General features: G+C 44.6%; 5 protein-coding genes and 1 long non-coding RNA gene across 9 annotated transcripts in view; 3 read left to right on the top strand and 3 right to left on the bottom strand.

Moving 5' to 3' along the window:
- spef2 (sperm flagellar 2) overlaps positions 1-4,219 on the bottom strand; it is a 66,329-nt gene extending 62,110 nt beyond the window's left edge. Inside the window, exons 1-4 of the mRNA XM_064926026.1 lie at positions 4,032-4,219; positions 3,334-3,436; positions 2,993-3,245; positions 2,249-2,419 (exon numbers count right to left, since the gene is read on the bottom strand). Coding sequence (XP_064782098.1) covers positions 2,249-2,419; positions 2,993-3,245; positions 3,334-3,436; positions 4,032-4,089 — 585 coding nt within the window. The 5' untranslated portion in view covers positions 4,090-4,219. The remainder of the gene's footprint in view (positions 1-2,248; positions 2,420-2,992; positions 3,246-3,333; positions 3,437-4,031) is intronic.
- A 351-nt stretch (positions 4,220-4,570) lies between these two features.
- Positions 4,571-27,067, bottom strand: lifra (LIF receptor subunit alpha a). 4 transcript variants are annotated; one of them, XM_064936330.1, is made up of 19 exons: positions 26,875-27,067; positions 21,879-21,972; positions 21,634-21,781; positions 21,292-21,428; positions 20,905-21,058; positions 18,147-18,422; positions 17,800-17,929; positions 16,972-17,102; positions 16,682-16,827; positions 15,938-16,091; positions 15,279-15,343; positions 14,842-15,064; positions 13,677-13,862; positions 13,416-13,517; positions 11,169-11,318; positions 10,132-10,269; positions 9,327-9,420; positions 8,764-8,830; positions 4,571-8,636 (listed from the first exon to the last, which is right to left on the bottom strand). In XM_064936330.1, exons 3-19 carry the CDS (start codon positions 21,689-21,691, stop codon positions 7,986-7,988), a joined length of 2,862 nt encoding a protein of 953 aa, XP_064792402.1. In that variant the 5' UTR covers positions 21,692-21,781; positions 21,879-21,972; positions 26,875-27,067; the 3' UTR covers positions 4,571-7,985. The 4 variants fall into 4 exon arrangements, with proteins under 4 accessions (XP_064792402.1, XP_064792449.1, XP_064792349.1 ...); XM_064936377.1 differs by having other exon boundaries at positions 21,634-21,776; XM_064936277.1 differs by lacking the exon at positions 21,879-21,972.
- A 10,293-nt stretch (positions 27,068-37,360) lies between these two features.
- LOC135513192 (zinc finger protein 771-like) lies at positions 37,361-39,831 on the top strand. Its single transcript, XM_064936028.1, has 2 exons — positions 37,361-38,217; positions 38,475-39,831. The coding sequence occupies exons 1-2, from the start codon at positions 38,022-38,024 to the stop codon at positions 39,779-39,781; spliced, it is 1,503 nt and encodes a 500-aa protein (XP_064792100.1). The 5' UTR covers positions 37,361-38,021; the 3' UTR covers positions 39,782-39,831.
- A 4,094-nt stretch (positions 39,832-43,925) lies between these two features.
- bri3bp (bri3 binding protein) lies at positions 43,926-52,279 on the top strand. Its single transcript, XM_064936159.1, has 3 exons — positions 43,926-44,246; positions 47,704-47,806; positions 47,948-52,279. The coding sequence occupies exons 1-3, from the start codon at positions 44,067-44,069 to the stop codon at positions 48,367-48,369; spliced, it is 705 nt and encodes a 234-aa protein (XP_064792231.1). The 5' UTR covers positions 43,926-44,066; the 3' UTR covers positions 48,370-52,279.
- Positions 52,280-55,834: 3,555 nt separating this feature from the next.
- Positions 55,835-105,058, top strand: aacs (acetoacetyl-CoA synthetase). Its single transcript, XM_064935904.1, has 18 exons — positions 55,835-56,111; positions 57,327-57,430; positions 57,942-58,062; positions 60,674-60,787; positions 66,332-66,429; positions 68,469-68,583; positions 68,669-68,750; positions 69,045-69,195; positions 75,292-75,372; positions 75,964-76,088; positions 86,409-86,473; positions 87,742-87,864; positions 98,133-98,246; positions 98,664-98,789; positions 101,176-101,245; positions 101,348-101,406; positions 102,126-102,328; positions 102,744-105,058. The coding sequence occupies exons 1-18, from the start codon at positions 55,979-55,981 to the stop codon at positions 102,879-102,881; spliced, it is 2,022 nt and encodes a 673-aa protein (XP_064791976.1). The 5' UTR covers positions 55,835-55,978; the 3' UTR covers positions 102,882-105,058.
- Positions 105,059-116,772: 11,714 nt separating this feature from the next.
- On the bottom strand, positions 116,773-142,155 carry LOC135545957 (uncharacterized). The gene is made up of 4 exons (XR_010456529.1): positions 141,903-142,155; positions 140,962-141,050; positions 140,772-140,851; positions 116,773-117,101 (listed from the first exon to the last, which is right to left on the bottom strand). It is a non-coding gene; the product is annotated as an uncharacterized LOC135545957 (long non-coding RNA).
- Between the last annotated feature and the right edge of the window lie 2,024 nt (positions 142,156-144,179).

Below are 144,179 nucleotides of genomic sequence, written 5' to 3'. Positions count from 1 at the left end.
TTAGGAGGCTGTTAGGATTAGGGTTAGGAGGCTGTTAGGATTAGGGTTAGGAGGCTGTTAGCCCAGGGTTAGGAGGCTGTTAGGATTAGGGTTAGGAGGCTGTTAGCCCAGGGTTAGGAGACTGTTAGGATTATGATTAGGAGGCTGTTAAGATTAGGGTTAGGAGGCTGTTAGCCCAGGGTTATGAGGCTGTTAGGAGTAACGTTAGGAGGCTGTTAGGATTAGGGTTATGAGGCTGTTAGGAGTAACGTTAGGAGGCTGTTAGGATTAGGGTTAGGAGGCTGTTAGCCCAGGGTTAGGAGGCTGTTAGGATTAGGGTTAGGAGGCTGTTAGCCCAGGGTTAGGAGGCTGTTAGGATTAGGGTTAGGAGGCTGTTAGCCCAGGGTTAGGAGGCTGTTAGGATTAGGGTTAGGAGGCTGTTCGGATTAGGGTTCAGAGGCTGTTAGCCCAGGGTTAGGAGGCTGTTAGGATTAGGGTTCAGAGGCTGTTAGCCCAGGGTTAGGAGGCTGTTAGGATTAGGGTTAGGAGGCTGTTAGCCCAGGGTTAGGAGGCTGTTAGGATTAGGGTTAGGAGGCTGTTAGCCCAGGGTTAGGAGGCTGTTAGGATTAGGGTTAGGAGGCTGTTCGGATTAGGGTTCAGAGGCTGTTAGCCCAGGGTTAGGAGGCTGTTAGGATTAGGGTTCAGAGGCTGTTAGCCCAGGGTTAGGAGGCTGTTAGGATTAGGGTTAGGAGGCTGTTCGGATTAGGGTTCAGAGGCTGTTAGCCCAGGGTTAGGAGGCTGTTAGGATTAGGGTTAGGAGGCTGTTAGAATTAGGGTTAGGAGGCTGTTCGGATTAGGGTTAGGAGGCTGTTAGCCCAGGGTTAGGAGGCTGTTAGTCCAGGGTTAGGAGGCTGTTAGGATTAGGGTTAGGAGGCTGTTCGGATTAGGGTTCGGAGGCTGTTAGCCCAGGGTTAGGAGGCTGTTAGGATTAGGGTTAGGAGGCTGTTAGGATTAGGAGGCTGTTAGCCCAGGGTTAGGAGGTTGTTAGGATTAGGATTAGGAGGCTGTTAGCCCAGGGCTAGGAGGCTGTTAGCCCAGGGCTAGGAGGCTGTTAACCCTTGGGTTAGGAGGCTGTTAGCCCTTGGGTTAGGAGGCTGTTAGGATTAAGGTTAGGAGGCTGTTAGCCCAGGGCTAAGGAGGCTGTTAGGATTAGGGTTAGGAGGCTGTTCGGATTAGGGTTAGGAGGCTGTTATCCCAGGGCTAAGGAGACTGTTAGGGTTAGGGTTAGGAGGCTGTTAGGATTAGGGTTAGGGGGCTGTTCGGATTAGGGTTAGGAGGCTGTTCGGATTAGGGTTAGGAGGCTGTTCGGATTAGGGTTAGGAGGCTGTTCGGATTAGGGTTAGGAGGCTGTTATCCCAGGGCTAAGGAGACTGTTATGATTAGGGTTAGGAGGCTGTTATCCCAGGGCTAAGGAGACTGTTAGGGTTAGGGTTAGGAGGCTGTTAGGATTAGGGTTAGGAGGCTGTTCGGATTAGGGTTAGGAGGCTGTTCGGATTAGGGTTAGGAGGCTGTTATCCCAGGGCTAAGGAGACTGTTATGATTAGGGTTAGGAGGCTGTTAGCCCAGGGTTAGGAGGCTGTTAGGATTAGGGTTAGGAGGCTGTTAGGATTAGGGTTAGGAGGCTGTTATCCCAGGGCTAAGGAGACTGTTATGATTAGGGTTAGGAGGCTGTTATCCCAGGGTTAGGAGGCTGTTAGGATTAGGGTTAGGAGGCTTTTAGCCCAGGGTTAGGAGGCTGTCAGGATTAGGAATAGGAGGCTGTTAGCCCAGGATTAGGAGGCTGTTAGCCCAGGGTTAGGAGGCTGTTAGGATTAGGGTTAGGAGGCTGTTAGCCCAGGGTTAGGAGGCTGTCAGGATTAGGAATAGGAGGCTGTTAGCCCAGGGTTAGAAGGCTGTTAGGATTAGGAATAGGAGGCTGTTAGCCCAGGGTTAGGAGGCTGTTAGCCCAGGGTTAGGGGGCTGTTAGCCCAGGGTTAGGAGGCTGTCAGGATTAGGGTTAGGAGGCTGTTAGCCCAGGGTTAGGAGGCTGTCAGGATTAGGAATAGGAGGCTGTTAGCCCAGGGTTAGGAGGCTGTTAGCCCAGGGTTAGGGGGCTGTTAGCCCAGGGTTAGGAGGCTGTCAGGATTAGGGTTAGGAGGCTGTTAGCCCAGGGTTAGGAGGCTGGTAGCCCAGAGCTAAATGTACAGTGAACATGGATTCTTTCTGATACCTTTTCAATGTCCTGGAGTCTCATCTCTTCCTGTACTTTCTGCCGTCTCTGCTCCTCCACAAAGTGGGCCATGACAGACTTGTCATATATCTCTCGACCTTTGATTTCGTACTTCAGAGCGATTTTTTGGAGTTTCAGATCAGCCTCTCTCTTGACGACTGTCCTCAGGCGCTGGGATAATAAAGACAGATACAATAAAACAAAAAAAGTAAAACATAATCTTATTGGTCAAAGGAGAGAGTGTGGAAAATATAGACAGTATCTGTCACAAAGGCAGTGGGTCAGATTCAAAGCCACGTCGACACTGGCAAACGTGTACTGTAGGCAAACCTGGTCACAGGCTTGGATAACGCTGGAGGCCTCTTCGGTCTCCACAGAGTTGGGTAAAGCTGCTCTTAGTTTTCAAATCAAATCACATGTTTTTGCACCCTTTATGTGGAACAACTCACAGAGATCTCTGAAATTAGATGTTCTGGTCATCCTTGGACAGTTCAGAAAAAATAATTAGAGACCTCTATGTTGATAAATGTGTCTGTTTTTCTTAATGTTTTGTAATATTGTATATATGTTTCATGTATTGATGCAGGACTAATCTGAAAAAGAGACCCTAGTCTCAGTATAACTCCATATAAACCTGTCAAAATAAAGGTTCAATAAAAAAAAAACTTACAACGCTAGACCTTCCAGGCGACAACAAACGAATGAAGCAGACGCGAGGGGTTGAGGGAGCCTTATTCCACTTACCTCAGAGTAGATGTCATTCTCAACACGGTGGAGGAATGCTGTGGCAGCTGGCTGCATAGCCTCCATAGCTGTGCCTGTCAGGCCGGCTTTCCTCTTCTTCTGCAGCAGTATGAAGAGCTGATAAAGCAGCCGTGTGGCAGCACCGTGCTGCTCCCGCATCACTGCTTGGGCCATGCTCAGGTCGAAGGAAACTCCGAGCAGTTGCAATGTGGGTTCCATGAGTGTGAAGTTATTCAGCTTTGAGTTTGCAGTGCTAGGAGAGACAATTGTTTTGTAACCTAGGCAAAATAATAAGATATTGGAACATTGTTGATTAAAGAAATTTCAACTCATTAACTTACTTGCTCTTTAAGAACAGGTCAAAATCCCCCTGCAGTTGATATTTATGCAGGACCTCTCCAATAAGATAGCCATTTGCAAAATCCTTAGAAATGGACCTGGGGTCTGCAAAAAGACAAGAGTGTAACATTTAGGGCCACCCTAGGCAATAGGCTACCAACAACTGGAACTCCTATAGCTACACTTGATTTTGAGATGAGAAGGGAAAAAAAGCTAACAAACAAACTAGCTTATTGAAGTCACATATTGCAATGTCAATACTCTGCGTTAAGTATTACATTGTTTACAAACAAAAGAGTAAAATAAGCTTATGTTTGTTCTTTTGATGGGGTAAGCCTATTGAACTATGCTCACGATGCATTTCTTAGTTAACGTTATATTATTCAAGAATCAATTACATATATATATATATATATATCATTAATTTAAAAGTACGTTTATCCCAGATTGCCCTTTTAATTTATCACTATTGAACAGCAGGAAATATTGCAGACTAACGTTATGGCTATAATTCTGTTTTTTATTTTTTATTTATTTTTGCTAACTATAAATACTACACAACACAATACGCACAATGGAAACCACAAGTTGGACTCATCGCATCAAAATATAATTGTCTACAGGCTGGCTTGATAAATTGTTAGTTTACAGTTAATACATAACCTAGCTACAGTAGCTAACGTTAGCTGTTCACACTTACCAACAGTTTTTGATAGCCGGAGCTCTACGTTAAGCCACCTGCATAATATATCCGACATTTTGACCTTTTCGTTATTGTTGTAAAGCTAAATATTATAAGTATTAAACTACATGATAGCTCTTAACTTGTTCTGGCTAGCTAAGGGGGGGAAATTGACAACAACCACAAGGTGTGCCGTTGCCTTAGTGATATATACCAACTAAAAGTGTGGTTTGGGGAGAGCAAGCAGGGCCTGCCTCTCTGGTGGGTTGTGCTTGGCACTGAAATCAGCAGCTCCTTGAGTAATCATTGTTTTGTTCACATTTGTTTTATTAGCCTGTTTAAAGCTGCCCTGTAGTGATTGATTGCACTAATAGCAATATGTAGCCATGCATGTAACATACAGGCAAACATTTTCAAAAGGAAGCCAATAAAATTGATAAATTCACAGGTAGAAACGGTGACTTTCGATACATACCTCAGTATTTCACCCAATTGTCCCTTTATGAAATACACTATATATGTCTGAGTTTCTTGTTGTAAAATAGTTGACAGTAAGAGAGGTTTTAAATTCTTTATTGCCTTAAAAACAGGTTACATTGCAGTGTTAGCACTTAGCAGTGTTTACAAGTAGTGTTCTAATTTTGTTCAGTTGATAATCTTCCTGAAGAAATGTTCAGTGTTTCTCTCCAATAAACCAAGGCTGCTTCCCAAAATGGGACCCTATAGAGCACCACATTGAGTCATCATACCTGGCTGTCAAAAAACAGGGAAATGGTTCCAAACATTTTTACATCATTCATTTTTTTCCCCATGGTAGATTTTTTAGAAACACTTAAAATAAGGGCTGTGTTTCGTGTAGGCTTAGCCTTGTGTGACGTTTTGGTAACTGTGTAAATCTCTTTAGGACAAGGCGACTTTTATCAATATATTCACCCACCCAAAATGAAATGCTAATTAGATGCTAATGTGGCTAACTACAAATGCCATGATGATCTGGATGGGACTGCCGAATCGAGGCAAAGGTAAGAATCTCTGGATTAATCTAATGTTAGCTAAATGTAGTAATGAATAAATTGGCTACATTTCTTTAAATGGTCAATTCTGTGAACTGTCTTGTGCAAGTTTTATATAGAGATGACATGCAGGAGCTTGCAGGGATTTGTAGTTTTGCATGATGCTAACTAGTATTTTCGAAACCTGAGAGTAAATAGTGCCGAATATATTGATGGATCACCTTGTCCGACAGAGATTTGCATGGTTATTAAAATGTCACACCATGGTAAGCCTACATTAAACACAGCCCTTATTTTAATTGTTTCTAAAAATCCACTAAGGGAATAATGAATGGTGGAAAAACGATTGGAACCATTTCCCTGTTTGACCGCTAGGTTTAATGGGTATTATGACACCTCCACTGTGTGGCTCTTTTCCCTTTGTAGAGCAGTGCACTATAGAGTGAATTGGGTACCATTTTGGGCATAACCAAACCAAGCATTTTCAGTGTTAAGAATAAGAGCTGCATCATTTTCTGAAAGACATGAGTCAAGCACAATGCCATTATTAGTGTTTACATATTAAGTAGTATATAGTATATATATATATCTTCATTATTTTGATGTTGAAGGAAATTCCACTCTAAAATGGTTAATAGCTTATACAACATGCACAAACTTACAGGTAAAACAAGAAGCCATGAGCCATTAGCAGACATCACAATTCCTATCACTATAAATCCCTACAACACAACCCAAGCAAGCTGAAGCTGTCAGTAATGCCATTACAAGGACTGTTTGGACAAATACATATCTTGCATCAGAGTGAGTGATATGGCTTGTAACGTGACAGACCTAACAAGATGGATACATTGTCTGTTGACACCCCCCCCCCAAAAAAAAACATAGACTTCTAGAACTCCAGAACAGAGTCGTGGTGAGACAGAGAAGATAGGAAATACACACAATTAACGATATATAAAAAGAAAAATAACTAACATCCGAGCAAGAGGAAAAGTGCAGAGTTAAACAAAAATCAACAAAATGTTAACACATAGCATTAGGATAGTCTCTAATACTCTGAAGACAACTTCAGAGGAGCGTGTCTATTAAAACCATTTATTATGGTTAATCTATTAACCTTCTACCTATGTCACAGTAGTACTCAAAGCTTTGTTGCTGGAGGTGCTCAGAAAATGGAAGAGTGACATCATGCCAAGCTCCTTGTCAATGGAGCTGGCAAGTGCATAAACAGATCTGGGACCAGGCTATGACAAGATATCAATGTTCGCTGTAAAGTTTGACACCAGCTCCCAGATTGTCCTGTATTCTCTGACAACAACCCAGGAAATACTATGCTATAAGCAATAAGGCCCCAGGGGGTGTATTATATAGCTCATGTACCCCGGCTAAGGGCTGTTCCTGCACAACGCAATGCGGAGTGCCTGGACACAGCCCTTAGCCGTGGTATATTGGCCATATACCACAAACCCCCGAGGTGCCTTATTGCTGTTATAAACTGGTTACCAACGTAATTAGAGCAGTGAAAAGTCATATTTTGTCATAACCTGATATGCCACGGCTTTCAGCCAATCAGCATTCAGTGCTCGGACCACCCAGTTTATAATACACTATACACACGTTCATCTGGATCTCCCTGAAACACATCAACAGGCACTCACAGCAAATCCACTGCAACCACTTCAACTAGCGATCCAGGCCAACTTAGAACAGCTGTTCTCAAACACCAACAATAACTCCCAAGCCTGTATTTACGTAGTGCATGTGTCTTCACTTCACAGTAACAATTCCATAGGCATATGTATGTAGCATGTCTGAATAATGCCAAAAATAGTGTTAATTACTATTTCAAAGTAAAACCATTGGCCAATAATCTATTTTTAAACTGCGCTAGGCTTGGGGTCAATTAAGCTTCAATTCTGGAAGTTAACAGAAAAGTCCAATTCCTTTTTGTTGAAAAGCATTGAGGAAATGTTTAATTTCAATTTGAGTGTACTTCCTGAATTGACTACATTGAAATTGACCACAAGCTTGCATTGCACTATTATGGAGGATTACCTCTATATCCATATCCCACTGCATTGGAGGGTAAACTCCAGATCCCATGATGCAAATCTGCATAATGTGTTCAGTTGTTTTGATACCCCATATCCATCTACAAGGCAAAAAAGGTTTGTTCGAAACAGGCCAAAATGATTGGAAGCACAACATTTTCAAGGCAACACTTATGTTTGTTTAAACTGTCAAGACGTGATTTGGTAAAGGGCTGTAGAACAATCAACAGTTCAATAGTGGAGGCCCAACAGATCTGGAATATATCTAACAATACAACCATGCAAAACACAGAAAAAAAATGGTGTTATATATCTTAGAATGTGCAAGTGAAAAGTGGTGTTTTTCAAATGCATACTTAAAACAATGGGGACTAACTTATCTTCCACATTTAGCAAGGGCACCTTCTGATGCCCCCGGCTTGGAACGAAAACACAAAAATACACAACAAAATATAACATGATAGTACATTTTTCCATATACTACTAGCTTATTTCAGTGAATATTTGCTATTTCCAGAAAGTTCCAGAGGACAACAATAAGTAATTCAGACTTTTTCATTAATAATGTTAGAATCTAACTGCTAGTGTGTATAGCAGACGTCACGGTGATTTTCAGGACATATGTTTAAGAAAATGCTGTCAACTTTCTTTGAACTGGAATGCCTTCAACTCTTACAGTAGCACAAACTGCTCAATCTCCACAAATGCAGTCCAGCAAAACTAGGATTAGTGTAATTAGTGTTCTCTTAAGAGTGTCCATTTGTAAATTCACACCAACATGAGCTTAGAAACATAACATTGAAATGTGTATTGTAACATCAACAAATGCCGGTTGGGAAGGTGAGAGAAGGCAGTGGCGAATTGGACGTGAAGCTCATGACTCGTCGTCATGACGTTGGGCTGCCTCAGGGTTTGCCTGTCAGGAGATTATGGAACCAGGTGCTTGCTGATGACGGGTGCTCCTTGCCTTCCTCTGAGGTGTCATAAGGGAGCAGGAACTGGGAGGAGGTGACCGAGGTAGGGCTGCCCAGACAGGTTTGGTCCAGGCCGTCACCATCAGCCTCGGGAGAGTCCTGTATCCAGGAGCACTGGGGCTGGTACCCTCCAAAAGAACCCACAGGGGGCTGAAGGTGCTCCTCGGGGCCAGTTTGGGGCTCCTCGGGGCATGATGCAGACTGCATTTGGGGCCGGTAACCTCCACCGCCAACGCATTGGGATGCATCAGGCTGAGGCTGGAAGTGGGCCATGGGGGCCAGGGAGCAGGCCGAGGTCTGGATGCCGGTGTAGGTAACGTCAGTGTGTCCTGAGTCCATGGAGCCGGTGGAGGAGGCTGAGGAGTCGGAAGCATGAGGACAACGCTGGGAGGAGGAGCCTTCCTCCACCACCTGGTTGTAGTAGCGAAGCGAGGCGGGCTCGTCGGTGTCGGCCGCCTCGTCGCCGGTACCCTCCTCGTCCTCCTCGGGAACGGTCACTAGAGCCTCCTTGCTGGAGTCCCACACAGAGTCCTCCACGATGTGCACCATGCTGTGGGGAGAGGGCTTCACATCCAACGTCCCCTGGAAACAAACACATATTAGTCCTGTGCCTGGCATCGTTTTCCACAAGATGGTGAAGATGGAGAAAGAGAACCCAGTGACTAGAAGGGATTAGGCCACACTGATAGGATAAGAACAGAGAGCTTACCTGTGTTATCCCCCAATCTCCTGGTAGCTTGGGTTCTGGAATCTCAGGGTAGAAGGCCTTCTTCACCCTTTTCAAGAAAAACAAAAAACAGAACATTATACTCTGTTTATAAACTGGGTGGATTGAGCCCTGAATGCTGATTTGGCTGAAAGCCATGGTATATCAGACCGTATACCATGGGTATGACAAAACATTTATTTTTACTGCTTGGGGGTTTGTGATATGGCCAATATACCAAAGCTAAGCGAGGTATCCAGGCACTCTGCTTTGCGCCGTGCATAAGAACAGCCCTTAGCCGTGGTATATTGACCATATACCACACCTCCTCGGGCCTTATTGCTTAATTATAACAGACAATCTGGTGTTGGTGATTTAGTTTACTGGCTCCGGGGTGAAGTTTCCTCTAGGTTCAGATATGGGATCAGCTTCCCCTCCCCCAATCAGATGGCTTTATAACCATTAATGGCCAACAAATGCAAAAGTGACTCAAAATCAGTGCCTCTATGGGCAACTTCAACTCATTCATTTTGACTCTGCCAAAGCAGTGAGAAACACGAGCCTACCATTTCCTCTTCCTGTAGCAAGCGATGGTGATGACGATGAGGAGACAGGTCATGGTGCCCAGAGCAACCAGGATCTCCATGATCAGCCAATAGGCTACAGTAAAGAAAGGGAAATATTAGAGATGCCATGGTGCTGTGCTGGAGAAATAAAAAACTATTTTTTACATATCTTTGCATCCTGGTTCAATCAGAGCAGACTAAAACCACTGCCATGAAACTCACACAATGACAGCTACACATACTAGCAGTCAAATACTAACACATTACTTCCAGCACTGATCAATTCGAATCCAAGAGTACAACAAACAAATGTGAGAGAACATACTGTAGAACAGTGAGACATAGAAACAGCTGTGAGAACATTGACAGAACATACTGTGAGGCCTAAAAACAGCTGTGAGAACTGTGAGAGAATGTCGACAGAACATACTGTAGAACAGTGAGACATAGAAACAGCTGTCAGAACATTGACAGAACATACTGTGAGGCCTAAAAACAGCTGTGAGACATTGACAGAACATACTGTGAGGCCTAAAAACAGCTGTGAGAACTGTGAGAGAATGTCCTAAAAACAGCTGTGAGAACATTGAGAACTGTGAGAGAATGTCGACAGAACATACTGTAGAACAGTGAGACATAGAAACAGCTGTCAGAACATTGACAGAACATACTGCGAGGCCTAAAAACAGCTGTGAGAACATTGAGAACTGTGAGAGAATGTCGACAGAACATACTGTAGAACAGTGAGACATAGAAACAGCTGTGAGAACATTGAGAACTGTGAGAGAATGTCGACAGAACATACTGTAGGGCTCCAGTGAGATGGACACTGTGGCTCCTCCGTCCTCCCCTGCTGCGGTGTAGGCCCTGACAGTGAACTTGTAGGAACCTAGGACCAGGTTCCTGACTGTGTGGTTGGTGAGCTGTGGATCTGTGATGTTGGCTGTCAATCAGAGAGAGAGGAAACATAGATGTTGTCCATGGTTACCACTGGTGAGTTCCTCAGGTTGAGAGGCTTAAAACACAGCCAACTGATATGTCCTTGTTGATGGATGGATGGATGTATGTATGTCACAGGAGGTTGGTGGCACCTTAATTGGGGAGGATTGGCTCGTGTTAATGACTAGAGCGGAATAGTATCAAATAAATCAAACACATGGTTTGATGCCATTCCATTTGCGCCATTCTAGCCATTATTAGCAGTCCTCCCCTCAACAGCCTCCATTGATGTATGTACAGTATATGTATGCATAGATTATGTATGTATGCATGCAATTCCTGGATATGTTAGATGAAATAGCTTTTTAATTTATCATCATAGGCTACCATCTCAGTTGTCTTACTTGGCACTGATTTTTTTTTGTTGAGAGCCCTGATGCTAATGTAAAGTAGGCCGAACTCCATTAAAACCTTTTATTGTTTTGTTGTTATCGAGCAAAATAGATATGCCCCCCCCACACACACACACACAATGTGTCAATTTATCGCGATATCGATTTTGTCCGTATGGCCCAGCTCTATAATACACAGTGTGAGGCAGAGTTTCTCTGATTGCAGCCTTGGGACCTAGCTAGCTCAGACCAGTGTTCCGTCAATCATTAACTGAATGACAAAAATTCCTAAAGTGTCCTACAGTAGGAGAGCTGATCTAAGATCAGTTTTGCCTTTTATATTTATTTGATTTACATAGTAATGAATAACAGACGGGGACGGGGTCTGATCCTAGATCAGCACTCCAACTCTAAGACATTTATAAATCCAGGCCCAGGGGCTATTTCGAAGAATTACCCAGTAGAGTAAAGTCTAAAGGGTTGCCCGGCAGGGTTTGGGGTGAAGGCTTACCCAGTAGTGTGAGGTGGGATGCGTTGGTCAGGTAGACGGTATATCCCAGGATGAAGCCTCTCTGATGCTCCAGTGGAATCTGATCCCAGGTCAGCTGGACGTCAGAGCCCTCCTGGTTGGGTGACAGCCTGGGGACGGTCCGAGACGGGACTGCAAAGGAGGGGAGAGGGAGGGTCAGATGTGACAAGGAGATATTTAAAAGGGATAGTGCACTCAAAACAAATTGTAGTATTTTGTTCATTAGTCTACTGTTGATACTGTCCCATAAAATTGTACATGTCAGCTGTCAGGTTTGCTACTGTAGATGGAGCACTTTTAGTACACAGAAGGAAAAGTGTGGTAATAGAAAATGCATCATATGACGCAAAACACTTCATCAGCATACTTTTTGATTTATCTTCAACTGTTGAGACCATATGTTGTTTTTATTTTGTTTTATTCAGGGGAACACATTGAGACCAGGGAGTCATTTACAATGCTTCCCTGAGGACAACAATACAACCAATTCTAAATGATCCATAAAAATTACATACAGAATCAATACTACAAATTCAAAACACCACAAATACAATTAATTATATTCAGTCCAAACCGTTGCAATTCTCTTTAAATCCACTCAACATTGAAGTCCTAAACTGCCCCCACAGAGCCCAGTTTTCCAAATATGAGGGGCACTAAAACTGAAGGAGGATTTACCAACAGTGGGAAGAAAAAGTACATGAACCCTTTATAATTACCTGGATTTCTACATAAATTGATCATAACATTTTAGGATCTTAATCAAAGTCACAACAATAGACAAACAGTCTGCTTAATAAACTAATAACAAATATAATTGTTCATGTCTTTATTGAACACACTGTGTAAACATTCACAGTGCAGGGTGGGAAAAGTATCTGAACCCTTGGATTTAATAACTGGTTGACCCTCCATTGGCAGCAATAACTTCAACCAAATGTTTTCTGTCGCTACGAATCAGACCTGCACAACGGTCAGGAGGAATTTTGGACCATTCCTCTTTACAAAACTGTTTCAGTGCCACAATATTCTTGGAATGTTTGGTGTGAACTGCTCTCTTGAGGTCATATCACAGCATCTCAATTGGGTTGAGGTCAGGACTCTGACAGGGCCACTCCAGAAGGCATATTTTCTTCTGTTCAAGCAATTATGTTGTTGATTTACTTCTGTGTTTTTGGTCATTATCCTATTTCATCACCCAACTTCTGTTCAATTCAAAGCTTCAATTGGCGGACAGGGCCTTACATTCTCCTGCAAAATGTCTTGATAAACTTCGCATGCCATCCAGGCCCTAAGGCAGTCCCAACCATGATGCCGTCCAGGCCCTAAGGCAGTCCCAACCATGATGCCGTCCCTAAGGCAGGCCCCAACCATAAGGCATGCCGTCCAGGCCCTAAGGCAGTCCCAACCATGATGCCGTCCAGGCCCTAAGGCAGTCCCAACCATGATGCCGTCCAGGCCCTAAGGCAGTCCCAACCATGATGCCGTCCAGGCCCTAAGGCAGTCCCAACCATGATGGAGGCCCTAAGGCAGTCCCAACCATGATGCCGTTGGCAGTCCCAACCATGATGCCGTCCAGGCCCTAAGGCAGTCCCAACCATGATGCCGTTAAGGCAGTCCCAACCATGATGTCGTCCAGGCCCTCCATGATGCCGTCCAGGCCCTAAGGCAGTCCCAACCATGATGCCGTCCAGGCCCTAAGGCAGTCCCAACCATGATGCCGTCCAGGCCCTAAGGCAGTCCCAACCATGATGCTCCCTCCACCACCCGTTACAGTTGGGATGAGGTTGATGTTGGTGTGCTGTACATTTTTTTCTCCACACATAGTGTTGTGTGTTCCTTCCAAACAACTCCACGTTAGTTTCATCTGTCCGCAGAATATTTTGCCAGTAGAGCTGTGGAACATCCAGGTGCTCTTTTGCAAACTTCAGACGTGCAGCAATGTTATTTTTGGACAGCAGTAGCTTCTTCCGTAGTGTCCTTCCATGAACACCATTCTTGTTTAGTGTATTAAATATCGTAGACTCGTCAACAGAGATGTTAGCATGTTCCAGAGATTTCTGTAAATATTTTGCTGACATAAACACATAATTTAAGACAAGCGTAGTGTATTAACGAACAAAATACTCAAATGCATTTTTTTGGAGTAAAATATCCCAGAAAAGACAACTACAATATGCTCAATTGCAGTCATTCAATTGCAGTCATTCAAATTGCCAGCCAACCTACCCAGTTCCTGCATGTACCCATGCCACCTCTCTAGCAGCACCGTGGACTCCGATGAACAGGCATACAAAGAAAACGTGTATCTCACTCCTGCAACAAAGTTCCCTGTGAAGGAGAAAAAAAGCATTTATTGAGACACACTTTGTGATAGACTGGCTTTCTGGCAAATGCAGACGGGCCAGTCTCACGCACTAAATCAAACTATGTAAACTTGAAAAAAAAAAAAAAAAAAAAAAAAAAAAAAAGTTATCTTCCCAGACTCACCGGATTGAACCATGGTGTTGGTGTTGTCCGCTGCCACCCTGGTCCACTCCACATTGCAGTCCTGTGTGCAGCTAGTGTTGTACCAGTCCACCACATAGCCACAGCTAGCGTTAGCATGGGCCACCCAGGACAGGGGAAACCCACTGCCATTGAATGCGACCTTGGAGACGGTGGTGTCCTCTGCGTCTAAAAGATAGGAGTTCAGTCTCATTCCAAGAGACCTAGTTTTCCCAACATGCATCACTTTTAAAGTTACATGTGTAAAGGAGAGAGTGCAAAGGCAAGTATTCATAAATCGGCTCAGAGCAGGAGTGCCCTATCGTTGATGATTTCAAAAGCCAAACTGATCGTAGATCCGGAGTCCTATTCTGAGACGCTGAATTCTGCCCCCCTTTTCCCCCCATTCTTACCTGGCAAGTGTCTGGGGATGACGACCCGTTTCCCCCATTCTTACCTGGTAAGTGTCTGGGGATGACGACCCGTTTTCCCCCATTCTTACCTGGCAAGTGTCTGGGGATGACGACCCTGGGGATGATGACCCGTTTTCCCCCATTCTTACCTGTTTTCCCCATTCTTACCTGGCAAGTGTCTGGGGATGACGACCCGTTTTCCCCCATTCTTACCTGGTAAGTGTCTGGGGATGACGACCCGTTTTCCCCCATTCTTACCTGGCAAGTGTCTGGGGATGACGACCCGTTTTCCCCCATTCTTACCTGGCAAGTGTCTGGGGATGACGACCCGTTTCCCCCCATTCTTACCTGGCAAGTGTCTGGGGATGACGACCCGTTTCCCCCATTCTTACCTGGTAAGTGTCTGGGGATGACGACCCGTTTCCCCCCATTCTTACCTGGCAAGTGTCTGGGGATGATGACCCGTTTCCCCCCATTCTTACCTGGTAAGTGTTTCCCCCATTCTTACCTGGCAAGTGTCTGGGGATGACGATTCCCGGGTAAGTGTCTTTCCCCCATTCTTACCGGGTAAGTGTCTGAGGATGATGACCCGTTTTCCCCCCGTTTCCCCCCATTCTTACCGGGTAAGTGTCTGAGGATGATGACCCGTTTTCCCCCATTCTTACCGGGTAAGTGTCTGGGGATGACGACCCGTTTTCCCCCATTCTTACCTGGTAAGTGTCTGGGGATGACGACCCGTTTCCCCCCATTCTTACCTGGTAAGTATCTGGGGATGACAACGTTCGCTGGGAGGGAGACTCCTGCAGGATTCCGAGCGGTGACCGTGACCGTGACTTTACTCCCGCGGTCAGTCACGTTGATGGGGAGACTATACACGCTCTGGGGAAGGGTGAGAGTCTGTTGGCTGTTCTCCTCGGGGCTCCACAGGATCACCTCATAACCGCTGATCTGGCCGTGGCTCTCGCTCTTTGTTAGAGGCTTGAGGAGAAATGGATAGCCGGTGAGGAGAACATTCAGGAACAGTTTTGCAGACAGATTAAGGCTCGCGCTCGACAAAAAAAATATGCTTCATGGAGTATTTCTATTGAAAGTGCTTTTAAATCCAGGACTAGTATTGTAGCTACTTTCTCACAGGACCACTCACACACACAGAAACCCAGAATATTATGATAAGCAGCTAGGTAGTACTCACTTTCCACAAAACACGGCCTATGTTGTCGCTGTCCATCCACAGCCATATGTCAGGAGCAACAGGGCCTGGCACAGGAGGGAAAAAAAGAGCTTAAAAGATGGGAATCCTTAATGGTGAAACTGCCACGGCCGTTGGTGACATTACAACAAAGACGTTACTGCAAACAATGAACACTGCTTTCCCCACTGACACGCGTGACAGAACAGCAGCATATGTACTGCAACATGTTTTACCATGATGCACCATGCTCCCTAGCACTGCTTCCTCAACAAAACAAAAACAGTAACAACAGTAGTGGAGCCGCTAGTGGCGCCGTTTCCCTACTGCAGAATTCCATCTTTAAAAAAAGTGTTTAGTTCTGTATTTCAGTGTTTTCCTCATTGTCTAATGAAAGCAGTATGTGTGGAAACAGCAACGCCATGTAACCAAACATATCAATGCGTCATGACCAGGTCAAAGGTCAATGGAATGTCAAGTCTCATTTCAGAGTTAAATGTTACTGTGATTGTTTTTGCATTTCTTTGAGATGTTTTGTATGATTTATATATAATCTCTGTGGGTGTATACCTCTGTATAGCATTTCATCTCAATACCACTATTTATATTGAAATTAAATAATGTTCACAAAAATATCTCCAATGACAGGGGTGTGTGCTTACGGTCCATTTTGGTTTGGAAACTCAGCGCCAAACTCCACTCTCCCCATTTCCAGAAGTTCTTCTGGGATCCACAGCGAACCTTAACGCTGTACTTTTCGTCGGGCTGCAGGTCCTTCAGTACCACTGTGTTCAGTCCGTAACCAGTGTAGGTTTGCTAGACACAAAGCCATAAGCATACAATAAATTATTTCAATGTCATACACCTATTCACATGATCCTTTCCTACATGTTTTCATGGTTACTGCCTCGTTGAAATAGAATTGAATAAAGGTGGTAGTGGTCGAATGTCTAACTCTTTACCTCCTTACTCTCTGTACTCTCTTATAATTTAAATAACATTCCAAAAATGTATCACACACATTTGCTAGGACGTTTGGAAACATCAGGGACATTGGATTACATCCATTTTTGAGGTTGATGCTAAATCATGCTAGCTACTGCCTGTAGCAAAAGGTAAACAACATATTATTGTGGATGCTGTCACTACTGGCTTACAGAGACAACTCAAGGTAAGATTAAAAGGACCCGTTTGCTTTTTTTCAATCAAATCTCCATTTGATGTAAATGGCATGTTATAAACGTGCCCAGACAGACACCTGTTTTGCGATTTCACTTAGCTGGTAAGTTTCTCAAAACCAAGTGAAATCGCAGAAAAAGAAAGAAAGAAAGAAATAAACAAACTTGCCCTTTTAATGTAACCCAAACATGTATATTGGATAAATAATCCCCTTTCAGTCCACTCACCGTGCTGCTGTTCAAGTGGCTGGTCCGTTGCACCTGGCAGATAAGGGACAGCCTCTCGAAACCCTTATCCTTCCAGAGCCAACCCACACTGGCATTCCAGCTATAGACCTCTGGGGTGGTCAAATTCACAGGGGCCACTGGGCGGACTGGCAACAACATTACATTCAAAAGAGTGTGTAAAGACCTCGCTCTGCTGATGCTGTGGACTTGTTGTATTGAGGTTTACATACAGTCATCTAATATGAATCATATTTAGTAATAATGAGACTGTATCGAACAGTAGCACTGACCTCTGTGACCCAGCTCGGCTGTGTCTGTAAGCCTGAACTCGCCCAGCAGGTTGCGTGCGACTAGGGTCCAGTTCCCATCCCACTGCTCCAAACCACAACGCATGTTGCTGTTCCTGGCTTTGGGGCAGTTCCTGAACATTGCAATGGCAATGAAAAGTGATGAAAGCAGACATTATTGGAAATGGCATCCTATTTCCTATACAGTGCACTACTTTAGACCAGGACACACCCTGTTCCCTATATAGTGCACTACTTTAGACCAGAACCCTATGGCACCCTATTTCCTGTACAGTGCACTACTTTAGACCAGGACACACCCTGTTCCCTATATAGTGCACTACTTTAGACCAGAACCCTATGGCACCCTATTTCCTATACAGTGCACTACTTTTGACTAGAGGCCATTTGCAACACAGACATATCTAAAGATGCAATATGTAACTTTATTTGTGCGATTCAACCAAATTCACATAAGAAATGTGAGTTATAAGATTTGTCATTCACATTGGAAAGTCTAAGAAGCGGTAGATCTATGTGCACTATTTCTCTGCTTCCCATGCTTAAGATTCATTTTTGCCTCTTTTACTTTCAGTTTTGTACACCACTTTCAAACAGCTGAAAATAAAATAATTTGGTTATTGAAAATATATTTCACAGCAGTTATGATGGTACAATGATTCTCTACACTCCTGAGTGCTTATTTTCTCACATAAACTGAAATTAGGCGAATTATTCAAATTTTAGCAACCAGGAAATGGCAGAGTGATTTCTGCATATTCCACCTTCAGGGAAACACAGAGGATGAAAGGTGAATGTTTAAGACTGTACCTTCCATTCAGGGTGTAGTACGTCTGCCGGGTCATTCCAAACAGGTAGGTATCTCTGCCCTTTGACCACTGACAGTCCACAGAGATCAGGTCATGGGTTTCACACACCAAGTCACTGGGCAGAGGGGGGTCTAGAGATGGTGGGGGGGGGGGGGGAAGAGAGATATGGTCAAGGAAAATCTCAACATGTTTAGCCAATAGGTATTCACATACAATAGATAAGACATACAACGCAAATTAGCCGCGATTGATTCACTACTAGTGAAAGTTTAGGGTTTGCATGTAGGGAATTCTACATTGAACACGACAGTATGAGAGAGTAGAAGCAACACTACAAAGTGGACTTACACCCCACAAAGACAACAGCGCCGGCGATAATCATTTTCTTCTCGTTGCTGCAGACCACATTGGTCCCGGAGGGGTTGGACGGGCCCAGATTGGTCATCGTGGTAGCGTAGGTCCGCCTACTCAGCATGTTCTCTTTCATGAGTGTGTCTTTGTACCACAGGCTTCCAAACTGTTGACCCTCTTCCACGATGCAGCAGAACGTCATGTTGCTGCCCACGGGAACCGTTTTCCCCTCTGGGTACATTTGTGAGTCTGTGTTGTCCGGGAGGTCCAACCCTGGGAGAAGAAACAAAATGGAGATCAAAATGGAATGGTGGACATCACCAATGGTACGGTCGCTGACTGAACATTGAAGAGGCCCTCTTATTTAGCTGTTTTAATGCAAATTTCCTGCAATACACGACTTGAACATAACAAAATCAATAAAATACTCCTGCCTGTCGAGCTGTTATCTTTTACACACACACACACACACAGTTAGTTATATATATATACTTAGGTTGGAGTCATGAAAATGAACAAACTATAGTTTTGGCAAGTCGGTTAGGACATCTACTTGGTGCATGACAAGTAATTTCAACAATTGTTTACAGACAGATTATTTAACTTATAATTCACTGTATCACAATTCCAGTGGGTCAGAAGTTTACATACACTAAGTTGAATGTGCCTTTAAAGAGCTTGGAAAATGTCAGAAAATGACGTCATTAGAAGCTTCTGATAGGCTACTTGATATCATTTGAGTCATTGAGAGGTTTACCTGTGGATGCATTTCAAGGTCTACCTTCAAAAACTCAGTGCCTCTTTGCTTGACATCAAAAGAAATCAGCCCCAAAAATTGTAGACCTCCACAAGTCTGGTTCATCCTTGGGAGCAATTTCCAAACGCCTGAAGGTACCACATTCATCAGTATAAACACCATGGGACCACACAGCCATCATACCGCTCAGCAAGGAGACGCGTTCTGTCTCCTAGAGATGAACGTACTTTGGTGTGAAAAGTGCAAATCAATCCAAGAACAGCAGCAAAGGACGTTGTGAAGATGCTGGAGGAAACAAGTACAAAAGTATCTATATTCGCAGTAAAACGAGTCCTATATCGACATAACCTGAAAGGCCGCTCAGCAAGGAAGAAGCCACTGCTCCAAATCTGCCATACAAAAGGCCAGACTACGGTTTGCAACTGCACATGGGGACAAATATCTTACCTTTTGGAGAAATGTCCTCTGGTCTGATGAAACAAAAATAGAACTGTTTGGCCATAATGACCATCGTTATGTTTGAAGGAAAAGGGGGAGGCTTGCAAGCCGAAGAACACCTTCCCAACCGTGAAGCACAGGGGTGGCAGCATCATGTTGTGGGGTGCTTTGCTGCAGGAGGGACTGGTGCAATTCACAAAATAGATGGCATCATGAGGGAGGAAAATTATGTGGATATATTGAAGCAACATCTCAAGACATTAGTCAGGAAGTTAAAGCTTGGTCACAAATGAGTCTTCCAAATGGACAATGACTCCAAGCATGCTTCCAAAGTTGTGGCAAAATGGCTTAAGGACAACAAAGTTAAGGTATTGGAGTGGCCATCAGAAAGCACTGACCTCAATCCCATAGAAAATTTGTGGGAAGAACTGTGCGAGCAAGGAGGCCTACAAACCCGACTCAGTTACACCAGCTGGGCCAAAATTCACCCAACTTATTGTGGGAAGCAATTGTGGGAAGCAATTAAACAATTTAAAGGCAATGCTACCAAATACTAATTGAATGTATGTAAACTTCTGACCCACTGGGAATGAAATGAAAGAAATAAAAGCTGAAATAAATCATTCTAAACTTCCGACTTCAACTGTACACACACATACATATATATACACATATGTGACAGTATAGCTTCAACCCCTCTCCTCACCCTGACCTGGGCTCAAACCAGGGACCCTCTGCACACATCAACAACTGACACCCACAAAGAATCGTTACCCATCGCTCCACAAAAGCCGCGGGGGGGAACAACTACTTCAAGGTCCCAGAGCGAGTGACGTCACCGATTGAAACGCTATTAGCGTGAACCCCGCTAACTAGCTAGCCATTTCACATCGGATACCTATACACACACACACACACACACACACACACACACACACACACACACACACACACACACACACACACACACACACACACACACACACACACACACACACACACGGTATTATTACTTTAAGTTTACACTGAATGTTTGTTTTTTTACTGTGTGGACATAGGCGGCCACAAGAAAACACTTAGGCGACCCGTCCAATACTTTTCTATGCAGAAGAAACCCTGATTATGGCAGCAGAGGCCTGCCCCACTGTAAAAACACTCTATTTATTCCAGAGGGGCAATTAGTTTGAGTAGGTCTGCAACAACCACGACACCATACCACACCCATCCACTCACATCGTCATCAAATCCTCCTAAACTACCAGACATTACTGGCATCTAAAAAGGCATCAAAACAATTCTGTCCATAAAAAGGACATGTACGGCTCACCACACCTATTGTTTTCCAGAGTACATAATGCTATTGGTGAAAATGCGATATTCCTGTTTTATGCAAAATTCCAGAAACTTTCCCCAAAAGTCCCCAGGTTTTCCAGAAATTCTGGTTGGAGGATTCCGGATATGTGCTCATTCCCGTCTGATTGCGTGAATCTTACCCTCCTCTAGGAAGAACAACATATAGGGAGTTGTTCAAGCCCCCCCCGTGTGCAGAGAGAGACCAACCTGGAAGTATCTGTTGAGAACTCCATTCGCTGACATCTTGGCCGTCTCTGGAGCGTACTTTGACCGACAGAGAGGTACACTCCAGGGGTACTGGAGAGGTCCAGTTCCATTGGTGCTTCCCTGTGCTCTGGTCTTCTGTTACACCCACTGTTTCCTACCAAAACAAATAGGTCGCGTTGTTAAGACGTTGGCTTTCCTGAGCGGGAGACCAGGGTTCAGATCACACCCATGACAAAAGCACGTGCTCCAGTCAAGAGACACGACTGAAGAGCAAGACACTACAAGTGAACATGTAGTCTGCCGACGCTAAGAAAGCGTAAAGGATCTGTTAAAATATACTTAAAAAAATTAAAACACAGTCTTGATCAAACATAATACTTCACTCACATTCAGCACCATCTCCATGAGTTCAGTGAGTAGAATCTCCACATCAAAGGTAGAGGCGTGGCCATCCTCCCATGTGACCGATAGCGTTCGTGTTTCCTTGTCTGCATCCAGCCTCACTTGCTGTGGAGGTGCGAGTCCTGCAGACCCATCGACAGTTTGAAAACCCAAATACAGAGCGCTTCAGTTAGTGACTCTATCAAGTCCTGAGCATCAATATTATCTGATAATAAAACAATATGGCGCTTTATGACTTGTTATGTGCATGTAACCTTTCTAAAGTCTTATTAAAAGGCTTATATCATATGTTATAAACACTAATCCCATCTGACTGGATAGACTTACCACTGGCCTGGCTCTCTGTGACCCCCAGGAGCAGAATGCAGAAGAACAGACTTGGCATGGTGGTTAAGTTAGATCCTTCCAGGTGATGCAGTCTGTGGTTTACTGCAACAGCAGTTGAGACATGGCAACGGGAGACAACAGCACTTCCCTGTCGACACACACAATAAGATAATATTAGAATAAAATTCAAATATGAATAAAAAGAGCCTTAGTCTCTCCATCACGTAATTTATCATGTGATTTACCTGAGACCCCAAAATTACAATGCCAGTTACAGACACCCTGTAATGACGCGGCACAAGTCGGCGTGGTTGTTCTGACTTGAATTCAGCAGAGCCACTTCAATTTGAGAGAAAAAGTAGCAACAAATATTAGACTATTACGTACAAGAGAATGTAATGTTTTCTTTAAAGTCTACAAAAAAATGCTGTGACCAGCATAAATATACAACTAGCAGCTGCACTAGTAAAAAAATGTCATGGACAAATTGTTCCCATTTCCCCTACAGTAGATTTGCATGCAGTAGCCTAGCTCTGGCACAATGCCTTAGTACACATCCCTTTACAAAGAGAGCAGAGGGAACTCGTAAGCTCTTTGTATAGCCTAATAATTAACAAGATACAAGCTTGTTATGATTAACCTAACAAAATGTGGAAGAAGTAAAGAGGTGTGAACAATATTTTGGATGACTTGACTTGCTTCTGCTTAAAATGTCATTAAATTGCTAGATTTGTTTTGAGAAACGTCAGACTGTAAATACATGCATGTGAATAAGTTTAAGTGAGCTTTTAGTGGACAGTGATAGGCCTATGAAGATCAGATTCTTCATTATTCCATTACACATGAACATAGCCAGATGTGTTTACTGCAGTGGTACATATGTGGGATCTCAACATGATCAGACTTGTGTTGCTGAGAATGTTCCTACACAACAAGAAATGTAAACTTGTACTGTATTCGAGGTTTAAAACAACTTTAAAAAGGCTTATAAAATTTGCAATTTCAACTTTAAAATGTCAAGACTTGATTTGTCCTAAGGATTGTTCCATGTCACATCAGCAATCTCATATTGTTCTGAAATCGTTTCTGTAGTTAGAAACAGAAAAGATTAGCATTCAAATCTTTGAATCTCTGAGAAAGCAATTAATTATGTTAATTGATGGCACCCAAATTGACCATTTTAATTTATAGAATTCACATAATATTCAATAGATAGAGTACCTAATATCTGATTTGGGCTAAGATTTTTTCTTACAATGAGTAAGACATGGGGAAAACAAAGAAATGGTCAAAAGCCAATGAGTAATTAGTATCAGGTCTCTATGTCTGACGTGTAGTATTGTTTCTTCATACTATTGTTCGGTTCTAAATAAACAGAGAAAAAACCTTGCAAACAGGATACATGTTTTGGGATATTTTTTATTCTATACAGGTTTCCTTCTTTTCACTCTCAATTAGGTTAGTATTGTGTAGTAACTACAATGTTGTTGATCCATCCTCAGTTCTCCTATCAGAGCCATTAAACTGTTTTAAAGTCACCATTGGCCTCATGGTGAAATCCCTGAGCTGTTTCTTTCCTCTCCGGCAACAGAGTTTGGAAGGACGCCTGTATCTTTGTAGTGACTGGGTGTATTGATACACCATCCAAAGTGTAATTAATAACTTCACCGTGCTCAAAGGAATAACCAATGTCTGCTTTATAAAAAATATATACCCATCTACCAATAGGTGCCCTTCCCTGATCTTTATGGTTGAATCTGTGTTTGAAATTCATTGCTCGACTGAGGAGCCTTACAATTATCTGTATGTATGTATGTATGTATGTATGTATGTATGTATGTATGTATGTATGTATGTGTATGTATGTATGTATGTATGTATGTATGTGTGGGGTACTGAGATGAGGTAGTCTTTCAAAAAAATCACGTTAAAGACTATTATTTAACACACAGAGAGTCCATGCAACTTATTATGTGACTTGTTAAACACATTTTTACTCCTGAACTTATTTAGCCTTGTCGTAACAAAGGGATTAATACTTATTGACTCAAGGCCAGAAATGTCTAAAAACAGAATTCCATATTAAGGGGGTATTTTTGTTTAGGCCAGGTCAATTTAATACATATTCAATTCAGGGTGTAACACAACAAAATGTGTTACACCCTGAGTAAAGGGGTGTGAATACTTTCTGAAAGCCTTGTAAACACAACAGTTTCAATGACTAATTGGTGTGCTGTGTCCGTGGGTGGCTTTTTACCAGGTTTTTTTGGATTCCTCATGTCTAACTCGTTGTAATAAAAAGGTTTGGTCCAAATCGGTACTTTATTTATTTATACCCCAAATTCAATTGTTACTGTCTTATCGCTGCAACTCACGTAGGGACTCGGGAGAGGCGAACCATGCGTCCTCCAATACACAACCCAACCAAGCCACACTGCCTCTTACCAGTGCGCATCCAACCCGGAAGCCAGACACACCAATGTGTCGGAGGAAGCAGCGTGCACTGTGCACAGCCCGCCACATGAGTTGCTAGTGCACAATGAGACAAGGATATCCCTGCAAGGCCCTCCCGAACCTGGATGACAGTGGTCCAATTGTGCGGTCGTGGCCAGCTGCGACAGAGCCTGAGCTCGAACCCAGAGTCTCTGGTGGCACAGCTAGCACTGCGATGCAATGCAGTGCCTTAGACCACTGCGCCACCCGGGAGGCCCCACTTTTTTTATTGAATATTATATGAATCCACAAATAATGCTGCAGGAATGCTAAATCTTATCTGTTTCTAAGAAGAGAAACAATTTCAGAACAATCAGATGGTGGGTGTCAGAATCATCGTTCTTGTACTTTTTGAAGTGGAATGACCCCAAATAAATAAAACAACTGTATCAACCCCTCCTCCCCAAAAATGGCCATTAATTATAATCCACATATTAATTCACATTTCCTGTTGATCCAGGAATATTTTCATGCTGTAGCAAACTGGCTCAAATTAAGATCCGACAGCTGTTAACTGTATCCTGGTCCCAGATCTGTTGGTCCTATCATGTCAATTCACTGTCATACCAGACATACAAGGAGTTGAGATGATAGCAGAAACAGTTCTGGGAGCGGGCTATAAAATGCCCTTAGGTGCGACGCATCTATGTGCTCAAGACAGAGATTTGGGGTTAAATCAACATTGTGTTGTGATGTTGTCATGACTCCACTCCAGTTGGTCCAGTTCCCTGGGACAAGCTTGAGCAGGCCTATCATCCTGCATTACAATGATAACACAACCGTAACTTAAAGGAGTGTCCATCTCTTCCAAACCCATTAAAGGAACATTGTAGGCAGTTAACTGGGTTTGCTATTATTAGAAAATATAAGACTGTACAGGTGAGGTTAAATAGAGCCCAGCCCTAAAGCAGATCTCCCTTCTGAACAATGAAAAAGACATGGGGCAGTAGGTAGCCTAATGGTTAGAGCGTTGGACTAGTAACCGGAAGGTTGCAAATTCAAATCCCCGCGCTGACAAGGTAAAAATCTGTTGTTATGCCCCTGAACAAGGCAGGGCATTGACAATAAGAATCTGTTCTTAAATGACTTACATTGTTAAATAAAGGTAAAATATAAAAACCATGCATTGCATGGTTTGGTCCACACATCCCCCAGAAATGAACAAGGTCTCTCTAGTCTACAGGTGTATAATAAAGTGACCCTTCACATCCAAACAACCTCAGAATTCTGTGGAAAATGACATGCTGAAGACCGAAGTGATAAAACACACAAGCACAAAGTCCCATAAGGAGAAGGAAGTACAAATGCAGTGTAGAGGAACCAATATTGGCTGCTATGTCTACTCCTCTTACAGCATCAAATGCCTAGAGACCACAATCACCACAACTAATTGCTTTCGATAAGAACCATGTTCCGTAATGCATTTCTGTGGAACCAAGGATGTGAAACAGTATGCTTCTGTTTTAATGGAAAGAGCAGATCAAGTCCTTGGCAGTCTTAGGAACATGATCAACTAATTCGTTTCCTTCCTTCCTCCCTTCCTGTTCTCTTTCTGGGGAAAATACAACTCACTATCAGACAGAATAATAAGGCTAGCACGTATCCTAAATGAAAAGGGGTATAATTTCAAAAGCTTGCAGCAGCACCTCACTTGAACACGGAACTATTCTTCCACTTGTGTAAATAATCAGCCGAGTGAGAAAAAACAACATGGTCATTGCATTTTTAAATACACAAGTCGAACAATTCACACAGCATCCTTTTTACGCATTTTAAGTCATGTTGAGTCAGAGCTGGGATGCTAGAGGAAAGCCTAATTAATGATCAGTTTAAACTCTGTACTATAAGTACTCCATCTTGAAAACAGTGCTAAAATGCTAAATTGACCATTGAACAAGTTACCAAAATATTGTTTTTGAGTAAACTGATCCGTTCCTCCCATTCTAGATCCACTTAATAGTATTTTCATCTACCCTACATGCACTAGCTTGTTAGTTGACACTATTCAGTGATAAATACCTATTGTAAATCAACACACGTTGAGGTAGCTAGCATGTGTTCAAGTAGAGAGGTCGTAACGGGCCATTCCATTTAGCAATCCAAAACACCAGTGGGTACTGTTAACATTGTATTTCGTAATTTAGTTTCGTTAAAATAAATGTAAATTCTGGAGATTTTTAAAATGTAAATAATGGTTGAATATGAGGTATTAAGGATATTAATGCAATTGTAGTGTGGGGGGGCTACCTAGCCATCTATCGTTACCTGCCTATTAAAATTAGCTAGATCTGTTTTTGATACCTGTTTTACTAAACTAACGTTAGCTATGTTCGTATTCAAATAGCTAACCATAAATTAATAGAAGTAAATGGTTAGCAAACTCATGATAGCCAGTAAGGTTAGTTATGATTATAATAATACATTGTATTTCAAAACATGCCATGGCCTTTACTTTAGCTAACGGTTTATAATTTGGCTGATTTTAGATCAGTAGCTAACGTTAGGCCTTGGTGCTACCTAAACACCAATGATTCTGTACAAAATGTATCTAGACCAACACCATAATAATAACAACCTCACTATAACGTTAGCTAACTAGTTTATAGTTTAACTCAATTATACTAGGCTACTTGCCAGCAAGCTATATTTAGCTTTCTAGCTAACTCCGTTACACGCAGACATGATGTTGTTTCATGTTATGGAGAGCGCGTCAACCCAATAATAATACAAAAAAATATCCGACATTACCTTACACCGACCTGGGATCACGTAGTAGATCGTTTTTTTATATAACAATTAACCTTTTTAATGATCAACAACCGGTGGATATTAGATATAAAAACAAATGTAAAGAGAGAGTTGAAATGTGAGTTTCAACAAGCTAGCTGTCTTGTCAAGCTTCTCCGTGAGTACAGAGAATTCAGAATTCCAGAATGTCGGATTTACTGGAAAAGGCGTACGATACACGTCCGATTCCATTTCGGTGACGAGCCTCCCTTCCCTACTCGTTTGTTCCTTAGCTGGTTTGCAAATCTGAGGTTATTTGAAAGGTAAGATCAATATGGTGATGGATACATACATTATCTTGATTGGCCATCGAATTAATTTGATATATTAAGAGCTTTCAAGTCCAGTGCATCAAAGGGATTGCAGAATAAGAGGCTAGAGACTGAAATGGAACTGGGCCTGAAAACGTCAAATTGGCGACAACTGGAGAACATTTCCGGTCTGACCTATATTGAATAATTTTATTGACCATCCACTTTGCTGACGTTAGATCATTTTCCTTTGCCGTAGTATTTCAGTGTCCAAAGGAAAGCACGAGTCGCACTGGATTGGTTATTACTGGGGGATGTTGGTTATGTAATTATGTGCACGACCACAAATCACACATCTGTAATTTAAATTTCGTCCTTATCTGTAATATCGGTCATTTTTTACATAGGAGAGAAATAACAACAGTTTATTGACTAACTCCACTGAGGTCCTCTGATAATACTAGTCCCGTGCAAATCGACATCCATGTGTTTTGAGAGAAAGTGCACTTTCTCCTTCATAGCCTAAAAATGCATCTCAAGTGCAAGTGCGCTTTTTAGCTCACATCTGCAAGTTGGGGCCATTTAGGACGTCTTCTACTGCGGATCGCGAAACTATCCAAATTATTATAATTACACTTCCTCAATCTATATATTATGGCGACACTATACCGAGGATGCTTCGGTATGGTTTAGAAACTTGGGAGCCAAACTGGAGTTATTAGTGTTTCCTGTTATCACGTAGACATGTTGAAATATCTTCACGCCTAGATAAAAAAAACGTCCAGGCTTCAGTCATAACTGTCCATTTTTTTTAAATTACTTATTGCAGGAGGCAGTTAAAACATTTTTTTTTAATAATCGCCGACTGGAATAATGGGAATTCTATGGTAATAATTACATCCAACGTAATACTAGTCCCGCGCGAAAATGGTTTTCACTGCTTTATCAGACCAAATTACAGAGATAATTTTCGTTAAATGAATATAGTGCAAGTTATTTTTTTTGCATTCTTAAGACCTTCCGCTTCGTTTACACAGGCAGTCCAATGCCATGTTTAGCTACTATCGGAAACTCGGAACCTCCGAGTAAAAATTAACATAAGTTATCTGCTTAGAGCTTCATATTGGTTGATTCTGATACTTTCCAAGTGGTAAACTCGGGATCATCTTTATAAAACGAGATAGCAAGTCGAAATGTCAGAGTTGCATAGTTCCGACTAGTATTTGAACGCCGCACAATTCTGTTTGTTTGCTACTGATTGGTCTTTTGACTATAATTGGGTAATATATCCGAATTACGCCTCCTGTGTACACAAACTAAACGCTTCACTTGCTTGGCAGAGCTTTCTATTTCCTTGTTGTGATGTCGGAAATACAACTTTTTTTCATCTGTTTGGCTCCCGAGTGGTGCAGTGGTCCAAGGCACTGCATCACTGCAGTCCTTGGTTCAAATCCAGACTGCATCACATCCAGTCGTGATCGGGAGTTGCATAGGGCGGAGCACAATTGGCGTCATCTGGGTTTGGCCAGGGTTGGCCATCATGGTAAATAAGAATTAGTTCATAACTGACTTACCCAGTTAAATGTTATTTTTGGGCGGAACAATTCTTCAACCAATAAGATTTTACCTAGCTTGATAAGCTAACATTTTTTTAAATGTAATAACAAAAAACAAAAAATGGGCAAGTCAGTTGAGAAATCATGTGACTAAACTGAATAAATTGAAGAAGAAACTACAGTACACTATGAAACAAAGATAAATAACATAAAGAATGATAGTAAATTTTTTTGGAGCGCCTTAAATTAAATTGTGAAAAAAGGCAAACTCGGCTCCATCTTTCATTGAATCAGATGGCTCATTCATCACAAAACTGACGGATGTTGCCAACTACTTTAATGATTTTTTTCATTGGCAAGATTAGCAAATTTAGGCATGACATGCCAGCAAATAATGCTGACACTACACATCCAAGTAAATCTGACCAAATTATGAAAGACAAGCATTGTCATTTTGAATTCTGTAAAGTGAGTATGGAAGAGGTGAAAAAAGTATTGTTGGATATCAACAATGACAAGCCACCGGGGTCTGACACCTTGGATGGAAAATTACTGAGGATAATATCGGATGATATTGACACTTCTATTTGCCATATTTTCAAATTAAGCCTACGAGAAAGTGTGTGGCCCCAGGCCTGGAGGGAAGCAAAAGTCATTCCGCTACCAAAGAATAGTAAAGCCCCCTTTACTGGCTCAAATAGCCGACCAACCAGCCTGTTACCAACCCTAACATTTTATTTTACCAGATACAATGCTATTTTACAGTAAACAAAAAAGCTTACAATGTATTCTATAATTTCTACCGTTCTGTGAGCCAGCTATGATTTTCCCTGTTGCCTTGGCAGCAGCTAATGGGGATCTCTAATAAATAAATACAAATATAAATATAAATGTGGTACAAATATTGCACTACAGGAAAATATATTGATTATGGGTCTATAAATCCAAGGTTCAGTCTACTCATTAGAGTCCACAGTATCCAGTTTTGAACAAATATTTACGTCTCTCAAACTCAACTCTGGATCTCGAAGACAGTTCCACTGCATTTTTTCATTGTTCCCCTCTAATTTAGAACTGGAACACCAGGTGAGTGCAATAAATTACCGGTTAGAACAGAAAATCAGCATGCTCCGGACCTCGTAGGGTAAGAGTTGAATACCCCCTGATCTAGATCATAGACCCAGGTACACAAAAACTAACATGGGACAGGACTCTTATTCTGAAGGATTCCAAAAATCTGTGACTCGGAAGTCCCTAATTATTTTGCTGGCATTGCAGCGATAGTGCCAATCTGACCTCCATTATGCCAGCAAGAATAAGCAAGACCTAGCAAGACTAGAGCTCACCAGTTTGTAGACCTAAAACCTGGAAATGAGTTACCTATGGTTCGTTCTGCCATTCCTATGTGAAAAATTCATGGGGAACGAAAAGGGGTTTTGGGATAAACACCGAAAATAGGGTCTGAGGTTAACACAGGCTTAGGAGATCTGATACATTCTACTCAGGAGCACCTCTGACTTCCAAATCCATAGATAGAGTATAACATTTAAAGCAACGTGTATTTCATCTTCACAATGTGCTTATAATGTTTACAAAAATATAAAACTACCTGTTGTGAAATCACGACAACAATGAAATTGACAATTAAGCTTCCACCCATTCTGAAGCTGCAGTGACAGCATATATTCCATGAATGAATTGTAGGCATACTGTATCCCATATGAACATACGGTAGAGCACATTGACAAATAGTTGAAGCTTAAGTAAATGAATGTAAAGAACATAATATTCTACAGACCCTATTGATCTAGCACTAGAATCTATATATGGTGTTATATCATGGGGAAATGTAGTCTAAATACCCAGCAACCCTTTCTTCTCCACCCATTCCATTGGTCCCAATGGAACACCACTGTATTGTAGGCCTTTAAAATGTCATATTGGTTTATAGAGAAAAACATATATTCTATGTGCCGATGTAACAGTGGGGTTAGAATTACTCAGTAGGGTCTGTAGAATCTATATATCTAATCAAATTGTATTTGTCACATGCGCCGAATACAATAGGTGTAGACCTTACTGTGAAATGCTTACTTACAAGCCCTTAACCAACAATGCAGTTCAAGAAATAGAGTTAAGAATGCGGGTCAATATGCGGGGTCAATATGTGGGGTCAATATGCGGGGCCAATATGTGGGGGTACAGGTTAGTTGAGGTAATTTGTACATGTAGGTAGGGGTAAAATGACTATGCATAGATAATAAACAGCGAGTTTCAGCAGTTTAAAAACAAAAAGTGTGTGCGTGTGTGTGTGTGGGGTAGGTCAATGTAAATAGTCCGGTGGACATTTGATGAATTGTTCAGCAGTCTTATGGCTTGGGGGAAGAAGCTACACTTTCTCATCCACCCACTCCATTCACTGCAATGCAATACACTGTAGGCCTATGAATTACATATTGGCTTGCTCACACGCTCTATATAGGTCATGTTTTATAATGATGTATTCATACTATGATTCTCCCATTCCATGGAATGTTCACCGTCCTCATATGACATGTCTGCTGAAATGTTTTATCTGGTTCTTCAATGATTGACAAAACAGACGAGGTTCACTTTGATTCTATACAAGTAAAGAGCAACAAAATCCAACTCCTTCCATGGAATGTGCACGGGCTCCATGATGGGGAAAAAAGAAGAAGAAAAAAAGAGCACAAGTTTCTTGAACACTTCAAGAGATTATCAGCAGATGTGGCTTTCCTGCAAAAAAAAAAAATTACATTTCAAAAAAGGAGAAATTGAATATTTAAAGAGGAGCTGGGTTTGTGAGGTCTATGCTGCCACCTACAGTAACAGCAGAGGTGTAGGCGTCCTGACGACTAAGAATACACTTTTCCCTTAATATCGCAGCTCACAGATCAAGAAGGACCATTTCCAATGTTGAATTGTATGGTGATGAATACACATTGATAATACCAATTACCCCACCAACGACATTCTGGGCCATAACAGACTTTATATGGGCACATAGAATTCATAGAATAAAAAGGAAAGCCTTATAGCCTCCCAGACTTGGTATTGTATCGACTCGCCACCCAAGGCTTTTACTTGAGACATTGTTTAATGCACTAAAGAGGAACAATGGGTAATTATTGAAGATGTACATGCTCACCCCCAAAAATCTTTTCACATGTTTATTTGAAAGGATAAAGCTAAGAACATAGTTAAGAACACTATAACAATATGGAATAAAATGAAACGGATTCTACAAGAACCAATATCACTCCCTAAAACACAACCCTATGGAACAATCCTTGAATAGCTTTTCAGAATGCACCAATAAATTGTCCCACATGGAAAACTAAAGGAATAGAAACAGTAAATTACTTGTTAATAGGAAATAGATTCATTTTCATGACAGAATTAAAAAGCTATTTTTGACAAACCAATTGCAGGCATTTTCAAATACATGCAACTAAAAATGTTCATATCACAAAATCTTGATTTTAAATATTTTGGACACCAGCGGGAATCCTATTTGAGTCATAAAATAATATTCATATGATTGTTTAGATACACAAAACCTTGCTTATCCAACTGACAATCTTTTAGAAAAAATAGAAACTATTGGAACCAAGTCTTTAAAATAACTGATATTCGCACACAGGGTCGCAACTTTCACTGGGTGCGGACGGGACATGACCCCCTCACATTCTGAAATGGCATTTTTGTCCCCCCCGCCCAATTTTATCATTGCACTGTGATACAAAACACAGCGCCTGTGTGCTTTAGCACCATGTGGACGCCTCAGAGCAGTTGGGTAGGCTGTTTTCCAGTTTCAGCTGGCTGGATTAAGGACTGCAACTACACGGACACCACAAAGCATGCAGACAGGCTGTGTGAAGGCAAAGCTTCTGAAAGGCTGGAGTTTAGGACCAGCATAGCAGAGGTTAACAGAGGCAGCTGCTGTCTGTGTTGCGCATTTACTCTGAGTTGTAAAAGCAAGCAGAGCAGAAACTGGCTACTTTTTAGTTGACTGATCTCGCTGGCAAGGTAACTGCTGTTTGACAGAATAAGGAACAAATATTCACAGCGGTGAGCTAGTAGTGTAACTGACATGTTACGTTAGTTAATGTTTCATTCCCAGCACTTTGAGATATCAGCTGATGTACGAAGGGCTATTGAAATACATTTGATTTGATTTGATTGAGTAGTATCAAACAGATGTTGTGTATATGAAAATGTTTTGTAGCCTTTGTTTTGTCCCATTTCAACAGAAGTACATTTGATGATGTACCACTGTACCATTAGCAAGAGATAGCCAAAAGTTGGCTTAGGTTAGTTATCTAGCTAGCACACCAACATTTGCAACTATTTTAAGGCAGTCTGACAAACCTCAAAAGTTGATTTCCAAACTGTATCAAACCAATATCTGAAGAAGACCTGGGAGATGATGAAGAATGGATACAGATATGTTAGAATGTCCAGTCATGTTCATATAATCTCACACATAAATTACTGCAGGTTAAGACCACCCATAGAATGTACTATATGTCAGTTAAACTGAATATCATGTAATTCTGCTGCTGGAGGTGTAAAACACAAAAGGGGACATATTGCCTACAGTATGTTATGCTCTTGTGAAGGCTGGCTGAATTCTGGCAAAGAGTATGTTCTTTTGTCTCAGCATGTCTACAGATTCTCCCTTCTCCCTGTTTTTGTTTGCTTGGAAATGTTGATACAGGAGACTGTTATTAAGTTAAAAGAGCTCTACAGTACTATTAGGCTTATGCTATGAAATACAGTGTATTCGGAAAGTATTCACACCCCTTCACGTTTTCCATGTACTTTGTTGAAGCACCTTCAGCAGCGATTACAACCTTGACTCTTCTTGGGTATGATGCTACAAGCTTGGCACACCTGTATCTGGGGAGTTTCTCCCATTCTTCTCTGCAGATCCTCTCAAGCTCTATCAGTTTGGATGGGGGGCGTGGCTGCACAGCTATTTTCAGGTCTTTCCAGAGATGTTTGATCAGGTTCAAGTCCGGCCTTTGGCTGGGCCACTCAAGGACCTTCAGAGACTTGTCCTGAAGCCACTCCTACTTTGTCTTGACTGTGCGCTTAGGGTTATTGTCCTGTTGGAAGGTAAACCTTTGCCCCAATCTGAGGTTCTGAGTGCTCTGGAGCAGGTTTTCATCAAGGATCATCTCTATGTACTTTGCTACGTTTTTCTTTCCCTCGATCTTGACTAGTCCCCCAGTCCCTGCTGCTGAAAAACATCCTCACAGCATGATGCTGTCACCACCATGCTTCACCGTAGAGATGGTATTGGCGAGGCGATGAGCGGTGACTGGTTTCCTCCAGACGTGACGCTTGGCATTCAGGCCAAGTTCAATGAATCCAAGTTCAATCTTGGATTCATTAGACCAGATAATCTTGTTTCTCATGCTCTGACATTCCTTTCCGTGCCTTTTGGCAAACCCTGTCATGTAACTTTTACTGAGGAGTGGCTTCCATCTCGCCACTCTACCATAAAGGCCTGATTGGTGGAGTGCTGCAGAGATGGTTGCCCTTCTGGAAGGTTCTCCCATTCTGGAGCTCTGTCAAAGTGACCATCAGGTCCTTGGACATCTCTCTGACCAAGGCCCTTCTCGACTGATTGCTCAGTTTGGCCAGGATAATTGAATTATCAATCACTTAAACATATTTAATAATGATCTCTTACCTAGCTTGCTGACTGTTGGCCTTTTTTCTTACTTTTTTCATGTTTTAAATAGAGACTGCTAAATGGGTCATATTAGAAATAATATATTAGTATTACATATTACATATATATTACATATTAATGTAGAAATGCAGGATATTAGTTTTAGATGCCCCCCAAAATTGGAGGACCCACTGTAAAGTTATGCCCCACTACACTTCTAAAGAATCAAAGTTGCACCCCTGTTGCAGTGGCGATTTTAGCATGTAAACCTTTGTGGGGCAAAACGTTTTTGTTGAGATTAAGATGCATGCCAGCAAACCCACGACACAACACTAAACAATACATTAATTGCACTATAACAGTGACAAACGGTGACCACACAGTAGGGCCTACATAAAGCTGTCCCAACAGCAGAGTCCCAACGTCTTACCACTGCTTCACCTGGCTATCAGCGGAGCCTTGTCTGGCAGCGAAACAGTTCATTCAGCCTCATTTACTGCCTTTAAAAAAAACAAAGCTAATATGGCTGACTTGCTTAAACAAATGTTTTTTCTACTGACAATTGAGATGTACAAACTATGGCATTCGAGGACGACGAGCGTATAAGAGGCAATCTGTAATTTCAATTAAGACATTAATGAGCTCCGATTAACAGTCAATATAACAATTTGTTCAGGACTTTTGAAATGTTTTTATTTAACCTTTATTTAACTAGGCAAGTCAGTTATTCTTATTTACAATGACGGCCTACCCCGGCCAAACCCCGGACGATGCTGGGCCAATTGTGCGCCGCCCTATGGGACTCCCAATCACGGCCGGTTGTGATACAGCCTGGAATCGAACCAGGGTCTGGAGTGACACCTGTAGCACTGAGATGCAGTGCCACTCGGGAGCCCCTGAAGTGTACAGCGACAGAATTCAGAACATTCTTACAGTATTCTCCCTGTACACCAAGTCAGAACCATAGGATAAATAAAGGGGGCATTTAAGCAGACAATGAAAGCTCTTACAATATTCAATTGTTACATTTCTCTAAAACAGGCTAAAGGCTACATGTGCACCACCAAGCCAGAACTGTAGGCAAAATTAGGAGGGGAAACGGGACCAAACTATTATGATGAGCGCGCGTGAGCTATGTACAGCTTACTGCACAACAAAACACGTAGTGTTACTTTCTTAGCTACAGTATAAATATCTCCCATATTACATCATTCATGAAGCAGCATACAATACATTTTTGGACTCACCTTGTTGTGCTATGATCACTTGAACAAGAAGGTGGCGCGGTGGTCCTTCGTGATTAAATTTTGTCATCAAAGTCTGGCATTCTCTGGATTGATGATGCTTCAAGACAACTGGGAACCCATAAAAAAAGGTAGAATCATGATGATGTCAGTGATCTTCAGGTCAGAGCTCTAGAAAGAGGCCAGAGTTCCCGACTAGCAATTCCGAGTTGGATGACCGTTCAAAACGTATTTTCCCAGTCGAAGCAAAAAATTTTCAGAGTTTCCAGTTGTCTTGAACTCACTGAAATCAGATTTCCTAAGTTCTGAGTTTCCAGTTGTTTTGAGCGCAGCAGAAGTCGTGCTGGATTGACACCATAACCAATGTTGAATGTTTATCATTTTAAGCTTGGAAAAGAGACCCTTAAGCCCAGACTTGGGACCAAACACCCACTCCACTGAACACCAATTCCTTCCAAACCACTCATCGTTGAATTTGCGATTCCCAACTTATGTAATGTTTATGTCCAATGGCCGATGAGCACCAATACGTTTTATTTGGTACGGCAACTGCACCGCCCTCAACCTCAACCATAAGGCTCTCCAGAGGGTGGTGCGGTCTGCACAACACATCACCTGTGGCAAACTACCTGCACTCCATGACACCTACAGCACTTGATGTCACAGGGAGGCCAAAAAGATCATCAAAGACAACCACCCGAGCCACTGCCTTTTCACACCGCTATCATCCAGAAGGCAAGGTCAGTGCAGGTGCATCAAAGCGGAGACCGAGAGATTGAAAAACAGCTTCCATCTCATAGGCATCAGACTGCCAAACTGCAATCACTAACCCAGAGAGGCTGCTGCCTACATTGAGACCCAATCACTGGACACTTTAATAAATGGATCACTAGTCACTTTAAACAACGCTTCCAATAATTCCACTTTAATGTTTACATATCTTACATTACTCATATCACATGTATATACCATCTACTGCACCTTGTCTACGCCGCTCGGCGATCGCTCATTCATATACATATATGTACATATTCTCATTCACAGCTTTAGATTTGTGTGTATTAGGTAGTTGTTGAGGAATTGTTAGATTACTTGTTAGATATTACTGCACTGTTGGAACGAGAAGCACAGGCATGTCGCTACACTCCCATTAACATCTGCTAACCATGTGTATGTGACTAATACAAATAGATTTGATTTTCAAGCTCTACCCTTAGATTTGGTGATGACGTAGTGTCCCCAAGCTACGAGAGAACATTACCAACCCAAACACTCCGTATTTCCACTGGCTGCCCCACCACCACAGAAAGCACCGAGCAAGGCTGAAACACCTGCATTTTGGAGCTGCCTTACTCAAGAAAACAAAAAAGAGATCTTAGTTTGTATGCTGCTTTATTAACTAAATTGTTGTATATATATTTTTTACAAACTGATATGTGACACGTATTAATGCCAAAAATGCAAAACAGGCATGTTTTTGTTTTTATAGCGAGCTAGAAAGGTGGGGCACTGCTCTGATTGGTCGCCACTGCCCTGTTGGCACAAATTTGAGGGAGTTGGAATTTAACTAACAAATTAGTTAAATAAAGGGTACGCTTAATCCATTATAAACCGATCTATATAATTTATTATACAAGAGACAAAATCTACAGCACAACGACAAAGTCATGTCTTCAGAACACTGGACATGAATATGAATACGACCTTTAGATCGCGAAAACGTCCATCAAACATGTCAGATTTCAATACTGGTCGATGTCATAAAGCGGGAGGTTGTCTTCTCTCGAATGAGACATTGGGCATATTTTTTTTTGCGATATTCCTACCTCTAGAAATGTGTAACTTAACTGAGGGTCTAACACATATATTTGTGCATTGCATAGTGCCGTCGCGAAGGTCAGACTCCACTCTTTGAGCCACATCTACCTGCAAGTTGAACGTGATGAGATTGTAGACTCCTAAAAAGCGAGCCAACCAGCCCATAGAGAGAACACTACATTCTGGGTTTTGTTGTCGACTTCAGCTGCAACATATTTCAGCAACGATTTTCACATGTTGCTACCAACCTTATTATAACGACAAAATAAAAAATATTGTTCTCACATATTAGTGTTATGTAACACTGTAAAGTATAGGAATGAGTGTATGTTTCCTTTAATGTTTAGACAATTATTGTTCATAGCATGAATAAATACAGGTTACTGATACTTCTCTACTATTCGAGATTCCGTTACCCGGAAGTACTTTTTAAGTGTTACTGACGAGACGCTGATCCAGTCTGATTCATCAGTCTTCACAACGGTATTGCCAGTATTTATAACTTCTTCCACCTTCAATCAATTTCACCTTCAAAATGTCTAAACTACAGCTGCTTAATGTGATTCTCAAAGAAAAATTAACTTCAGTTCCTTTGGAGATATCAGTGGCAGTCCAAAAAACGATGGCAGAGTACCTAGAAGAAATCATCCGTTTGAAACGGGCGAATGAACGTCTACGAAAACTGCTGGATTTGGTTTTTAAACCAGAGATAAAGTTGCATAGATTAGCAGGTTTGTGTCTTTTTGTCATTCATTATGCATTGTAGCCTAATTGTCGTCATTTACATTTTAGATGTATATCATATGACCGCGTTATTCATGAATTTCATGATATTTTGAAGCATTTTCAAAACTGGTACTGGATACCGGAAGTAAAGCAGAAATTGAAGTCACTGTCCCTATTTTTAGTGGAAGTCACTAGACCTATTTCTTTTCTCTTTTCAGTGTTTACGGTTTAATCAAATGTCATCCTTTCTCGTTCCCTCCAGTCCTCCAGCAGCTCAGTCTCACTGAAGAGGAGATTAACCCAGAGCAGCCGGGATGGAACCCTGGTCTGGGTCCAGAGGAGTCTGATGCAGAAGAGTCTATATGGGACTCTTTCAACATCATAACTGAAGAGAACCAAACAAAATCTGATGGCGAGAGCTACGGTGAGTCCGAATTAACCAGTGATTATGAGCCCCCCTCTGAAGTAAATGCAGACAGTGACAACAATGGAAGTCATAAAGGAAAAATGGATGGAGTGGAGAAGAGAATATCACTGTCAGGGTTAAAGCCTCTTAAATCAAAGCGAAGAAGAGGACGGCCAAGAAAAGAAACCAGTGATTTGCCTGATCTGATATGTGACGTGTGCGGGAAATGCTTGGCGAATGAGCGTAGTCTGAAAAGGCATCGGCAAAGCCGGCACAGTAAAGTCAGACCGTACATGTGTGACACATGTGGACACTGTTTTGCCATGAACTGCTCCCTGAGGAGGCACATGAAGATTCACATGGAGGAGAGACAACATGGCTGCACCGAATGTGGCAAGCGTTTTTTTCACAAGAAAAGCCTGAAAAATCACATGGATACTCATAAAGGGCTAGTTTTTAAATGTGATTTTTGTGGAAAATGTGTGACGACAAAAGCAAGTCTGAAACTGCATCGGCGAATTCACACTGGGGAGAAATCGCATCCGTGCAAAGAATGTGACAAAGCCTTCTACCGTGAGTCAGACTTGATAAAGCACACGAGAACTCACACTGGGGAGAAACCATTTAGGTGCAAAGAATGTGGCAGATGCTTCGTGGAGAAGGGAACCCTGACAAAGCATATGATGACTCACACAGAGGAGAAACCACATCGCTGCAACAAATGTGGCAGATGCTTTGGCCTGAAGGGAAACCTGACAGTGCATATGAGGACCCACACAGGGGAGGGGGTTCAATGTCATATGTGTGGAACTCACTTGAAATTAGCATCAAGTCTGAAAAGACATCTACAAACTCACAGAAGAAATATTAACAATAACGCACTCGCCCCTGGTTCCCAGTCGAAGCGTACATCCTCTTCAATACCCTGGTGCTTGCCTACGGAGCAACAAGGGGAACTGCCCCTCCCTACCTTCAGGCTATGCTCAAACCCTACACCCCAATCCGAGCATTCCATTGTGCCACCTCTGGTCTCTTGGCCCCCCCATCCCTATGAGGGGCTGGCTCCTGCTCATAGCAGTCAAAACTCTTCTCTTCCCTGGCACCCAAATGGTGGCACAAGCTTCCCCCAAATGAAAATGACTGAAAACCTACTTCTTCACTAAATATCTTGTTTAATCCCACATCCACGCCCCCCCAAATAAAAACAATAACAAACAAGCATTTGCACTTGTCGTTTCTAGCGCTGACCTTGCTGACTACTTTGAGGTAAAATGTACTTACTAAGACTGATAAGTGGTTGTCTCACTGAGCTGTCTTAAAGCTATAATCAGCAGTTGAAACATTAACAAAGCCCCACCCTACCACTGTTTCGGTAAACAACTGAGGGAAGGGCCTGGAGAAATGTAACCAGTCAGATTCATAGACCGAGTTATGGATGCAAGTTTTAACCATGTTGAGTCTATGCAGTGTTCATCTTTAAGTTGTTTACAAACATTGGAGTAAAACAAGCTTATATTTTGGGTTCTGAAGTGGTATGACAGTTGAACTAAGCTATTTATTTTATTTAACCTTTTTTTTAACTAGGCAAGTCAGTTAAGAATTTTTTTTATTTTACAATGACAGCCAAACCCTCTATTAACCCGGACGACGCTGGGCCAATTGTGCCCCACCCTATGGGATCTATTACTCACACCACTCCTCTCAGGATCCCTCCCCCTTGACCCATCTTCCTCTACTTTCTTCACTGCCTCAGCATATGACAACTTCTGCACGACTCTAACCCTGGAAACCTCAACCTGCCTCTTTTTTTTGCACAGGACATTTCTGATTCCGAGCCACATGGGCACCCATACAATTAACACATTCCACTACTTTCCCCAGTGCTACACATTCCTCAGTCTCATACCCTTCTGCACACTTCTCACACCTAGGAACCTCCCTCCTACACACGGCTGCCACATGCCCATAAGCTTGACACCTGTAACAAATGTGGATGCATGATATATCAGTGAGCATATCAGAATCGACGGATATTAGCTAAAAATGCCGCTCTCAGCATCGACCCGATGTCTAGTATAACGCCGATGTGCACAACCGATGTCAAAGCTGACGTGCACATATAACGCAGGTAGATGACGTCATGACGCCACAGAAAATACAGCGCTACACAGAACAAAAGCAGAAAAATACTAAGCGCACACTTCCAAATAAACAAGTTCAAGTCCAGCAGTCATTTGAAAGAGTAAGAACATTTCAGCGAGACAACTCAAAAGGGCGAAATCCATTAATGCCAAGATAATGGAATTCATTGCCCTTGACAATTAACCATTCTCTGTCGTGGATGATGTTGGCTTTCGCCGACTGGTCGAGCACCTCGAGCCCTGGCACATATTGCCAAGTAGGCGCTATTTTTCAGCTGTTGCCCTACCGGAGTTACACAGTATTTGAGCTACTTGCTATGGGCGTCACTGCTATTAGCTTCACGACTGACATGTGGACCAGCGATGTCAGCCCCATGACCATGCTGAGTCTGACATCACAGTGGGTTGACGAGGATTTCGTACTGAGGAAAGCCGTATTGCATGCTCAAGAATGTACTGGTTCTCATACCGCTGCAGCCATTTCAATTGCATTTGAGAAGATGTTTGAAACTTGGAAAGATGAACACACAACTAGCTCCATTCAAACAACTGACTGGAGAAATAAGCTCATCAACTGTGTATTGCAGCAGACGTGATACCCTCTGTCATGGTATTGAAACGTCTGCTCAACAAAACTGCCGACACAGACCATGGTGTTAACACTTGCAAAAGTACTGTACAAGAGGCTGTGAACAAGCGATTCGGTGGCATTCTCTCTGAGCCTCTTTACTGTGTCGCCACCATGCTCGATGCTAGGTACAAGGACTGCTACTTCGATGCAGACAAGAAACATGGTTTACGTGAAATGTTAGACACAGCTGGACAAGATGGAAATGGACACATTGACAGTGAAGCACAGAGGAAGAGAGACCACGAACAGATAGAGCTGAAACTTCACTGCTTGACATGTATGATTAAATCCTGGTTGAGACTGAACAAATTAACAATGAAACAGCACAGCAAGTAGGTGAAAGAAAGAAGTTTTGATTATATTTTTACTGGTAATGGGGACATACCAAAATGCCAACAAAATTTACTTGCGAGCAAAACAATTCACATCTCTTGCCCCAATTTGTTTAACACGGAGTAAAAGTGGGATGCATGCCAGCAAAGCCACAACACAACACTAAACAATACATTAATTGCACTATAACGGTGCCAAACTGTGCCCACAAACTGTTAGGGTCTACATAAAGCTGTCCCAACAGCAGAGTCCCAACATCTTACCACTGCTACACCTGGCTATCAGCGGAGCCTTGTCTGGCAGCGAAACAGTTCATTAAGCCTCATTTACTGCCTTTAAAAAAACAATAACGTGGTTTCTAATAACAATTGAGCTGTATAAACTATGGCATATGGGGACGACAAGCGGATAAGCGTAATTTTGATTAAGAAATTAATAAGCGAGCTAGGACGGACGTAAACATAGCTATTTGTTTAGCACTTTTGAAATGTACATCGACAGAATTCGGAAACATGGGTCGTTCTTAGTGTTCTAACCCTGTACAACAAGTCAGAACAGTAGGACAAATAAAGGGGGCATATAAGCAGACAATGAAAGCTCTTACAATATTCGATGATAACATTTCTCTAAAACAGGCTATAGTGTACTACCAAGTCAGAACAGCAGGTGAAATTAAGAGGGGTAAATAGACCAAATTATTAGGGTGAGGCATACGGGCTACTAACAGCTTACTACACAACCCTATAGTATTACTTTCTTAGCTACAGTATAAATATCTCCCTGGCAAATTATATAATTTGTGCAGCAGCATACAATACATTTTTGATGTCACGTTGTGGTGCTGTGCTCACTTGAACAGGAAGGTGGCGAGGCGGATCTTCGTGGGCAAATTTTGTCACCAAAGTCTGGCATTCTCTGGATTGCCTGTGGGGGTTGCCTGTTTAGCATGTTATTTTGGCATTAATCTGTGTCACATCAGCAAGCAAACAACACATATGAACTATATATATATATATATATAGTTTAAGTCAGAAGTTTACATACACCTTAGCCAAATACATTAAAACTCAGTTTTTCCACAATTCCTGACATTTAATCCTAGTAAAGATTCCCTGTCTTAGGTCAGTTGGGATCACCAATTTATTTTAAGAATGTGAAATGTCAGAATAATAGTAGAGAGAATTATTTATTTCAGCTTTTATTTCTTTCATCACATTCCCAGTGGGTCAGAAGTTTACATACACTCAATTAGTATTTAGTAGCATTGCCTTTAAATTGTTTAACTTGGGTCAAACTTGGGTTTTCAGGGAGCCTTCCACAATAAGTTGGGTTAATTTTGGCCCATTCCTCCTTACAGAGCTGGTATAACTCAGGTTTGTAAGCCTTCTTGCTCGCACACACTTTTTTGTTCTGCCCACAAATGTTCTATGGGATTGAGGTCAGGTATTGATGGCCACTCCAATACCTTGACTTTGTTGTCCTTAAGCCATTTTGCCATAACTTTGGAAGTATGCATGGGGTCATTGTCCATTTGGAACATGAATTGTGATACAGTGAAATAATCTGTCTGTTTACAATTGTTGGAAAAATTACTTGTGTCATGCACAAAGTAGATGTCCTAACCAATTTGCGAAAACTATAGTTTGTTAACAAGAAATTTGTGGAGTGGTTGAAAAACGAGTTTTAATGACTTCAATCTAAGTGTATGTAAACTTCTGACTTCAACTGTACATACATACGTGTACAGTACCCTTGTACTGTACAGTACATACATTCAAAACTGCCTCCCCCCAAATTCTTCCTCCATATTCCAAGTATACGTCTCCTTATTATGATAATACTGAACTTCTCCTGACAAACATCTTGTTCTTACCCTCTCAAGGGACGCGATTTTACTGGCTGTCACAATCTCCGTTCAATCAGCACGAACCCCTCGAGATGTAGCGCTCAAGTGTGCATCCCACTTGTAAAGCCATTGTGAATATTTTCCATCATTTGCGCCTTAATTACCGGTATTAATTTAGTGATCCGGCAGGGGTTTAACTATGCCGCGTTCATGTACTAGTCGGAACAACTTAACTTGGAAATGTCAGACTTGCTAACTGGTTGTAGTTATACACGTGCTGCGTTCAAATCAGCAAGTCGGACATTTCCGAGTTTTCTATTTGCGACTAGCACGTGAATGCGGCATTATTCTTGCTGACTTCATAACGGTGTTTCTTCCGGGATCACCGTCATCACTCCGCTACGGAGGTGTCCTTACTGGCAGCTAATTGTTAATCTGTATTTAACGGACCTAATTTAATACAATTCACGACTGGAGTAGTATTGCACATCTGAAATATGAAGGGAATGAAACCGCACCTCATTCTGTTGCTGCTCTTCGCGTCTTTGCTTTGTGCAGAGACGGCCAGAAGCCGGAAAGATTCCACCAACCAGAATAGTTTCAGAAGGGCGGCTAACGGATTCTACCAAATGTTAAGCAATATTTTTGGAGAGGACAACATCAGAGGTCTTTACAAGGTTAGTAATGATTGATCAGCAAACCAAGTGTTCCGTCCAATTTAAGCTAATGTTATATGACAAGAGGTGTCCAAAGAAATGGTGGTAGTAGCTAACGGGCAGATAGAGAGCTTGCTAACCAAGGGCGCCTAGACATTAAATGCATAAATGGTTGCCATTTTGAAAATAGTCTCGCTAGCAAGATAAGATGGACAAGCCAATAAGTAATATATTTAGAGATCTCATTTTTATGTGGCACGACACATTTTCATGACTATTTATAGGTAGAAGAAACTAACGCTTTGAATCCTGACCAGACACAGACTTCATGCACCTGACCTAGCCTCAGAGAGGAAAGGGGAATACCTTGTCCGTTGTACAACTGAATGCATCTTCCGCATTTAACCCAACCCCTCTGAATCGGAGCGGTGAGGGGAGCTGCCTTAATCGATATCCACGTGATCGGGAAACGTGGGTTCACTTCCTTGCTCAGGCGCAGAACGACAGATTTTTACCTTGTCAGCTCGGGGATTCGATCCAACAACCTTTCGGTTACTGACCCGAAGCTGTGTCTCGGTTTCGGCCACTCATCTGCCTTGGCAACATTTCAGTGTTCTCTTGGAATCGCATCTTTAAAACATTTTTTAAGCCTATTTGAGTTGTCCCAGTTGAAATTCGAGACATGAGGCTAGCATAGCGTCTCCCTCTCCATTGAATACCGGTGGTTGACGTCGCATTTTATATCTATATATCACATACACACTAGTTGACTGATGGGGGGCGTTGTGTTGAAGCCAGTTGATACTCCACCGCTGTTATTATTTTATTATTTCAACTTAGATGTTCATGTCTTTCCTGTCATCTATATTTCAATGGATTTGACTGTATAATTTAAAACAGATATGCCCAATTCAGGTCAACATTCTCTGATGTGCGCACCAACTATCTTTGTGGTATCATTTCAAAGTTTACATTTGAATTTATATTTTCATTTTAGTTCGGGCTGTGAAGATATCAGTGTCACTATTTTTTCCCCCATGGATAAAATGAAACCACAAAGCAAACTCTTTGGTCCTTTATAAACCTGCTGTATGCAAAATAATGTGTGCTATATTTAGGAAATAAATACAATTGAATCTAGATGAAAACATAATGATGTTTGTTTCCAATATTAGGGCTGTTTGCCTAAAGAAGTAAAATTATTTTTGTTTAATTGCCACGGCACTATCAAGCATCTTAATTAGAGGTCGCCCGAATAATCGGCATGGCCGATTTGATTAGGGACGATTTCCAAGTTTTCATAATAATCAGCAATTTTGGACGCCGATTACATTGCACTCCATGAGGAGACTGCGTGGCAGCCTGACCACCTGTTATGCGAGAGCAGCAAGGAGGTGAGGGAAGTTGCTAGCTAGCATTAAACTTACCTTGTAAAAAAACATAATCAATCTGAACATAATCACTAGTTAACTACACATGGTTGATGATATTACTAGTGTAACTAGCTTGTCCTGCGTTGCAAATAATCAATGTGGTGCCTGCTAATTTATCATCGAATCACATCCTACTTCGCCAAAAGGGGTGATTATTTAACAAGTGTATTCGTGAAAAAAGCACTGTCGTAAACATCAATGCCTTTCTTAAAATCAATACACAAGTATATTTTTTTAAACCTGCATTAGTTAAAAGAAATTCATGTTAGCAGCCAATATTAACTAGGGAAATTGTGTCACTTCTCTTGCGTTCTGAGCAAGCAAAGTCAGGGTATATGCAGCAGTTTGGGCGGCTGGCTCGTTGCAAACTGTGTGAAGACCATTTCTTCCTAACAAAGACCGTATTTAATTTGCCAGAATTATACATAATTATGACATAACATTGAAGGTTGTGCAATGTAACAGCAATATTTAGACTTATGGATGCCACCCGTTCGATAAAATACAGAACGGTTTTACTTATTTCACTGAAAGAATAAACATTTTGTTTTCGAAATGATCGTTTCAGGATTTGACCATATTAATGACCTAAGGCTCGTATTACTGTGTGTTTTATTATATTATAATTAAGTCTAGGATTTGATAGAGCAGTCTGACTGAGCGGTGGTAGGCAGCAGGAGGCTCCTAAGCATTCATTCAAACAGCACTTGCCTGCATTTGCCAGCAGCTCTTCACAATGCTTGAAGCACAGCACTGTTTATGACTTCAAGCCTATCAACTCCCAAGATTAGGCTGGCAATACTATAGTGCCTATAAGGACATCCAATAGTCAAAGGTATATGAAATACAAATGGTATAGCGGGAAATAGTCCTATAATTCCTATAATAACTACAACCTAAAACTTCTTACGTGGGAATATTGAAGACTCATGTTAAAAGGAACCACCAGCTTTCATATGTTCTCATGTTCTGGGCAAGGAACTTAAACGTTAGCTTTCTTACATGGCATATATTGCACTTTTACTTTCTTCTCCAACACTTTTGTTTTTTCATTACTTAAACCAAATTGAACATGTTTCATTATTTATTTGAGGCTAAATTGATTTTATTGATGTATTATATTAAGTTAAAATAAGTGTTCATTCAGTATTGTTGTAATTGCCATTATTACAAATAAATAAACACAAAAAAAATTGTCAGATTAATCGGTATCGGCTTTTGGTCCTCTAATAATCTGTATCAGTATCGGCGTTGAAAAATCATAATCGGTCAACCTCTAGTCCTTATTTTAGTACATTTATCTGCAAAAACATAATATCCAAAACGACTTACTGTCACGCGCGCGTACATTTTGCATATGGGTGGTCCCACGAATCGAACCCTGACATTACAAGCGCCATGTGTAACAGTATAATTGTAAACCGTCCCCTCGCCCATACCCGGGCGCGAACCAGGGACCCTCTGCACACATCAACAACAGTCACACTCGAAGCGTCGTTACTACAAAAGCCGCGGCCCTTGCAGAGCAAGGGGAACTACTACTTCACGGTCTCAGAGCAATTGACGTCACCGATTGAAACGCTATTTAGCGCACCGCTAACTAAGCTAGCCGTTTCACATCCGTTACACATGCTCTACCAACTGAGCTACAGAGGACCACGTGTCACACCCACCCTGTGTTCAAGAGAATGTTGTGTCTCAAACGATGGAGCGCAACACAGAGACCTTAAATTATATAAAATGGGGTCTAAACTACAACTTACTATATGTAAAAGGTCAAAAGAAAATCTATAAAATTATCCAGAAATAAAGTTTTTTTTGACAACCCTGTTTTTAAACTTTGAAATGATATAAATCTCAACCATTTATATTTTCCAGTGATGAAGACATGGATGTCTCATGTTATGGTGGGGTATGCAAAATGGGTCAACTTTAAGCACCTCTTCAGTGTTTTGGCATTCAGTTCCAAAAAGTACATTTTACAACGGGCAAATACGTGATTGAAGTCAAATGGATTTCCCCAAAATGTCACCTCTTGTTTACAGTTCTTCTCCAAGACGACAGAACGCTTTGTCCATGGTGTCGACTCTTTCCTGGACACTATTTGGAAGATGTGGACAGATCTGTTGGATGTGATGGGCATTGATGGTAAGTGGATTTTTATTTAGTGGGTATGTTCGATGTCGGGACATGTCTGTGATATGTTGTAAATTATGACTGTGCCTGGGAAGTTTGTCTATTGTCCTCTGTTATCCATGTACTGTCGCTCATTCTTTTCTCTCTCCCCAGCCTCCAACCTGAGCCACTACTTCAGCCCAACGTCTTTGACAAACTCCCCGGCTCGTGCCCTGCTCCTAGTGGCTGCTGTGTTGGTGGCTTACTGGTTCCTCTCCCTGTTTCTGGGGGGATTCTTCTACCTGCTGCACATCGTATTTGGCCGCTTCTTCTGGCTGGCCCGAGTTACACTCTTTGCCCTCTCTTGCCTGTATATCTTGCAGAAGTTTGAGGGGGACCCCGAGCGTGCTGTGCTCCCTCTCTGCTTCGTAATGGCTGTGTACTTCATGACGGGGCCTGTGGGGGCGTACTGGCGTAGAGGTGGGGGTACTGCCTCTCTGGAGGAGAAGATCAATCACCTGGACACCCAGATCCGCTTGCTCAACATCCGGCTGAGCAGGGTCATCGACAGCCTGGAGCGCGCCGGGGAGAAGTAGAGCTGACCCCACACACCCACCGCTGACAACGGCTGTATCCATTGGGTGGCTGGAGGTTTGGGTGTATAAGGGCAGGAAAATCTAAGCAGATCGAGGCTTTCTGTTATGAGAAAGAGCTTGTTTTTTAGTGTTTTTTTTATTTGTATTTTTATCTTGACTTGTTGATATTTTGTTATATTGTTTAACAACTGCTGATGGTTTCTCTTTTTGGAAATTGTGTTCAATGAAAAAATGGGATGGATGTTTGTTTTGGGTATGTGATGGTGTCATAGCGGGACCAGACACAACTAAGTATTTCATCCCAGTTAGCTCAGTAGTTCGTAGACCAATGGCAGTTTTACTCATTGCATTTTTTCCGTCCTGACACTGAGATGTATAGTCAAAAATAATGTCACCATTCCATTGTAGCAGTAGGTCATTCCTGGCATATTTCAGGACCTCTCTTTCTATATAATGGACATACTGTGTGTGTGTGTGTGTGTGTGTGTGTGTGTGTGTGTGCAAGCGTGTGCGTTTCATGCATGTGAATCATTGGAAAAGCACTGGAAAAAAAGTTAAGACTGGCGAAACCTGGGCAGGCACGAATATCTCAGGGAGAAATAAAAATAAAAAAAAAATAATATCAAGAACAATTATGTGAATATACCCCACATCAATATCAACTTAACCCTTTACACTCATGGGAATTGATCTATATGGATAGGGCTAAATTGGTTGCATTTGAAAGGGAACAGTTTGGAGATAAGGGGAAAATGATTAAGACAAGTTGAGGACACAATAGTTCACAAGACTGAATCCAAACATTACACTGTTGATTTTATGTGCATTTTACATTTACTGTACTTTTCACCCCATTTGTTGATAACGAAATCTGAAAATACTCTGGGTACATTCAGTAACATGATGAGAGTATTCCTGGATTAAAACAAATAAAAAATCCTCTCACTGATAGGTCTTTTGACCAGGGAAACCGATCAATATTTTTGGTGCACATAGAAAAGGGTCATGTGTGTGTTCTTCAGTGATATTTTGTTTCTTCACAATAGACAAACAGGCTCATTTTGTTCAAAACAACCCAGGGTATGACGCCATGTCATCTTGGAACTGTACATCAAACAAAGTGATCATAAACGGTGACACTGTATATATTAGGTTTATGATATGGAAATGTGAAGTGCACATTTGGACTCACAGGTGTTTGGCTTGTATCACATCAGTGGTATTTATTCTGATCCTCAATGTCTCGTCTTTGAAAATACACAGTCCTCTTAATTTACAGCATTTCCCCTCAGGCAACAGAAAAAGCAGAAGTTGCCAAATTAGTGGGAGGGATGGTGACCACTTCTTGTCGTTTGAGGTGCTCAAGTTCAGAACATCTGTCAGTCAAAACCCACACAGAGCTGTGAAGCGCAGAGCCTGAGCTATGATGTCATGTATAGCATGTTATTATACAGTCACTGACCTATGATGACATTTATAGCATGTTACTGTACAGACACTGAGCTATGATGTCATGTATAGCATGTTACTGTAGTCACTGAGGTCTGACGTCATGTATAGCATGTTACTGTACAGTCACTGACCTATGATGTCATTTATAGCATGTTACTATACAGTCACTGAGCTATGATGTCATTTATAGCATGTTACTGTACAGTCACTCACCTATGATGTCATTTATAGCATGTTACTGTACAGTCACTGAGCTATGATGTCATTTATAGCATGTTACTATACAGTCACTGAGCTATGATGTCATTTATAGCATGTTACTGTACAGTCACTGAGCTATGATGTCATTTATAGCATGTTACTGTACAGCAACTGAGCTATGATGTCATTTATAGCATGTTACTCTACAGCCACTGCGTTCCAATTTAGGCTTTTATCAGTGCCCAAATCTGTCATTTTCAACCCGTATTATAGGTGTGAGTGTAAAGGCCTACTATGTTACAGTGACACTGATTTTGTTGCACAGCCGTGTTTGAATCGTGGCCAGCCATCTGCAGAAGGATGGAAGGTCTACCTTTATACTCGGGCTCATCATCCACATTGAGATAAGGCCGTTAATGGTAGAAATACCATAATAAAGTATAGTTATAATGGAAGCGTATTAGTAGTTCCCATAAAAACATAATTCTATGTGCCGTGTGACAAGTCCTCCCTGTTTCAGTGGGTGGCACATTATGCATGCCTAGACTATATCTGTACTTGTTGTGAATTTGGATGCACTTTTTAATCATTCCTGCTTTGCATCGTTGTACATCGCAAAGTGTACGTTTTTATAGGGCCATAGTGTGTAATTTCTTAAAAGGGAATTTTATCATTTAACTCTAATCTACTTTCGTGCTACATTTGAATGTGTTCTCATTAGAATATATATATAGTCCCATAGAAGTCCATTTTGTTGGGCAGGTGTTCAGTAAGTGGTTTGGTTTAGTTGGTGCCAGTTCAAATGTTGTCATTGGCTACCATACCATCTCTCCAGCCCCACCCCTCCAGAAGTGAACTTGTCTACACAAATGTAGTTTTGATTATGTACTGTATAGCGTATGTGCTATTCTATAGCAAAATGTTACAATGTTGTATTTGTTAAGTCAGTATTTTAACATTGTAAGCGTTGGAAATATTTAAGAATTTAACGAGTATTAAATGTGTATTGATTTGTAAAATAGGTCATCTTGGATCATTTTGTACTGATTCATGTACTGTAGAGACAACCATGTATTTTCCAGCCAACACACATCATGTTGTCATCCATAGGTTCATCACAGCAGAGGGTAGACTTGAGTATTTGCAACAACTGTAAGATGTAGTCTGCTGCTGAGATGTCATACAAATCCTCAAAAAATAGAATTCTCAGCATTTGATCTTTATTTCAGGATTGAGAAAGGACTAGGCCCAATATTGAATGATGGTGTATGAGGTCCCAACTCCTTATACATTCTCTCCCTCTCTGTCTCTCTCTCTCTCTCTTTCACTCTCTTTCGCTCTCTTTCTCTCTCTGCTGCTCTCTCTGTCTCTCTCTGCTGCTCTCTCTCTTTCTCTCTCTCTCTTTCGCTCTCTTTCTCTCTCTGCTGCTCTCTCTCTTTCTCTCTCTCTCTCTCTTTCGCTCTCTTTCTCTCTCTGCCGCTCTCTCTTTTGCTCTCTTTGTCTCGCGCTCTCTGTCTCTGTCTCTCCCTCTGTCTCTCTTTCTCTCTCTCTTTCACTCTCTTTCGCTCTTTCTCTCTCTGCTGCTCTCTCTGCTGCTCTCTCTCTCTCTCTTTCACTCTCTTTCTCTCTCTTTCTCTCTCTGCTGCTCTCTCTCTTTCTCTCTCTCTTTCGCGCTCTTTCTCTCTCTGCCGCTCTCTCTCTTTTGCTCTCTTTGTCTCACGCTCTCTGTCTCTGTCTCTCCCTCTGTCTCTCTCTGTCTGTCTCTCATGCCTCTTTGGCCTTGACACTGCAGCAGATTTAGTCAGATCTTTACTATCCATCACCTTGATGATGTTGACACAGTAAAATGGCAACAGAATGTCTAGACTTGATGAACTTTAAATCTCTCACTGAGTAGAGTAATAACTATAAGGGTCAATAAGACCCATATTCATTCCAACTGAACATCCATTCTTTTCTGTCTATGTAGTCCCCACATGTGCTGTGCCAAAATGAACGCTCTTCGTCTTTCTGTTTGAAGCACTTAGTCTTGTGAAACTTGAGTATATTTCCCTGTAGTTCTTTAGCATTTCCTTATGTGTTCAAATCTTGTTTTTCTACCTCCTGTTTTCCTTTGTGGGGATGTTCTTCTACCCTACTGCCTGCTGTTGAACCGTGTCATGTATTGAAAAGTGTTGTGGAAATGAGTCTTCGAGAGGAGTCATTTTGAAGTGAAATTGAGGTCCCAAGATTTGAATAAATCAACTTTATCACCAAATTAAGGCTTGACTGTTTGCTTTGCACGAAGTCAAAAACATAAGCAATTCAATATATAATTTGAGTGACATGACCACTAAGTACATGTTCTCTTCTCTCTCTTTGTGTTTTGCGTAATGAATGCTGAATAACTAGAAGGGTTTGGTTTCCACACAAGTGTAGCTGATTGTAAAGTACAGACAAAAAAAGTAAAGAGACATCTTGCACATCACATCATTGCTCAAAATTGGCAGTGGCTTTCTTTCAAGTGATGTAATTGTGATGTGGACACAGTAGTACACTCACTCACTCCCGGCAATTGTGGCCTTGACAATGACCTTAGGCCACTGTTACAGGAGCCTTTTCCAAACTTTTACTTTGGCTCTCCCTTCGTTCATATTTCAGCCAGTCCCACCAAACCTGGCATTTTTGGCATGGTGGAACAAGTCTTTCACATCTTCCCAAGCCATGTACAAAGATCTTTCTCAATTGCTGCATTTCAAGCCAGCTTGTTTGTCTTCTCACTGCATAGGCTGAGTGTACTCCAATGCTTCCCGCAGTTGTGTCAAGTTGGCTGGATGTCCTTTGGATGGTGGACCATTCTTGATACACACGGGAAAAACACAGCAGTGTTGCAGTTCTTGACACACTCAAAACGGTGCGCCTGGCACCTACTACCATACCCCATTCAAAGGCACTCATATTTTGTCTTGCCTATTCACCCTCTGAATGGCACACATACAAAATCCATGTCTCAAGGCTTACAACTCCTTCTTTAACCTGTCTCCTCCCTTTCATCTACACTGATTGAAGTGGATTTAACAAGTGACATCAATAAGGGATCAGCTTTCACCTGGTCAGTCTATGTCATGGAAAGAACAGGTGTTCCTAATGTTTTGTCTACTCAGTGTATAATAAGCATGTGTTGGTACAAATGGCATTGATGCCCTCAACCTATTTATTCAAATCTATAGGCGAATTAGGCTTGACTTACTCACTCATCAGTGAATCAAGGTCTGTTCTTTCATCAGGCTGAGTTGTTTATTCTTGCTTTATTTGCACTATTATTTAGTATTTCTCATATCCAAGGAATGCTTCTATACACTAATGGTCATGCAAACAGATGGACAGTGGGCTTTCATTTTTCTGGCCTCACCAACACGAGTATTAGTAAGTCAAAAACATACCAATTTATGAATTGCTCTCTTAAAAGGTGCAATCTGCAATATATAGTGCTCTTGAATGGTCATTTCAATTCATAACCTATACCCATTGCTGAAGAATTTAATTTATAAATTCCCAAATGAGCTTTACAACGGTCTCAAGTGTCATAAGCAAGCAATGCCTTTAAAAACAAGTCATTTATAGGTTCAATGTATTGTATGTTTCGAACAGGGGTGTCAAACTCATTCCCTGGAAGGCCTGAGATTCTGCGGGTTTTCTTTCAATTAGGACCTAGACAACCAGGTAAGGGGAGTTCCTTACTAATTAGTGCCCTTTATTCATCAATCTAGTACAAGGGAGGAGTGTGAAAACCCACAGACACTCGGCCCTCCGTGGAATGAGTTTGACACGCGGTTTAGAACTGTCATGTTTATTGAAGTCATGGACTGTCAGTCCTTGTGTTCATAATTCTGTCAGTTTGGCGGAATTCCCCTAAGCTTTGTATCAAACCAAGTGGTGGGGTTGCTGTACTACTGGAAAACAAATTAAGGATTGTGTCTTTAACTGTAACAACTGGGTGATATCTACACATCCTGTTAGAGGAAGCTGGTGATGAGATAACACTTTTCATGTGTATTAACTAGTTCACTCACTCACTGTTAAAAATTGAATAGTATCAAACACTGTATGCTAATATTAACAATCAAGAACATGAGATATGTGCTAAATAAAAAGTTGAGTGTTCAGTGCTACTTTTACTGTAGTCGATGAACAGGGCACGAGTACAGCATCGACTGTACAAGGTTCTGGGATCTTTTATTGTGGGTTTCACAATCTGATATAAACAAAAGTTTGAACTATTTCACAGTTTTTCTTACTTGGGTAGAAGGTGGCAATGGATGTTATCTGACCTGCACTGGGCTTTATGTTGCTGGTCCATCAACTAGCTACACAGGTCTCAGTTCTAAGTCCAGGGCGTAGTGCGTTTTCCTCCACTCGTAATCACACCATGACCTGGACCAGAGCTATAATATGGCATGTTGCGTTAGACACACTGATCTACAGGCTCCCTCTCACTGACCTTTCACAACACAAAGTTCTCGCTCTCTTTTCACTTGCGTCATCGCTCCGATCCATAATCAGACTTTGATTTGGCATTCAAGAGTAATGAAAATCCATCCACTCAGCTCTTTTTTTTTTTTGGTAAACTGGACTGCTGCTTTAGAAATAATTATCTAGGTGTTTCAAAACTCTTTGCTTTTCAAAACTATTTTCTCTTTCACTGTGAAACAACAAAGCATATTTGTCAAACTCATGCTGTAGCAGTCTGAGAGTAATCAAGAAAAACTGTGAAATTATTTATTGAATGTAAGCATTTGATATTGTTTATTTTCTGAAAATAAACAACTGATCTTCTCTTTCACGGTTCTGGACAGTGAAAGTGACTGAGGAGGGGCATGACATATAGCAATTTGATTGGGAACACCTCTAAAACGCTCTCTCGTTCTGAGAGTTGTATTGGTGAATCCCCTCATTCGAGAGCTGTCACTGATCAAGATTGTATATTTCATTGGACATCAGTGCCGCCAGTCAACACGGTCGACCCACTCTTTTGCATACGACGTGTCTCGGCTGATGTGGAGCCAGTTTTTATTCGACCAATCAGGTTGCAGACAAACTGGTGGCGTGCCCCCGCGTGATATTATTCCGCTTAAACGTTCTGACCCCCAAAGATCACAGTCTTTTACATGTATTTTGATTAAACATATTTTGTAACTTGAACATATTATGCAATTGCAACCATTCTACAAAGTTAACAGCGTATTGTCATGATTTTATAGAAAAGTGTGCTTGTTTGTATTTAAAAATAAATTTACCCCAACAATATTCATAACAATGGACAACACCCGTTTATGCCCCAAGTGCATGTTTTTTGTGAAAGAGATGAGGCTGAAGTGGGACAGTTTAAACAGGACTTGAACCCAACCCGATGGTCAGGGGTCCGCACAATACCATCTGTGCCAAAAAGGTCCAGACTTATTGGCAGAGGCCTCAGTGCACATGCCACGCATGCATTTCGCTCTCTCAAAAAACAGCCTGCCATTAAAATCTCTTAGGTCAATAATTCTCAGCAGGTCAATAATTCTGATGAGAAACGACAGGTCACCGTCCCTTGCCACCAGTGATTGAGGGAAAGTACTTTTGTAATGCAATTTACTCGTATTTTTTTTTTACAGTTTGTATGTAATAATCATGCACAATTCGAGGATATTGGTTAGATATCACACTGGTTTAACACTAAATTGATTTATTATGGAAGAAATAGATTGCGTCTTTAAGCGGAAGGATACTTTGTGTTATTGTGACAGCCGCGTCACCTCACGGTGGGAGGGATCTTTACTGGCTTTATCCTTGCAGCTTGTCCGCATGGAATGACAGTCCAATCTGGCTCTCTGTCTCATACTCATTCTTGGAAGTGTGCTGCCTTTTTTAGCTACAGTAGCTAGCTTGCTATAAAGGACGACAGACTCATTTTTTAACGGAGGCGACAACAACAATGTCAAAAGACACCGAACGTATGAGCGAGAAGATAATGGAGTCGAAGGTGTTATGGTACCCAGACTCAAAGAAGAACACACAGATGGACAGATTCAGGACACAGGTGAACAGAGACTTTGGGCTTAATCTAGGTGAGTGACCCGGCGAGGGAGCAGCTTTTCAGACGGGGGACAGTCATGCTCGTCACCTCTAATTTAACGTTATACATTCGGTACCAATCGATTCATTTTGCTAGGGAGAGTCAAAACACTGCATCATTAGCAAATGTAGCTGTGTGCATATTTTATAATATTGCTATATGCTAGCCTAAGTACTGTAGTTGCCCCACGATGGAGCTGTCATAATTTCCAATCGTTTTTCCACCATACATTTTTTTTCCCCATAGGGAATTTTAGAAACAATGTTTCGTGTAGGTTTACCGTGGCGTGTTTTTGATAACCATGTAAATGTCTCTCGGACAAGTTGATTTATCAATATATCCTGCTCAGCTGTATTCACGCTCTCAGATTAGAACATGCTAATTAGCGTCAAAGTAGACGGCATACAAAACAACAAATCCCTGCAAGCTATCTCTAGCCGACACCTTTGCTAACAGGTATTGTGTCAATTTAAAACTTGCACAAGACCGTTTTCAGAATTGTCCATTTAAAAAAAAAAAAGAAGTTTGGGTGACAATTTTATTAATGACTAACATTAGTTAATCCAGAAATTCTTACATTCGGCTCGATTCTGCACTCTCGTCCAAAGCATGGCATTTGTAGTTCTTTATGATAGCCACATTAGCAGCAATTTAGCATTTCATTTTGCGGGGGTGTGGTGAATTATATTGACGTTACCTTGTCCTAGAGATTGACAGTTATCAAAACATCACGCCAGGGTAAGCCTACACAAAACACATACCTTATTTTAAGTGTTTTTAAAATCCCCTATGGGGAAAATTGAATAGTGGAAAATCGATTTGAACCATTTCCTTGTATGACCGCTAGGTGTTATGGGTATTATGAGTCATACTGTGGTTCTCTATAGTTATTGAACCAAGCATGCCATGACAATGGTATATTCTGAATCAGGGGAGGATTGTGAACAATCAACACCTTTTTTTATTGTGACTTGTATTTTTCAGAAGATTTAAATCTGTGTAAATGTAGTTTTGCTTGATTGGTTCAATAGCTATTGACGAGGGAACTGAATATCCAAATATAAAACTAACTTTACCGAGGTGCAAAACCAAACCATATACAAAATAGGGTAAACGGTACGTTTCTGTAGTTATTTTTGTCTAAAATGTGTAGCAGCTGGAGGACAAACCTCATGATTGATCTCTCTGATGTCATTCCCCCTTGCAGCCAACTACAATGACCTGTACCAGTGGTCTGTGGAGAGCTACCCTGAGTTCTGGGCTGAGGTGTGGCGTTTCTGTGGGGTAGTAAGCTCCAGGATGTATGAGGAGGTGTGTCTACCCACTGTTTCCTGCTCTCTTATGTACATAACACGGAATAAGTGGATGGGTGCATCCTAAATGCCACCCTAATCTCTATAGTAGTGCACTTCTTTTGACCGTGGTCCATAGGGCTCTTACAGCTGTTTGGGACACAGACATTGCCTTTTTATTGTGCTTTTTCATCCATCTAGTGCAGTAACACCTTCTACAATGTGATCTCTCACAATTTGTCATTAAAGTGTTGCAAAATACATACAGTAGGTGAAAGTACAATGCTATGCAAACAATCAGATAGTCTTGCATTCATCGTTGGACTGACAACCTCAATGCGTAGGCTATACTACATTATGATTAGGTAGAGTTTATAAAGTTGTTTGAGGGGTCCAATCGATTTATCTATTCGGTCAGTTACTTATCGGTAACCTTGTGCTTAGAGCAGTATTACATTGTAGTAGTTATTCCCTTACCCCGGGTTTGAACCATGTAGAACATTAGCCATTTCTCCTCCCCTCTTCCTCAGGTGGTGGATATCTCCAAGAGGATATCGGACGTCCCAGAGTGGTTCAAAGGAAGCCGCATGAACTATGCTGAGAACCTGCTAAAGCACAAAGACCAGGACAAGGTGGCCCTCTATGCTGCTAGTAAGTACGGCTGAGGCAATTCAGTCAATTGATTAGGCTTTTTTTCTCATTTTTATTGGTCAGTTTCCAAGATCCCATTTATCTGCAGTTGTGTAAATGTCCTAAATCAGCACCAGCACCCTGTGCTTCCAGACATGTTTTTATACTATAATTATTGTGTTTAAAAAATATATATTTATAGCTAGTGTGTCAACTATGAAATAAAGGGTCACAATGATATTCTAATGGCCATTATAATTCTAGCTTAATTCCTGCTGGGGCCACGCAGACTGTACATTCCTTTGGATAAAAATGTCTGCTAAATGGCATATCTTACACATATAGATCATTACTGAAGAACTGGGAAGATTATTGCAAAGGTCACCTTGACAACCCCGTCCAAAATAGTACCTGTAATTCTGCTGTTTTATTTCCCCCCAATAAGCTCTCCTAATTCAACATGTTTTTGACTGACGACGGGTCCATACGATATGCAGGGCAGCGTGATTTGATTAGGAGCCACAGGGTTTTCAGGCTCCTGCTCGCTCCTTGGGTTTTTAATATCCTGATGGGTGTCCTCTTGTTGTCATTCGACGCGGTCTCCACCCCACCGCCCGCCCACCTCCTGTAAGTTAATTAGGAGAGGAGCGCTATTACTCAGGTGGCAGTGCACTACTGCTTAATTTGTCCTGTATCGGCCCCGGAGGTCAGAGCAGGTCCCTGTATCGGCCCCGGAGGTCAGAGCAGGTCCCTGTATCGGCCCCGGAGGTCAGAGCAGGTCCCTGTATCGGCCCCGGAGGTCAGAGCAGGTCCCTGTATCGGCCCCGGAGGTCAGAGCAGGTCCCTGTATCGGCCCCCGGAGGTCAGAGCAGGTCCCTGTATCGGCCCCCGGAGGTCAGAGCAGGTCCCTGTATCGGCCCCCGGAGGTCAGAGCAGGTCCCTGTATCGGCCCCGGAGGTCAGAGCAGGTCCCTGTATCGGCCCCGGAGGTCAGAGCAGGTCCCTGTATCGGCCCCGGAGGTCAGAGCAGGTCCCTGTATCGGCCCCGGAGGTCAGAGCAGGTCCCTGTATCGGCCCCCGGAGGTCAGAGCAGGTCCCTGTATCGGCCCCCGGAGGTCAGAGCAGGTCCCTGTATCGGCCCCCGGAGGTCAGAGCAGGTCCCTGTATCGGCCCCCGGAGGTCAGAGCAGGTCCCTGTATCGGCCCCCGGAGGTCAGAGCAGGTCCCTGTATCGGGCCCCGGAGGTCAGAGCAGGTCCCTGTATCGGGCCCCGGAGGTCAGAGCAGGTCCCTGTACTTGTATAGCTTTGCATACACTAACTATTAAGCCTTATTCTCTGTAGTTTGGTCTGGTAAAGCACAGGACTAGTATTACAAGAGAACATTGGTTATGTATTTATTACCCCAGAATGTCCATTATTCCAGAGGACGATTCGGCCTGGATTTGTGTTATTACCAAACTGGCCCACTGTAATTCACTATTTATTTTTTTATTAAATTGACAGTTATGACTGAAGCCTGGAGATTTGTAATCTAGACATGAAGATATTTCAACATGTCTTGGTGATTTAACAGGCAACGCTGAACTCCAGTTTGGCTTCCAACTTTCTAGAACCATACCAAAGCATCCTCGGAATAGTGTCGCCATAATATCTGGTTTGAGGAAGTGTAATCATTAGGATAGTTCAGTGCTCTGCAGTACAAGACTTCCTAAAAGGCCCCATGCCTGCTGATGCATTTTAGCTGCTTTGCGGTGTATTAACAACAAGGGTTAGGTTAAATAGGCGCAATGTTTTTTTTATATGGACTCATTTGGCGATGTTCAATTCATTGGCACAAAACCTATAAGCAAAAGCATTCACTGAAACGCTCTTCATATATTGGCTATGCGCAGCACTTTGTTTTATATTTTTACCCCCTTTTTCTCCCCAATTTTGTGGTGTCCAATTGTTAGTAGTTACTGTCTCGTCTTTACAACTTCCATACGGGCTCAAGGAGAGACCAAGGTCGAAAGCCATGCGTCCTCCGAAACACGACCCAACCAAGCCACACTGCTTCTTAACACAGCGCGCGTCCAACACGGAAGCCAGCCGCACCAATGTGTCGGAGGAAACACCGTACACCTAGTGACCTAGTCAGCGTGCACTGCGCCCGGCCCACCACAGGAGTCGCTAGTGCGCGATGAGACGACAAGGATATCCCTACCGGCCAAACCCGACGCTTGGCCAATTGTGCGTCGCCCCCCCCCCCATGGACCTCCCGGTCGTGGCCGGCTGCGACAGAGCCTGGGCTCAAACCCAGAGTCTCTGGTGTTACTGCACTTTGTTTTTAAGCTCTATTTATCAAATCAAGTTACTGTTTTTTTTTTCTTGCTGAAACTACAATAAACACCTGTCGAACATTGCTCTCAAAACACATTGATGTCGATTCGCACGGGACTAATATTATCAGAGGACCTTGGAATTAGTCGATTCGGACGGGATTTAACTTACGGATGTGCTGATTTGTGGTCATGCACCTAGGTTATGTAATTGTCTCCACCAGTAAATGTAATCCAGTGCGAATAGGGCTTTAGTTTCTGTCTACCTCTCATTTTCTCTCACGGTCTCTCTCTCTCTCTCTCTCTCTCTCTAAGCTGAGGAAAATGACGAGATCACAAAGGTGACTTTCGGGGAGCTGAGGCGCGATGTGGCGCTGTTCGCCGCCGCCATGAGGAAGATGGGTGTCGGGACAGGCGACAGAGTCGTAGGTGAGTCACCATGTAGCATTACCACCAAACCCCTACACTCACAAAGGTCAAGAGGAGAGGCTCTCTCTCTGATGAAATGACAGTGTGACAGTCCAGCTAGAAACATGCACACCACAAATCACCCCGACTTTTCGTCAAGCACTAGGCTCTGCATCTGAAATGGCACCCTACTCCCTACACCGAGTGCACTACTTTTGACCGACCGGGGTCCATAGGGAGAATCCCACCATAATCTCCCACCTCTGAGTCCTACTATCTTCTCCCTCACTCTGGGCCCCCTGCACGGAGCTTGTCAGACCTTCTCTTCTGCAATTGGTCAAGGAACACCCCAGCCTGCTTCATCCTGACCTGTGATTGGTGCAGATTCTCCCCCCCCCCCACTGGCCTCTGTCTATATAGAGGCCTTTGTTGGCATGGGGCAACTGAAGCAAATTCTAAATGGCCCTATTCATCCATCCCTACTCTCCACCACAGTAGAACGCTGTAATATAACGCAGGCAGTCTAACATGTTTCACCCGACTTGTCCTACTTGAAGAGCTGGTTTACTTTGATTTGATCCAAAGCAATATGTTTTGGTATGGGACTCCAAACCCAGTGTCCTGGCGTGGCAGCAATATGTTTTGGTATGGGACTCCAAACCCAGTGTCCTGGCGTGGCAGCAATATGTTTTGGTATGGGACTCCAAACCCAGTGTCCTGGCGTGGCAGCAATATGTTTTGGTATGGGACTCCAAACCCAGTGTCCTGGCATGGCAGCAATATGTTTTGGTATGGGACTCCAAACCCAGTGTCCTGGCATGGCAGCAATATGTTTTGGTATGGGACTCCAAACCCAGTGTCCTGGCGTGGCAGCAATATGTATTGGTATGGGACTCCAAACCCAGTACATAGACAAAAAGAGACACATAGAGAAACAGCCAGGAGGACCTCTCAAGTTTACCTTAATTGTAGTACATTTGTGTCGGCTATTAGCCAGACAACCTGCTGAGTTCAACTATAAATAGAAGCTACATTTATCCTCAAGCTGACCCCCTCTCCATTGTTAGCCTATTTTGATGTGTAATTTTTATTCAAGTTTATAAATAGCAGCTAACCCAAGATAAGTGTAGGGGCAGTTTCACCCTATACCACGTAACAAGGCAAGATGACCGTCATGGGCTAGTCTGCTAGTTCTATGGCAGTTTCAGTAGGAGAGCTGAACAAACCTTTTGAATCACAGAAAAAGACCAACGACTGTGATTTATACTATTTTTAGAGATGGACTCTCCCTGCTATTCTGTGTTGGCCGGTGCAATCCTAAAGAGGGCTGAAGCAGAATATCATAACATTACTCAACCTGTAGGTGTACTGTATCTGCACAGTGTAAGAAACCCTAATTGGTGATGTGTGTGCGTTCTGTAATACAAGGTGTGTGCGTTCTGTAATACAAGGTGTGTGCGTTCTGTAATACAAGGTGTGTGCGTTCTGTAATACGAGGTGTGTGCGTTCTGTAATACGAGGTGTGTGCGTTCTGTAATACGAGGTGTGTGTGTGCGTTCTGTAATACGAGGTGTGTGTGTGTGTGCTGTAACACTAGGTGTATCTGTGTGTGTACTGTAATGCTAGGTGTGTGTGCGTTCTGTAATGCTAGGTGTGTGTGCGTTCTGTAATACGAGGTGTGTGTGCGTTCTGTAATACGAGGTGTGTGTGTGTGCTGTAACACTAGGTGTATCTGTGTGTGTACTGTAATATTAGGTGTGTGTACTGTAATGCTAGGTGTATCGCTGTGTGTGTGTGTACTGTAATGCTAGGTGTATCGCTGTGTGTGTGTACTGTAATGCTAGGTGTGTGTGCTACGTGTCCTTGTCCCACTCTGTTTGATAAAGTGTGGACTTCCTTTTCAGTGTGGGGGGAGAGAAATATAACCACTCAGCAGATGAAACCAGTCAAGGTTTATGGCTGCAGTCAAAACACACCTCCATCTATCCTTCTAGAAATTAACCCTTCAGCTGCAGAGTGCTGGTTCTCACTGTTCTCTCCTTCATTTAACCTTTGTGTGTGTGTGTTACATAGAAATGTCATTCTAGTTCTGTGGTGTGCTGCTTGACCGTCTATTATGTCCGTCTATTAATATCACATGTAAACTGCAGATCAATTCATTTGGCAAGAGAAACATGAAAACATGTGTTGCTGAGTAAGTTCCAGTTAAATGTGTTTCTCTCAGAAGCTTTTGGAAAATGGACATGTCAACTCAGCAAAAAAAGAAAAGAAACGTCCTCTCACTGTCAACTGCGTTTTATTTTCAGCAAATTGAACATGTGTAGATATTTGTATGGACATAACAAGATTGACCAACTGATACATAAACTGGACAAGTTCCACAGACGGGTTACTAACAGAAATGGAACTATGTGTCCCTGAACAAAGAGGGGGGGGGGGGGGGGGGTCAAAATAATACACAAGATACTGACAGTTACTTTTGATCTCCTCCTCATGGACTGCACCAGATTTTCCAGTTCTTGCTGTGAGATGTTACTCCACTCTTCCACCGATGCGCCTGCAATTTCCTGGACATTTCTTGGGGGAATGGCCCTAGCCCTCACCCTCCGATCCTACAGGTCCCAGATGTGCTCAATGGGATTGAGATCTGGGTTCTTCGCTGGCCAAGGCAGAACACTGACATTACGGTCTTGCAGGAAATCATGCACAGAACGAGCAGTATGGCTGGTGGCATTGTCATGTCAGGATGAGCCTGCAGGAAGGGTACCACATGAGGGAGGAGGATGTCTTCTCTGTAACGCACAGCTTTGAGATTGCCTGCAATGACGACAAGCTCAGTCTGATGCTGTGACACACAGACCATGACGGACCCTCCACCTCCAAATCGATCCCGCTCCAGAGTACAAGCCTCGCTGTAACGCTCATTCCTTCGACGATTAACGCAAATCCAACCATCACTACTGGTGAGACAAAACCGTGACTCGTCAGTGAAGAGCACTTTGCCAGTCCTGTCTGGTCCAGCGATGGTGGGTTTGTGCCCATGGGTGACGTTGTTGCCGGTGATGTCTGGTGAGGACCTGCCTTACAACAGGCCTACAAGCCCTCAGTCCAGCCTCTCAGCCTATTGCAGACAGTCTGAGCACTCATGGAGGGATTGTGCGTTCCTGGTGTAACTCGGGCAGTTGTTGTTGCCATCCTGTACCTGTCCCACAGGTGTGATGTTCAGATGTACCAATCCTGTGCAGGTGTTACACGTGGTCTGCCACTGCGAGGACGATCAGCTGTCCTTCCTGTCTCCCTGTAGCGCTGTCTTGGGCGTCTCACAGTACAGACATTGCAATGTATTGCCCTGGCCATATCTGCAGTCCTCATGCAGCATGCCTAAGGCATGTTCACGCAGATTAGCATGGACCCTGGGCATCTTTCTTTTGGTGTTTTTCAGAGTCAGTAGACAGACCTCTTTAGTTGTCCTAAGTTTTCATAACTGCGACCTTAATTGTCTTCCGTCTGTTAGTGTCTTAACGACTGTTCCACAGGTGCATGTCCATTAGTTGTTTATGGTTCATTGAACAAGCAACAGTGTTTAAACCCTTTACAACGAAGAACTTGTAAAAATCCAAATAACTTCACAGATATCTTTGAAAGACGGGATCCTGGAAAAATGATTGTTTTTGTTGTTGCTGAGTTTAGTTAGAGGCCTGGTCAAAGTATTAGTGTCTAACTAAACCGTATGATCGATGCCCCAACCAAGCAATACCTACAACATGCCTTTCTGTTGAAGACCAACCAATCTCCGCTTGACTATCTCCCAGGCCTTCCTCATTGTTCAGACTAATACTGTATCCTCTTAGCACTTCCTTATTACCCGAGGCTCATTCACATGGTTGTACACTCCCAGCTTTATCATAGTCAGTGTCTCTCTACCACACAAGTTCCATCCAGTTTGTGGAGGAAGTAGGTTACACGATATAATTGTGTTGTAGGTTACATACTGTATTTTCTTTTAGGATCACCATAAGCCATTGCCTGTGGCGGCAGCTAGTCTTAATGGAGTCCAGTGTTGTAGGCTACATTAATTGGCCCAGTGGGTCCTGGTCCTGGGGACTGTTCAGTGTTGTAGGCTACATTAATTGGCCCAGTGGGTCCTGGGAACCCAAAGGGTTGCACAGTTTTCTTTTTTCACACCTTATTTCAAATAATCAAAGGGTTGGTGATGAGTTGATTAATGTGGGTAGTACGAGGACCAAAACAACGAGTTGTTGGCGTCCCAGGAACAGGATTGAGAGAGTCTGACAGCCTATAGGTGTGGCTCTTGCTGTTGAAGGTTTTCCACCGAGTAACTGCAAGGTGTGTGTGTGTGTCTCAACTCTACAGACAGTCATGAAGGCTTCTACATTTTTTTATTTTTTTTTTTAAATCTTGGATTGTGTCCTTTCTCCCTACCCCCTCTGTGTGCCTCTAAACCAGTTAGGGGATTACCTGATCACCAGCATATCAGGTCAGCCTGTTTGCCACACTGACCTACCTACCTGGATGAACACACACGCTCATAGCGGTTACCTGATTTATCAGACACTCTTACTGTAAGGCGATAGGTAAAACTACACGGCACAGTTCATTTAAGTCCATTTTTGTTTTTCAATAAAGCAGCTATCGGCTAAATCAGTCCTAGTAATAAATTTAAAAAAAAAAAAAAAAAAAACAGACAAGTGCAGAACACACAATAGCCAGCGAAAGTGTGATTTGTGACAGGTTTATGGTTGCAGGCCGATGCTTGACATTGCTGGCATACTTGTTTTGCCACCTAAAAGTTAGCTTATGCTTCCCAGACAACATTTTATTTTAGGTTTGTTTTGGTGTTTGGCAGGTGTTTCTTGTGGGGCTGTTTGAGCACACATTTTTCATCCTGCTCTCTGTTCCTCGGCCAGTCTTTCATCCTGCTCTCTGTACCACGGCCTGTCCTTTATCCTGCTCTCTGTACCACGGCCTGTCCTTTATCCTGCTCTCTGTACCACGGCCTGTCCTTTATCCTGCTCTCTGTACCACGGCCTGTCCTTTATCCTGCTCTCTGTACCACGGCCTGTCCTTTATCCTGCTCTCTGTACCACGGCCAGTCCTTCATCCTGCTCTCTGTTCCACGGCCTGTCCTTTATCCTGCTCTCTGTACCACGGCCTGTCCTTCATCCTGCTCTCTGTACCACGGCCTGTCCTTTATCCTGCTCTCTGTACCACGGCCTGTCCTTCATCCTGCTCTCTGTACCACGGCCTGTCCTTTATCCTGCTCTCTGTACCACGGCCTGTCCTTTATCCTGCTCTCTGTACCACGGCCTGTCCTTTATCCTGCTCTCTGTACCACGGCCTGTCCTTTTATCCAGTTCCATATGCTGCTGGTTTCTCTCCTCCCTATGAAATTAGATTTGTGTCCTGGTGAGTAACAAGGGCATTGGCGTTCCCGCCGGAGAAAGGATTCATGAGTTATCGTAACATTGATCATTTGAATGCCCTCCACAATAAACCATCTCTTTTTCCTCTCTCCTTTCTCCCCTCTCTCTGTCGCTCTCTCAGGCTATCTACCCAATGGGATCCATGCGGTGGAGGCCATGTTGGCTGCAGCCAGCATCGGGGCCATCTGGTCGTCCACATCTGTGGACTTTGGAGTCAATGTAAGGATGACCTCGACTGCATCTTATAACACCCTATCCCCCAGTCCAGTCCCCCACTACGCCCTATTTCGCCCGGTCCAGTCCCCCACGACGCCCTATTCCCCCCCCCCGTCCAGTCCAGTCCCCCACGACGCCCTATTTCTCCCCCCCCCCCCGTCCAGTCCCCCACGACGCCCTATTTCTCCCCCCCCCCCAGTCCAGTCCCCCACCCCCCCCGTCCAGTCCCCCCCCCTATTTCCCCGCCCCCTATTCCCCCCGTCCAGTCCACCACTTTTGGCCACGGGGAAGTGAGGGAGTGGGTATAAGAGGGTCAAGGTCAGCAGTCATGGTTAATGGGCAGGTGAGGGTTTCCTCTAATTTAGGATTAGTACTTTGTTTGTCTTGCTAATGGCTCCTGGGGGGGGGTTGTTAGTTAGCTCTGTTATGGCCCCTAGTTGGATATACAGTACTTTTGGGACTCTCTGTATGATATTCTACTGCCCCCATGTGGCGAGAAGAGAGTATTTCAACACCAAGCATTGTAGCGCATTGTCAAAATGCACGTTAGATATGGCTTGTATGTAATACTAAAGAGAAAGTCTTGTCTATTTGTAGTGTTTCACTGTCGTTTCGGATTATTTGGATCACAGTTCCCTAGCTGACTGTGTGAAATAGGAATTTCCAGGTGAACAAGGAAGAGCACTTGTTGATAATATCAATAACAAATTACTAGTTTGCAAACAGGGAGAACAATATCCCACACAGGAGCAGAGAATGTCTAGTTGGCCTTCTCTGAGGAGAACATTTTTAAATATTATTTCAAAATAGTTTTAAGTTTACTTTTTACTTTCCCCCCCCCCAAAAAAAATATATATAACAACTCTTAATGCTTTGTGGAGAACAGTAGAAATGGCCCCAGTCATTATCACATTGGTTGCTGTAGCTTCGTTTTGGTTGCAAGTTCAAATCCCTGAGCTGACCAGGTACAAGTCTGCCGTTCTGCCCCTGAACAGGCAGTTAACCCACTGTTCCTAGGCCGTCATTGAAAATAAGAATTTGTTCTTAACTGACTTGCCTAGTTAAATAAAGGTCAAATAAAAATTAGCTATACGATTAGCCGCTACCCATTAACTCTGCACCAGGATTAAAAACTAATTGAATAAGTTCACAGGGATCTGTTAGCAGGAAGTTTTTTTTTTTTTTTTTAAGCATTTTCATTACAGAACTCTTTTCTACAGCTAATATTTCTGCACATTTTGCCGTAGATAATATATTAACATGGCATAAGCTGAGTGAGAGTGACTAACAAAATCTGTGGGGGCACCCTGGAGGTCAGGGGGCACCCCGTGCCTGGTTTTTGAATTTTTCCATGATAGCTGGCTAGACTAATTTGACCAATCTACTTTAAAAGAAAATATATACTTTTTTTAAAAGTAGATTGGTCAAATTAGTCTACTTAAAAAAATATATATATATATATTTTACTAATAGTAAAAATACTATTTGCCAGAGTCCCACTCGACCTGTCACAACTCTCCTTCCCTGGAAATAGAGCACAGTAAAACTCCAGCCAACATGTTTAAAAAGGTCAAAGGTGACGCCAAATCTCCCAGCATTCCCTTCAACCATTTCCTAAATGCCTCCACAAAGCACTGGTGACCATTTTGTGAAGGGCCTCTTATATATATTTTATTTATTATTATTATTTTTTTTTTACTAACATGGTCAAATTGGGGTGACTTTTCTTTGTGACACCAAGTGGGGAAATACTGATGCACCTTGTGTATTCTGTCAACAGTAAGTTGAAAACCTATTATTGACTTATTTCCTCATGTATCCACGGCCCAGTTGGTACTGTATGTATGCTCCGTGCACATTAGAAACCCTTTGACTAATGTCCATACCGAGGACCACATTAAACTGTGTGACTGTCAAGTCCACATTAGAAACTTAGTAGAAAATCAATGTTATCCTCTGGGGTTCTTTTTTCAATTTATGTTTTAACTGTATGAATAGTTTTTCACAAAAATGTATCTGTGCTGTATGTCTCTGTCTCTCAGGGTGTGTTGGACAGGTTCTCTCAGATCCAGCCAAAACTCATCTTCTCAGTTGCAGCGGTGGTGTACAACGGCAAACAGCACGACCACATGGAGAAACTACACAGTGTGGCCAAAGGTAATGCCTTGTTTGTGGGTCCTTTGTGTGTGTGTGGTTAGTTAGTATTGGGGTGTATAATGTCACTACCACGGTCTGTTCATAGGACTGCCCGATCTCCAGAAGGTGGTTGTCATTCCCTACGTACGAAGCAAACAAGACACTGATCTTTCCAGGATCCCTAATAGGTGTGTATTTCTGACTGAGTCAGGTTGACCCTTTTATGGGTGCTGGTCAAACGTAGTGCTCTAATATAGGACATAAGGTGCAGTTTGGGACTATGTGTTTTATCTTTTACCTAATGTGTAGTATTTGGTATGTTAATTTCCTGCAATATAAAAAACTATTACTCTTGCAGTGTCTCTTACTTGGGCTAAACATTTATCTGAGTTGTCTCTTTTCAACCCCCTCTTCCTGTTTTACTCTTTTACCATGTCTTCATCTCTTCTTTTCCCCTCTTTCCCTCCCTCTCTCCCTCCCAGTGTGTATCTGGATGACTTTTTGGCCACAGGGAAGGAGGGGGACCAGGCCCCTCAGCTGGAGTTTGAGCAGCTGCCCTTCTCTCACCCCCTGTTTATCATGTACTCCTCTGGGACCACCGGATCCCCCAAGTGTATGGTGCACTCGGCAGGGGTAAGATACAGCTGTCTCTCTGAAACCCACGCATATGGCTGCTGGGTCAGACCTCATCTGTACACAGTTCTGTCCCCCACAACACACTGAACTCCAGCAGACATTGGAACACAAAGTAGGATTCCGAAAATAAATAACATTCCAGACGAAATGCCAAACCAAAGCAACTATCCTGCATTGTTGGGTGCATCACCGTGTGACTTTTTAAAATGGTTATTATTTCTAAATTAAAACAACATTCAAACAACATCCTTGCTACAAATTCCATATAGGCCACAACACTGCCCCGGTTTCTTCCACCAGATGGCAGCAACTGTCCATCAGACAAACCTTTCCCATTTTTTATTTTTTTCCCCGTTTGTCACATAAAGGCCTGTTTTTATAGAGGTGTATTAATCTGAGCATAAGTGTGATCTATGTTTATTAGGGATAAGTTCTGTACACAGGGAAATAAACTGTAGACAACACTATTTTAAATGGATGAAATAAGGCTCGAGCAGATGAATGTGGATGGTGTTTTTAGTTATGGTGAGCTGTTTAAAAACACTGGAGTGTACTGTATGTCTAATTCACAATCATTTAGCCTTCAAGGGGCAAAACAATTGACATTTCCTACCCCCCCCCCCCCCACTAAGTTCACTTGTTAGTTCAGACATCCGTGTGTGTTTGAGGGTTTCGAAACCACTTTTAGCTTTTCTCGGTCTCCCTCTGCGTCCTCTTTCCTTGCATTGTACAATTTCCTCTTCGTTCTCTCTCGCTCTCTTTCCCTCTCCACCCCTTCTCTGGATAATTAGATAGTTATGCGGCATTCGACTCTGGTGGTGCCCGCCAGCACAGGCAATTAAACTGGCACTAGAGGCACCTTGTTAGGCTTTGTTAGGAATGCTGTCAAATCCAAACATCGCCCGCTATGGAAACAAGAGAAGAGGCATGGCATCTCTCTCACAAATCAGGCATCGGAGCACGCTCTCCGCATATACTTCTCATCCCGCTCTCCTCATCTCGTAATTACTTACCCCCCCCTCCGGCTCCAACGGCCCTGGCACTCACACAGTCACTTAAACGCCAAAAGTCCTTCTGCCAATGCACACTTAGGAGAGACAGAGGGGTCCCGTTGTGTCAGGGATGTCAACTTTTTTATTTTTTCTTCCTCAGGCTAGCGTAAGGACAATGTAGGAACGTTGAGGGCTGCACTGACAAGTTATTAGCTAGTCTATTTTCCCAGACTGGGGCATTTAGGCTACACACACTGAAAAATATCATTCAAAAAAAATCTAAATTTCCATAATTTGACTAAACGCTGTTTAAACAATGCCAACGATCTTTGTTTTAAGGAAAGGCTTCAAAGTGTTTGTCAAAGATATTGGGATGTTCAGGAAAGGACAATCAACATGTTGAGACACTCAGGCCATCTTGGTTGGACGCACGTGGTACGTTTATGTAGTGGAAAAGTGAACTAGCAGTTTAGCTCGTGTAGATTTTGGAAAGAGGTGCCTCTCAGTCCAGGGCCTGTCGTGAGCTGATCTACTGTAGGATCAGTTCAGCCTTTTAGATCATAATGAACCAGATGATATAGACAAGAGACACCTCATTCAAGATCAGCACTTCTACTGGACCAGGGGTTAGTGCAGTGTCGCATTCGGGGGACAGGGTAACCTCTGGTAACTGGGTCACCAGGATATGTCTCTGAGCTATGGAACGCCGTTTGGGTCTTCGCGTGTCAAAGATACATGTCAAATAAGCTTGTTGACCAATCAAAAAAAATGTTTCCATACAAAACACGAGTTAAAGTGTAATAAGTATGTCACAGCAATTCAACGAGTACATGCGGTATGAAGCTGGTAATGTTTTGGCCTCAGCCGCACACACGTCCCCAAGTTCTGGGACAGTGCTGGTCAGAAAACGCAGCTCGCTAGCTTGTGGACGCAAACAATGTTCTCCCCCCAAAACGCAGCAAAATTACATCTGTTCAGTAGCTATAGTTGGCTACAGTTGAAGTCGGAAGTTTACATACACCTTAGCCAAATGCATTTAATCTCAGTTTTTCACAATTCCTGACATTTAATCCAAGTAAAGATTCCCTGTTTTAGGTCAGTTAGGATCACCACTTTACTTTAAGAATATGAAATGTCAGAATAATAGTAGAGAGAATGATTTATTTCAGCTTTTATTTATTTCATCGCATTCCCAGTGGGTCAGAAGTTTACATACTTTCAATTAGTATTTGGTAGCATTGCCTTTAAATTGTTTAACTTGGGTCAAATGTTTTGGGTAGCCTTCCACAAGCTTCCCACAATAAGTTGGGTGAATTTTGGCCATTCCTCCTGACAGAGCTGGTGTAACTGAGTCAGGTTTGTAAGCCTCCTTGTGGGCAGAACTGAAAAAGTGTGCGCGAGCAAACGTTCAATAGAATTTAGGTCAGGGCTTTGTTATGGCCACTCCAGTACCTTGACTTTGTTGTCCTTAAGCCATTTTGCCATAACTTTGGAAGTATGCTTGGGGTCATTGTCCATTTGGAAGACCCTTTTGCAATCAAGCTTTAACTTCCTGCCTGATGTCTTGGGATGTGGGTATTTTGAAGCAACATCCCAATCTATTTTGTGAAATGCACCAGTCCCTCCTGCAGCAAAGCACCCCACAACATGTTGCTGCCACCCCCTTGCTTCAGTTGTGTCATGACGTTGGTCTGGGGGTAGGTTTATGACAGTCGTAAATACCTCTCCCCCCCCTTTGTCCTTTCTACCCTACTAAGGTTACATTTGCAAACCCCTTGGTTAACATAGAGATTCTAGGAACATCAGAAGGTGGGGGGAAATTAACAATATTCTGGTAATCCGACCAATTGAACATATGCGGTGGTACTTAATGAATATGATGTCAGTTCGGTTGTCATCTGAGATATTCTCATCAATGATAAGATGACAAACTCTACAGTGGAAAGTCTGCACATTGTAGTTATCGGGTTCACATAGAATTGTTGTTCAATTGAAATGTTTGGGGGAAAAAAATATTGAAGAGATGAAATGTAATTTTAACTTCCAAATGAGAGATTTGGGTTTTCATAAGGTTAGGGCTCTGCTCAATCAGTGGCCCGCCCCTGTGAAGAGACATGGGTTATAAAAAATTTCAAACGCGCCCTCCTCTCCCTTCCTATATAAAGCCTTGACGACAATAAACCTCAGAGGTTGACGGTCCAATGTCAGAATGGTTCAGATGATAACTACAGAACGAAGCCAACATCACCGTGAGCTTTGGTTGCGAATGGTATGAACTTTGAACTCTTATTCACTACAGAAGTGTTACCTCCCAGCCGTTGAGTTAGCAACAGCAGCTGCAAATGAGGGTTAGGAAGGAACAGACGAGTATCCCATCTATCACACAACAACGTTACTACAACGTATCCAATTGACCACCAGAGACTTTCTTCAAAGGACAAAGTACTCGGAAGGCCGTATTGCCAAACCATCTACCACCAACCTACTGAAGCGCAGCTCAGAGTAAATATTTATTGCATTTTCCTTTTCCAAATGGGCGGTAATTTAGAATGCATAAGATGCTGTATTTACGATAGCACAGTTTCTTCCTTTGTTACTCAGTCTTCCCGCTCTTTCATTCAAACCCAGCCCCTTTTGTTTTGTGTAACAAGCTGTCATATCTGTTCCGCCCACTAGGGACGTTTTCCTTTATGACGTAATTTGTAATTTAGTTAGGTATTTAGCAAATAAATAATTAAACCCAATTTAGTATTGCTGATTCAACTTGTTAGCCAGGGTTCGTGCAGATATCTGAAAGTTGTAAATTCTTAGTTGAGACTGAATTAAGATGACGATGAATATCGACTGCTATTGATATAAAATATTACTAGGTCTTTAAGAGTTTATTCGGAAGATAAGAGCTCTATAAATATTATTTCGGGGTCCCCCGACTCTCTAGTTAATTACATTTACATGATTGGCTCAATCGGGTAATATTAATTACGGAGAAATTATTTTATAGAATAGCATGTCATATCACTTAATCTGGCATAGCAAAATACTCAACAGTTGGGATGGTGTTCTTTGGCTTGCAAGCCTCCCCCTTTTCCTCCAAACATAACGACGGTCATTATGGCCAGACAGTTCTTTTTTTTTTCATCAAACCAGAGGACAATTCCCCAAAAAGTACAATCATTGTCCCCATGTGCAGTTGCAAAATGTAGTCTGGCTTTGTTATGTCAGTTTTGGAGCAGTGGTTTCTTCCTTGCTGAGCAGCCTTTCAGGTTATGTCGAAATAGGACTCGTTTACTGTGGATTTTGATACTTTTGTACCTGTTTCCTCCAGCATCTTCTCAAGGTCCTTTGCTGTTATTCTGGGATTGATTTGCACTTTTCGCACCAAAGTACGTTCATCTCCAGGAGACAACGTGTCTCCTTCCTGAGCGGTATGACAGCTGCGTGGTCCCATGGTGTTTATACTTGCGTACTATTGTTTGTACAGATGAATGTGGTACCTTCAGGCGTTTGGAAATTGCTCCCAAGGATGAACCAGACTGGAGGTCTACAATTTATTTTGATTTTTTTCTTCTGTGGTGTTGGCTGATTTCTTTTGATTTTCCCATGATGTCAAGCAAAGAGGCACTCAGTTGGAAGGTAGGCCTTGAAATAAATCCACAGGTACACCTCCAATTGACTCGAATTATGTCAGTTAGCCTATCAGAAGCGTCTAAAGCCATGATGTAATTTTCTGGACGTTTCCAAGCTGTTTAAAGGCACATTCAACTTAGTATATGTAAACTTCTGACCCACTGGAATTGTGATGCAGTGAATTCTAAGTGTAATAATCTGTCTGTAAACAATTATTGGAAAAATGACTTGTGTCATGCACAAAGTAGATGTCCTAACCGACTTGCTAAAACTATAGTTTGTGAACAAGAAATTTGTGGAGTGGTTGAAAAATGAGTTTTAATGACTCCAACCTAAGTATATGTGAACTTCTGACTTCAACTGTACATGTCATCTAAAATCTTGTGCGTATTTGGTTGATGGACGGACCTGTTCCGGTCCAGCCACACTAGTCAGATGAAGCTAGAGTAACGGATGTGAAACGGCTAGCTTAGTTAGCGGTTCGCGCTAAATAGCGTTTCAATCGGTGACGTCACTTGCTCTGAGACCTTGATGTAGTAGTCACCCTTGCTCTGCAAGGGCCGCGGCTTTTGTGGAGTGATGGGTAACGATGCTTCGTGGGTGACTGTTGTTGTGTGCAGAGGGTCCCTGGTTCGCGCCCGGGTATGGGCGAGGGGACGGTCTAAAATTATACTGTTACACTAGCCAGCTGCTTATAACGTTAGCTTGGGGCAACAGGGTTAGGTAGCTGGCAAGCTTCTTTAGTTTGTTATTTAGCTTAGGGCTGTCCCTAAAAAAAATCTATATATTAGTCAACCGACAGTCGTCTGACCAGTTGGTTGAAAGTACAACTTTCAAATGTGTATTTTTCCATACAGTGCATTCCTAAAATATTCAGACCCCTTTTTCAACATTTTTGTTACGTTACAGCCTTATTCTAAAATATTTATATTTTTTAAAGTCCTCGTCAATATACATCCAATACCCCATAATGACAAAGCGAAAACAGGTTTTTAGAAATGTTTGACTTAACTATTCTGACCCTTTGCTTTGAAAATTGAAATTGAGCTCAGTTGCATCCTGTTTACATTGATCAGATGTTTATTTAGCTTGATTTCAATCCACCTGTGTTAAATTTAATTGATTGGACATGATTTGGAAAGGCACACAACCATGAGGTCAAAGGAATTTTCCGTAGAGCTCCGAGACAGGATTGCGCCGAGGCACATCCCTACAGTGAAGCATCATGCTGTGGGGATGTTTTCTGCCTAAGGGACTGGGTGACCAGGATCGAGGGTAAGATGAACGAAGCAAAGTACAGAGAGATCCTTGATGAAAAGCTGCTCCAGAGCAATCAGGACGTCACTGTTTGATTAAAATAACTAAGACAAACAAATAACTCGAGGGAGCCAGAGGTCAAGATAACCAGAAGGGGGGGGGGGGTATATCTCTCTGTCGCTCGTCATGTTAACTCTGTCTCTCTCCTCTCCCATAGGGTACGCTTATCCAGCATCTAAAAGAGCACGTTCTCCATGGCAACGTGACCAGCAGTGATGTCGTCATCTACTACACCACGGTGAGTCATCTTGTCAGATAAAAACGTCTTCCTGTCGTCGCTGAAACCACAAGTTGACAAAACATCTCATTATAACCTGATCAAGTCGTCAACACAACGTCCCAATGACCCCCCACCCCCCCCCACACACACACACACAAAAAAAAAGAGGCATTCGCAACCTGTTCTGCCAGTCCGAATACAGGTTGACAAGTAACTAACCAATCAGACACATTTTTTTTTTTTAAACACTATTATTTATTTCTTCAAAGACCAGAAACACACAGGATGCTAAAGTTAGAATCCTATTCGTCAAGTGGTTGAAAACCTTTGGGGAAAGGTCAAGACTGATGAAAAGTGCAACCTCGCCGCAATGTAATTGACAGTCACGTACTGACAGAGGTACCAGAGAAATCGCAGTGGAATTCATTCCTTACACATAGAAGGGTAGCAATACTTTTTTTTTTTAACAGAATAGACACAATCACGTACGTCACACACACACACCATAAATATGCTCTCTTTGCATTCCTACCATGGGCCTATGAGGGTGGGATGCAGAGGGAAGCCTGGGTGTTTCCTGACGGTCCCTTCCCCTCTTGTTTCCATCAGACGGGCTGGATGATGTGGAACTGGTTGGTGACGTCGCTGGCCGTAGGGGCCTCTGTGGTTCTGTACGACGGCTCACCTCTCATGCCCACACCCAACGTCCTCTGGGACCTTGTGGACCAATTGGGGTGAGTCTAATCTTTACCAACTTCCCTAACTACATACGTCTGTTGGGAAAATAGGGGATACGAGCGAACAATTCTTCTGATGTGCTGTTTTTTTTCACGGGGATGTCTGCACCTGGCATTTGTGGCATCTCACATTGTGGAAACGGGTTCATCTGGCCCATAGGGCAGAGACGATGAAAAATCCACATATTAGCAGGGCCTTGCCATTCGCGTTATGTCAAACATCTCAACACTTCGCCCCTGAACCAAATCCAGTAGCCGTTCTGACAGTTTTAAGGATGGCATTACCTAGACCAGTGTTTCCCAACCCAGTCCTCAGGGCCTGCCTGACATTCAACAAGATTTAAATGATGTACAAATATCTGTTCTGTTAGTTCTATTCTGCCACAAGCTCACCTGATTCATGATTTAGTTGATTAGATAAATTGGGTGTGGTCATGCTGAAAAGGCCCATAGGAGGGGGGGGGGGGGTTACGTTGGTAAGCACCAACTTACTGCATGTAGCAGCCCACTCAGGTCCCCAGAGTGTCTGCACCAGTGCCCTCTAGGTTGAGCTTCCCCTTCCCGAATCCTAACTTTAACCATTTAGTAGGGAAATTATTCAACTGACCATGCTCTGCAATCTAGGACAAACTTCACCCTGGAGCGAAGAGGGAAGGTGGGCTGTTAGCTGGCAGTTACCGTGGAGACTGACAAGCCTGTAAACCAAATGGGAGGTGTGGTGGGTGACATTTATTTAAACGATGTGAGAGTGGGATGAAAACAACTTGGATTCCACTAGGCTGCAGGCAAGATTATTTAGGGTTTTATTGATTCATCCTTGGGAATCATTCCTGGTCTAGGTATATGTAGTAGTAGTCTGTTGAGTCTCCCCTCAGAACACGTGTGTGTGTGTGTGTGTGTGTGTGTACACACCTAATCCTGTGTCTTGGCTGGGATGAAGCGGCCCCTTGTTTTCTCATTGTGTTCCCACCGCTGTTCTCCCTCAAAGGGGGGAAATCAAAAAAAAAAACCTGTTGTAAAAAAATATCTAGTTGTAGCAGCCACTGGTGTACTGCAGGACGTTCAGGCCTACGCACACCAACCCATTTGATGTTCATGCAGCCTGTCTGAAACATCCTCACACTTGTAGTTTATACGTCATTATTATACATATCAAATGAACCCCTAGTCTGCTGTATCTTTAGCGAGGGACCACTAGACTCTGGGGGTTAATCCAGACCTCTTTAGCGAGGGACCACTAGACTCTGGGGGTTAATCCAGACCTCTTTAGCGAGGGACCACTAGACTCTGGGGGATAATCCAGACCTCTTTAGCGAGGGACCACTAGACTCTGGGGGTTAATCCAGACCTCTTTAGCGAGGGACCACTAGACTCTGGGGGTTAATCCAGACCTCTTTAGCGATGGACCACTAGACTCTGGGGGTTAATCCAGACCTCTTTAGCGATGGACCACTAGACTCTGGGGGATAATCCAGACCTCTTTAGCGAGGGACCACTAGACTCTGGGGGTTAATCCAGACCTCTTTAGCGAGGACCACTAGACTCTGGGGGTTAATCCAGACCTCTTTAGCGAGGACCACTAGACTCTGGGGGTTAATCCAGACCTCTTTAGCGAGGGACCACTAGACTCTGGGGATAATCCAGACCTCTTTAGCGAGGACCACTAGACTCTGGGGGTTAATCCAGACCTCTTTAGCGAGGACCACTAGACTCTGGGGGATAATCCAGACCTCTTTAGCGAGGGACCACTAGACTCTGGGGGATAATCCAGACCTCTTTAGCGATGGACCACTAGACTCTGGGGGTTAATCCAGACCTCTTTAGCGAGGGACCACTAGACTCTGGGGGTTAATCCAGACCTCTTTAGCGAGGGACCACTAGACTCTGGGGGTTAATCCAGACCTCTTTAGCGAGGGACCACTAGACTCTGGGGGTTAATCCAGACCTCTTTAGCGAGGGACCACTAGACTCTGGGGGATAATCTAGACATTTTGGCTGCTCTTCATCCCACCTTCCTCTGTTCTTTCTCTTCTGCATCCATCTATATTCCTCATGAGTGTTATGTTTTCCTGATTTATGGTTGTCCAAAGAGGTGTCTCAGACATTGTGGTCGTCTGAGTGTTGAACACTATCTTGAAATGCTGGAAAGCAGCAGCAGCAACAACAACAAAAATGAAGAAATAACCTTTTTTATTTAGGCAGGGTGACTCATTGAGACCAATGTCTATTTTTCAAGGGAGCAAATGGTTAAAAAAATTAACTAGGCAAGTCGGTTAAGAAAACCCACTAGGCCGTTGTAAATAAGAATGTTAACTGCCTTGTTCAGGGGCAGAAGGACAGATTTTTAACTTGTCAGCTCGGGATTCGATCTAGCAACCTTTCGGTTACTGGCCCTATGCTCTTGCATGACAAGACCAGCAGTAATTAGGTCCTCTACCAGAATCTGTATTGGTGGCTGGCATGTGAGAGCCATGTTTTCCTTGCAGATGAAATCACAACATGTCGTCTTTTTTGACTAACATTCTACTAACCTTATCGTCGAGTTACCTTCACAAGCTAAGTTTATCTCGAGTCGAATCCCAAATGTTAGCTCACGCTCTGACTCCCTGTCCTCCCCATCTCGCTTTGTGACCTGCTGGTAGAAGGTTGTTTGGGGATTGTCTGAAGGTTGTCAATGGGTTCTCTGATACATGGTGCTTGTCTGAGGAATTGAGAGAGCAGGAGGAGACCTCTAGGAGGAGCTCACACTACATAAATGGCTGATCATTGATTTCCCATGGAAGAAACATGGACAGACTGTTCAGCTGTGCAAAAGATCCCAAGCACTCATTCAGGCAGCCCACTCTAAAAACAATCCCCTTTTTTTAATATCTCTCCCATTGAATGGTGGAAGTAGATGGTAAAACAGGGTCGATTCATGCGATTGTCTTCCTCTTGTATTCTGCCTGAATGAGGAGAGGAAAAGAAGGGCGGGTGCGTGTAGTCGAGGACAAAGGAGAGAGTTGTTCCTCTTCAGCAGAGTCCCTTTGTTTCTCAGTCAGATGGGTTTCCTAGGCAAAATTATCCTGGTTTCTTATTCAACACTGGACAGTGCCCGCGTGGAGCGCACATACCGACCTACACAGAGGACTTGTTGGTCTACAATACCAGGCGACGTTGGAATGACTGGTTCTGTATTCTTATGGAAACCCGTGCAGCGCTGTTAAAAACAAAATGTGATACCAGACTAGGCCCTAGTTTTGCAGTGGAGTGAATGCCATGCGTCTGCTGCATACAGTGGTTCCCTCTTTTAAAAGTTGAGAGCTTACGCCGCGGGACTTGGAGGTAATGTGTGGTTTTTAGTACGGTACCCTGCGTCACCACTTCATTGCTCCAGACCACCACAAGGGGGAGTTAGAGTGCTGATTATGCTTTTGGGTCCTACTGTGTCTCTGACAATGAATGGGTGACATAAACCTAAATGGAAACTGATAATTGTGCACGACTTCTGTATTACTTACTGAAACTAAGGTCTTTATTCTTTAATTTTGTTAGGATTATTTTTGTTTTTACTGTAGTACTGTAGCCCACTCTCGATCAGTCATGTTGTACAGTGCCTGAGTAGCCCAATGGTCTAAGACACTGCATAAGTGTCATGCTACAGATGCTAGTTCAATACCGTGCTGGCCTTGACCGGGAGAACCCATGAGATGACTGTCGATTTTTGGTTTCTCCCTCTAAAAACAGATACATTATTCTAAATAACAATGTCTCATCCCATGTTCAAAACTTGCCCTTTTCTCACTCGTATGTTAGTTGAAAACCAAATCATCTCAAAATATATATTTTTTAAACAAAGCTATTTTATTATTCATTTAGAATTATATAAAAGCCTGTTGGATATTCTCAGATCTGTTATTAGCAGGACAATATATATTGGTCGTGGCGCACAATGGGATTGCCTTGCAGTTCTCCAGCTGTATCCACTGAAAGTGCTCAAGGTTCAAGGCATGAGGGCCGGGGGCACGGGATGGTCCTCAGAGCCGCGCACAAGGCTTACCTAGCCCATGGGGAAGGACCCCCACCCCGCCACAATAGCAACACTTTAAGGGGCATTGCATTAATAATGGCGCTGACTCAGGAAACGTTCCTGCTGTTCTTAGTGCCAGTCTGCACATTCAAACTAAAACAATATAACTAATAATGGCATCTTTATGCTTTCATAAAATAATGATAAATAGTCTTTCAAAATGCAAATGTTTATTTAGTTGTGGATCCATTACGAATTACTATGGGAATAAATATCACTGAATTACAGAAATATCCTTCAATCCTCTATGTAATTATTGGCGGAGAGTCACGTCATATTTTTCAATATACTGTAGGCCCTACCTTAGGTGACACGAGTCTCTAGTGTTGTGTAATGTGCTGTTAAGTGGTGTAGGTCTTATTTCATTAAAGAGCATATTGAAGTTAGAAGCAATATGATTTATTTAACTAGGCAAGTCAGTTAAGAACAAATTCTTATTTACAAGGACAGACTTCCTCTCTGTCGGGGAATTGAACCCTGGTCTCCCGCAGGACACTGGATTCTTTAGCTAAATAGACCAGTACTGTCCTCCCAACCTTCACGTTGTACAGTGCCTTCTTTTCCATTACATCCTAACAGAAACCCAGAGGCTTTTTTTTGTTTTCCATTGAATAGAAACACCATAATATTCATATAATGAATTAAACATAATAATGTGTATATATATGTGTACCAGTCACGTCTGGACACCTACTCATTCCAGGATTTCTTTTCTTTATTTTTACTAAGTTCTACATTGTCGAATAATAGTGAAGACATCAAAACTATGACATAACACACATATGGAATCAGTTAAGAACAAATTCCTATTTACAAGGACAGCCAAGTCCTCCCCCCCAGTTGGAAAATTGAACCCCGGTCTCCCGTGTGCTCGCAATCCTTATTACGGCCATTATTGAAGGCTACCAAATGCTTTTCAAAGATGCCCTCTGGTGGTCAAACTAGCACTCACTAGCATTAATGTGACCGGTGGTTCGCACTTAAATAACGTGCCATAGAATTCTGCGGCACCGTTCAAGCTACGCCTCAACTTTTAAAGGAGGAGCAACCGTATCATGTCCTAATGAGGTGACCGGTGTATTGTTGGCATATACAGTGCATGGTCTTAAAACAAGTAAGCTAGTAATGATGACATTTTTAATACACGCAATGTGAAAATCCATTGAGTGTTATTGCTTAAGACAACTAGTTGGCCAATATTTTAAGGGCTCAATATTTTGTTCTAATGATGGTTTGTTGAAACATCATGGCTCATAGCTCTCCCAGGGGCATTGATGTGCAGTGAGTGTGTGAAATGCACTCTACAAATTTTAAATATTATTATTGATGTGTACAGCTGGGTGTTTAGTGAAGCGAACAGCGCCATCTAAAGGTTACAGGTGAAAGGTCAGGCCCAAACACAGCTGGCTTTATATCATTATTCTGCCATAAAAAAAAAAGGAACTACCTTCTGCCGATAAAATATCCAAATAAATGTTGGATAATGTATGGCTGCTTTTAGCTAATATCACTATATACAGCACCTTCAGGGGGTATTCAGAGCCCTCGACTTTTGCCACATTTTGTTGTTCCTGCGTGATTTAAAGTTAATTAAATTTGAGATTTGTTTTCTCACTGTTCTACACACAAGACCTCATAATGTCAAAGTGGAATTATGTTTCTAGATTATTTTTTAAAACCAATGTAAAATGAAAAGCTGTAATGTCTTAAGTATTCAACCCCTTTGTTATGGCAAGCCTAAATAAGTTCAGTAAACATTTTCTTAACAATTCACTTAATAGTGATTTTAACATTTTTATAATAACTACCCCAGCTCTAAGGTCAGAGCGGACATATTTCTTAATCCATTCCTTATGTATATGTTGTTGAAACTGTTCGATATTACTGCACTGTCGGAGTGGAGCAATATGCTTCTAACATCTGCTGAACACGTGTATGTGACCAACACATTTGATTTTGTCTTTGTTTTGTAACATATTTTCACTTTGTCATTATGTGGATGGTAGATGGTTAAAAAAATCTGTTTCATCCATTTTGAATTCAGGCTGTAACATAATAAATTGTGGAATAAGTCAAGGGGTACCTATACTTTTGATATCAAGGATGGTCAGTCCTTGCATCCATAGCTCTGTCTATGAGTTTGAGTGGTTAAATTTTCTCCAGCCCTATCCCTCAGCTTTTTACCAAAATAGGGGCAGGTATTTTTGGGAAACTCAATTAATCTGATTACAATATTTTTGCTGGTATTGTAACTGATTAGTTAGTTTTTTTTGTTATCAGATTACATGTCAGTTACTCCAATCCTGTCTGTATGGAGGAACGGTCTAAGATCCTTCAATGTTTTCCAACTAATAACACATTATAGAAAAAGGCTGTGCCATTATCCTCGCAAGGAGAGGAATTGAAAACGGGTGTCAAATGTTTACCCCAACCTTTAATTGACTTTGTTTTTGAAAAAAACAATTAGTTGTTAAACCAAAAACATTGAACAATTATTATTACAAGTTAAAATTTCCAAAGCTTTTTTTCATACAATTATAGCTCAGTATTTTATACATTGACACTTTTGATAAAGAGCAAAAATTAATCATTTCTGGCCCCTCAATGTGTGAGACTGGCTGGACTAATGATACAAATGAACAGTCACATGAGACATTGTAGGAAAAGCATTAAAGGTCCAATGCTGCCATTTTTATCTCAATATCAAATAATTTCTTGGTAACAATTTAAGTACCTTACTGTATTTGGTATTTCATTAGGATCCCCATTAGCTGTTGCAAAAGCAGCAGCTACTCTTCCTGGGGTCCACACAAAACATGAACCATAATAAAGAACACTTAATAGACACCAGCTAAAGGACAGAACTACGTACATTTTGGAAAGTGACCAAAAAGGTACACAGCCTACATATCAATACATACATACAAACTATCTAGGTCAAATAGGGGAGAGACGTTGTGGTGTTGCTTTCTGTCCTTTTTGAAACCAGGTTTGTTGTTCACTTGAGCAATATGAGATGGAATGGAGTTCCATGAAGTAATGGCTCTATATAATACTGTACGCTTTCTTGAATTTGTTCTGGATTTGGGGGCTGTGAAAAGACCCCTGGTGGCATGTCTGGTGGGATAGGTGTGTGTGTGTGTGTGTGTGTGTGTGTATAGATATCAGGGCTGTGTGTTGACTATGCAAACAATTTCGGATTTGCAACACAATGTTTCTTATAAAAAGAAGTGACGCAGTCACTCTCCACTTAACCAAGAGAGACTGGCATTCATAGTGATTGTTTTCAATTAAAATGGTCAAAAAGGAACAACTTCTCAGCAAAGGGCAATTTCTCAAGCATCAATTTAGCTAGGACTGTCTGGGAGTGGTCTGAGGGGGGAGGGACAACTGAAATGGTGCTGTTATTGACCGAAAGGTTTGGAACTCCTTATTGGTCTGACTAATTTACTGTCAGGTGACTTCACCACGGAAGGCCAAAACTATCCCATCAACAACAGGCTGACAATTCTGTTTTTCAAACAGCTCTTACACTAAATGGATATTTTCATAATTTTCACAGTATTGTTTCAACCTCCATATTGTGGAAATACAAATATATGTAAAACACAGTAAAATCACGTTTTTCACTGCACTGGGCCTTTTTTTTAAAGCACAGTTCTGATTTGACAATGTGTGGTTGAAATGAGTAACGAGCTGTCGCTTGTCTTAAGGCCATTGAACCTTTTCAATGCATGCATCCCTATGGACCCTGGTCTAAAGTTGTGCACCAAATAGGGAATAGGGTGCCATTTGGGGGACAACTCAGCTGCGCATTTATTTTATCAGGGCTGTGGTGGGTGGGGCTGTGGTGGGCGGGGCAACAGGACAGGGGTGGGACCACGTCACCTCATCCGTACTACGATATTGCTTTGTGATGAACTCCATCTGACCCCCTCCCCCCCACACAGCCTTGGTTGGGGGCTTCCATTTACGGGTTATCCATCGCCATCAAGACAGAACAATCATGGTCACCAATCAATGTCTGCTTATTGCTGCAGGTCGTTATGTGGTCCACCTGAACAGAACAAGGACCATTTTATATTATTTTGTGTCTCTACTGTCACAATAGAAACTGTATTCATTTGTTTTGTCAAGTGGTTGTCGTCCAGATTGAGGCGTTTTGTCGATTCAGAGCGTTTTATTTACGTGTTTCACTCCCCTGGACTTTTTCCACATTTTGTTGCAACAACCTGAATTTAAAATGGATTACATTTTGTCACTGGCCTGCACACTATTCTATAATGTCAGTGGAATGACGGATCAGAGGGAAATCCAACCACGTCACGGACACCGTCTGGCTTCCAGACGTGTTTAACATGTTCTTCGCTGTGGCTTTGAGGATAATACAGCGTCATTGGCCTGCTATCAGGGACTGTGGGCTCCTTCTCCGTGGCCGACGTGAGTAAGACAGTTTAAGCGTGTTAACCCTCGCAAGGCTGCCGGCCCAGATGGTATCCCTAGCCGCGTCCTCAGAGCATGCGCAGACCAGCTGGCTGGTGTGGTTACAAGATATATATTCAATCTCTCACTATCCCAGTCTGTTGTCCCCACATGTTTCAAGATGGCCACCATTGTCTCTGTACCTAAGAAAGCAATTGTAATTGAACTGACTATCGCCCGTAGCACTCACTCTGTCATCATGAAGTGCTTTGAGAGACTAGTCAAGGATCATATCACCTCCACCCTACCTGACACCCTTGACCCACTCCAATTTGCTTACCGCCCCAATAGATGCACAGACGATGCAATCGCCACCACACTGCTCTGTCCCATCTGGACAAGAGGAATACTTATGTAAGAATGCTGTTCATTGACTACAGCTCAGCATTCAACACCATAGTACCCTCCAAGCTCATCAAGCTCGAGGCCCTGGGTCTGAACCCTGCCCTGTGCAACTGGTTCCTGGACTTCCTTATGGGTCGCCCCCGGGTGGTGAAGGTAGGAAAGAACACCTCTTCGCTGATCCTGAACACTGGGGCCCCATAGGGGTGCGTTCTCAGCCCCCTCCAGTACTCCCTCATCACCCATGACTGCATGGCCATGTACGCCTCTAACTCAAACATCACATTTTCAGACACAACAGTGGTAGGCTTGATTACCAACAACGATGAGACGGCCTACAGGGAGGAGGTGAGGGCTCTGGGAGTGTGGTGCCAGGAAAATAACCTCTCACTCAACGTCAGCAAAACAAAGGAGATGCTCTTGGACTTCAGGAAACCGCAGAGGGAGCAAGCACCCCCCATCCACATTGATGGGAACGCAGTGGAGAAGGTGGAAAGCTTCAAGTTCCTCAGCGTACACACCACTGGCAAACTGAAATGGTCCACCCACACAGACAGTGTGGTGAAGAAGGCTAAACAGCGCAACAGGAGGCTGAAGAAATTTGGCTTGGCACCTAAAACTCTCACAAACTTTTACAGATGCACAATTGAGAGCATCTGTCAGGCTGTATCACCGCCTGGTACAGCAACTGCACCGCCCACAACCGCAAAGCTCTCCAGAGGGTGGTACGGTCTGGGGGAGAACTTCCCACCCTCCTGGACACCTATAGCACTCAATGCCCTAGAAAGGCCAAAAAGATCATCAAGGACATTAACTACTGGAGGCACTGCCTGTTCACCCTGCTATCATCCAGAAGGTGAGGTCAGTACAGGTGCATCAAAGATGGGACCAATAGACTGAAAAACAGCTTCAATCTCAAGGCCATCAGACTGTTAAACAGCCATCACTAGCACATCAGAGGCAGCTGCCTAAAGACAAATTAGGAATCACTGGACACTTAATGGATCACTAGCCACTTTAATAATGTCTCCGTATCTTGCATGACTCATCTCATATATACTATTCTACGGTATCTTAGTCTCTTTAATTGTGTGTAAATATTGCATCACCCATCTCTTATGTGTATTCTATACTATGTCACTCTCTTAGTCCAATGCCGCACATGTATATATTCTTAATCCATTCCTTACACCCAACACAGACATAAATCGAAGTATGTTACGAAACTGTTAGATGTTACTTGTTAGATATTACTGCACTGTCGGTGCTAGAAGCATAAGCATTTCACTACACCCGCAATAACATCTACTAAACATGTGTATGTGGCCGATAACATCTGTTAAACACGTGTATGTGACCAATGAATTTGATTTGATTTTGAGTGTCTTATTTTCCCCACCTTTTTTTGTTTTTCTCTTCTTTAGCATCACTATTTTTGGGACCGGGGCAAAATGGCTGGCTGTTCTGGAGGAGAGAGATCTAAAGCCTGGTGAGTAGACCGACAGAGACCCGCAAGACGGACAGGTATAGCAATGGGTTTATGTGACTCTGTTGTTAAAGGCACGGCGCTTACAACTCCAGGGTCACGAGTTCCAAACTGCTGCTAAATAACGTCCTGTATAGCAGCGCATCTGAACCTACCGTCTCCAGGTAACTGCCAGAATAAAGGAAATGCCCACATAAAGAGTTAATAGGGCATTGGGTCACCACAAGCCAGAACATTGGACTGAGATCTGAGACTGAGGATTATAGCGAATGGCTTACATCTTCATGCTAATAAAACCATTCAGCCCTGTGGATGGAGGCATTGTCATTCTATGGGGGCATAGCCATGGTAGTCAAAATAATGGCCTGCCCAGCATTTTTCAACATGACCCTAAGCATGATGGGATGTTAACTGCTTCATTAACTCAGGAACCACACCTGTGTGGATGCACCTGCTTTCAATATACTGTACTTTCTATCCCTCGTTTACTTACAGGCTTCCATTATTTTTGACAGATACCTGTAGCTCTCAGAGGCCTCAGCCTGAGTGTGGCCCAGTGGGATGCTTGTTAAAAGCGCTCCTTGTCACCTTCCCAAGTATTCATTCATTTAAAACTCCTCTCTGCTCTTCAGATGCTGGGTGAGTGCGTTGGAAGAGGGATGATGATGAACTAAATTAGTGGAGAGGGCCACCTCTCCTCCTCCCTCGTGTAAACATGCAGATGAGCTTTAATAGCGGAGATGTATTCTACAGTCGGCTCTGGGGGCTCCACTAGTCCCAACCCTCTGTTATAATCACAACCCCATCTTTATTCAGTGTGTGTGTGTGTGTGTGTGTAGGCCTAGTGGCTATCTCAGTGGGGAGTTGGTGTGTTGGCATATGCTCCTGGTGAGTTGCTGATATTTTAGGGGATGGGGGATGCTTCCTGGCCCCTCCGGAGGTCCTGTGCCTGGGTTGACATTTTTGACTGACACCTGGTGGCCTGGTGGGGCGTGGCGACTCCTGTGGTGGGCTCAGATCTGGGGGGTACATCCCTCCCAACCAGCCCAGCGGGGAACACTGGCACATCGCCCAACCTCTGTGTGTACGCCGTCTCCGTCTTGCCCTGTTCATCCCAGTCAGTTGTAGTTCTGTGCTGAAGTCTGTTCTGTGCTGTTCTCAGAGATCTGGGCCCATATTCATGACGCTTCCTAGAGATTTAAAAGGCTTGACTCCCCTCTGAGTACTGGTCTGTCTTCTCATGTCTCTCTCCTTTCTTTCTTTCGTTTCAGCGAACACACACGCCCTGCAGACCCTGCACACCATCCTGTCCACGGGCTCTCCCCTGAAGCCCCAGAGCTATGAGTACGTATACCGCTGCATCAAGAACAACGTGCTGCTGGGCTCCATCTCAGGTGAGACGCACACCACATGGCATGACACCGTACAACACAAAGCATCTGACGACTCACACTCATATATATGTGTTTTACATTTGACACGGTACGAAACCGAGGGGGAGGGAGAGCGAGTCAAATGGGAGGAAGGGTGGATTGAGGGTCTTGAACCCCCGGTCTCCGTTGGAGTATTATTTTTCCAGGAACCAGTTGCACAGGGCGGGGTTCAGTCCCAGGGCCTCGAGCTTGATATATATATATGTGTGTGTGTATATGTGTGATCCTTACCACTAGACGACTAGACGACTGGCTCTGAACACAGCGGGTACACTCGACTCAATACACTAATGGCATTATGTTTGCCGGGTAAAGGAACATGCAGCCTTTCTATCCAGAAGATTCTCAGTACTGCCAGACGACCGGTTGCCTGTCTGTTCGTCCCGATTATTTTTTTTTAACTGCACCATTTTAATTGGACGTCGCACCCCATATAAAAGCGGCAGGTGTGTATCGGAGGTCAGGTGGAGTCCACGACTCAATCATTCACTCCTGAAGGAAACGACACCTTGTGATGTCCCTGTATGCGTGCTGTCTGTGTCACTTTCTCATCGGGGGCGGCGGGCACAAAGGAAGGAGAATTAACACAGTAAGCTATGCCGTTGGGCACGTCTGATCCGCTCAACACCACTCCTAAAATAACATTATCACTTGAAGCTGCTGCCACCCAAGTCCACCGTGTGCATCTGACAGTGGAAACAACTTCCTGCAAGATTAGTTCTGTCTTAGAAAAAGTTTATTCTCAAGGCAGCCAGGACCCAAAGACTCCAGTCTTCAAGTGGCACATTTTGGCACTCCGGTTGCATTTATACCCATGCAGATCTGTATAACCGACTGGCCTGTTACACACTGTCCGTTTGTCCCGATGCAGACCGACTGGCCTGTTACACACTGTCTGTTCGTCCCGATGCAGACCGACTGGCCTGTTACACACTACCATGTACCCTACCAGTGAGTTAGTGTACAGTTTTTCCTACCACACTTCCATCATCTAAGCCTTGACATTATTGTAAATGAGTGTGGGTGTGAGCCCTGTTCCAGGAGTCTGCCTGCATCCCAAATGTCATCCTATTACCTAGATAGTGCACTACTTTAGACCAGGCCCCATAGGATCACATGGCCATAAGGTTCTGGTGGAAAAGTAGTGCAATATGTAGGTAATAGTGGCATTTAGGACACACCTGTCATTGGTGGTGGTGGGAGTATTTCTTCAGTAGAGAAAGGTTCAGCTTTCTACAGTGCTTCTTGCTCTGTTGACAGACGGGCTTTCAGAGAAGTCTGTGACACCCTTAGCACCACTCGGCACTTAACATTTACAAGATGGATTTGAGCGACGTTTCGTGGCAGTGGACGCCATGTGTCTTTCATCGAAATGTCAGCTGCCGCAGGCACAAGTGTCTGCTGCCTGAAAGGAACACACACAAGCAAAGCAGACTGAGGACTCTTGTGTGTGACTGAATGCATGGCTGTGTGTGTTTTTACAATGGGAACGTACAATGCATTCGAAAAGTATTCAGACCCCTTTGACTTTTTCCAAATGCTTATTCTAAAATTGATTTTTTTCTTCCCCTCATCACACAATACTCCATAATGACAAAGCAAAAACCAGGATTGTAGACATTTTTGCTAATTAACAAAATGAAATCACATTTGCGTAAGTATTCAGACCCTTTACTTTTTTGAAGCACCTTTGGCAGCGATTACAGCCTTGCGTCTTCTTGGGTATAATGCTACAAGCTTGGCACACCTGTATTTGGGGAGTTTCTCCCATTTCTTCTTTGCAGATCCTCTCCAGCTCTGTCAGGTTGGATGGGGAGCGTCGCTGCACAGCTATTTTCAGGTCTTGTGCTGTTCGATCAGGTTCAAGTCCGGTCTCTGGCTGGGCCACTCAAGGAAATTCAGAAACTTGTCCCAAAGTCACTCCTGTGTTGTTTTGTTTGTGTGCTTAGTGTCATTGACTGGGGCGAATGTTCCTCTTCCGAGGTCCAGAGCGCTCTGGAGCAGGTTTTCATCAGGGATCTCTGTACTTTGCTCCGTTCATCTTTCCCTCGATCCTGACTAGTCTCCCAGTCCCCGCCGCTGAGAAACATCCCCACAGCATGATGCTGCCACCACCATCCTTCACCGTAGGGATGGTACCGGTTTCCTCCAGACGTGACGCTTGACATGTAGGCCAAATAGTTAAATCTTGGTTTCATCAGACCAGAGAATCTTGTTTCTCATGGTCAGAGTCCTTTAGGTGCCTTTTGGCAAACTCCAAGCGGGCTGTCATGTGCCTTTTACTGAGGAGTGGCTTCCATCTGGCCACTCTACCGTAAAGGCCTGATTTGGTGGAGTGCTGCAGAGATGGTTGTCCTTCTGGAAGGTTCTCCCATCGCCACAGAGGAACTCTGGTGCTCTGCCAAAGTGACCATGGGGTTCTTGAAAACCAGGATGCACCTGAGCTAAATTTCAAGTCTCATAGCAAAGGATCAGAATACTTGTGTAAATAAGGTATTTCTGTTTTTTATTTTTAATAAATTTGCAGAAATGGGGTATTGTGTGTGTAGATTGAGGATTTTTTAAAAATTCGATCCATTGTAGAATAAGGCTGTCATGTAAGAAAATACAGAAAAAAATCAAGATGTCTGAATACTTTCTGAATGCACTGTATGTTTTATATAGTGTGTGTTATATACTGTGAACGTATGCGTTTTTATATAGTGTTTGACCTTTCCATCGGATTCTTGCCCCAAGTCCTGGTTAAATACCCTGGTCTGTCTGTGCATGTAAAAAACATCTATTTTTCAGGACCCGGTCTTTCAAAAATACTTTGTAGAAATCTAAATAGATCTTCAATGTAAAGGGTTTAATCACTGGTTCCCATGCTTGAACCATCAACAACTAATGAATATGCACCTATGGAACGGTCGTTAAGGCACTAACGTCACATGAGAGTTATGAAAACTTAGGACACTAAAGAGGTCTGTCTACTGACTCTGAAAAACACCCAAAGAAAGATGCCCAGGGTCCCTGCTCATCTGCGTGAACGTGCCTTCGGCAAGCTGCAAGGAGGCATGAGGACTGCAGATATGGCCAGGACAATACATTGCAATGTCTGTACTGTGAGACGCCTAAGGCCGCGCAACAAGGAGACGTCAGCTGTATGTCCTTGCAGTGGCAGACCACGTGAAACAACACCTGCACAAGATCGTTATATCCGAACATCACACCTGCGGGACAGGTACAGGATGGCAACAACTGCCCGAGTTACACCAGGAACACACAATCCCTCCAATGCTCAGACTGTCAGTAGTAGGCTAAGAGAGGCTGAACTGAGGGTTTGTAGGCCTGTTGTAGGGAAGGTCCTCACCAGACATCACCGGCAACAACGTCGCCTATGGGCACAAACCCACCGTTGCTGGACCAGACAGGACTGGCAAAAATTGCTCGTCGCAGTTTTGTCTCACTATGGCTGATGGTTGGATTTGCGCTTATCATCGAAAGGAATGAGCGTTCCACCGAAGCCTGTACTCTGGAGCGGGATCAATTTGGAGGTGGCGGTTCCGTCATCGGACTGAGCCTGTTGTCATTGCAGGAAATCTCAATGCTGTGCGTTACAGGGAAGACATCCTCCTCCCTCAAGGTACCCTTCCTGCAGCCTCATCCTGACATTACCCTCCAGCATGACAATGCCACCAGCCATACTGCTCGTTCTGTGTGTGATTTCCTGCAAGACAGGAATGTCAGTGTTCTGCCATTGCCAGTGAAGAGCCCGGATCTCAATCCCATTGAGCACATCTGGGACCTGTTCGATCGGAGGGTGAGGGCTAGGCCCCCCCCACCAGAAACGGGAACTTGCAGGTGCCTTGGTGGAAGAGTGGGGTAACATCTCACCGCATCTCACAGCAAGAACTGGCAAATCTGGTGCAGTCCATGAGGAGGAGATGCACTGCAGTACTTAATGCAGCTGGTGGCCACACCAGATAAGGACTTAGGAGGGTGGTGCTTGGAATCATTGTTCTTCCTCTGTCAACCATTGTTATCTGCAAGGAAACATGTGCCGTCATCATTGCTTCGGACAAAAAGGGCTTCACAGGCAAGGATATTGCTGCTAGTATGATTGCACCTAAATCAACCATTGATCGGATCAGGAACTTTAAGGAGAGTGGTTCAATTGTTGTGAAGAAGGCTTCAGGGCACCCAATAAAGTCCAAGCGCCAGGACCGTCTCCTAAAGTTGATTCGATTGGGGCATCACCAGTACAGAGCTTGCTCAGGAATGGCAGCAGGCAGGTGTGAGTGCATCTGCACGCACAGTGAGGCAAAGACTTTTGGAGGATGGCCTGGTCAAGAAGGGCAGCAAAGAAGCCACTTCTCTCCAGGAAAAGCATCAGGGACACACTGATATTCTGCAAAAGGTACAGGGATTGGACTGGGGTAAAGTTATTTGCTCTGATGAATCCCCTTTCCGATTTGTTTGGGGCATAGGAAAAAAGCTTGAGCGCTACCATCAGTCCTGTGTCATTCCAACACTAAAGCATCCTCAGACCATTCATGTGTGGGGTTGCTTCTCAGCCAAGGGAGTGGGCTCACTCACAATGTTGCCTAAGAACACAGCCATACCAACACATCCTCCGAGAACAACGTCTCCCAACCATCCAGGAACAGTTTGGTGACGAACAATGCCTTTTCCAGCATGATGGAGCACCTTGCCATAAGGCAACTAAGTGGCTCGGGGAACAACATCGATATTTTGGGTCCATGGCCAGGAAACTCCCCAGACCTTAATCCCATTTAAGAACTTGTGGTCAATCCTCAAGAGGCGGGTGGACAAACAAAACCCGACAAACTCCAAGCACTGCTTATGCAACAATGGGCTGCCTTCAGTCAGGATGTGGCCCAGAAGTTAATTGACAGCATGCCAGGGCGGATTGCAGAGGTCTTGAAAAGGTCTTGAAAAGGAAGGGCTAACACTGCAAATATTGACTCTGCATCAATTTCATGTAATTGTCAAAAGCTTCAGTATTCCATAGTAACATCTGACAGAAAATCTCTAAAGACACTGAAGCAGCAAGCTTTGTGGAGATATTTGTGTCATTCTCAACTTTTGGCCACGTGTGTGTGTGCATGGGTCTTAGCATAGGACAGCAGTGCCTGATCCAGTCCACTTTTTTAGCAGCCAGGACCACGGGGAGGCCACCCCTACAGGCTGCTGACAGGGGTCTGCCTTAGCATATGTGTGCAGTGTTCACTTCCTTCTGCTCCTCCTGTCCCCCTGCTAGCCGGATCCCTGTAGACTTTAACACATTCACGGCTAAGACTCCCAACTCTATACTTCCACCTGACTGCCACATGGCCCCTTCTCCCCCCACGTGTGTGTGTTCTTCAGTGGTTGCCCTTTTCTTGTGGCAACATTTCACCCAATAGGTATGGGATTTAATCAAAATTGTATTTGTTTTCGAATTCTTTGTTGGACTGTGTAATCTGATGGAAATGCGTGTGTCTATGGTCATACATTTGGTTAGGAAGGCAGGAGGTTTGGAAGTGCAGCTCTGTTTCCCCCAGATGATGTGGACAGTGTGCACATAGCCTGTCTTCTCTTGAGAGCCAGGTCTGCCTACAACGGCTTTTGTCAATAGCAAGGCTATGCTCACTGAGTCTGTACATAGTCAAAGATTTCCTTAATTTTGGGTCAGTCACAGTGGTCAGGTATTCTGCCACTGTACTGTCTGTTTAGTGTCAAATTTCTTTCTAGTTTGCTCTGCTTTTTTTGTAAATTCTTTCCAATGTGTCAAGTAATTAATTATTTTTGTTTTCTCATGATTTGGTTGTCTAATTGTGTTGGTGTCCTAGGGCTCTGTGGGGCTTGTTAACAGAGCACCAGCTTGCTTAGGGAACTCTTCTCCAGGTCAGTTTCTCTGTTCATTACTCTATTTGTTATGAAAGGTTTGGGAATCGTTTCCTTTTAGGTGTTTGTGTAGAATTTAACAGCTCTAATCAGGATTTTGACCATTAGCGGGTATTGCCCTTCTGCTCTGCATGCATTATTTGGTGTTTTAAGTTGTATACAGAGGATATTTTGTGCAGAATTCTGTATGCTGTCTCTCAATTTAGTGTTTGTCCCATTTTGGGAGATCTTGGTTGGTGAGCGGACCCCAGACAACCAGAAAGGGCAATGGGTTCTATATCTGATTCAAGTATTTTTAGCCAGATCCTAATTGGTATGTTGAAATTTCTGTTCCTTTTGATGGCATAGAATGCCCTTCTTGCCTTGTGTGTCAGATCATTCACAGCTTTGTGGAAGTTACCTGTGGTGCTGATGTTTAGGCCGAGGTATGTATAGTTTGTGTGCTCTTGGGCAATGCTGTCTAGATGGAATTTGTATTCGTGGGTCCTGGCAACTGGACCTTTTTTTTTTTTGAAGCCATTATTTTTGTCTTACTAAGATTTACTGTCAAGGCCCAGGTCTGATAGAATCTGAATCTGCCATCCTTGGTTGGTGACCGAAACAGTAGACATTTTACATTAGATTCTAGTAGGCTACAGCCCTGTGGAAAGAAATGTTTGTATCTTTTGTCAATTTTAACCCCTTGAGGAGACTTTGCCTTTGTTTGTTTGTCAATTATGGTGTGCAGGGTGAACACGGTCTGTCGTATGGTAATTTGGTAAAAAGCCAATTTGACATTTGCTCAGTACATTGTTTTTCGCTGAGGAAATGTACGAGTCTGCTGTTAATGATAATGCAGAGAATTATCCCAAGGTTGCTGTTGACTTGTAGTTATTGTCAAATTTGTCTCTAATTTTTGTGGCTTGGGATGATCAGTCCTTGGTTCCAAATATTGGGGAAGATGCCAGAGCAGAGGATGATGTTTAAGTATAGAAAACTTGAATTTGTGTTCTCTCTTTCTGTGTTTTCATAGTCTCCATCCCGTTCTCTTCCTTTGTCTCCCACCTCTTTGCTGCTGCTCTCCTGATCAGATCTGGTTTCTGGTGTCTGTTATTTCTCTGCCGTGGTTTCCTGTGTAGTTTGTGTATGTGCGCTCGCTGGGTGCCACTCCTCAACGGGGAGTTTATTTTTGGAACAGAACAAACCCCTCTGACTTTAAAGAGCACCAGAGGATGTTCAAAGTTTTCCTCAGCAAAAATTGGAATATTCATAAGAGTAAGAGGTAACCAATAAGGATGTCAGGAATGGGGGAGGGGGAGGGGGAACAAAACAATTGTGACTGGCTGCTGTAGTGATACTGAAGTGTGCCTAAACTGAGAGGCAGGCATGGCATTTTCCCCACGGATCCAATTAAGCTCCACTAAAGAGCCAGGCAGAATTTGGGGATGCGACAAAGTGACTGATAGGTGGAGGGATGGATGGATGAATGGAAAGGTGGGAGGAGAGATGAATAGAACATCTGTCAGAAACAGCAGATTTAAGAGGTGGATAGAGAGAGGTATCACCCACAGATAAAGAGGGGGTGGGAATAGCTCCATGTTGGCTCCATGTTGCGTAACTGTACTACTGTAGAATAACAAGCCTGCACCACAACACTATCCAACACCATATCACACTTTACAATATGATGTCCGTCGCACATCACCTTACTGAATTCACTACACCTAACCATGACCGTATTCTCTACGTTGATCACTACACCCCTCATCACTGTCACGCTCCCTAAAACACTTCAGCGAGCAGGCCTTTCTAATCGATCTGGCCCGGGATTCCTGGAAGGATATTGACCTCATTCCGCCTGTAGAGGTTACCTGGTTATTCTTTAATAGTGCCTTCCTTACCATCTTAAATAAGCATGCCCCGTTCAAAAAATGTAGAACCATGAACAGATATAGCCCTTGGTTCACTCCAGACCTGATTGCCCTTGACCAGCACAAAAACATCCTGTGGCGTTCTGCTTTAGCATCAAATAGCCCCCGTGATATGCAACCTTTTCAGGGAAGTTAGGAACCTATATACACAGGCAGTTAGGAAAGCTAAGGCTAGCTTCTGGAACACTGTAAAGTCCATGGAGAATAAGAGCACCTCCTCCCAGCTGCCCACTGCACTGAGGCTAAGAAACACTGTCACCACCGATAAATCCACTATAATTGAGAATTTCAATAAGCATTTTTCTACGGCTGGCCATGCTTTCCACCTGGCTACCCTACCCCGATCAACAGCCCTCCACTCCTCACAGCAACTTGCCCAAGCCTCCCCATTTCTCCTTCACCCAAATCTAGAAAGCTGATGTTCTGAAAGAGCTTCAAAATCTGGACCCCTACAAATCTGCCAGGCTAGACAATCTGGACTCTCTTTCTAAAAAATTATCTGCCGAAATTGTTGCAACCCCTATTACTAGCCTGTTCAACCACCTGAGATTCCCAAAGATTGGAAAGCTTCCGCGGTCATCCCCCTCTTCAAAGAGGGAGACGCTCTAGACCCAAACTGCTATAGACCTATATCTATCCTACCCTGCCTTTCTAAGGTCTTCGAAAGCCAAGTCAACAAACAGATTACCGACCATTTCAAATCCCACCGTACCTTTTCCGCCTTGCAATCTGGTTTCCGAGCTGGTCATGGGTCCACCTCAGCACGCTCAAGATCCTAAATGATATCATAACCACCATCGATAAGAGACATTACTGTGCAGCTGTATTCATTGACCTGGCCAAGGCTTTCAACTCTGTCAATCACCACATGCTTATCGGCAGACTCAAACAGCCTTGGTTTCTCAAATGGCTGCCTCGCCTGGTTCTCCAACTACTTCTCAGACAGAGTTCAGTGTGTCAAATCGGAGGGCCTGTTGTCCGGACCTCTGGCAGTCTCTATGGGGGTGCCACAGGGTTCAATTCTTGGCCAACTCTCTTCTCTGTATACATCAATAATGTTGCTCTTGCTGCTGGTGATTCTCTGATCCACCTCTACGTAGACGACACCATTCTGTATACTTCTGGCCCTTCTTTGGACTCTGTGTTAACTAACCTCCGGACGAGTGTCAATGCCATACAACTCTCCTTCCGTGGCCTCCAACTGCTCTTAAATACAAGTAAAACTAAATGCATGCTCTTCAACCGATCGCTGCCCGCACCTGTCCGCCCGTCCAGCATCACTACTGTGGAAGGTTCAGACTTAGAATATGTGGACAACTACAAATACCTAGGTGTCTGGTTAGACTGTAAACTCTCCTTCCAGACTCACATTAACCATCTCCAATCCAAAATTAAATCTAGAATCGGCTTCCTATTTTGCAACAAAGCATCCTTCACTCATGCTGCCAAACACCCTTGTAAAACTGACCATACTACCAATCCTCGACTTTGGCGACGTCATTTACAAAACAGCTTCCAACACTCTACTCAGCAAATTGGATGTGGTCTATCACAGTGCCATCTGTTTTGTCACCAAAGCCCCATATACTACCCACCACTGCGACCTGTACACTCTCGTTGGCTGGCCATCGCTTCATACTCGTCACCAAACCCGCTGTCTCCAGGTCATCTACAGGTCTCTGCTAGGTAAAGCCCCGCCTTATCTCAGCTCACTGGTCACCATAGCAGCACCCACCCGTAGCACGTGCTCCAGCAGGTACAGCTCACTGGTCACCCCCAAAGCCAATTCCTCCTTTGGCTGCCTTTCCTTCCAGTTCTCTGCTGCCAATGACTGGAACGAACTGCAAAAATCACTGAAGCTGGAAACGCTTATCTCCCTCACTAGCTTTAAGCACCAGCTGTCAGAGCAGATCACAGAACTGCACCTGTAAATAGCCCATCCAACTACGTCATCCCCAAACTGTATTTATTTATTTATCTTGCTCCTTTGCACCCCAGTATCTCTACTTGTACATTCATCTTCTGCACATTCCACCATTCCAGTGTTTAATTGCTGTATTGTAATTACTTAGCCACCATGGCCTATTAATTGCCTTACCTCTCTTATCCTACCTCATTTGCACATACTGTATATAGACTTTTCTACTGTATAATTGACTGTTTGTTTATTGACCGTTTGTTTACTCCATGTGTAACTCTGTGTGTTGTTGTATGTGTCGAACTGCTTTGCTTTATCTTGGCCAGGTCGCAGTTGTAAATGAGAACTTGTTCTCAACTAACCTACCTGGTTAAATAAAGTTGGAATAAATAAAAATGTAACTTATTAGCTACGTTCTTTACACGTAACGTATTAACTACGTTGATCTTCCACCGTGAAAGAAATAAAAAATAAATTTTTTTTAATAAAAATGTTTTTTTTTGTGTGTAAAGGTGGAACAGATATTGTGTCCTGCTTTATGGGCCAGAACGTGACGGTCCCCGTGTACAGAGGAGAGATTCAGACCAGGAACCTGGGCATGGCTGTGGAGGCCTGGAGCTGTGACGGTGAGTGAATTTAGTTGACCAACGACAGTCACGGGCCTATTTTATTAATTTCATTCAATTCATTTCAATTCATCGTGCAGATGGTCAGGGGGCTGGAAAGTAATTACCACAAGAATCCAAAATGAATATAATATTTTCAAACATAATAATTTCAAACCTTGCGTACATTTGTATGGATCACATACTGTACTATATGTCTCTATTATGCATGGGAATAGTTTGGAACACATTTTCCAAAGTTAAAATCACTTGGAGCTGGTGTTTTGAGTGGTTAAATAAATCACCCGCGGGCCATATTTGGCGCACAAACCGCCAGTTGGGGATCCCTGCTCTATATGGTAATTCACCTTGTGTAATTTGTAAATGGTATCCCCACTCTAGGATGTGAATAATGACACGTGTGTTTCCCTCCCTCAGGAAAGCCAGTGTGGGGGGAGAGTGGAGAGCTGGTGTGTCTGAAGCCAATCCCCTGTCAGCCCACCCACTTCTGGAACGACGAGAATGGGAGCAAATACCACAAGGCTTACTTCTCTTCCTTCCCAGGTCAGTCCATTAGAGATGGAGCTTCTCCTCCTTCTCCGGTCAGTCCATTAGAGATGGAGCTCCTCCTCCTTCTCCGGTCAGTCCATTAGAGATGGAGCTTCTCCTCCTTCTCCGGTCAGTCCATTAGAGATGGAGCTCCTTCTCCGGTCAGTCCATTAGAGATGGAGCTCCTTCTCCGGTCAGTCCATTAGAGATGGAGCTCCTTCTCCGGTCAGTCCATTAGAGATGGAGCTCCTTCTCCGGTCAGTCCATTAGAGATGGAGCTTCTCCTCCTTCTCCGGTCAGTCCATTAGAGATGGAGCTTCTCCGGTCAGTCCATTAGAGATGGAGCTTCTCCGGTCAGTCCATTAGAGATGGAGCTTCTCCGGTCAGTCCATTAGAGATGGAGCTTCTCCGGTCAGTCCATTAGAGATGGAGCTTCTCCGGTCAGTCCATTAGAGATGGAGCTTCTCCTCCTTCTCCGGTCAGTCCATTAGAGATGGAGCTCCTTCTCCGGTCAGTCCATTAGAGATGGAGCTCCTTCTCCGGTCAGTCCATTAGAGATGGAGCTCCTTCTCCGGTCAGTCCATTAGAGATGGAGCTCCTTCTCCGGTCAGTCCATTAGAGATGGAGCTCCTTCTCCGGTCAGTCCATTAGAGATGGAGCTCCTTCTCCGGTCAGTCCATTAGAGATGGAGCTCCTTCTCCGGTCAGTCCATTAGAGATGGAGCTCCTTCTCCGGTCAGTCCATTAGAGATGGAGCTCCTTCTCCGGTCAGTCCATTAGAGATGGAGCTCCTTCTCCGGTCAGTCCATTAGAGATGGAGCTCCTTCTCCGGTCAGTCCATTAGAGATGGAGCTCCTTCTCCGGTCAGTCCATTAGAGATGGAGCTCCTTCTCCGGTCAGTCCATTAGAGATGGAGCTCCTTCTCCGGTCAGTCCATTAGAGATGGAGCTCCTTCTCCGGTCAGTCCATTAGAGATGGAGCTCCTTCTCCGGTCAGTCCATTAGAGATGGAGCTCCTTCTCCGGTCAGTCCATTAGAGATGGAGCTCCTTCTCCGGTCAGTCCATTAGAGATGGAGCTCCTTCTCCGGTCAGTCCATTAGAGATGGAGCTCCTTCTCCGGTCAGTCCATTAGAGATGGAGCTCCTTCTCCGGTCAGTCCATTAGAGATGGAGCTCCTTCTCCGGTCAGTCCATTAGAGATGGAGCTCCTTCTCCGGTCAGTCCATTAGAGATGGAGCTCCTTCTCCGGTCAGTCCATTAGAGATGGAGCTCCTTCTCCGGTCAGTCCATTAGAGATGGAGCTCCTTCTCCGGTCAGTCCATTAGAGATGGAGCTCCTTCTCCGGTCAGTCCATTAGAGATGGAGCTCCTTCTCCGGTCAGTCCATTAGAGATGGAGCTCCTTCTCCGGTCAGTCCATTAGAGATGGAGCTCCTTCTCCGGTCAGTCCATTAGAGATGGAGCTCCTTCTCCGGTCAGTCCATTAGAGATGGAGCTCCTTCTCCGGTCAGTCCATTAGAGATGGAGCTCCTTCTCCGGTCAGTCCATTAGAGATGGAGCTCCTTCTCCGGTCAGTCCATTAGAGATGGAGCTCCTTCTCCGGTCAGTCCATTAGAGATGGAGCTCCTTCTCCGGTCAGTCCATTAGAGATGGAGCTCCTTCTCCGGTCAGTCCATTAGAGATGGAGCTCCTTCTCCGGTCAGTCCATTAGAGATGGAGCTCCTTCTCCGGTCAGTCCATTAGAGATGGAGCTCCTTCTCCGGTCAGTCCATTAGAGATGGAGCTCCTTCTCCGGTCAGTCCATTAGAGATGGAGCTCCTTCTCCGGTCAGTCCATTAGAGATGGAGCTCCTTCTCCGGTCAGTCCATTAGAGATGGAGCTCCTTCTCCGGTCAGTCCATTAGAGATGGAGCTCCTTCTCCGGTCAGTCCATTAGAGATGGAGCTCCTCCTCCTTCTCCGGTCAGTCCTGTCCATGTTTAAATGCTAAATTGTAATTATTTCGCCACTGGCTTATTTATTGCCTTTACCACCCTAATCTTACTACATTTGCACACACTGTATATAGACTTTTCAATTGTGTTACTGACTACGTCTGTTTATTCCATGTGTAACTCTGTTGTTTGTGTCGCACTGCTTTGCTTTATCTTGGCCAGGTCAGTTGTAAGTGAGAACTTGTTCTCAACTAACCTACCTGTTTTTTAAATAAAGGTGAAATAAAAAAAAGAGATGGATAGACAGCTTTTCCTTTCCATAGGAGATGTGTGCTCTCGTACATCTCGATCTTTGCAATGGCTGCTTCTGTGATGGCATGTACAGCACCATTTTGAGGGCTATTTCCATTGTAAAGGAGTCTGTACATGATCAATATCCGTCTCAGTTTACTAACAGGCCTGCTCCTCTGCAGGTGTTTGGGCCCACGGTGACTACTGTAAAATCAACCCAAAGACAGGAGGAGTTGTCATGCTTGGCAGAAGGTGAGTCATCGGGCTTACTAATTACCTCAGGAGACAATAAGCGACTCTGACACCATAGTTTTTTGTTTGGTTACCTTCAACGCATTCTTGTCTCGATCACAGCGATGGAACTTTGAACCCCAACGGCGTGCGTTTTGGGAGCTCGGAGATCTACAACATTGGTGAGCTATGGGTTTTCCTTACCCCCCCTACAATGGTTTGTGGTAACAGCAGTTTAGTCTCATTTTAGCTGGTCATCATTGATATGATGGAATGTAACAGCCCTCGCTCTTCTTTCTCTGGTGTTCTTGTTGTCCTTATGAATACTAACGGGCCTAGGCTACATCCCAAATAGCACCCTGTTTCCTGTGTAGTGCACTACTGTTGACCAGAGGCCTATGGGCATAGGTTGACATTTTGGACGCAACCAATATACCGGTGCCTGCTAGCTGCTAATCCTGAAGTGCCTGCTAGCTGCTAATCCTGAAGTGCCTGCTAGCTGCTCATCCTGAAGTGCCTGCTAGCTGCTCATCCTGAAGTGCCTGCTAGCTGCTAATCCTGAAGTGCCTGCTAGCTGCTAATCCTGAAGTGCCTGCTAGCTGCTCATCCTGAAGTGCCTGCTAGCTGCTCATCCTGAAGTGCCTGCTAGCTGCTCATCCTGAAGTGCCTGCTAGCTGCTCATCCTGAAGTGCCTGCTAGCTGCTCATCCTGAAGTGCCTGCTAGCTGCTCATCCTGAAGTGCCTGCTAGCTGCTCATCCTGAAGTGCCTGCTAGCTGCTCATCCTGAAGTGCCTGCTAGCTGCTCATCCTGAAGTGCCTGCTAGCTGCTCATCCTGAAGTGTGTGCCGGTCTGTCAGATATTTTCTAAATGTGTACGCTCTTGTTCTCATCTTCTCTCCAGTGGAGGCCTTTGAGGAAGTGTCCGACAGCCTTTGCGTCCCACAGTACAATGGGGAGGGTGAGGAGCGAGTGATCCTGTTCCTGAAGATGACGCCCAACCAGTCCTTCGGCCCGGAGCTGGTACACAAAATTCGCGGAGCCATCCGGAAAGCCCTCTCCGCACGCCACGTACCAGCGCTGTTCCTGGAGACCAGAGACATTCCTGTGAGGACATTTCTTCTGTCGTCATTTTCAATGTGTTATGTAGTCACACTGAGCAAAGAGTGCACCCAAAGAGAGCTTTCAAATAAAAAAGAAGAACCTTAATGTTGATGGGCAGAGTAATGCTAACACATTTCCATTATTGTACACGTTTGTACCAGGACAAATGGACACACACACACACACACACACACACACAGGCCCGTAAGTGCTGTTATGCATCCCTGGGGCTGTATTCGCAGTCTGTCTCAGAGTAGAAGTGATGATTTAGGATCAGTTTGGCCTTTTGAGATCACAGTGAATAAGATTACATGGACATAAGTGGCAACTGATGCCAGATTAGCAGTCCTACTCAGAGAAGCTTGGTACATGTATATGTCCCCTGACCCTTTGTGTTATGCTTTCTCTGTCTGTCCAGTACACCCTCAGTGGGAAGAAGGTGGAGGTGGCTGTGAAGCAGGTGATCGCTGGGAGGGAGGTGACCCAGCGAGGGGCCTTCTCCAACCCGGACTCCCTTGACCTCTACAAGAACCTGCCAGAGCTCCAGAACTTCTGAGAACTTCTACAGTACACATGAAAAACAAACAACGAGGAGAAAAAAAAGACAGTTTCCCCCCAGAAACTCTTGTCCAGTTGAAGAGGAGAGGAGCTGGGTCATTGGGTACAGGCCATTGAATGGTGGCCCTGGTTTCTCTTCCGCCTCTAACTCTTCAGTGACCTCCTGACCTCACCTAGCCATCCCATTGGCTCTCTCTGGGTTCAGGACTGACCAAAAAAAAAGAATAAAAAAGGAATCCAGAAAAATGCGCCGTACTAACATCCCCCATTGCCCGTTTGGGAATGCCTTTGGCTTGTGTACATTTCTAGATATTCCTCTTTTACGGGACTGGAGATGTGCTTCTCACTGTTGTGCTTGTGGTGTTAACGTCGTGGCCTAACTTATTATGATAAAACGGAGCTGAGTAAGTAAGGACCCTGCCAATGGGACCCAGGTGTTTTAAAAGAACGTTGCCTTTTTTTGTTTTTATAGCTTTTTTGCAATAGAGGGAGTGGTGGTGTTGAAAGATCATTTTAACTTTACTGTTAACTTTTTTTTTTAATTGTGAACACAGCCAGTCAATCTTCAAAACAGAGTTTAAAAAAAATAAAAAAAATAGCATCCTGTCCCACTTATTTAACACATTGTAGTCGTGCCCACCTGCTAGTCCCACCCACACAAACGTCATTAAGTTTGTTGCAAAGAAGAGCGTGGACTTGGTTATTATTACTCTGGCTATTCACCCGTCGTTATGGCAGCTCCTCAGTGGGTGGAAGAGAGACACACTTTTCCAAATGACCAATGAAATGGCTGTGATGAATACACAGCAGATTTTAGGCAATTAACGAGCCCCCTCGAGACTTCCTGGTTTGATGTTATTATGGCGATCACAGCTGAGCTGGTATTATACTGTATGGGGGTCCCCCCCCCCCATCGAGTAAGGCTTTGTTTAACTCTAAAATAGATTTTTAGACACTACTGAACGCTAGTCATTGGCACTGAGATGTTCCTTGATCTGTTTTTTTCTTCGATTTTTATATATATTTTTTTTTTAGTTGTGTCGCGTGTTTAGATGCATGTCTCCAAACAGCTATACTTATCTCTTGTTGTGGTGAGCCATGAAATCACCTCACTTAAACAAACACTAATGGTGGTGTTGTGCTGTAGTCAGTTGACCAATCACTACACTAATTCTGCATTAAATAGTCAAATCAACTGTTTTCCTTATAAAACTGACCCATCACTGCAGCCATTTCAACCAATCACCACACATTTAGCACGTTTCAATCAAGCCACACATCAACAAACGTTTTTCCCTCGTCAGCGTATTTTCACCACAAGTTAGACAACGTCATCGACAGTTACTGATATGGACATCGTTCCAAAGTGACCTCGACGGAGACTGAGTTGGGTTTAAGACCCTCGTAAATTGTGTTTAGGGTGGGGGGAAGCTTTCATGGTTTTACTACAGGGTTTTATTCTCTGTTTAGGGAATCAACTAAGCACTTAGGTCACAAAACATTAATTCTCTTTGTCTACGTCCCAAATGCCATCCTAAATGCTCTACATTTGACCGGGAGTTTAGAGTGCCATTTGGGACGGAACCCTCCGTCAGATTCACATTCCTGAGAATATTCCATTTTAGTCTTCATCTGGTTTCACTTCTGTTGCTGTACCTTCCTCCAAGAAACATATCATGTCTATTTGAATGCGTTCATTTCCTCCTAGTCTGTTTTTGATTCATATATTTTAAAGTACAGTTTTTTTTAATTTAATGTGTGTTTGCGTAAACAATTTTATTGGTCCATGTATGATGAATGTGTCATTGACTGTGATACAGTATATGGAGATATATATATGGATATGTAATGTGTTCTTGTACCCATGAACTACTTTTGCATTGTCCCTGTAACCAATAAATGGGCAAAGATGCATATTCTATTCAATACAGCACCTGTTGGTAATCAAATAAAATGTAACAACTCTTAATTTCATCCCCGTTGCATGGGTTACCAGGTGGCGCAGCAGACTTAGGCACTGCTAGAAGAGTCACTACAAACACCCTGGTTTGAATCTAGGCTGTATCATAACTGGCTGGGAGTCCCGTAGGGTTGCGCACAATCTGCAGCATCTAGGTTTGGCTGGGGTAGGGATTTATTGTAAATAAAAATTTGTTAACTGAAGTTTAAATAAAATGTCATGACTGTTTCAAATACTGTTGTCAAACACCAGAACTGCACAAACCGTATAGTATTCATTCATTCATTCATTCAGTATTCAAACAGTATTTCAATATGAGGGGTCCTTTTTAAAAATTGTTTTCCTTTTGGAAATTCATGTCATTCGATATGAATTATGACATGCAAATATCCACCGACTACCACAACGAACAGGCATTTTATTTTTATTTAACTAGGCAAGTCGGTTAAGAACGAATTCTTATTTTCAATGAACAGGAACAGTGGGTTAACTGCCTGTTCATGGGCAGAAGGACAGATTTGTACCTTGTCAGCTCGGCTACTAATCCTGAAGTACCTGCTCTGGTTACTAGTCCAACTCTTTAACCACTAGGCTACGCTGCCGCCACTTAAAGCACACGTTGTAGACTGATGCTGGTTCGGTCCCCTTGGCCTAGAAGGTTGAAGTAGGGTGACGTGGCACCAAGAATCCAAGCTGATTTATTTTTTTTTTTTTTTACATTTATGTAAAGCAGAAGGTTACATATCTTGCAGGATTTATTTATTTTTACAAAAAAATAATTGATTAATCAAAAGGCAAAGATGACCACTGCTTTACATACTGATGACAATGGAGTCGGCGGAGCAGCGCTGTTACCCCCACAAGCCTATTCCTGCTTCAGTCCTTCCTCGGTGTCATATCAGAGGGGGATGAAGCGCAGGAAAAGGCCACGGCTACACAGAGGATCTATATATAGTGTCCAACCCCATGATTGATTGCTGCGACGCGTGATGCATTCTTTGTGATGAAAAGATCCGTCAACAATACAACCCCCAGATGCACAACAACCCCCCCACAGGTCAGGGATTTCCCTGACTGCAAATCAAGATTCCTCCACTGTCCAATGGATGATATACTAGAGCCATTCTATTGTACATGAACACACACACACACAAAAAAAAATAGCATTTGGACTGGCTTGTTGAATTGACATGGAATGACACATTTAAATAGGCGATTACAGAACATTTTTGCCTCAGCAAATAATGTATCTTTAACTGATTATGAAACGGTGGTGACTTTGATTCTGCTGCAGTCTGCTGGGAGACGCCGTGTGCCAGCTCAACATGTCCAGGCTTTCCACAGGAGCAGCCAGGGCTGTGTTCAGTGGGGCCCAATGCATAGAAACACAATGTAAACCTACACATACAGCCTTGATTACAATACAAACGCAGATGCACACACACACTCACACAATCATGCACGTATAATACAAACACAGATGCACACACACACAATCATGCACTTACAATACAAACAGATGCACTTATAATACACACACACACACAATCATGCACTTACAATACAAACACAGATGCACACACACACACACACACAATCATGCACGTATAATACAAACACAGATGCACACACACACAATCATGCACTTACAATACAAACACAGATGCACTTATAATACACACACACACACAATCATGCACTTACAATACAAACACAGATGCACTTATAATACACACACACACACAATCATGCACTTACAATACAAACTCAGATGCACACACACACAATCATGCACTTACAATACAAACACAGATGCACTTATAATACACACACACACACACACACACAATCATGCACTTACAATACAAACACAGATGCGCTTATAATACACACACACACACAATCATGCACTTACAATACAAACACAGATGCACACACACAATCATGCACATTCATATATAATGACATTAGGAGTATATGCCATAGAATTGGATTATTTTAACAATTTATAGAATTTATTTTAATTTATTTAACCTTTATTTAACAAGGCAAGTCTTAAAATGTACCTAATTATGACATAGCCACTCAATTGTAATGAGGATTTTGGGTGACAGAAATGCAATTACATTTACACACACACACACACACACACACACACATGTTTGTTTTACTATCCTAGTGGGGACCAAACAATTGATTCCCATTGAAGATCCTCACAGAAACACATCTTTTTTGGCCATTGTACACCTGGAATGTTTTGGTGTCAAAGTACCCAATCCCCTGAAACACCACACACACACACACACACACACACACACACACACACACACACACACACACACACACACACACACACACACACACACACACACACATACACCAGACAATACGTTATTACATTATTGAAAGGTATTATATGTTATCCTGTGCTATCAGTTTAGGCCTATTCATTCTTACAAGCCTCTGACTCTTTTTACTAGCCACATTTCACATATAGTATCCCATGTTGTTTTTGAAATGCCGTTTCGTGTGCACAGCAGGATCCGATATCTTCGCTATTTGTTTAAAATTCTAAATCGACAGATTGAGAAACGAGGAGATTCAGACTGCGGTTGGAAAGCCGCCCACAGAGCTCCAACTGAAAGGTGCAGGATGAGTCTCGACAAGGCGATGTCAAGTGACAGCACAACCACATCCGGAAATAAATTGGAAGGAATCGTGACGCTCAACCCATCTTGTCTGTGCAATCTCAAATATGATTCATCTACCCCTCTTTCCCTCTCGCTTGTGTGTTTTTTCACTCCTGACAGACACGGTGATCAAAAAGGCAGGATGAACAGGATCGGCTTCAAAAGATCAGGGGATGCTCTCTCCATGTTAATGCTGTCATTTGTAGCAGTAGGACAGGCAAAAACACACGTTCCATTTGGAGCTCGGTGCCCTATTGAGAAAGAGAGGAGGCGGGTGTGGGTCACCCACTGGCAGATACGGTGTGTCAAGCTTTCCTATCGCCTCGCCAATATCCCAATCTGATTGAAATGTTAAACGCATGCTCTTCTGTAAATTGCCCGTGCTTAACATGCAATCTCTGTTCTAGGCCTCTGCACAGTGGGAAGTTGTTCATTTTACATTGATGTCTTCTTCTCTGGTATAATGTTACATGGATGTCTTCTTCTTCTCTGGTATAATGTTGACATGGATGTCTTCTTCTCTGGTATAATGTTGACATGGATGTCTTCTTCTTCTCTGGTATAATGTTGACATGGATGTCTTCTTCTTCTCTGGTATAATGTTGACATGGATGTCTTCTTCTTCTCTGGTATAATGTTGACATGGATGTCTTCTTCTTCTCTGGTATAATGTTGACATGGATGTCTTCTTCTTCTTCTCTGGTATAATGTTGACATTGATGTCTTCTTCTCTGGTATAATGTTACATGGATGTCTTCTTCTTCTCTGGTATAATGTTGACATGGATGTCTTATTCTTCTCTGGTATAATGTTGACATGGATGTCTTCTTCTCTGGTATAATGTATAATGTTGACATGGATGTCTTCTTCTTCTCTGGTATAATGTTGACATGGATGTCTTCTTCTTCTCTGGTATAATGTTGACATGGATGTCTTCTTCTCTGGTATAATGTTGACATGGATGTCTTCTTCTTCTCTGGTATAATGTTGACATGGATGTCTTCTCTGGTATAATGTTGACATGGATGTCTTCTCTGGTATAATGTTGACATGGATGTCTTCTCTGGTATAATGTTGACATGGATGTCTTCTTCTCTGGTATAATGTTTACATGGATGTCTTCTTCTCTGGTATAATGTTGACATGGATGTCTTCTTCTCTGGTATAATGTTGACATGGATGTATTCTTCTTCTCTGGTATAATGTTGACACGGATGTCTTCTTCTCTGGTATAATGTTGACATGGATGTCTTCTCTGGTATAATGTTGACATGGATGTCTTCTCTGGTATAATGTTGACATGGATGTCTTCTTCTCTGGTATAATGTTGACATGGATGTATTCTTCTTCTCTGGTATAATGTTGACATGGATGTCTTCTTCTCTGGTATAATGTTGACATGGATGTCTTCTTCTTCTCTGGTATAATGTTGACATGGATGTCTTCTTCTCTGGTATAATGTTGACATGGATGTCTTCTTCTCTGGTATAATGTTGACATGGATGTATTCTTCTTCTCTGGTATAATGTTGACACGGATGTCTTCTTCTCTGGTATAATGTTGACATGGATGTCTTCTCTGGTATAATGTTGACATGGATGTCTTCTCTGGTATAATGTTGACATGGATGTCTTCTTCTCTGGTATAATGTTGACATGGATGTATTCTTCTTCTCTGGTATAATGTTGACATGGATGTCTTCTTCTCTGGTATAATGTTGACATGGATGTCTTCTTCTTCTCTGGTATAATGTTGACATGGATGTCTTCTTCTCTGGTATAATGTTGACATGGATGTCTTCTTCTCTGGTATAATGTTGACATGGATGTCTTCTTCTTCTCTGGTATAATGTTGACATGGATGTCTTCTTCTCTGGTATAATGTTGACATGGATGTCTTCTTCTCTGGTATAATGTTGACATGGATGTCTTCTTCTTCTCTGGTATAATGTTGACATGGATGTCTTCTCTGGTATAATGTTGACATGGATGTCTTCTTCTCTGGTATAATGTTGACATGGATGTCTTCTTCTCTGGTATAATGTTGACATGGATGTCTTCTTCTCTGGTATAATGTTGACATGGATGTCTTCTTCTCTGGTATAATGTTGACATGGATGTCTTCTTCTTCTCTGGTATAATGTTGACATGGATGTCTTCTTCTCTGGTATAATGTTGACATGGATGTCTTCTTCTCTGGTATAATGTTGACATGGATGTCTTCTTCTCTGGTATAATGTTGACATGGATGTCTTCTTCTCTGGTATAATGTTGACATGGATGTCTTCTTCTCTGGTATAATGTTGACATGGATGTATTCTTCTTCTCTGGTATAATGTTGACATGGATGTCTTCTTCTTCTCTGGTATAATGTTGACATGGATGTCTTCTCTGGTATAATGTTGACATGGATGTCTTCTCTGGTATAATGTTGACATGGATGTCTTCTTCTCTGGTATAATGTTGACATGGATGTATTCTTCTCTGGTATAATGTTGACATGGATGTCTTCTTCTCTGGTATAATGTTGACATGGATGTCTTCTTCTCTGGTATAATGTTGACATGGATGTCTTCTTCTTCTCTGGTATAATGTTGACATGGATGTCTTCTCTGGTATAATGTTGACATGGATGTCTTCTTCTCTGGTATAATGTTGACATGGATGTCTTCTTCTCTGGTATAATGTTGACATGGATGTCTTCTTCTCTGGTATAATGTTGACATGGATGTCTTCTTCTTCTCTGGTATAATGTTGACATGGATGTCTTCTTCTCTGGTATAATGTTGACATGGATGTCTTCTTCTCTGGTATAATGTTGACATGGATGTCTTCTTCTCTGGTATAATGTTGACATGGATGTCTTCTTCTCTGGTATAATGTTGACATGGATGTCTTCTTCTCTGGTATAATGTTGACATGGATGTATTCTTCTTCTCTGGTATAATGTTGACATGGATGTCTTCTTCTTCTCTGGTATAATGTTGACATGGATGTCTTCTCTGGTATAATGTTGACATGGATGTCTTCTCTGGTATAATGTTGACATGGATGTCTTCTTCTCTGGTATAATGTTGACATGGATGTATTCTTCTCTGGTATAATGTTGACATGGATGTCTTCTTCTCTGGTATAATGTTGACATGGATGTCTTCTTCTCTGGTATAATGTTGACATGGATGTCTTCTTCTTCTCTGGTATAATGTTGACATGGATGTCTTCTCTGGTATAATGTTGACATGGATGTCTTCTCTGGTATAATGTTGACATGGATGTCTTCTCTGGTATAATGTTGACATGGATGTCTTCTTCTCTGGTATAATGTTGACATGGATGTCTTCTTCTCTGGTATAATGTTGACATGGATGTCTTCTCTGGTATAATGTTGACATGGATGTCTTCTCTGGTATAATGTTGACATGGATGTCTTCTCTGGTATAATGTTGACATGGATGTCTTCTTCTCTGGTATAATGTTGACATGGATGTCTTCTCTCTGGTATAATGTTGACATGGATGTCTTCTTCTTCTCTGGTATAATGTTGACATGGATGTCTTATTCTTCTCTGGTATAATGTTGACATGGATGTCTTCTTCTCTGGTATAATGTATAATGTTGACATGGATGTCTTCTTCTTCTCTGGTATAATGTTGACATGGATGTCTTCTTCTTCTCTGGTATAATGTTGACATGGATGTCTTCTTCTTCTCTGGTATAATGTTACATGGATGTCTTCTTCTTCTCTGGTATAATGTTGACATGGATGTCTTCTTCTCTGGTATAATGTTGACATGGATGTCTTCTTCTTCTCTGGTATAATGTTACATGGATGTCTTCTTCTCTGGTATAATGTTGACATGGATGTCTTCTTCTCTGGTATAATGTTGACATGGATGTCTTCTTCTCTGGTATAATGTTGACATGGATGTATTCTTCTTCTCTGGTATAATGTTGACATGGATGTCTTCTTCTTCTCTGGTATAATGTTGACATGGATGTCTTCTCTGGTATAATGTTGACATGGATGTCTTCTCTGGTATAATGTTGACATGGATGTCTTCTTCTCTGGTATAATGTTGACATGGATGTATTCTTCTTCTCTGGTATAATGTTGACATGGATGTCTTCTTCTCTGGTATAATGTTGACATGGATGTCTTCTTCTCTGGTATAATGTTGACATGGATGTCTTCTTCTCTGGTATAATGTTGACATGGATGTCTTCTTCTTCTCTGGTATAATGTTGACATGGATGTCTTCTTCTCTGGTATAATGTTGACATGGATGTCTTCTTCTCTGGTATAATGTTGACATGGATGTATTCTTCTTCTCTGGTATAATGTTGACATGGATGTCTTCTTCTTCTCTGGTATAATGTTGACATGGATGTCTTCTCTGGTATAATGTTGACATGGATGTCTTCTCTGGTATAATGTTGACATGGATGTCTTCTTCTCTGGTATAATGTTGACATGGATGTATTCTTCTCTGGTATAATGTTGACATGGATGTCTTCTTCTCTGGTATAATGTTGACATGGATGTCTTCTTCTCTGGTATAATGTTGACATGGATGTCTTCTTCTTCTCTGGTATAATGTTGACATGGATGTCTTCTCTGGTATAATGTTGACATGGATGTCTTCTCTGGTATAATGTTGACATGGATGTCTTCTCTGGTATAATGTTGACATGGATGTCTTCTTCTCTGGTATAATGTTGACATGGATGTCTTCTTCTCTGGTATAATGTTGACATGGATGTCTTCTCTGGTATAATGTTGACATGGATGTCTTCTCTGGTATAATGTTGACATGGATGTCTTCTCTGGTATAATGTTGACATGGATGTCTTCTTCTCTGGTATAATGTTGACATGGATGTCTTCTCTCTGGTATAATGTTGACATGGATGTCTTCTTCTTCTCTGGTATAATGTTGACATGGATATCAAGCGGGAAAAGACTGTAGCAGGAACAAGCAATGCAGATCAGAAGAGGTAGATTGATGTTGATGGTTATTGGCACTATACTATGAATAATGTGTCACCAGGGGCTTGTGTCGTTCTGAATGGAAATGTTGGAAATACTCAGTATACTATGGAAATAGTTGTGCTGTTTATTACATTATTTCACATTCAACTTGTTGACTGATGCAGTATAACGGAGCAGCAGGTAGCCTAGTGGTTAGAGCGTTAGGTCAGTAACTGAAAGGTTGCTTGGATCAAATCCCCGAGCTGACAAGGTAAAAATCTGTTGTTCTGCCCCTGAACAAGGCAGTTAACCCACTGTTCCTAGGCCGCCATTGTAAATAAGAATGTGTTCTTAACTGACTTGCTTAGTTAAATAAAGGTTCAATTAAAAAACATAATGATAATTTCCTGTCTCTAGAAGGTGCAGGCAGCAGCATGTAAACCAGTCAGTGTGTGTGAATGCACAACCAGGAAGTGGTTGAGAGAGAGAGAGGTCACAGCTGATTTAGATATGGAACATAAAATGTAGCAAAAGTCCATTTTACACCCCATTAGTTTTATTACACAAAGGGCCATGACAGCGAATCGTCTCCCCAGCGAATCATCCGTCAGCCTTTTAGCTTATTAAATGCATAAGAAGCAGTGGCGGCGGATCTACTACTCTTAGGTTAACCACTGCTGCCCGGGACATAACAGGGAAATAGCATGGTCGTGGGACAAGCCAAGAACACCATTGTGACAAGCTCCAAGAGTGATTGACAAGTTGGGGCTGCTGTGAAAGTTGTCACACTGGCTATAACCATTACATTCAGCGCCTGACCACTGTTAGTGCCCAGCCAGCCAGCAGGAGCATCTCAGCTGTGAATGTACCCTTTACAAACAACACAAAGAAGATGTTGAAAATGGTTTGCAGGCAGCTAACTAGAAATTATGTTTTACATGGGTATTCATATGGCTGAGAGACTGCTGCAGCCCTGTAAAAGAGACCTGGGGTCTCAGTCTGTATGACTGCTGCAGCCCTGTAAAAGAGACCTAGGGTCTCAGTCTGTATGACTGCTGTAGCCCTGTAAAAGAGACCTAGGGTCTCAGTCTGTATGACTGCTGTAGCCCTGTAAAAGAGACCTAGGGTCTCAGTCTGTATGACTGCTGCAGCCCTGTAAAAGAGACCTAGGGTCTCAGTCTGTATGACTGCTGCAGCCCTGTAAAAGAGACCTAGGGTCTCAGTCTGTATGACTGCTGTAGCCCTGTAAAAGAGACCTAGGGTCTCAGTCTGTATGACTGCTGCAGCCCTGTAAAAGAGAGACCTGGGGTCTCAGTCTGTATGACTGCTGCAGCCCTGTAAAAGAGAGACCTGGGGTCTCAGTCTGTATGACTGCTGTAGCCCTGTAAAAGAGAGACCTGGGGTCTCAGTCTGTATGACTGCTGTAGCCCTGTAAAAGAGACCTAGGGTCTCAGTCTGTATGACTGCTGTAGCCCTGTAAAAGAGACCTAGGGTCAGTCTGTATGACTGCTGTAGCCCTGTAAAAGAGAGACCTGTGGTCTCAGTCTGTATGACTGCTGTAGCCCTGTAAAAGAGAGACCTGGGGTCTCAGTCTGTATGACTGCTGCAGCCCTGTAAAAGAGACCTAGGGTCTCAGTCTGTATGACTGCTGTAGCCCTGTAAAAGAGAGACCTGGGGTCTCAGTCTGTATGACTGCTGCAGCCCTGTAAAAGAGACCTAGGGTCAGTCTGTATGACTGCTGTAGCCCTGTAAAAGAGAGACCTGGGGTCTCAGTCTGTATGACTGCTGCAGCCCTGTAAAAGAGACCTGGGTCTCTGTATGACTGCTGTAGCCCTGTAAAAGAGAGACCTAGGGTCTCAGTCTGTATGACTGCTGTAGCCCTGTAAAAGAGAGACCTGGGGTCTCAGTCTGTATGACTGCTGCAGCCCTGTAAAAGAGAGACCTAGGGTCTCAGTCTGTATGACTGCTGCAGCCCTGTAAAAGAGAGACCTAGGGTCTCAGTCTGTATGACTGCTGTAGCCCTGTAAAAGAGAGACCTGGGGTCTCAGTCTGTATGACTGCTGCAGCCCTGTAAAAGAGAGACCTGGGGTCTCAGTCTGTATGACTGCTGCAGCCCTGTAAAAGAGAGACCTGGGGTCTCAGTCTGTATGACTGCTGCAGCCCTGTAAAAGAGAGACCTAGGGTCTCAGTCTGTATGACTGCTGCAGCCCTGTAAAAGAGAGACCTAGGGTCTCAGTCTGTATGACTGCTGCAGCCCTGTAAAAGAGACCTAGGGTCAGTCTGTATGACTGCTGTAGCCCTGTAAAAGAGAGACCTGTCTCAGTCTGTATGACTGCTGTAGCCCTGTAAAAGAGAGACCTGGGGTCTCAGTCTGTATGACTGCTGCAGCCCTGTAAAAGAGAGACCTAGGGTCTCAGTCTGTATGACTGCTGCAGCCCTGTAAAAGAGAGACCTGGGGTCTCAGTCTGTATGACTGCTGTAGCCCTGTAAAAGAGAGACCTGGGGTCTCAGTCTGTATGACTGCTGTAGCCCTGTAAAAGAGAGACCTGGGGTCTCAGTCTGTATGACTGCTGTAGCCCTGTAAAAGAGAGACCTGGGGTCTCAGTCTGTATGACTGCTGCAGCCCTGTAAAGAGAGACCTGGGGTCTCAGTCTGTATGACTGCTGTAGCCCTGTAAAAGAGAGACCTGGGTCTCAGTCTGTATGACTGCTGTAGCCCTGTAAAAGAGAGACCTGGGGTCAGTCTGTATGACTGCTGCAGCCCTGTAAAAGAGAGACCTGGGGTCTCAGTCTGTATGACTGCTGCAGCCCTGTAAAAGAGAGACCTGGGGTCTCAGTCTGTATGACTGCTGCAGCCCTGTAAAAGAGAGACCTAGGGTCTCAGTCTGTATGACTGCTGCAGCCCTGTAAAAGAGAGACCTAGGGTCTCAGTCTGTATGACTGCTGCAGCCCTGTAAAAGAGACCTAGGGTCAGTCTGTATGACTGCTGTAGCCCTGTAAAAGAGAGACCTGTGGTCTCAGTCTGTATGACTGCTGTAGCCCTGTAAAAGAGAGACCTGGGGTCTCAGTCTGTATGACTGCTGCAGCCCTGTAAAAGAGAGACCTGGGGTCTCAGTCTGTATGACTGCTGTAGCCCTGTAAAAGAGAGACCTGGGGTCTCAGTCTGTATGACTGCTGTAGCCCTGTAAAAGAGAGACCTGGGGTCAGTCTGTATGACTGCTGTAGCCCTGTAAAGAGAGACCTGGGGTCTCAGTCTGTATGACTGCTGCAGCCCTGTAAAAGAGAGACCTGGGGTCTCAGTCTGTATGACTGCTGTAGCCCTGTAAAAGAGAGACCTGGGGTCTCAGTCTGTATGACTGCTGTAGCCCTGTAAAAGAGAGACCTGGGGTCTCAGTCTGTATGACTGCTGTAGCCCTGTAAAAGAGACCTGGGGTCTCAGTCTGTATGACTGCTGTAGCCCTGTAAAAGAGAGACCTGGGGTCTCAGTCTGTATGACTGCTGCAGCCCTGTAAAAGAGAGACCTGGGGTCTCAGTCTGTATGACTGCTGTAGCCCTGTAAAAGAGAGACCTGGGGTCTCAGTCTGTATGACTGCTGCAGCCCTGTAAAAGAGAGACCTGGGGTCTCAGTCTGTATGACTGCTGTAGCCCTGTAAAAGAGACCTGGGGTCTCAGTCTGTATGACTGCTGTAGCCCTGTAAAAGAGAGACCTGGGGTCTCAGTCTGTATGACTGCTGTAGCCCTGTAAAAGAGAGACCTGGGGTCTCAGTCTGTATGACTGCTGCAGCCCTGTAAAAGAGAGACCTGGGGTCTCAGTCTGTATGACTGCTGCAGCCCTGTAAAAGAGAGACCTGGGGTCTCAGTCTGTATGACTGCTGTAGCCCTGTAAAAGAGAGACCTGGGGTCTCAGTCTGTATGACTGCTGTAGCCCTGTAAAAGAGACCTGGGGTCTCAGTCTGTATGACTGCTGCAGCCCTGTAAAAGAGAGACCTGGGGTCTCAGTCTGTATGACTGCTGCAGCCCTGTAAAAGAGACCTGGGGTCTCAGTCTGTATGACTGCTGTAGCCCTGTAAAAGTGCTGCCTATGTCAGCTCAATCAATTTGAACTCAGATCTTCTTCAGATTGAATCCAGCCCAACTTTATATTTTTATCCTTTTTTTGACAGGAAATCAAAGCTGAGACCAAGGTCTCTGTTACAGGTGAGCCCTGTTTAGCACAACTATACACATCAAAATACACATCCCAATGTATACTTTAATATACACGCGAATACGTACAACTATACACATCAAAATACACATCCCAATGTATACTTTAATATACATGCTAATACGTACAACTATACACATCAAACTTCACATCCCAATGTATACATTAATATACACGCTAATACGTACAACTATACACATCAAACTTCACATCCCAATGTATACATTAATATTCACGCTAATATGCACAACTATACACAAAAAGCTAAACACAATCAGTCTTAAAAACAACAACATTGTTCTTCAGTTCAAAAAGGTCCTCTTAACAGCTGTCTGCCATAAAAGCACCAATTCATCAACTTTTAGAGCGTTTTGGAGATTTGTTCCACACGTAAGCTGCAGAAATACAAAAACATAATAACATCTGCCAAACATGAATATTTCCAAATTTCCATATTTCCAATGATAGTTTTACAAAGCAAAATAATTTATAATCCAAAAAGATAACGCATAGTATAGTATAGCTGCAGCTCTCTGGCTGCTCCCTACTCGGTCATGGGGGGAGAAACGCAAAAATACATGAAAAAGGTCATGTCAGACAATATAAATGAATCTGCTTGAAAGAGTAAAATAAAGAGTTCATCAGGCTCAGTAGAGTTAAATGTTTTAATTTAGCTATCCAATGTTTAATTTGAGCCGGATCCTGTTCACCTCTCAGATTTGGACACCTACTTACCCAGATCCATTACCTCTCGTGACATGATTTATGAATTAGTTCACTGTTTGCACTGTAGACATTCTAATAAACGCGATCAGAATTACATCAAGTTGCCTCCCAGAAAGACCATCACGTAAAAGCTTGGTGATCTTTCTATGTTGTCATCCTATCCTGCCACACTGATTCCAGACCTGCTCTCTTATTTGTACATAGAGGTTATGGGGAGGGCCAGTGGGGCATGTAACTGATCTTGACACAGGTCTTGGTACTGGTGGTCAGCTAGTGAAGAGGTCCCTAAATAAAATAAAAAATCAAAATCAAATTTTATTTGTCACATGCACCGAATACAACAGGTGTAGTAGACCTTACAATGAAATGCTTACTTACAAGCCCTTAACCAACAATGCAGTTTTAAGAAAAATAAGTGTTAAGAAAGTATTTACTAAAACAAACTGAAGTAAAAAATAAATAAATAAAATACAAAATAATATGAACAAATAATTAAGGAGCAACAATATAATAACAGTAACGAGGCTATATACAGGTAGTACCGGTACAGAGTCAATGTGCGGGGGCACAGGTTAGTCGAGGTAATTGAGGTAATATGTACATGTAGGTAGAGGTAAAGTGACTGGATAATAAACAAGAGTGTAGCAGCAGCATAAAAATGGGGGGAGGGGGGTCTGGGTAGCCATTTTGTTAGCTGTTCAGGAGTCTTATGGCTTGTGGGTAGAAGCTGTTATGAAGCATTTTGCACCTAGACTTGGCGCTCCGGTACCACTTGCCATGCGGTAGTAGAGAGAACAGTCTATGACTGGGGTGGCTGGGGTCTTTGGCAATTTTTAGGGCCTCCTCTGACACTGCCTTGTATAGTGGTCCTGGATAACAGGAAGCTTGGCTGTACTGGGCCGTTCTCTCTACCCTCTGTAGTGCCTTGAGGTCGGAGGCCGAGCAGTTGCCATACCAGGCAGTGATGCAACCAGTCAGGATGCTCTCGATAGTGCAGCTGTAGAAGGTTTTGAGGATCTGAGGACCCATGCCAAATGCTTTTCAGTCTCCTGAGGGGGAATAGGCGTTGTCGTGCCTTCTTCACGACTGTCTTGGTGTGTTTGGACCTTGTTAAGTTTGTTGGTGATGTGGACACCAAGGAACTTGGAGCTCTCACCCTGCTCCACTGCAGCCCCGTCGATGAGAATGGGGGCTTATTCTCTGTCTTCCTTTTCCTGTTGTTCACAATCATCTCCTTTGTCTTGAACACGTTGAGGGAGAGGTTGTTGCCCTGGCACCACACTGCCAGGTCTCTGACCTCCTCTCTATAGGCTGTCTCATCGATGTTGGTGATCAGGCCTACCACTGTTGTGTCGTCGGCAAACGTAATGATGGTGTTGGAGTCATGCTTGGCCACGCAGTCGTGGGTGAACGGGGAGTACAGGAGGGGATTAAGCACGCACCCCTGAGGGGCCCCGGTGTTTAGGATCACCGTGGCAGAACTTGTAGACTTGTTTACGTGCTGAGGTGCGGTTTGATGCTAACCTTACTTTGCTACCTGACAACTTTATGGTTTTTACTTTTTAATTACCGTTTATATTTTTAGTTTTTCCTTCACTCAACTTTTTTCATTCAACTTTTTCACTCCGGACGCTTTATCTGGACGTGGTTCGTCAGGACCTCCACCAGCCGAAGCTAAGTAGTAACATTAACATGATGCCTTCTAATTGCAGACGCAATCGTTAGGCAAGGATCATTTAAGTGTAGGAAAGGATGAAACAGTGTCTGTGCCACCAGTAAGTACAGATAGTAGTTTAAATCCCCTCTCACAGTCCCCGCAGCTGGACAATTTTCTCATGGCTTCTGGAAGGAAATGCTGTAGGAATGCTCAACCAGTGTCACTCATTCAGCCGACAGAAACTTTCAACCGGTTCTCCCCATTAAGCAATGGGTCAGAAGCTGAGCCTTCTCTGGTCTCTACTCCTCCCGTTACGGGGTCTGAGACGCTGAAGCCTCCCACCATTAGCTCTGACAAATTGAAAACCCTAGTCATTGGTGACTCCATTACCCGCAGTATTAGACTTAAAACGAATCATCCAGCGATCATACACTGTTTACCAGGGGGCAGGGCTACCGACATTAAGGCTTATCTGAAGATGGTGCTGGTTAAAGCTAAAACTGGCAAGTGTAGAGAGTATAGGGATATTGTTATCCACGTCGGCACCAACGATGTTAGGATGAAACAGTCAGAGGTCACCAAGCGCAACACAGCTTCAACGTGTAATCAGATAGAAAGATGTGTCGGCATCGAGTAACTGTCTCTGGCCCCCTCCCAGTTAGGGGGAGTGATGAGCTCTACAGCAGAGTCTCACAACTCAATCGCTGGTTGAAAACTGTTCTCCGGCCCCCCCCAAAGGGGGGAGGAAAATTATTTGTAGATAATTGGCCCTCTTTCTGGGACAGAACCAAGTCTGGCCTGTTGAGGAGTGACGGACTCCATCCTAGCTGGAGGGGTGCTCTCATCTTATCTACGGACATAGACAGGTCTCTAACTCCCCTAGCTCCACAATGAGATATGGTGCAGGCCAGGCAGCAGGCTGTTAGCCAGCCTGCCAGCTTAGTGGAGTCTGCCACTAGCACAGTCAGTGTAGTCAGCTCAGCTATCCCCATTGAGACCATGTCTGTGCCTCGACTAGGTTGGTCAAAACTAAACATGACTGTGTTCACTCCAGCAATCTCACTCGAATAAAGACCTCCTCCATTCCTGCCATTAATGAAAGAGATCGTGATACCTCACATCTCAAAATAGGGCTACTTAATGTTACATCCTTCACTTCCAAGGCAGTTACTGTCAATAAACTAATCACTGATCATAATCTTGATGTGATTGGCCTGACTGAAACATGGCTTAAGCCTGAAGAAATTACTGTGATAAATGAGGCCTCACCTCCTGGTTACACGAGTGACCATATCCCCCGCGCATCCCGTAAAGGCGGAGGTGTTGCTAACATTTACGAAAGCAAATTTCAATTTACAAAAAAACACTGACGTTTTCATCTTTTGAGCTTCTAGTCATGAAATCTATGCAGCCTACTCACTTTTTATAGCTACTGTTTACAGGCCTCCTGGGCCATATACAGCGTTCCTCACTGAGTTCCCTGAATTGCTATCGGACCTTGTAGTCATGGCAGATAATATTCACATTTTTGGTGACTTTAATATTCACATGGAAAAGTCCACAGACCCACTCCAATAGGCTTTCAGAGCCATCATCGACTCAGTAGGTTTTGTCCAACATGTCTCCGGACCTACTCACTGCCACAGTCATACTCTGGACCTAGTTTTGTCCCGTGGAATAAATGTTGTGGATCTTAATGTTTTCCCTCATAATCCTGGACTATTGGACCACCATTTTGCATTTGCAATCGCTACAAATAATCCGCTCAGACCCCAACCAAGGATCATCAAAAGCCGTGCTATAAATTCTCAGACAACCCAAAGATTCCTAGATGCCCTTCCAGACTCCCTCCACCTACCCAAGGAAGTCAGAGTACAAAATCAGTTAACCACCTAACTGAGGAACTCAATGTAACCTTGCTCAATACCCTAGATGCAATGGCACCCCTTAAAACAAAAAACATTTGTCATAAGAAACTGGGTCCCTGGTATACAGAAAATACCTGAGCTCTGAAGCAAGCTTCCAAAAAATTGGAACAGAAATGGCGCCACACCAAACTGGAAGTCTTCCGACTCGCTTGGACAGACAGTACCGTGCAGTATCGAAGAGCCCTCACTGCTGATCCATCATCCTATTTTTCCTACTTAATTATTGAAAATAACAACAATCCAAAATGTATTTTTTGATACTGTCGCAAAGCTAACTAAAAAGCAGCATTCCCAAAGAGAGGATGGCTTTCACTTCAGCAGTGATAAATTCATGAACTTCTTTGAGGAAAAGATCATGATCATTAGAAAGCAATTACGGACTCCTCTTTAAATCTGCGTATTCCTCCAAAGCTCAGTTGTCCTGAGTCTGCACAACTCTGCCAGGACCTAGGATCAAGAGAGACACTCAAGTTTTTTGAAAATATATCTCTTGACACATTGATGAAAATAATCATGTCCTCTAAACCTTCAAGCTGCATACTGGACCCTATTCCAACTAAACTACTGAAAGAGCTGCTTCCTGTGCTTGGCCCTCCTGTGTTGAACATAATAAACGTCTCTCTATCCACTGGATGTGTACCAACCTCACTAAAAGTGGCAGTAAGAAAGCCTCTCTTGAAAAAGCCAAACCTTGACCCAGAAAATATAAAAAACTATCAGCCTATATAGAATCTCCCATTCCTCTCAATTTTTGGAAAAAGCAACTCACTGCCTTCCTGAAGACAAATAATGTATATGAAAGGCTTCAGTTTGGTTTTAGACCCCATCATAGCACTGAGACTGCACTTGTGAAGGTGGTAAATTACCTTTTAATGGCATCAGACCGAGGCTCTGCATCTGTCCTCGTGCTCCTAGATCTTAGAGCTGCTTTTGATACCATCAATCACCACATTCTTTTGGAGAGATTGGAAACCCAAATTGGTCTACACGGACAAGTTCTGGCCTGGTTTAGATCTTATCTGTCAGAAAGATATCAGTTTGTCTCTGTGGATGGTTTGTCCTCTAACAAATCAACTGTAAATGTCGGTGTTCCTCAAGGCTCCATTTTAGGACCACTATTGTTTTCACTATATATTTTATCTCTTGGTGATGTCATTCAGAAACATAATGTTAACTTTCACTCCTATGCGGACGACACACAGCTGTACATTTGGATGAAACATGGTGAAGCCCCAAAATTTCCCTACCTGGAAGCATGTGTTTCAGACACAAGGAAGTGGATGGCGACACATTTTCTACTTTTAAACTCGGACAAAACAGAGATGTTAGTTCTAGGTCCCAAGAAACAAAGATATCTTCTGTTGAATCTGACAATTAATCTTGATGGTTGTACAGTTGTCTCAATCTCTCTTTTGACGAACATATCAAAACTGTTTCAAGGACATCTTTTTTCCATCTACGTAACATTGCAACAAATCAGAAACTTTCTGTCCAAAAATGATGCAGAAAAATGTATCCATACTTTTGTCACTTCTAAGTTGGACTACTGCAATGCTCTACTTTCCAGCTACCCGGATAAAGCAATAAATAAACTTCAGTTAGTGCTAAACATGGCTGCTAGAATCTTGACTAGAGCCAAACAATTTGATCATTTTACTCCAGTGCTAGCCTCCCTACACTGGCTTCCTGTTAAGGCAAGGGCTGATTTCAAGGTTTTACTGCTAACCTTCAAAGCATTACATGGACTTGCTCCTACCTATCTTTCCGATTTGGTCCTGCCGTACATACCTACACGTACACTATGGTCACAAGGCCTCCTTATTGTCCCTAGAATTTCTAAGCAAACAACTGGAGGCAGGGCTTTCTCCTATAGAGCTCAATTTTTATGGAGTGGTCTGCCTATCCATGTGAGAGATACAGACTCGGTCTCAACCTTTAAGTCTTTACTGAAGACTCATCTCTTCAGTAGGTCCCATGATTGAGTGTAGTCTGGCCCAGGAGTGTGAAGGTGAACGGAAAGGGCACTGGAGCAACGAACTGCCCTTACTGTCTCTGCCTGGCAGGTTCCCCTCTCTCCACTGGGATTCTCTGCCTCTAACCCTATTACAGGGGCTGAGTCACTGGCTTACTGGTGCTCTTCCATACCGTCCCTAGGAGGGTGCATCACTTGAGTGGGTTGAGTCACTGACGTGATCTTCCTGTTCGGGTTGGCGCACCCCCTTGGGTTGTGCCGTGAGGGAGATCTTCAAGGGCTATACTCGGCCTTGTCTCAGGATGGTAAGTTGGTGGTTGGAGATATCCCTCCAGTGGTGTGGGTGCTGTGCTTTGGCAAAGTGGGTGGGGTTATCGGACGGGGCCACAGTGTCTCCCGACCCCTCCTGTCTCAGCCTCCAGTATTTATGCTGCAGTAGTTTATGTGTCGGGGGGCTAGGGTCAGTCTGTTATATCTGGAGTATTTCTCCTGTCTTATCCGGTGTCCTCTGTGAATTTAAGTATGCTCTCTCTAATTCTCTTTCATTATTTCTTTCTTTTGGAGGACCTGAGTCCTAGGACCATGCCTCAGGACTACCTGGCCTGATGACTCCTTGCAGTCCCCAGTCCACCTGGTCATGCTGCTTCTCCAGTTTCAACTGTTCTGCCTGTGGCTATGGAAACACCTGACCTGTTCACCAGACGTGCTACCTGTCCCAGACCTGCTGTTTTCAACTCTCTAGAGACAGTGGGAGCGGTAGAGATACTCTGAATGATCGGCTATGAAAAGCTGACATTTACTCCTGAGGTGCTGACCTGTTGCACCCTCTACAACCACTGTGATTATTATTACTTGACCATGCTGGTCATCTATGAACATTTGAACATCTTGGCCATGTTCTGTTATAATCCCCGTCCTGCACAGCCAGAAAAGAACTGGCCACCCCTCATAGCCTGGTTCCTCTCTCGGTTTCTTCCTAGGTTTTGGCCTTTCTAGGGAGTTTTTCCTAGCCAACGTGCTTCAACACCCACATTGCTTGCTGTTTGGGGTTTTAGTCTGGGTTTCTGTACAGCACTTTGGCTTTATAAATAAATTTGATTGAAATGTGATTGTTACCTACCCTTACCACCTGGGGGCAGCCCTTTAGGAAGTCTATGATGGGTCGCCACGAATTGGAAAGGGGATTTTTTTCTCATACTTTCTTTCCGGTAGGTCAGATCTCCCTAGGCCACACCCCTCTAGCACTCACTTTTTGTTCCGGCACTTCCCGATGTACAAATTAAGCACTGGCTATGACCAAACAAACAAACAAACAAACAAACAAAAATGATGAACAATGCCACACGCAGGGCCATGCACAGATCTTTCAGGGGGCAGGTGCTCAAGCAAGTGGTTAGAAAAATGTTAATCTCAAAATTCATAACATACCAAATGCCTCTGTAGTGAAATGTATATATATTTTTGTTGCATAGGCCTATGTATTTGTCCACCCACTGGGCACAGACGTCAATTCAAATTCTATTTCACAGTGTGTGCTGTTGTGGAAAATTGCAAGATTGTTATAATGCTTGTATTGCATTATAATGGTTGTTTTCGACAGAATAGAGTATTCTGTTAACTATTGTGTGTGTGTTCTACTGAGGATGGGCCTCTGTGAGATAACACTGACAGAGGAGATTTACGATGTCTTTGGGTATTAAAGCCTAAAGAGCATTCCAGATAACATGAGGTAATGTTTTTGTGCTGTACCGTACCAGGGTGAGACGGGTTCCAGGTTGGTGGATGTCATAAGGTGAATTCACCAATTTGTAAGTCGCTCTGGATAAGAGCGTCTGCCAAATGACTTAAATGTAATGTAAAATGTAATGGTGTAGGAGACCAGACACGGGTCTATACAATGAAAACTGTTGACACAGCAGTTGCTGTTTGCTATGTTTTATAGATATCTTTCATACAGATCTTAACCTTGTGACCATTCTATGTACAGTGCCTTGCGAAAGTATTCGGCCCCCTTGAACTTTGCGACCTTTTGCCACATTTCAGGCTTCAAACATAAAGATATAAAACTGTATTTTTTTGTGAAGAATCAACAACAAGTGGGACACAATCATGAAGTGGAATGACATTTATTGGATATTTCAAACTTTTTTAACAAATCAAAAACTGAAAAATTGGGGTGCAAAATTATTCAGCCCCTTTACTTTCAGTGCAGCAAACTCTCTCCAGAAGTTCAGTGAGGATCTCTGAATGATCCAATGTTGACCTAAATGACTAATGATGATAAATACAATCCACCTATGAGTAATCAAGTTTCCGTATAAATGCACCTGCACTGTGATAGTCTCAGAGGTCCGTTAAAAGCGCAGAGAGCATCATGAAGAACAAGGAACACACCAGGCAGGTCCGAGATACTGTTGTGAAGAAGTTTAAAGCCGGATTTGGATACAAAAAGATTTCCCAAGCTTTAAACATCCCAAGGAGCACTGTGCAAGCGATAATATTGAAATGGAAGGAGTATCAGACCACTGCAAATCTACCAAGACCTGGCCGTCCCTCTAAACTTTCAGCTCATACAAGGAGAAGACTGATCAGAGATGCAGCCAAGAGGCCCATGATCACTCTGGATGAACTGCAGAGAACTACAGCTGAGGTGGGAGACTCTGTCCATAGGACAACAATCAGTTGTATATTGCACAAATCTGGCCTTTATGGAATAGTGGCTAGAAGAAAGCCATTTCTTAAAGATATCCATAAAAAGTGTTGTTTAAAGTTTGCCACAAGCCACCTGGGAGACACACCAAACATGTGGAAGAAGGTGCTCTGGTCAGATGAAACCAAAATTGAACATTTTGGCAACAATACAAAACGTTATGTTTGGCGTAAAAGCAACACAGCTCATCACCCTGAACACACCATACCCACTGTCAAACATGGTGGTGGCAGCATCATGGTTTGGGCCTGCTTTTCTTCAGCAGGGACGGGGAAGATGGTTAAAATTGATGGGAAGATGGATGGAGCCAAATACAGGACAATTCTGGAAGAAAACCTGATGGAGTCTGCAAAAGACCTGAGACTGGGACGGAGATTTGTCTTCCAACAAGACAATGATCCAAAACATAAAGCAAAATCTACAATGGAATGGTTCAAAAATAAACATATCCAGGTGTTAGAATGGCCAAGTCAAAGTCCAGACCTGAATCCAATCGAGAATCTGTGGAAAGAACTGAAAACTGCTGTTCACAAATGCTCTCCATCCAACCTCACTGAGCTCGAGCTGTTTTGCAAGGAGGAATGGGAAACAATTTCAGTCTCTCGATGTGCAAAACTGATAGAGACATACCCCAAGCGACTTACAGCTGTAATCGCAGCAAAAGGTGGCGCTACAAAGTATTAACTTAAGGGGGCTGAATAATTTTGCACGCCCAATTTTTCAGTTTTTGATTTGTTAAAAAAGTTTGAAATATCCAATAAATGTCGTCCCACTTGTTGTTGATTCTTCACAAAAAAATACAGTTTTATATCTTTATGTTTGAAGCCTGAAATGTGTCAAAAGGTCGCAAAGTTCAAGGGGGCCGAATACTTTCGCAAGGCACTGTATCTGTTGTTCGTCATGTAGGTTGAGAGGGGTGTATCTTGGCTATAAAAGATCTCTGTACTTTTGTGTTGACACTTTCAATGGTTCATTAGAAATGGCGCATCATTGAAAGTCAAATGCTATTGCAAAGCTCTTATTATTATTAAAGATGTAGTTTAAGTATAACTCTGACTGGTGTGTGAAGTTTGTAACTCTCCTCATTTGGTAAAGCAAAAATAAGCCACCACAGTGCCCACAGTGTAAGCAAGCTCGTTACAGTGGCTCATTAAGACATGATTGACATGGGGAAATCAGCTGATCAATTATGTTGACGATTGACGTAAATCTGCTAGTCAGTTAGCTAGCTCCATATTCTTTAACTGATTGTGATTTATCTTTAATGCTCGTATTAAATAATAACCTCATAGTGTAACCTTCATAATCTTCTAACTCATGATATATGACTGGCTGGCTAGTGGCTTGTGTGGATACTTTAGTATATGGTGGTTATCTAGCGTGTACACCATTCATAGATGCTAACTACTTTAGCACTTATTGACGATAGTATCTTCTGACCTGGAGTTTAGTTAAGAGTCCCGATGCTTGCTCTAAACATTAATACGCATTGTTTGCGGTAAGGTAAATTACTGCACACCTTTTTTAGGGATAGGATTGGAAGGAGGGTTTCGGAGAGCTAGCAAGAGTGTAGATTACCTGTGTTGCCACTCCTCTCGGTCTCCCTGGCAGCCAACCAGACCGAATATTGATGCTGATGATGTAGGCTAAATCAAGTGTTAAACAAATGTTATGCTGCTGTGGTAGTACTGTTGATATTTAAACTCTGTAGCAATCTCTGTACAGGGCAGACGGGGAAACAGGCCCTCGTGAGCTGCCGTACAATGCGGCTCAACAGGCGCAACCAACAGATGAGGTAGGGGGTGGCGAACTTGACATCATGATGATTTGTGGGCAGTGGGTTCCAAACACCAATGACCCAAAATGTACACAAAAATAATTTTGTGGGAAACTATACCACCACCCAAAAGGGAACTCTGGAGACTGGAAGAGCCCTAACTGTGCACGTGCCTGACTGGACAGTAAGAGTTGATAAGGCTCCGGGCTCTGTGTAATTTCAATGCAACAATGTTTTAACTTAATCATCGCCAAACAAACAAATCAATATCTCATGGCATTATAACTGGCATTAAGCTTCCAGGCTGGATCACAAACGGCCGAGATTGGGAGTCCCATAGGGCGGCGCACAATTGGCCCAGTGTCGCCCGGGTTAGGGTTTGGCTGGGGCAGGCCACCATTGTAAATATGAATTTGTTCTTTACTGTCTTGCCTAGTTAAATAAATACATACAGCGGCTACCGCTAATTGGAACAATGGAATGTGTGAGCGTGAAATGGAGGAGCGCTGTACGCTTCACAGGCCCCTGGGTTCTTTTGAACCAGTGCTTAGTTAGACTGTTTGGAAACATATTCGCTTTGGACCTCTAAAATAATAGATTTGCCATCTGCTATACCTACTTTTGAGGACTGGGCAGACCAGGAAATACTGTATTTTCTTCTGTCCATTTCTTCTACAGAACCTTACTGGTGTGACTGTGACCTGGATAAAACATGCCCCGAACCGAGTAAAAGGCAGGACATTTATCAATGTCCGAAACTCCTTTTAGGAAGTAAGTCACAACCCATCGTACACCTTGGAGTACATACCCATTGCTAAACAAGCGTCAAAACCCAGAGTAAAACATTATACTCGGTAAAAGTATAGATCATTCATAACTCTTCAGTGTAATCAAACTGAGCAGTTGAGCATCAGATTTACTTTCCCAGGACTTTGCTTCATTAACAGATCTTGGTATTGACTGGGAGCGGGAGCGTATCCTTGACCGCGGACACACAATCTCCCTCTGTCACGGCTCTGGGATTATAGGGATAACTCTCATAACTCATATTGACTCAATGTATCTGCTCTGGCTCTCTCTCTCCTGCCCTCCAGCCACATAAAGACAGTCTCTCTCACATCAGTAATTAAAGTGTATTCGTGACATAGCCACTGGCCAGGCTCTTTTGACCAATAACAGAGCCCTGAGATCAGAGTTATCAAGGCAAAAAGGGGCTGACCCCTCACCTCCCCTCCATCCCTGGGCTGTTACCCCTCTCCCCCCTCTATTCCTGGGCTGTTACCCCTCTCCTCCCCTCTATCCCTGGGCTGTTACCCCTCTCCTCCCTCTATCCCTGGGCTGTTACCCCTCTCCTCCCCTCTATCCCTGGGCTGTTACCCCCCTCTCCCTCCCCCCTCTATCCCTGGGCTGTTACCCCCTCTCTCCTCCTCTATCCCTGGGCTGTTACCCCCCCTCTCCTCCCTCTATCCCTGGGCTGGGCTGTTACCCCCTCTCCTCCCCTCTATCCCTGGGCTGTTACCCCTCTCCTCCCTCTATCCCTGGGCTGTTACCCCTCTCCTCCCCTCTATCCCTGGGCTGTTACCCCTCTCCTCCCCTCTATCCCTGGGCTGTTACCCCTCTCCTCCCTGGGCTGTTACCCCTCTCTATCCCTGGGCTGTTACCCCTCTCCTCCCCTCTATCCCTGGGCTGTTACCCCTCTCCTCCCCTCTATCCCTGGGCTGTTACCCCTCTCCTCCCCTCTATCCCTGGGCTGTTACCCCTCTCCTCCCCTCTATCCCTGGGCTGTTACCCCTCTCCTCCCCTCTATCCCTGGGCTGTTACCCCTCTCCTCCCCTCTATCCCTGGGCTGTTACCCCTCTCCTCCCCTCTATCCCTGGGCTGTTACCCCTCTCCTCCCTGGGCCCCCTCTATCCCTGGGCTGTTACCCCTCTCCTCCCCCCTCTATCCCTGGGCTGTTACCCCTCTCCTCCCTCTATCCCTGGGCTGTTACCCCTCTCCTCCCCTCTATCTCCCCTCCTGGGCTGTTACCCCTCTCCTCCCTCTATCCCTGGGCTGTTACCCCTCTCCTCCCCTCTATCCCTGGGCTGTTACCCCTCTCCTCCCCTCTATCCCTGGGCTGTTACCCCTCTCCTCCCCTCTATCCCTGGGCTGTTACCCCTCTCCTCCCCCTCTATCCCTGGGCTGTTACCCCTCTCCTCCCTCTATCCCTGGGCTGTTACCCCTCTCCTCCCCTCTATCCCTGGGCTGTTACCCCTCTCCCCTGGGCTGTTACCCCTCCTCTCCCTCCCCCTCTATCCCTGGGCTGTTACCCCTCTCCTCCCTCTATCCCTGGGCTGTTACCCCTCCTCCTCTATCCCTGGGCTGTTACCCCTCCTCCCCTCCCCTGGGCTGTTACCCCTCTCCTCCCTCTATCCCTGGGCTGTTACCCCTCTCCTCCCCTCTATCCCTGGGCTGTTACCCCTCTCCTCCCCTCTATCCCTGGGCTGTTACCCCTCTCCTCCCCTCTATCCCTGGGCTGTTACCCCTCTCCTCCCCTCTATCCCTGGGCTGTTATCCCTGGGCTGTTACCCCTCTCCTCCCCTCTATCCCTGGGCTGTTACCCCTCTCTCCCCTCCCCTATCCCTGGGCTGTTACCCCTCTCCTCCCCTCTATCCCTGGGCTGTTACCCCTCCCCTCCCCTGGGCTCTATCCCTCCCCTCTATCCCTGGGCTGTTACCCCTCTCCTCCCCTCTATCCCTGGGCTGTTACCCCTCTCCTCCCCTCTATCCCTATCCCTGGGCTGTTACCCCTCTCCTCCCCTCTATCCCTGGGCTGTTACCCTCTCCTCCTCCCTCTATCCCTGGGCTGTTACCCCTCTCCTCCTCTATCCCAGGGCTGTTACCCTCTCCTCCCTCTCCCTCCCCTCTATCCCTGGGCTGTTACCCCTCTCCTCCCCTCTATCCCTGGGCTGTTACCCCTCTCCTCCCCTCTATCCCTGGGCTGTTACCCCTCTCCTCCCCTCCTCTCCACCTCTATCCCTGGGCTGTTACCCCTCTCCTCCCTCTATCCCTGGGCTGTTACCCCTCTCCTCCCCTCTATCCCTGGGCTGTTACCCCTCTCCTCCCTCTATCCCTGGGCTGTTACCCCTCTCCTCCCTCTATCCCAGGGCTGTTACCCCTCTCCTCCCCTCTATCCCTGGGCTGTTACCCCTCTCCTCCCCTCTATCTCAGGGCTGTTACCCCTCTCCTCCCTCTATCCCAGGGCTGTTACCCCTCTCCTCCCTCTATCCCAGGGCTGTTACCCCTCTCCTCCCTCTATCCCTGGGCTGTTACCCCTCTCCTCCCCTCTATCCCTGGGCTGTTACCCCTCTCCTCCCTCTATCCCTGGGCTGTTACCCCTCTCCTCCCCTCTATCCCAGGGCTGTTACCCCTGTCTCCTCCCCTCTATCCCTGGGCTGTCCCCTCTCCTCCCCTCTATCCCTGGGCTGTTACCCCTCTCCTCCCCTCTATCCCTGGGCTGTTACCCCTCTCCTCCCCTCTATCCCTGGGCTGTTACCCCTCTCATCCCCTCTATCCCTGGGCTGTCCCCTCTCCTCCCTCTATCCCTGGGCTGTTACCCCTCTCCTCCCCTCTATCCCTGGGCTGTTACCCCTCTCCTCCCCTCTATCCCTGGGCTGTTACCCCTCTCCTCCCTCTATCCCTGGGCGGGTACCCCTCTCCTCCCCTCTATCCCTGGGCTGTTACCCCTCCCCCTCTATCCCTGGGCTGTTACCCCTCTCCTCCCTCTATCCCTGGGCTGTTACCCCTCTCCTCCCTCTATCCCTGGGCTGTTACCCCTCTCCTCCCCTCTATCCCTGGGCTGTTACCCCTCTCCTCCCCTCTATCCCTGGGCTGTTACCCCTCCTCCCTCCCCCTCTATCCCTGGGCTGTTACCCCTCTCCTCCCCTCTATCCCTGGGCTGTCCCTACCCCTCTCCTCCCCTCCATCCCTGGGCTGTTATCTCCTCCCTCTATCCCTGGGCTGTTACCCCTCTCCTCCCTCTATCCCTGGGCTGTTACCCCTCTCCCCCCTCTATCCCTGGGCTGTTACCCCTCTCCTCCCTCTATCCCTGGGCTCCCCCTCTCCTCCTCTATCCCTGGGCTGTTACCCCTCTCCTCCCTCTATCCCTGGGCTGTTACCCCTCTCCTCCCTCTATCCCTGGGCTGTTACCCCTCTCCTCCCTCTATCCCTGGGCTGTTACCCCTGGGCTGTTACCCCTCTCCTCCCCTATCCCTGGGCTGTTACCCCTCTCCTCCCTCTATCCCTGGGCTGTTACCCCTCTCCTCCCTCTATCCCTGGGCTGTTACCCCTCTCCTCCCTCTATCCCTGGGCTGTTACCCCTCTCCTCCCTCTATCCCTGGGCTGTTACCCCTCTCCTCCCCCTCTATCCCTGGGCTGTTACCCCTCTCCTCCCTCTATCCCTGGGCTGTTACCCCTCTCCTCCCTCTATCCCTGGGCTGTTACCCCTCTCCTCCCTCTATCCCTGGGCTGTTACCCCTCTCCTCCCTCTATCCCTGGGCTGTTACCCCTCTCCTCCCCTCTATCCCAGGGCTGTTACCCCTGTTCCCCTCTCCCCTCTATCCCTGGGCTGTTACCCCTCTCCTCCCCTCTATCCCTGGGCTGTTACCCCTCTCCTCCCTCTATCCCTGGGCTGTTACCCCTCTCCTCCCTCTATCCCTGGGCTGTTACCCCTCTCCTCCCCTCTATCCCTGGGCTGTTACCCCTCTCCTCCCTCTATCCCTGGGCTGTTACCCTCTCCTCCCCTCTATCCCTGGGCTGTTACCCCTCTCCTCCCTCTATCCCTGGGCTGTTACCCCTCTCCTCCCTCTATCCCTGGGCTGTTACCCCTCTCCTCCCTCTATCCCTGGGCTGTTACCCCTCTCCTCCCTCTATCCCTGGGCTGTTACCCCTCTCCTCCCTCTATCCCTGGGCTGTTACCCCTCTCCTCCCTCTATCCCTGGGCTGTTACCCCTCTCCTCCCCTCCATCCCTGGGCTGTTACCCCTCTCCCCTCCCCTCTATCCCTGGGCTGTTACCCCTCTCCTCCCCTCTATCCCTGGGCTGTTACCCCTCTCCTCCCCTCTATCCCTGGGCTGTTACCCCTCTCCTCCCTCTATCCCTGGGCTGTTACCCCTCTCCTCCCCTATCCCTGGGCTGTTACCCCTCCCTGGGCTGTTACCCCTCTCCTACCTCTATCCCTGGGCTGTTACCCCTCTCCTCCCCTCTATCCCTGGGCTGTTACCCCTCTCCTCCCCTCTATCCCTGGGCTGTTACCCCTCTCCTCCCTCTATCCCTGGGCTGTTACCCCTCTCCTCCCTCTATCCCTGGGCTGTTACCCCTCTCCTCCCTCTATCCCTGGGCTGTTACCCCTCTCCTCCCTCTATCCCTGGGCTGTTACCCCTCTCCTCCCTCTATCCCTGGCTGTTATCCCTGGGCTCTCCCCTCCCTCCCTCTATCCCTGGGCTGTTATCCCTGGGCTGTTACCCCTCTCCTCCCTCTATCCCTGGGCTGTTACCCCTCTCCTCCCTCTATCCCTGGGCTGTTACCCCTCTCCTCCCTCTATCCCTGGGCTGTTACCCCTCTCCTCCCTCTATCCCTGGGCTGTTACCCCTCTCCTCCCTCTATCCCTGGGCTGTTACCCCTCTCCTCCCCTCTATCCCTGGGCTGTTACCCCTCTCCTCCCTCTATCCCTGGGCTGTTACCCCTCTCCTCCCTCTATCCCTGGGCTGTTACCCCTCTCCTCCCTCTATCCCTGGGCTGTTACCCCTCCTCCCTCTATCCCTGGGCTGTTACCCCCCCTCTCCTCCCTCTATCCCTGGGCTCCTCCCTCCCTCTATCCCTGGGCTGTTACCCCTCTCCTCCCTCTATCCCTGGGCTGTTACCCCTCTCCTCCCTCTATCCCTGGGCTGTTACCCCTCTCCTCCCTCTATCCCTGGGCTGTTATCCCTCCCTCTATCCCTGGGCTGTTACCCCTCTCCTCCCCTCTATCCCTGGGCTGTTACCCCTCTCCTCCCTCTATCCCTGGGCTGTTACCCCTCTCCTCCCTCTATCCCTGGGCTGTTACCCCTCTCCTCCCTCTATCCCTGGGCTGTTACCCCTCTCCTCCCTCTATCCCTGGGCTGTTACCCCTCTCCTCCCTCTATCCCTGGGCTGTTACCCCTCTCCCCTCTATCCCTGGGCTGTTACCCCTCTCCTCCCTCTATCCCTGGGCTGTTACCCCTCTCCTCCCTCTATCCCTGGGCTGTTACCCCTCTCCTCCCCTCTATCCCTGGGCTGTTACCCCTCTCCTCCCTCTATCCCTGGGCTGTTACCCCTCTCCTCCCTCTATCCCTGGGCTGTTACCCCTCTCCTCCCTCTATCCCTGGGCTGTTACCCCTCTCCTCCCTCTATCCCTGGGCTGTTACCCCTCCCTGGGCTGTTACCCCTCTCCTCCTCCCCCTCTATCCCTGGGCTGTTACCCCTCTCCTCCCTCTATCCCTGGGCTGTTACCCCTCCCTCCCTCTATCCCTGGGCTGTTACCCCTCTCCTCCCCTCTATCCCTGGGCTGTTACCCCTCTCCTCCCTCTATCCCTGGGCTGTTACCCCTCTCCTCCCTCTATCCCTCTGTTACCCCTCTCCTCCCTCTATCCCTGGGCTGTTACCCCTCTCCTCCCTCCCCTGGGCTATCTCCTCCCTCTATCCCTGGGCTGTTACCCCTCTCCTCCCTCTATCCCTGGGCTGTTACCCCTCTCCTCCCTCTATCCCTGGGCTGTTACCCCTCTCCTCCCTCTATCCCTGGGCTGTTACCCCTCTCCTCCCTCTATCCCTGGGCTGTTACCCCTCTCCTCCCTCTATCCCTGGGCTGTTACCCCTCTCCTCCCTCTATCCCTGGGCTGTTACCCCTCTCCTCCCTCTATCCCTGGGCTGTTACCCTCCCTCCCTCTATCCCTGGGCTGTTACCCTCTCCTCCTCTATCCCTGGGCTGTTACCCCTCTCCTCCCTCTATCCCTGGGCTGTTCTCCTCCTCTATCCCTGGGCTGTTACCCCTCTCCTCCCCTCTATCCCTGGGCTGTTACCCCTCTCCTCCCTCTATCCCTGGGCTGTTACCCCTCTCCTCCCTCTATCCCTGGGCTGTTACCCCTCTCCTCCCTCTATCCCTGGGCTGTTACCCCTCTCCTCCCTCTATCCCTGGGCTGTTACCCCTCTCCTCCCTCTATCCCTGGGCTGTTACCCCTCTCCTCCCCTCTATCCCTGGGCTGTTACCCCTCTCCTCCCTCTATCCCTGGGCTGTTACCCCTCTCCTCCCTCTATCCCTGGGCTGTTACCCCTCTCCTCCCTCTATCCCGGCTGTTACCCCTCTCCTCCCTCTATCCCTGGGCTGTTACCCCTCTCCTCCCTCTATCCCTGGGCTGTTACCCCTCTCCTCCCTCTATCCCTGGGCTGTTACCCCTCTCCTCCCTCTATCCCTGGGCTGTTACCCTCTCCTCCCCTCTATCCCTGGGCTGTTACCCCCTCTCCTCCCTCTATCCCTGGGCTGTTACCCCTCTCCTCCCTCTATCCCTGGGCTGTTACCCCTCTCCTCCCTCTATCCCTGGGCTGTTACCCCTCTCCTCCCTCTATCCCTGGGCTGTTACCCCTCTCCTCCCCTCTATCCCTGGGCTGTTACCCCTCTCCTCCCTCTATCCCTGGGCTGTTACCCCTCTCCTCCCTCTATCCCTGGGCTGTTACCCCTCTCCTCCCTCTATCCCTGGGCTGTTACCCCTCTCTACCCCTCTATCCCTGGGCTGTTACCCCTCTCCTCCCCTCTATCCCTGGGCTGTTACCCCTCTCCTCCCCTCTATCCCTGGGCTGTTACCCCTCTCCTCCCCTCTATCCCTGGGCTGTTACCCCTCTCCTCCCCTCTATCCCTGGGCTGTTACCCCTCTCCTCCCCTCTATCCCTGGGCTGTTACCCCTCTCCTCCCTCTATCCCTGGGCTGTAATCCCACCCCTCTCCTCCACTCTATCCCAGGGCTGTTACCCCTCTCCTCCCTCTATCCCTGGGCTGTGTCTCTCCCCTCTATCCCTGGGCTGTTACCCCTCTCCTCCCTCTATCCCAGGGCTGTAACCCCTCTCCTCCCTCTATCCCTGGGCTGTTCTCCCCTCTATCCCTGGGCTGTTACCCCTCTATCCCTGGGCTGTTACCCCTCTCCTCCCCTCTATCCCAGGGCTGTTACCCCTCTCCTCCCCTCTATCCCTGGGCTAACCCCCCTCTATCCCTGGGCTGTTACCCCTCCCTCTCTATCCCTGGGCTGTTACCCCTCTCCTCCCCTCTATCCCTGGGCTCCCCTCTCCTCCCTCTATCCCTGGGCTGTTACCCCTCTCCTCCCCTCTATCCCTGGGCTGTTACCCCTCTCCTCCCCTCTATCCTGGGCTGGGGCTGTTACCCCTCTCCTCCCCTCTATCCCTGGGCTGTTACCCCTCTCCTCCCTCTATCCCTGGGCTGTTACCCCTCTCCTCCCCTCTATCCCTGGGCTGTTACCCCTCTCCTCCCTGGGCTGTTACCCCTCTCTCCCCTCTATCCCAGGGCTGTTACCCCTCTCCTCCCCTCTATCCCAGGGCTGTTACCCCTCTCCTCCCATCCCTGGGCTGTTACCCCTCTCCTCCCCTCTATCTCAGGGCTGTTACCCCTTGGGCTGTTACCCCTCTCCTCCCTCTATCCCAGGGCTGTTATCCCTCCCTCTCTATCCCTGGGCTGTAACCCTCTATCCCTGGGCTGTTACCCCTCTCCTCCCTCTATCCCTGGGCTGTTACCCCTCTCCTCCCCTCTATCCCTGGGCTGTTACCCCTCTCCTCCCTCTATCCCTGGGCTGTTACCCCTCTCCTCCCCTCTATCCCTGGGCTGTTACCCCTCTCCTCCCCTCTATCCCTGGGCTGTTACCCCTCTCCTCCCCTCTATCCCTGGGCTGTTACCCCTCTCCTCCCCTCTATCCCTGGGCTGTTACCCCTCTCCTCCCCTCTATCCCTGGGCTGTTACCCCTCCTCCCTCTATCCCTGGGCTGTTACCCCTCTCCTCCCTCTATCCCTGGGCTGTTACCCCTCTCCTCCCCTCTATCCCTGGGCTGTTACCCCTCTCCTCCCCTCTATCCCTGGGCTGTTACCCCTCTCCTCCCTCTATCCCTGGGCTGTTACCCCTCTCCTCCCCTCTATCCCTGGGCTGTTACCCCTCTCCTCCCCTCTATCCCTGGGCTGTTACCCCTCTCCTCCCCTCTATCCCTGGGCTGTTACCCCTCTCCTCCCTCTATCCCTGGGCTGTTACCCCTCTCCTCCCCTCTATCCCTGGGCTGTTACCCCTCTCCTCCCCTCTATCCCTGGGCTGTTACCCCTCTCCTCCCTCTATCCCTGGGCTGTTACCCCTCTCCTCCCTCTATCCCTGGGCTGTTACCCCTCCCTCCTCTATCCCTGGGCTGTTACCCTCCCTCTATCCCAGGGCTGTTACCCTCCCTCCCTCTATCCCTGGGCTGTTACCCCTCTCCTCCCTCTATCCCTGGGCTGTTACCCCTCTCCTCCCTCTATCCCTGGGCTGTTACCCCTCTCCTCCCCTCTATCCCTGGGCTGTTACCCCTCCCCCTCTATCCCTGGGCTGTTACCCCTCTCCTCCCCTCTATCCCTGGGCTGTTACCCCTCTCCTCCCCTCTATCCCTGGGCTGTTACCCCTCTCCTCCCTCTATCCCTGGGCTGTTACCCCTCTCCTCTCCTATCCCTGGGCTGTTACCCCTCTCCCCCCTCTATCCCTGGGCTGTTACCCCTCCCTGGGCTGTTACCCCTCTCCTCCCCTCTATCCCTGGGCTGGGGCTGTTACCCCTCTCCTCCCCTCTATCTCAGGGCTGTTACCCCTCTCATCCCCTCCATCCCTGGGCTGTTACCCCTCTCCTCCCCTCTATCTCCTAGGCTGTTACCCCTCTCCTCCCTCTATCCCTGGGCTGTTACCCATCCCAGTCCTATTGGCTCCTCAGTCCCCCTCTATCCCTGGGCAGTAACCCACAGTGTCCTATTGGCCCTAGGCAGTAACCCATAGTGTTCCCTCTATTGGCTCCTAGCAGTAACCCACAGTGTTCTATTGGCTCCTATATTGGCTCCTAGCAGTAACCCACAGTGTTCTATTGGCTCCTAGCAGTAACCCACAGTGTTCTATTGGCTCTAACCCACAGTGTTCTATTGGCTCCTAGCAGTAACCCACAGTGTTCTATTGGCTCCTAGCAGTAGCCCACAGTGTTCTATTGGCTCCTAGCAGTAACCCACAGTGTTCTATTGGCTCCTAGCAGTAACCCACAGTGTTCTATTGGATCCTAGCAGTAACCCACAGTGTTCTATTGGCTCCTAGCAGTAGCCCACAGTGTTCTATTGGCTCCTAGCAGTAACCCACAGTGTTCTATTGGATCCTAGCAGTAACCCACAGTGTTATATTGGCTCCTAGCAGTAACCCACAGTGTTCTATTGGATCCTAGCAGTAACCCACAGTGTTCTATTGGATCCTAGCAGTAACCCAGTGTTCTATTTAAGCAGTAAGGTCGAGGAGGTGTGGTATATCGTCAATATACCACAGCTAAGGGCTGTTCGAGTTGCATCGTGCATCCCATCATGCCTAAGAAACCACCCGGACAACGTGGTGGAAAAGGCACGACAGCGACTCTTCAACAGGATGCTGAAGAAATGATGGCCCATCCCAGTGTTCTACAGGAACACCATTGAGAGCATACTGTCGGGTTGCATCACCGCCTGGTACGGTACCCCACCACCGAGGACCGCAAGGTGCTACAGAGGATGGTACGGTCAGACAAACACACCATTGGGTGTACTCCGACTGCTTCCCAGGACACCTACAACACCAGGTGTTGCAAGAAGGCCAAGAAGGTAATCAGGGACCCCAGTCACTTCCCGGGCGCCACCCCAATGGACATTTACCCTGCCCCCAACCCAATGGACCCCCCCAATGGATATTTACCCTCCTCCCCCAATGGATATTTACCCTGCCCCCCCCTGCCCCCCCCCCACCCCAATGGACATTTACCCTGCCCCCCCCACCCCAATGGACATTTACCCTGCCCCCCACCCCAATGGACATTTACCCTGCCCCCCACCCCAATGGATATTTACCCTGCCCCCCTCCTCAATGGATATTTACCCCCCCCCCCCCACCCCACCTCAATGGATATTTACCCTGCCCCCCACCTCAATGGATATTTACCCTGCCCCCCCTCAATGGATATTTACCCTGCAACCCAATGGACATTTACCCTGCCCCCCCACCCCAATGGATATTTACATTTAATGGATATTTACCCTGCCCCCCCCAACCCAATGGACCCCTCAAATGGATATTTACCCTGCCCCCCCCACCCCAATGGACATCTACCCTGCCCCCCACCCCCTGCCCCCCCCAAATGGACATTTACCCTGCCCCCCTCCTCAATGGATATTTACCCTGCCCCCCCCACCCCAATGGATATTTACCCTGCCCCCCACCTCAATGGATATTTACCCTGCCCCCCACCTCAATGGATATTTACCCTGCCCCCCTCCTCAATGGATATTTACCCTGCCCCCCCCTCACCCCAATGGATATTTACCCTGCCCCCCCCACCCCAATGGACATTTACCCTGCCCCCCCAATGGACCCCAATGGACATTTACCCTTCCTCAATGGACATTAACCCCCCCCCCCAATGGACCCCTGCCCCCCCACCCCAATGGATATTTAATGGACCCTGCCCCCCCTCACCCCACCCCAATGGATATTTACCCTGGACATTTACCCTGCCCCCCCTCACCCCAATGGATATTTACCCTGCCCCCCCCCCCAATGGATATTTACCCCAATGGACATCAATGGATATTTACCCTGCCCCCCCCTCCTCACCCCAATGGATATTTACCCTGCCCCCCCACCCCAATGGATATTTACCCTGCCCCCCCCCCTCCTCAATCAATGGATATTAACCCTGCCCCCCCCCCCCTCACCCCAATGGATATTTACCCTGCCCTCCCTCCTCAATGGACATTTGCCCCCCCTCCTCAATGGACATTAACCCTGCCCCCCACCCTCAATAGACATTAACCCTGCCCCCCTCCTCCTCAATGGACATTAACCCTGCCCCCCCTCCTCAATGGACATTAACCCTGCCCCCCCTCCTCAATGGACATTTTCCCAGCCCCCCCCTCCTCAACGGACATTTACCATTGTTAGTGTTAAATAAATATAAATAATGTCTATATATTTTATGTTGTTTGTTATTTCAGTTATTGTTTTATTTCACTTTCACCTGCTTTGTTGAAGCTCGGAGCTTAAGATTTTTCCTGTACCTTAAAACTTCTAATATAATTTAAATGGCATTATAATTTTACAATTATTGTCCAAAAAGTTTTTAGTGCTTGTGTTGTTTAATTTGAAAATAAACCTATTAAAATCTATAACGCAAATCTCCAAACTTTTTTGTTTTGATTTATAGTTTGAAACTGGGCATGGTGCCACACTGACAAAAACTCCCCATAATTGTGAACAGAACAAAATGGTGTGTGTGTGTGTCCCCTGATCACTCCTACCCAGTCCCAGTTTACAGGATGATAGAGCCGAAAGGGCCTGGAACCGCCTCAATTGCACACGGGTTAAATTTGGCGCCTAGATTTCAATGTATACCAGTTTTAAAGGGCCTTTGTTCTCGGGCAAATCCCAAAACCTGCTGTGGATCAAGCGTTCCTTTAATCCTGCCTGGATTACAATGATAAAATGTTCTTTGCAAGTGAATACGCTGACCGTTTGACAATGATTTTATTCCCTCAGGATGATACAAAAAGCGCTGTCTAACATGGGGAAATACAAAACAAATATAGCCTGCATTTTCAGAGGCACCGATTTCTGAAGAAGCCTAGGATGAAACAGGAGACGCAATGACATTCAGGAGGCCTCTCATTCCAACTCCTAAATCTTGATTCTTTACTGAAGGAAAATTGACAAATAAATGCAGATTTGGCAACTAAAACAGACAGGGACAAAAAGAAAGAACACAGGACAGTAGCTGACGTTTGAAAGAATATGAAAAGGTATGTGCGAGAGTCTTTTCTCACTTTAAGGCCTCGTTCACCCAAAATCACAATATTCCATATTGGTCTTCCTTATCCATAAAGCCTATTTAATACAGACGGACAGAAACCCATGCTTTTGGGGGTTTACCTGGCTACTGTTGCTGTCAATGCACATGTTTTGCGTATTTTTCCAAAAGCCGATATCCCCTAAATTAGCATGTTTTTGAATGAGAACGTACCTCCTATGAGTCATCTGTAAGACTGTGGGAAGGGTGTGAATTCTTCACCTCTCAGTTAGCTGGAGATCGATAGTCAGCATCTAAAATGATAAAGACGACTATGTAGCAGGGATCATTTTCCACGTAAAGACCTCTGGGAACATTCCAGAACCTCATCTTCACTAAGAAGTATATTTACGATTCCTCTCACCTTTTAATGCTGCTTTCTGTTCCCACCGCCACAACCTAAGGTGTATCAATCAGGCCTCCTCTACCAGGATTATTTTGAAAGCCTTCCGTCTGTCCAAAACGTGCAAGAAACATTTAATTGGCATGAAAATAGCAGCAGAGAAGAGAATCCAAGGCCTAGCCTCCCTCCACTCACTAATGGGATTAATAAAAGGGTGTGTTGAGATGGTTGTTGAAGGTTCCTAGTTCGCATTCTCCCAGAGCTGCACAAACAAACTGGAAATGGTCAATACAAAACAACTGACTGCATACATTTCGTACAGCCCAATCGGTTATACTAATGCCTCGATCACACCTACATCCTCATTACGCAAAGCTACCATTTCTGTCCAGCCATCTACACATTCCATTTGTTACATTGATAAATCCAATGTGTTCACCACACAGAATGCACTGCAGCTGCCTCTGCAAATGCCATGGTACAAGGCAAACACAGCGTTCCATTTGGAAATGAATGTGCTTCTGGTGTTCCATAACACAATGACGCAGTCTGTGATCGAGGCATAACAGTAGTTATTACCCCAAATGTTCATGATGCGCAGCCTGATAAGGATGCTATCCATGTGAAAGGGGCATTTTCTCTGAACGTGTCAAATGTTGATTGGGCCAAAGTACTGTCTAATCCCTTTAGTCATTGTGAGTTGCATCAGCTAATTACAAAACGACTTCATTATCTATACCCATCCAATTAGAGCATGATGTTACGCTAGCAGAAACCACTTTGTAATGAATTACAACTATTAGTGCTCATGGTCTCTGAAATGTACAAACAGGACTGGTATGTAATCCATGTTTAATCGCTGTTTTAGTCAGCGGGTCGCATTTAAAGCAGAGACTGACGGCAGCGCTTCCCATTCGTTTAAATCGGCCTTTTCTCCAGACAGATTCAGCCGGCTAAAGTACCTGGCTCAACTCGTGGCACTCGACTGGCGCCGTGCTTTCATACAGCCTCACAGACTAACCGACCAAAATGGCTTCCCCTCAGGGTGCCTCTGTAGACCCGGATTATCCAATCCGGTGTCCATCACCGCAAACAAAACTGACACTGGCACTGAATATTCATGAGAAGCTGTTGAATCTCTGGTCCGCGTCCAAGAATCAGCCACCGTATGCAAGATAAATAAATAAACACATTATCCACTCGCACACAAACAACCTGCCTAAGTGTGCTGTAGGGGGTAGGTAGGGGTGGTGAGAATGGAGGCGGTGCTGGGGCGACGTGGGGATTGGATAAAGATAAGAATGGGGAGGGGATTGGGGTGTTCGCTGCAAAATGTGCGTTCCAAGTGTGGTGGGCACATTTGGTGCTGTGCGGCGGTTTATGTCCCACAGACGCGCTGGTTTAATGGCTATTAGATGGATTAGTGCCACAATCTGTGACAAGAATACCGTTCTACTGTGGACGTGTGCCGTCCACGTCACAAACATGAGCTCCTCAAAAAACTTTGAAAGTTCACTTGCCAAACAGTCTTACTGCTCATGATGACATGATTACATGACATGGGTTTGCCTCCCAAATGGCATGCTATTCCCTATACAGTGCACTACTATTGACCAGATCCCTATTTATACTGTAGTGCACTACCAATTTAGATTTTTTTGTAAACTAGGCAAGTCAGTTAAGAACAAATTCTTATTTTCAATGACGGCCTAGGAACAGTGGGTTAACTGCCTGTTCAGGGGCAGAACACAGATATGTACCATGTCAGCTCGGGGTTTGAACTTGCAACCTTTCGGTTACTTGTCCAACACTCTAACCACTAGGCTCCCCTGCACCTTGTGCATTCTACTATTACACATTTCAAGAGTAAGTTGAACGCCGGACTGAGTTCCTTTAAAAATATTAATTCATTATAAAAAATGTAAAAAAATGTTGGCCACCCCTGTCGATCCCCCCCAGAGGGTGGGAACTACTGGCATAATAGACCCATGTATGGTTTGTAAGTATTGTTGCCTAAAATGTTCATCTTTATTGGTTATTCACTGGAGGTATCTAACCACACAGGACCTAGAGACAGACATGTTCAATACTGTCTATACTCTGATATGTACAATAAACTAGAACACATCGGCACCTCCGTTTAGGGGCCTTGGCCTTTATACAATGAACAGTTCACAGTCCTACAGTACGTCAAGCTCACCTCAAGCAGCCTGAGAGAGTGGGTTTGGCAGACAATACATTACCTACCCCACCCTTTCACTCACAGGCAGCAGTAAGCTCAGACATTGTCCACCCTCATAGTAGCAGGCAGCTGTGGGCTCAGATCTGGTCCTCCCTCATAGTAGCAGGCAGCTGTGGGCTCAGAGCTGGTCCACCCTCATAGTAGCAGGCAGCTGTGGGCTCAGACATTGTCCACCCTCATAGTAGCAGGCAGCTGTGGGCTCAGATCTGGTCCACCCTCATAGTAGCAGGCAGCTGTGGGATCAGAGCTGGTCCACCCTCATAGTAGCAGGCAGCTGTGGGATCAGAGCTGGTCCACCCTCATAGTAGCAGGCAGCTGTGGGCTCAGAGCTGGTCCACCCTCATAGTAGCAGGCAGCTGTGGGCTCAGAGCTGGTCCTCCCTCATAGTAGCAGGCAGCTGTGGGCTCAGACATTGTCCACCCTCATAGTAGCAGGCAGCTGTGGGATCAGAGCTGGTCCACCCTCATAGTAGCAGGCAGCTGTGGGCTCAGAGCTGGTCCACCCTCATAGTAGCAGGCAGCTGTGGGCTCAGAGCTGGTCCACCCTCATAGTAGCAGGCAGCTGTGGGCTCAGAGCTGGTCCACCCTCATAGTAGCAGCTGTGGGATCAGAGCTGGTCCACCCTCATAGTAGCCAGCTGTGGGCTCAGAGCTGGTCCAGTAGCAGGCAGCTGTGGGCTCAGAGCTGGTCCACCCTCATAGTAGCAGGCAGCTGTGGGCTCAGAGCTGGTCCACCCTCATAGTAGCAGGCAGCTGTGGGCTCAGATCTGGTCCACGCTCATAGTAGCAGGCAGCTGTGGGATCAGAGCTGGTCCACCCTCATAGTAGCAGGCAGCTGTGGGCTCAGAGCTGGTCCACCCTCATAGTAGCAGGCAGCTGTGGGCTCAGAGCTGGTCCACCCTCATAGTAGCAGGCAGCTGTGGGCTCAGAGCTGGTCCACCCTCATAGTAGCAGGCAGCTGTGGGCTCAGAGCTGGTCCACCCTCATAGTAGCAGGCAG

The sequence above is a fragment of the Oncorhynchus masou genome, chromosome 1, assembly GCF_036934945.1.
Source record: "Oncorhynchus masou masou isolate Uvic2021 chromosome 1, UVic_Omas_1.1, whole genome shotgun sequence".
Taxonomy (NCBI): domain Eukaryota; kingdom Metazoa; phylum Chordata; class Actinopteri; order Salmoniformes; family Salmonidae; genus Oncorhynchus; species Oncorhynchus masou.
This window is presented reverse-complemented; position numbering and strand designations above follow the sequence as displayed.

Bases quoted from the DNA above. Each gene is read 5' to 3' on its own strand.
- aacs (XM_064935904.1), top strand. From the start codon at position 55,979: ATGTCAAAAGACACCGAACGTATGAGCGAGAAGATAATGGAGTCGAAG. The intron at 57,431-57,941 runs GTGTGTCTACCC...CCTCTTCCTCAG, and splicing joins GCTCCAGGATGTATGAGGAG to GTGGTGGATATCTCCAAGAG. The intron at 98,247-98,663 runs GTGAGTGAATTT...TCCCTCCCTCAG, and splicing joins GGAGGCCTGGAGCTGTGACG to GAAAGCCAGTGTGGGGGGAG.
- lifra (XM_064936330.1), bottom strand. From the start codon at position 21,691: ATGCCAAGTCTGTTCTTCTGCATTCTGCTCCTGGGGGTCACAGAGAGC. The intron at 21,429-21,633 runs GTAAGTCTATCC...ATGGGTCTGCAG, and splicing joins CACAGAGAGCCAGGCCAGTG to GACTCGCACCTCCACAGCAA. The intron at 17,103-17,799 runs GTACAGTCTTAA...TGCAATGTTCAG, and splicing joins TACTACACCCTGAATGGAAG to GAACTGCCCCAAAGCCAGGA.
- bri3bp (XM_064936159.1), top strand. From the start codon at position 44,067: ATGAAGGGAATGAAACCGCACCTCATTCTGTTGCTGCTCTTCGCGTCT. The intron at 44,247-47,703 runs GTTAGTAATGAT...TCTTGTTTACAG, and splicing joins ACATCAGAGGTCTTTACAAG to TTCTTCTCCAAGACGACAGA. The intron at 47,807-47,947 runs GTAAGTGGATTT...CTCTCTCCCCAG, and splicing joins GGATGTGATGGGCATTGATG to CCTCCAACCTGAGCCACTAC.
- LOC135513192 (XM_064936028.1), top strand. From the start codon at position 38,022: ATGTCTAAACTACAGCTGCTTAATGTGATTCTCAAAGAAAAATTAACT. The intron at 38,218-38,474 runs GTTTGTGTCTTT...CGTTCCCTCCAG, and splicing joins AAAGTTGCATAGATTAGCAG to TCCTCCAGCAGCTCAGTCTC.